General features: G+C 36.1%; 6 protein-coding genes across 15 annotated transcripts; 4 read left to right on the top strand and 2 right to left on the bottom strand.

Annotated features, from left to right (window-relative positions):
- Nucleotides 1-1913: 1913 nt before the first annotated feature.
- LOC106060589 (ras-like protein family member 12) lies at nucleotides 1914-53829 on the top strand. 3 transcript variants are annotated; one of them, XM_056022206.1, is made up of 6 exons: nucleotides 1914-2276; nucleotides 20350-20975; nucleotides 42934-42990; nucleotides 43334-43407; nucleotides 45852-46039; nucleotides 47867-53829. In XM_056022206.1, exons 2-6 carry the CDS (start codon nucleotides 20888-20890, stop codon nucleotides 48216-48218), a joined length of 759 nt encoding a protein of 252 aa, XP_055878181.1. In that variant the 5' UTR covers nucleotides 1914-2276; nucleotides 20350-20887; the 3' UTR covers nucleotides 48219-53829. The 3 variants fall into 3 exon arrangements, with proteins under 3 accessions (XP_055878181.1, XP_055878193.1, XP_055878187.1); XM_056022218.1 differs by lacking the exon at nucleotides 20350-20975; XM_056022212.1 differs by lacking the exons at nucleotides 1914-2276; nucleotides 20350-20975 and adding an exon at nucleotides 28929-29043.
- LOC129924289 (uncharacterized) lies at nucleotides 14659-15219 on the top strand. The gene has a single exon (XM_056018544.1). The coding sequence runs from the start codon at nucleotides 14659-14661 to the stop codon at nucleotides 15217-15219; it is 561 nt and encodes a 186-aa protein (XP_055874519.1).
- A 3081-nt stretch (nucleotides 53830-56910) lies between the features above and the next one.
- LOC106060590 (uncharacterized) lies at nucleotides 56911-61606 on the bottom strand. Of its 2 annotated transcripts, none has more exons than XM_013218524.2 (6): nucleotides 61448-61606; nucleotides 60549-60673; nucleotides 60131-60273; nucleotides 59713-59806; nucleotides 59021-59211; nucleotides 56911-57341 (listed from the first exon to the last, which is right to left on the bottom strand). In XM_013218524.2, exons 2-6 carry the CDS (start codon nucleotides 60664-60666, stop codon nucleotides 57195-57197), a joined length of 693 nt encoding a protein of 230 aa, XP_013073978.2. In that variant the 5' UTR covers nucleotides 60667-60673; nucleotides 61448-61606; the 3' UTR covers nucleotides 56911-57194. The 2 variants fall into 2 exon arrangements, with proteins under 2 accessions (XP_013073978.2, XP_055878199.1); XM_056022224.1 differs by lacking the exon at nucleotides 61448-61606 and adding an exon at nucleotides 61347-61375.
- Nucleotides 61607-67872: 6266 nt separating this feature from the next.
- Nucleotides 67873-71889, top strand: LOC106060591 (uncharacterized). The gene is made up of 5 exons (XM_013218525.2): nucleotides 67873-67891; nucleotides 68013-68256; nucleotides 68964-69060; nucleotides 69620-69804; nucleotides 71303-71889. Exons 2-5 carry the CDS (start codon nucleotides 68032-68034, stop codon nucleotides 71462-71464), a joined length of 669 nt encoding a protein of 222 aa, XP_013073979.1. The 5' UTR covers nucleotides 67873-67891; nucleotides 68013-68031; the 3' UTR covers nucleotides 71465-71889.
- Nucleotides 71890-78333: 6444 nt separating this feature from the next.
- LOC106060588 (tyrosine-protein phosphatase 1-like) lies at nucleotides 78334-106513 on the top strand. 6 transcript variants are annotated; one of them, XM_056022166.1, is made up of 15 exons: nucleotides 78336-78541; nucleotides 91470-91541; nucleotides 92313-94202; nucleotides 94608-94738; nucleotides 94911-95069; nucleotides 96998-97147; nucleotides 97628-97783; nucleotides 98070-98150; nucleotides 98266-98347; nucleotides 99082-99155; nucleotides 99724-99861; nucleotides 102085-102222; nucleotides 102775-102920; nucleotides 103497-103656; nucleotides 104622-106513. In XM_056022166.1, the coding sequence occupies exons 2-15, from the start codon at nucleotides 91499-91501 to the stop codon at nucleotides 104709-104711; spliced, it is 3438 nt and encodes a 1145-aa protein (XP_055878141.1). In that variant the 5' UTR covers nucleotides 78336-78541; nucleotides 91470-91498; the 3' UTR covers nucleotides 104712-106513. The 6 variants fall into 6 exon arrangements, with proteins under 6 accessions (XP_055878155.1, XP_055878141.1, XP_055878149.1 ...); XM_056022174.1 differs by lacking the exon at nucleotides 78336-78541 and adding an exon at nucleotides 78589-78607; XM_056022167.1 differs by lacking the exon at nucleotides 78336-78541 and adding an exon at nucleotides 80617-80765.
- Nucleotides 103264-115163, bottom strand: LOC106060592 (probable thiopurine S-methyltransferase). Of its 2 annotated transcripts, none has more exons than XM_056022192.1 (8): nucleotides 115076-115163; nucleotides 110018-110164; nucleotides 109514-109606; nucleotides 108935-109064; nucleotides 108400-108452; nucleotides 108026-108186; nucleotides 107823-107870; nucleotides 103264-105955 (listed from the first exon to the last, which is right to left on the bottom strand). In XM_056022192.1, the coding sequence occupies exons 2-8, from the start codon at nucleotides 110113-110115 to the stop codon at nucleotides 105798-105800; spliced, it is 741 nt and encodes a 246-aa protein (XP_055878167.1). In that variant the 5' UTR covers nucleotides 110116-110164; nucleotides 115076-115163; the 3' UTR covers nucleotides 103264-105797. The 2 variants fall into 2 exon arrangements, with proteins under 2 accessions (XP_055878167.1, XP_055878160.1); XM_056022185.1 differs by lacking the exon at nucleotides 115076-115163 and adding an exon at nucleotides 110294-110484.
- Nucleotides 115164-121896: the final 6733 nt, after the last annotated feature.

The following is a 121896-nucleotide window of genomic DNA, read 5'->3' as shown; positions in this document are numbered from 1 at the left end:
ACACAATGTGTGGGTTGATATAAGCTTTGTACACAATGTGTGGGTTGATATAAGCTTTGTACACAATGTGTGGGTTGATATAAGCTTTGTACACATTGTGTGGGTTGATTTAAGCTTTGTACACAATGTGTGGGTTGATTTAAGCTTTGTACACAATCTGTGGGTTGATTTAAGCTTTGTACACAATGTGTGGGTTGATATAAGCTTTGTACACAATGTGTGAGTTGATATAAGCTTTGTACACAATGTGTAGGTTGATATAAGCTTTGTACACAATGTGTGAGTTGATTTAAGCTTTGTACACAATGTGTGAGTTGATATAAGCTTTGTACACAATGTGTGAGTTGATTTAAGCTTTGTTTTAAAAAAAATGAGAATTAGGCTAAAACATACGGATAGAACATCAAAACTTTTTCAAACAAAAGTGTAAAAAAAAAACAACTGTCAATAAAATTATAAATATATCGAATTGAATTTCACGGACATTATGTCAACGGGACTAGGCGTTTGACTTTCGCATCTAGATATCATGAGCTCAAATCCCACCGAAGACTGGGATTTTTTTTTTTCTTAATTCGGTTTTTTAGGACGTCCTTGAGTCGACCCCAGCCCAACACTATTTAAAATGAACTTAACATTAGAGGATGAAGATAAAGTCAGTTGGTCCTTGTGCTGGTGTTATGGAGTGTGTGTGTGTGTGTTTCTATGGTGACGGTGGGAAGAGGTTAGCTGTGCAGTGTGAAAGATGCAAGATAAACGGCATTGTCGTCAGCGGTCTTAGATACAACAGACGACTCTGGATTGCCAGAGGGGAAAAGAAGTATTTTGTAGTGAGTCTAGAATGAGTTCAAAATACTATTTGATATTAGTACTTAAGTCTACTACATTGATTTCAATTCATCTCAAGCTGATGTTTTGTTCAATCTTGTAATAAAAGTTATACTTTGTATTGTTCACTAAGAAGCTATTTCAAGTTTTATAAGTTATAAGTAAATATAATACGCTTTCAGCGGCTTAGTTGTCTTCCAGATGTCTGATGGTACAAGTCGATGTCTGACACAACAGCTGGCCACCAGAAATTCTCTTTAAGCGCACGATCTGTAACACCTGAACTTTATCACTTGATTTATGAACTTTAAGGCTTGAAAGAGGACTTTACTTTTACTGATAGTAAATTGAAGTTTCTTGAAAAACATACTATCACGTGATTGTCAACACAGATGTGTGTCGTTCCAGTTGGGCAGAGATAAGAAGATACGGCATTTTGTGTCCTTCACCTTCTTCTGTGTATCCAGAATGTACGCTTCTTATCTTATTCTTCTTCTTATCTTATTCTTCTTCTTATCTTATTTTTTTCTTATCTTATTCTTCTTCCTCCTCGTTCTCATTGTTATGTTGAAGCGTTCAGATGACTAGACCTTAAGAGATGAACTGTGCAGTGGGAGCTCTCCATATAGTTTTCTTTCTATTGGGATATTTTGGAGCCAGTGTCTTGTTCGGGCCTCTTGGTAAAGAATGCAGCTTTGAAAGACATGGTCAGAATTTTCTGGTGACACTCCACAAGGGCAGATTTCGCTAGTCCCAATTTTTAGCTTCCGGAACATATGCTGTCTCATTCTGTTCTGTCCGGTTTTTGTGAATTATATACTACCTAGCTATTTAGCCCAGTGTTAGGGTAAAAACCCAGCAGATGGAAGGATAGCAAACGAGTTTAATGCAAAGTTAATAACTCCGTCTAATAAATAGTGCGAGGGAAAAAAATATCTTAATTCGAGGCATTACGATCTTAAATACCCAGATCTAGTGAGAAATACTTAATTCTAACAACGCCGACATTTTGTTTCACCCACTATATTTCCCCCGCTCACGGGGCATAGAGAGTGGCGGGAAGAAGGTGGTGCTCACGCTGTATTGTGTGTGATATACACGTGCTGTAGGCAGGTACCAGACAGCACTATACAAACTAGAGGAGCCGCGTGTGTGTGTTCGCGTGAGTGCATCGTGAGAGTCGTGTTTTTCTTTTTTTTTGTTTCCTCGTTCCACTCTTCTAACTGTTTGTGTCTTGGAAGTGAAGACCAACTCAACATGTTGTACATTTATTTTGATCGAGTTTCTCTGGAGTAATTTGCTGTGGAGTTATTAGTCTATTACTATTTTTTTGTTTTTCTTTTTTTAACTTCTGACGTCTGCTGAGAGACGTAAGACAGAAAATTGAGCAAGATAAAACCCAGATAAGTGATTTTAAAAAAACCCTGATGGAATTCTATTCAACATTGGTAAGAAAGTCTATGATCTATTTCTATGATTGTTAAGGCCAGTTATGGCATCGTAAACAAACATATGCTATAAGAGATATGATAGCTACAAAGATGTAGAGCTATATGTACACCGTATGCTAGTAAACATATTTTACATATGGGTGGCTGGTGTATGTACTTAGTGACTTATGGCAGTCTGGTAAACATGAACAGACCTTATAAACACCGGGAATGTCAAGACGCGGGAATAGAGATTTGGCTTTATGTTACCTATTAGCTCGGCTAGAATGTTTGGAGTCAGAGAATCAGAGCTGTTTAATGCTGGTCGATGTAAAGGAGTCAGAGAATCAAAGATGTTCAATGCTGGTCGATGTAAAGGAGTCAGAGAATCAAAGCAGTTCAATGCTGGTCGATGTAAAGGAGTCAGAGAATCAGAGCTGTTCAATGCTGGTCGATGTAAAGGAGTCAGAGAATCAAAGATGTTCAATGCTGGTCGATGTAAAGGAGTCAGAGAATCAGATCTGTTCAATGCTGGTCGATGTAAAGGAGTCAGAGAATCAGATCTGTTCAATGCTGGTCGATGTAAAGGAGTCAGAGAATCAGATCTGTTCAATGCTGGTCGATGTAAAGGAGTCAGAGAATCAGATCTGTTCAATGCTGGTCGATGTAAAGGAGTCAGTGAATCAGAGCTGTTTAATGCTGGTCGATGTAAAGGAGTCAGAGAATCAAAGATGTTCAATGCTGGTCGATGTAAAGGAGTCAGAGAATCAGAGCTGTTTAATGCTGGTCGATATAAAGGAGTCAGAGAATCAAAGATGTTCAATGCTGGTCGATGTAAAGGAGTCAGAGAATCAAAGATGTTCAATGCTGGTCGATGTAAAGGAGTCAGAGAATCAAAGATGTTCAATGCTGGTCGATGTAAAGGAGTCAGAGAATCAAAGATGTTCAATGCTGGTCGATGTAAAGGAGTCAGAGAATCAAAGATGTTTAATGCTGGTCGATGTAAAGGAGTCAGAGAATCAAAGATGTTTAATGCTGGTCGATGTAAAGGAGTCAGTGAATCAGAGCTGTTTAATGCTGGTCGATGTAAAGGAGTCAGAGAATCAAAGATGTTCAATGCTGGTCGATGTAAAGGAGTCAGAGAATCAAAGATGTTTAATGCTGGTCGATGTAAAGGAGTCAGTGAATCAAAGATGTTCAATGCTGGTCGATGTAAAGGAGTCAGAGAATCAAAGATGTTCAATGCTGGTCGATGTAAAGGAGTCAGAGAATCAAAGATGTTTAATGCTGGTCGATGTAAAGGAGTCAGAGAATCAAAGATGTTCAATGCTGGTCGATGTAAAGGAGTCAGAGAATCAAAGATGTTCAATGCTGGTCGATGTAAAGGAGTCAGAGAATCAAAGATGTTTAATGCTGGTCGATGTAAAGGAGTCAGAGAATCAAAGATGTTTAATGCTGGTCGATGTAAAGGAGTCAGTGAATCAGAGCTGTTTAATGCTGGTCGATGTAAAGGAGTCAGAGAATCAAAGATGTTCAATGCTGGTCGATGTAAAGGAGTCAGAGAATCAAAGATGTTTAATGCTGGTCGATGTAAAGGAGTCAGTGAATCAGAGCTGTTTAATGCTGGTCGATGTAAAGGAGTCAGATATAATGTTTGCACAAGAAAAGCAGAAAGAAAGGTTTATGAAAAAAAATTCTTTCCAAAGTTCTCAAGGTAGAAAAACAACAACAACAACAAAAGTTAGTCAAGAGGGTTAACAATTATATATGAGACCTCACTATAAAATTACCTCAATTTTAAACCGTTACCATCTTTAAAATAAAATCTCAATAATGAAACAATGTTTTTCAAAATTGTTTGTTCCGAAGAGAAACAATCATCATTTTCACTACACAGCTATGTAACATAAGAAATATTTTGTTTAGGTGGATAATGACTTCAAGTTTAAACAATATTGAATTAACTTACACTGTTACATATATTATACCATATTCATCGGCTAGTAAGATTTACTTAGCATAATATTTAAATCCAATTATATATTCTCCAAAATATGTAGTGATCACTAGTATCAGAAATGTATTAAACTTATTCATCGATCTCTCCTATTCATCTATCTCTTCATCTATCTCTCTTGTTTATCTATCCCTTATATTTATCTAGCTCTCCTATTCATCTGTCTCTCCTATTCATCTATCTCTCCTATTCATCTCCTATTCATCTATCTCTCCAATTCATGTATTTCTTCTAGTCATTTCCAATTCATCTATCTCTCCTATTCATCTCCTTTTCATCTATCTCTCCTATTCATCTATCTCTCCAATTCATCTATCTCTCCTATTCATCTCCTATTCATCTATCTCTCCTATTCATCTATCTCTCCTATTCATCTATCTCTCCAATTCATCTATCTCTCCTATTCATCTATCTCTCCAATTCATCTATCTCTCCTATTCATCTATCTCTCCTTTTCATCTATCTCTCCTATTCGTCTATCTCTCCTATTCATCTATCTCTCCTATTCATCTATCTCTCCAATTCATCTATCTCTCCTATTCATCTCCTATTCATCTATCTCTCCTATTCACCTATCTCTCCTATTCATCTATCTCTCCTATTTATCCTATCCTATTTATCTATCTCTCCTATTCATCTATCTCTCCTATTCATCTATCTCTCCTATTCATCTATCTCTCCTATTCATCTATCTATCTCTCCAATTCATCTATCTCTCCAATTCATCTATCTCCCCTATTCATCTCCTTTTCATCTATCTCTCCTATTCATCTATCTCTCCTATTCATCTATCTCTCCTATTTATCTATCTCTCCAATTCATCTATCTCTCCTATTCATATATCTCTCCAATTCATCTATCTCTCCTATTCATCTCCTTTTCATCTATCTCTCCTTTTCATCTATCTCTCCAATTCATCTATCTCTCCTATTCATCTCCTTTTCATCTATCTCTCCTTTTCATCTATCTCTCCTTTTCATCTATCTCTCCAATTCATCTATCTCTCCTATTCATCTCCTTTTCATCTATCTCTCCTTTTCTTCTAGTCATTTCCAATTCATCTATCTCTCCTATTCATCTCCTTTTCATCTATCTCTCCTATTCATCTATCTCTCCAATTCATCTATCTCTCCTATTCATCTCCTATTCATCTATCTCTCCTATTCATCTATCTCTCCTATTCATCTATCTCTCCAATTCATCTATCTCTCCTATTCATCTATCTCTCCAATTCATCTATCTCTCCTATTCATCTATCTCTCCTTTTCATCTATCTCTCCTATTCATCTATCTCTCCTATTCGTCTATCTCTCCTATTCATCTATCTCTCCTATTCATCTATCTCTCCAATTCATCTATCTCTCCTATTCATCTCCTATTCATCTATCTCTCCTATTCACCTATCTCTCCTATTCATCTATCTCTCCTATTTATCTATCTCTCCTATTCATCTATCTCTCCTATTCATCTATCTCTCCTATTCATCTATCTCTCCTATTCATCTATCTCTCCAATTCATCTATCTCTCCAATTCATCTATCTCTCCTATTCATCTCCTTTTCATCTATCTCTCCTATTCATCTATCTCTCCTATTCATCTATCTCTCCTATTTATCTATCTCTCCAATTCATCTATCTCTCCTATTCATATATCTCTCCAATTCATCTATCTCTCCTATTCATCTCCTTTTCATCTATCTCTCCTTTTCATCTATCTCTCCAATTCATCTATCTCTCCTATTCATCTATCTCTCCTATTTATCTATCTCTCCAATTCATCTATCTCTCCTATTCATATATCTCTCCAATTCATCTATCTCTCCTATTCATCTCCTTTTCATCTATCTCTCCTTTTCATCTATCTCTCCTTTTCATCTATCTCTCCTATTCATCTCCTTTTCATCTCCTATTCATCTATCTCTCCTATTCACCTATCTCTCCTATTCATCTATCTCTCCTATTTATCTATCTCTCCTATTCATCTATCTCTTCATCTATCTCTCTTGTTTATCTATCCCTTATATTTATCTAGCTCTCCTATTCATCTGTCTCTCCTATTCATCTATCTCTCCTATTCATCTCCTATTCATCTATCTCTCCAATTCATGTATTTCTTCTAGTCATTTCCAATTCATCTATCTCTCCTATTCATCTCCTTTTCATCTATCTCTCCTATTCATCTATCTCTCCAATTCATCTATCTCTCCTATTCATCTCCTATTCATCTATCTCTCCTATTCATCTATCTCTCCTATTCATCTATCTCTCCAATTCATCTATCTCTCCTATTCATCTATCTCTCCAATTCATCTATCTCTCCTATTCATCTATCTCTCCTTTTCATCTATCTCTCCTATTCGTCTATCTCTCCTATTCATCTATCTCTCCTATTCATCTATCTCTCCAATTCATCTATCTCTCCTATTCATCTCCTATTCATCTATCTCTCCTATTCACCTATCTCTCCTATTCATCTATCTCTCCTATTTATCCTATCCTATTTATCTATCTCTCCTATTCATCTATCTCTCCTATTCATCTATCTCTCCTATTCATCTATCTCTCCTATTCATCTATCTATCTCTCCAATTCATCTATCTCTCCAATTCATCTATCTCCCCTATTCATCTCCTTTTCATCTATCTCTCCTATTCATCTATCTCTCCTATTCATCTATCTCTCCTATTTATCTATCTCTCCAATTCATCTATCTCTCCTATTCATATATCTCTCCAATTCATCTATCTCTCCTATTCATCTCCTTTTCATCTATCTCTCCTTTTCATCTATCTCTCCTTTTCATATATCTCTCCTATTCATCTCCTTTTCATCTATCTCTCCTATTCATCTTCTTTTCATCTATCTCTCCTATTCATCTCCTTTTCATCTATCTCTCCTTTTCATCTATCTCTCCTTTTCATCTATCTCTCCTTTTCATCTATCTCTCCTATTCATCTCCTTTTCATCTATCTCTCCTATTCATCTATCTCTTCTAGTCATCTATCTCTTCTAGTCATCTCCTATTCATCAATCTCTCCTATTAATCTATCTCTTCTAGTCATCTCCTATTTATCTGTCTCTCCTATTCATCTGTCTCTCCTATTCATCTATCTCTCCCATTCATTTATCTCTTCTAGTCATCTCCTATTCATCTATCTCTCATATTCATCTATCTCTTCTATTCATCTCCTATTCATCTATCTCTCCTATTCATCTATCTCTTCTATTCATCTATCTCTCCTATTCATCTATATCTTCTATTCATCTATCTCTTCTATTCATCTCCTATTCATCTATCTCTCCTATTCAACTATCTCTTCTAGTCATCTCCTATTCATCTATCTCTCCTATTCATCTATCTCTTCTAGTCATCTCCTATTCATCTGTCTCTCCTATCCATCTATTTCTTCTACTCATCTATCTCTTCTATTCATCTCCTATTCATCTATCTCTCCTATTCATCTATTTCTTCTATTCATCTATCTCTCCTATTTATCTATCTCTCCTTTACTCTAATACTTTCTCTACTCATCCTCACTCAGTTCTGTATCCCATTTATCTTGCACCAGCTTGGGATGACATGACTTAGCCTTGGGATGACATGACTTAGCCTTGGGATAGTCAGATAATGCAATGACCGACGTAATCGTAACGACTAGAATTTCTAATTTATGTTTAGAATGTAATTAGAGTCCACTAAAACTAAAGACCATTAGACTTCTGACCAATCGTCTTTCTAAATCAATGATTTTGTAATTATATCAGAGCCGGCCGTTGGCATAGGCAAACTAGGCAGCCGCCTAGGGCCTCCAATTGATGATAGCCTCGCACAGGACTCAAAACATTTTTTTACAAATGAAACTTGTGTCCAATGTGGTGTTGGAGTAGACTAGGCTTTGAATAACATTTCGTTATTTGCTGTTCATTTTTAATTTTACTATTTCATTTGGAGATACCAAATTCACTTCGCCTAAAGCAGGCATGTCAAACTCATTAAGGTGTATGAGCCGCATTAAAAACTACTATGACCTTAAGGGCCACAGCCAAAAATCAGTTGAAAAACAGCCTACTAATTTTATGCACATTAGAATCGATGCAATAGAATGCAATAACTAATGGTTTACATGTCCCTTAGTTATTATTATTATTTTGTTCATTTGTTTATTAGATAGTATTATGATTACGCATTATTTTCGTTGCCCCTGATGTTGACATCTTTTCTGGGATACAAGTTTATTAATGTCAGGTTGAAGTGGCCACTGACACTTTCATCACTGATGACAATTTGTGATCAGATAATCTCGAACGTTGAGATGTTTTTGTAGCTTTTATTGTGGATATGAACTGCTCATTGAGAAAGTAGCAAACATAGCATGTCTGCAAATTTCCCAAAGTCAATGTACCGTAAAATTTTGTCACAGCCACTTCTATATACTTCGCTTTCAACCTTCTCCTAGATACCCCTCCCCCCACTGGTCCACTATTGAGATTGGACCAAAGCGCTCTGAGGATGCTATAAGCATGAAAGTAGCGCTATTTAAAAGCCATAATTTATTTTTACTTATTTATTTTAAGAATCTGACTGCAATTCTATCTGCTCTTGTTGCACATTATAAGTAGCATTTTCATGAGGAAATGAAAATGGAGATACAAACAACGAAACTTCTTGCTCGTATGAAACCAAGTCACGAAAACGGTCATTGCAAGCATCTACTAACGATTCCAGGTGTAAGACATTTTTACCAAATGTTGCAGCCGTATTTAATCTTTTTAGTTCCTGACACGTTGAGAAGTGAACAAGATTTTCTCTTCATATTTGATTTATCCACTGTCGTAATTTTGCTTGAAAGCACTTCACATGATTACACGCAGTTGTGACAATTTAGTCTTTACTTTGAAGTTTCAAATTCAAGTCTTGCAGGTGACCAGTGATATCAACTGCAAATACCAAATCATGAACCAATTCGTCAGTTAGGAGATATTCAACAGGTTCACCTTTCATGGTCTGAAACAATACCATTTCCTCACGCAGTGCAAAAAATCTCAGGAGAGCCAGCGGAATTTTGTGTAGTAGGGAACACAATCAAATTCGTGTCCAATCTCATCCAGAAACATTGAAAATTGGCGATGATTTAAGCCAAGTCACGAATAAAATTCACAGCGACAGAAACTGGTCTTAACACAAGTTGGAACTGTAATTGCTTTGCACATAATGCTTCTTGTTGAATGATGCACTGAAAATGAGAAATTTAAAATAAGTATCAGTGTCTCTTATTAGCTTTACACCAACACCATTTCTAACCCCAATCATAGTTAGTGCGCCGTCCGTTGCTAGACTAGCTAGCTTTGCCAAAGGTAAATTGTACTATAATATCACCTCCTGTTATATCTCAAAAACATCTTCGCTTGTTGTGATGTTATGCAGAGAACAGGGCTCAAGTCGTTCCTCATGTCCCAAAAATTCCTGTCACGGGCCCTCATGAATATAGACAACTGTGCTAACATAGTTCATAAGTTCAACGAAGTTCATTGTCACGTTTTTTTTTACTTTGCAGTAAACCTTTTTTTCTAAAAAGTAGTGGTGACTGTTAAACGCTTAATAACTTAACATTATTTTGATAATTCTTGAGGTGGCCAAGCGTGAAGCATGTAAAGTGTTCTTGGACCGCATGAGGCCCGCGAACGCTATGTTTGACATGCCTGGCCTAGAGTCTCCAATTGTCTAAGGCAGGCCCTGTTTATATAATTCTATGTAAAGTTATCGAATTAACTTGAATCAAAGCAGAGACTGTCTTCCAGCCAAAGAGCATCGTTTCTCGTCCCGCTAAAAATAGCTGCAGAGCTTGCACGAAGGTCGAGGAGATACTTTTGAGGCACCAAGACCATCCCTTGCGGACGACAAGAAAACTATAATACCCCACCATTCTGAGGACAACGGTTTTGTCCGCATTAGATGTGACAAAATATGCAGGTGGCAACTGGGTTTGCGTAGTCATGTGACACATAGCACTCATTCTTAATCTTTAAAACTGAAAACATTACCATTATTATTTTTATTATGTTTGTTGCCTGTCATTGACTTGTAGCTACAAACTGATGGTAGACTGATGATAGACTGATGGTAGACTGATGGTAGACTGATGGTAGACAACTAAACCGCTGTAATGGATCTTAACTAAAAAACTTTTTTGTGAACAAAACTAAATATAACTTTTATTATAATATACAAAATCAATTTGATATGAAATCAAATAAATGTACTAGACTTTAGGAAATATATTCTTTAACGAAATCTAACTCACCTTATAATAACGCAACCTGTCAGTCTCACGTTCTAGAGACGTCTGACCTAACTAAGACCAAATGACGACAATGCCACCTAACTTGCATCATTCACAACCAATCGCTAACCTCTTCCCACCGTCACCATAGAAACACCCACACACACTCCAGAACAATTATGTTATAAAAGTTGTTGGTTATCGTCTAGCTAAAGATCATCAGTTCTCATTAGCTTTGTTTACCAACTGTTTACTGTTAGATAATTGAGCTGAGAGGATTGCCTAATAGAAAACTATTTCTGGTAAAAAAGAAAGTTACATCAATAGTTATTTCTATTAATATTTTTAGTTTTTTTTTTTTTTTTTAGTTTATTTATTATTTATCAAGCACTAGCCTTAACTATAGGCACGATGGCTGAGCTGGTTACCGAACCAGGGTCCGGGGTTCGAATCCTGGTGAAGACTGGGATTTTTAATTTCGGGATCTTCGGGCGCCGCTGAGTCCACCCAGCTCGAATGGGTACCTGACATTAGTTGGGGAAAAGTAAAGGCCTTTAGTCGTTGTGCTGGCCACAGAAACAGATGACCTTTACATTATCTGCCCTGTCTGAAAGTGGAACTTTACATGGATACGTGTTGAAGATAATTTAAATGTGTTAATATGGAAATTATCTCATTGATAAGACAAGAGTGTAGTTTGAGCATTAGCTAGTAGAGGAGATAAGCAATTATATTATGCTAGATTAAAACTAAAATAATAATTATACTTTTTGAAGCACCAACAACATCGACCCGAGGTCATCAAATCAGTTGATCAACTTTATTAATATATTCAACTATGATAATGCTGAGAGTTGATCTTCAAAATCTTTCTTCAATGTCAGATCGAGTAGGCCTTGACCTCTGTAAGTGGACCTCCTCTATGCAGTGTCTTAAGACGTCTCTGTAGTTATTCTCTGTATCAAGCAAGTCAGTCTACGTTGTACCGGTGGGTTAGGGCTAGGCCCCCTCTCGGATTGTCTGTCCTGGTCACAAGTATTCGTAACTAAGAAGATTTACATTATATTTAAATATGACTACCTCCCCCTCTTAAGGAATACGAGTATATATATATATATATGGCCTCCTTTAGTCGCAAAGCGACTATGGATCATCTAATGGAAATGAGATGAATGCCTGGGCATTAGTTGTGGTCGGAATGATATTTCCCCCACTCCACGCAGCTGATGTATCCAAAGGAACGGCAGTGCTGATACAGTTTGTGGTCAGCGGAGTCGCAGGTTCTGCCAGAGTGTAGCACTGGGTGCTGCAAACTGCCTTAGGGTCGCCAGCTCCTGATTTTTCCTCAGGGTTGACTCCCGAAGCCTTTCCCATGATTGGGTATAGCTGCAAGGCAACAGAGGTTTGAATTCAGAGTTTTCCTTCTCCTAGGTGGGTAGCCAGCCATGGCTAACGAGTCCCTCCTGCCCGAAGCTTACTGGTTAAGGCGCCAGTTACTCGCCTTTGCCCTTTCTCCTGTTACAGAGAACAGTTCCGCCGGACTCAATATCTGAGCCACACGTGAAGGCCAGGAGTTGGACTGGTTGTCAGAGGCTATTTGATACTCATGCCATTAGGAAGCATATATATATATATATATATATATATATATATATATATATATATATATATATATATATATATATATATAGGAAGCAAATAATATATATATATACGTAAACTCTTCTATACGCTTGTTGTATTGTTTTTTTTTTATCTCTTGCTAAGGATTTGAAAATTATCACTTTCCTTTTTAAGACGCGATTTCTATAATAATACTAATAATAATAAGGCTCCGTCTTCGAGTCCGAAGATTAATGAGAACGCAATATTTCCCGTTGATGCGCAGTCCCAGCTGCGACCTACATATTTTGCCACATCTAGCGCATGCATAACCATTGTCCGCCGGTGGTCGATTTTGATTTTCTTTTCGCCGTCTGCGTCTGTCCTTTAGCTAATGACGTCTTTGCAATTACCGTTAAATTTCTTTCTTTCACATGAGCTTCAAATTTCACTCTAACTCTATAATCATCTAGTATTTTTTAATTAGTGTCATAGGTCTATCAGTTTTTAGTCAAAGCTAAATGGGGGGGGGGGGGTTTAAGGAGACTTTAATTCAATTGAGGGGAAGGTTGCAGATGGGAATTAATGGATCTATTCGGGGGGGGGGGGCAGCTTCCAATCGTTCCTGACGCTCCCAAAGTGATATGCAAAGCGGACGTGTTTTTCTTTTTTCTCTATTAAGTTTGAGGATTGCAACCTGTTTTATATCGCTTTTTTTTTTTTACATGGCATCAACGTGAACATTTTTTTTTCAGAAATTAGCAATGGGACTGGGGGCTGCAGATAGCTGTCTATAGGGAAAGAAGAAAAAAAGTTTTACCGCAAAACGAAACATAAAAAAATAAAATATTTTTTTGATTTTTTTTTTCTGTTTTAATTTCACTAATAAACATTTAGTGTTCAAAATTATTTTTTTTTAAAAACACATTAACATTTTAAGTTTTTAAGTTCGAGTGTTAAGTTTTAAATGTCACTAGAGAACAGCTGCTTCCCCTCCTAACAGAACTGACGCCAGGGAGTCAGTGAACCTAGCGAGACAGAAGTTCATTCATTTTGACCAGAAGTCCATTAATTTTGGCTCAGCGCCGCTAAGTTGAACGGCGGGTGACCTGGATGTTACAGATGTCGTTTTTGTTGGCTATTATTGTTGGTGATGGGCCGAAACGTCATTTCGTATTTCGACAACTCCGGAGAGAAGGGGGGGGGAGTTATTCAGATCTCTTGTAGTTACTAAGTCCTGCATCTCACGCGATTTACTCACGAATGTGCAGAGGCATAGCCAGGGTGGGGGAAGGAGGGAAGAATGGGAAAATCCTCCCCTGGGGGCCCCCAAATAAATGTTTTTTTACATTAAATATTAAATATCACACAAAATGCAGGGGGCCCCAAAGAGGTCAAGCGCCCCCCGCCCCCCCCAAATGATGGCAAACTCCTAGCTAAGCCACTGACACTCTGGTTGATTGACTTGCTAGTTAAAAGCCCTTTCGGAACTTTACAAATATTTTGATGACCAATATTTTCAGACAATAAGACCAGACCATCATAAGACAGACGACGAGAATGAAAACAGAAGTTGGTCAATCGTTAGAGATCTCGTGTCATGTACATACTTGAATAGTTTGGGTTTGAAATGTTTCGATCAGAGTTATCTCGACTGAACGGCTTGACCAATAGGAAATCAAAATCACAATGTCACGTGGGAATCTAACGCTCTCCTACAAAGTAATATATTCGCCATTTGTTCAGGGATGAAGACTATTAGGTCCTAGTCCAAATGTCCTGCAGGACTGATGGAAGATGGTTCGAGCTTAAAACCAACTTTACCATCTATTACAAAATTAGAAATAAACTAGAAGTTATGAAACTTATTTTAAAGTATGAAACACTTATGAAAAACGGTCATCGATTGAGAGAAGTCCATCGACTGTCTTCTTATGTTATTCTCTTAACTTAGCTGATATGTATCTTTTTGAATATTCTAGATTGACGTTAAGTAGACAACTTTACTCTGTGTCACGTGACCATACAAAGAGTAGCGCTTTTTTTTTGCCTCATCAGTTTATATAGTTAGTTCCTCTTTCAGACCGTGTGGTGTATAGGGTCAAAGGTTATCTGTTTCTGTGCCCTACGGTTAACGAGGGTGTCATAGGGGTTAGCACACTGACCTACCGCCTTTACTTTCCCCCAATTAATGTCAGGTACCCATTAGCGCTGGGTGGACTCAGAGGCGCCCGAAGATCCTGAAATTAAAAATCCTAGTCTTCACCAGGATTGGAATCCCAGATCCCGGTTCGGAAGCCAAGCACTTTACCACTCAGCCACCGCGCCTCCTCATCAGATTATATACGTCTAATTGTACACCTCAACATGCCCTGCCCATCACACTCAATGTAGACTTAATTTAGTCAATAACAGAAAATAAAATTGCTCTTTTTTTTGTGTGTCTTATTGACCTCGTTGTTTCAAACATTCCAACCTGAGATTGTCAGTTTATGAATAAATGACTTATCAGAGACGTTATGAATACAAGACTTATCAGAGACTTTATGAATACAAGACTTATCAGAGACGTTATGAATACATGACTTATCAGAGACGTTATGAATACAAGACTTATCAGAGACGTTATGAATACAAGACTGATCAGAGACTTTATGAATACAAGACTTATCAGAGACTTTATGAATACATGACTTATCAGAGACGTTATGAATACATGACTTATCAGAGACGTTATGAATACAAGACTTATCAGAGACGTTATGAATACAAGACTTATCAGAGACTTTATGAATATATGACTTATCAGAGACGTATTGAATACATGACTTATCAGAGACTTTATGAATACAAGACTTATCAGAGACGTTATGAATACAAGACTTATCAGAGACGTTATGAATACAAGACTTATCAGAGACTTTATGAATACATGACTTATCAGAGACGTTATGAATACAAGACTTATCAGAGACTTTATGAATACAAGACTTATCAGAGACGTTATGAATACAAGACTTATCAGAGACGTTATGAATACAAGACTTATCAGAGACTGTAGGAATACAAGACTTATCAGAGACTTTATAAATACAAGACTTATCAGAGACGTTATGAATACAAGACTTATCAGAGACGTTATGAATACAAAACTTACCAGAGACTTTATAAATACAAGACTTATCAGAGACTTTATAAATACAAGACTTATCAGAGACTTTATAAATACAAGACTTATCAGAGACTTTATGAATACAAAACTTACCAGAGACTTTATGAATACAAGACTTACCAGAGACTTTATGAATACAAGACTTATCAGAGACTTTATGAATACAAGACTTATCAGAGACTTTATGAATACAAGACTTATCAGAGACTTTATGAATACAAGACTTATCAGAGACGTTATGAATACAAAACTTACCAGAGACTTTATGAATACAAGACTTATCAGAGACGTTATGAATACAAGACTTATCAGAGACGTTATGAATACAAAACTTACCAGAGACTTTATGAATACAAGACTTATCAGAGACGTTATGAATACAAGACTTATCAGAGACTTTATAAATACAAGACTTATCAGAGACTATAGGAATACAAGACTCATCAGAGACTTAATAAAAACAAGATTCATCAGAGACTGTCAGTCTATGTAGGCCTATTCAAGTCTTATCAGAATATTTATGAATACAAAACTCTTAATTTTCTTCAACTTAAAAAAGTAAAGTGAAAATGATTTGCTTTGTAAATATGTAAACAATCGCAAACAATACTTTGTGGCTGGCACATTCACACACAAATAAATACATTTTTTGGCTTTCTTTGAAGAACTAGAATCTATTCCAATCTATCATTCAAATGTAGTCAATGGTGTTGGCAGCAACCGTAGCAAGAGGGGAAGAAGACGCAGTAACTGGCTCTGACAAGGAAGTGCTAAATATAGCGCCTCCCCATCCACCACCTGCTGCTTGCGATAATATCTCTCTGGAGTTTGATCGAGACTAGAAGAAGGAAAAACAAAACTGTCACGAGTCTATTATTGCAGACGACATAGATGTAGATCAATTATTTTGAATTAATGTATAGATATATGTTCTATGGCTGTCTACGAAGTACCAGAAGTTGGCAGAAAAGTCTGTTGCCAGATAGAATGGCCACATAAACTTTGAGATACTAGAGGAGTAGATAAAGACAAGTGGCATCCAGGAGCGTAGACTGTGAGGATGGAGGTCAGAGAAGATAACGTAGTCGACATTTCTGGGTAGATCTTAAAATACTTTTTGGTAACAGCCAACAATTTTTTGTTAACAGTACAAAATGTAATGCACAGAACTAGTTGGGGAGCGATATATATTTTAGAAATCTGAGGGAGAGAAACTTTTTAGAGGTCAGAAGGATTGGAAGATCGTGCTAGGGACACAAACTTTTACAGGCCAGAGGGACAGTAACTTTTTAGAGCTCAATAGGATAGACATTTTTAGGAGGTCACTGGAAAATAAACGTTTTAAAGATCAAAGTTACAGAACTATTTAGGAGGTTAGAGGAATAGAAACTTTCTCTTTGAAGTGACCCTTTCTTCTTCTTCTCATTTGACAAGTTGGAGAGTTCAGATCAGTAATCCTATATCTGAGATGAACCATGCAGTGGTTTCCAGATCAGGCAGTTCTCCGTATAGTTATTGTTCTATAGGAAAGTTTTCGGGCCTCATGCAGCTTTAAAGGACATGGTCAGCATTCTGACTTTAAGGTTAGAAACATATGTTGTCTCATTCTGTTGTGTCCGGTTCTGAGTCGAAAAAGTATGCGTTGGTCATGTCGAGATTATAGTAGGCGTCCTTTTTCTTGTAATTTGGATGTGAGCTGGTCCAATTCTCATTTATTTTACATTCTATTATTTTCATCAAGTGACTCCAATATGATAGGTTTTACATTGTGTGGCATACAGATATTCAGAAGACAAAGATTCGTGTAAACATGTTGCATGTGATGATGCACGACTGTATTAGTTGAAGTCAATCTTTATGTAACAATACAGTAAGTGACAGAAATAGAATCATGCTATGTTCTTTCATTGCCAGAGACTTGAACTCTGCTATTGCCAGACTCCAGTTTCTTTTCATAATTTAACCTTAAAGTAGGCTAAAGAGACAAAAAAAAAAGGATATGCAATGCAAACTTCGGTTTAAAACGAAAGGTGAGCAATTTTAAAAAGAGTAAAAGCTATGTCTGGTTTTTTTATTTAAAAAGGAGGGGGGGGGAAGGAGCGTCAAGAAAGGGGGGATACTTACAGAAGGCGAGCACTAAATTCTAGTTTCACCATTGCTGTGAAGAGTTGCTCACTTCCACGCACGCTCACACACACACACACACATACACACACACACAGTAATTTATGCACGTGTTAAACATTATTTTCCACACACGCGCTCTGTAACTCAACAATAACAAGAGAAAGAGGAGAAAGGGTCGAAATAATAAGAGGCGGAGTTCAAAACAGGTTTTTCTGAGAGAACATTTTGTTTGACTTGGCCATCACTGTTTTGATTTTCTAAGCCCAAATATTTGAAAAGAAAACATGAACATGTTTCCTACGTACAAATAGCTAGGTAGGAAGTGAACCAATAGTTATTGAGTAACAGAAGTGCAGTGATGTGTTTACTGTTGACATGAATGCATGAAGCTTACATTTAATAAATTATTACATGCCATTTTCTTGAGTTACGTACTATAGTGTAGCTCCAGACAGCTAAACTGATCCCCATTTCGGGTGAATGTATAATATTAACTGACACAAAAATTCGAATAAAAAAGCGAAAGCTCAATTGACTCTCTCTCTCTCTCCATTTTTACAAAGCTTATATCAACTCACTCTGTCTGTCTGTCTGGTAAAAAGTTTGTACACGTTATTTCTCCCGGTCCAATCTCGGGTCAAGCTCAAATTTTGTATAATTATTTCTTTTAGTTGACAATACAAGAATCACTAAAAGAAATAAACCAATTAGTTAATAAATTGATAATAAATTATTTTGTTTGGTATCTTGAATAAAGGAAAGAAATTGTACTTTACTGATCATATGGTATATCGTATATGTCGAATTAGTCCGATTTGTAGAGAGAAATGTTTGAAACTTACAGTAGGTAACTATAAAACTTTCTGTTTTCATAAGCACATCCCTGGCACAGTGGTTAGTGTGTTGGCTTGAGGAGGAGGAAATGGGGGGTAGCCTCGAGTTCGAATTCAGGTAGTTCCCCTTTTACTTTCTATGAATGAATTTAAAAAGCGATCACCCAGATACACCTTCTTTCTCTTTGTCCCACCCTCTTTTTTTTCCCAACTGGTCCAGACAAGTGATCGGATCATAGCCAATTGAGAAAGCTAAAAGTATGAACATAAACAATTGTTTAAAATGTTCAAAATCGCACAGATTTATTCTTGTTAGTCTAGATCTATTACAAATTTAATGAGATGACTGATCCAAACTAATTGATATAACTATTCGTAATATTACCTTTGTTTTTTTTTAAAGTATTTTTTATTTTGTTTTTCTTGTTATTTGTTATTTGTGTTTAAATAAATATTTTAATAAGTATTTTGCTTGTTTGTTTTTCTAAATTATTTCATTTACTTTGCCTTGTTCTGAAGACAAGTAAAGTACCCCCACCCCTTTTCCAGACCTTCCGATCCTAACTTAACGAAATGCAAGTTAGCTTTAAACCGAAGACTGTTTGACTTTGAACATTCCTTCACATTTTGTTTGATAAATGGAGCTCATTATAAAGAAAGTATTAAGATACTATGGGAGTCGCTGTAAGAGTACAACAATCCAAGAGATGCATTTATTACTTTGAGAACCACTGTTACAAAGATGAAAGACAATATACAGCCGCAGCATCAAGAGAGATTATTTGGGTTTCTTGAATCAACTTTAGCTTTCTAAGCATTTAAAAATGTAATGAAATCAAGTTTTTTTTTTTTTTTAACTTGATAAATTTAAAAAAAAAATCTTTGCCTTGAACATTCCGTGGCTCCGAGAAATGAACTGATTAGCTCTTCCGGTCAGAGGTCGAGCTATAAATAACTTGTGTGAAGATAGCTAAACCTAGAACACTTTCAGTTGACGCCCATATGCAGGTGTCTGTTATACAGTTTGAATAAAAAGCAATAAAACAAGCACATATCGTCTGCTATTAAATCAAATAGGAATAGCGGATGTCGGCAAACTGCAGTTCTGAGGAAGCATCTTCCAGTGTCTAGACTGATTACTTTGAAAATTAAAATTAACAACGTCGCTTTAGAATGGTCAAAGTCAGTGTCCACTAATATAAGGCGGTTGGTTCTATATGGAAACCAAGAAGAAAGAAAACACAAGATCAGATCATTTTATTAGGTCCCAAACATGTTAACAATGAGATTGTTGGTTGTATTACACTAGTGGATCTTCATGCACATTTTTTGTTTGTTATCAAACAATAACTAAAGGAGTAATCTTGGCACACTTCCTTAGGCTTAAGGCAAACTAGGCAGCCGCCTAGGGCATCCGATTTGTGGGGGCCTCGCACAGGAATAAAAAAACAAAACAAAACATGAACCAAATCTCAAACAAAGCATAATTGTATGGCTCTATGTCTTGTAGTCTAGCTCTAAGTCTCTAATAGAGTTGAAGAATGTTTCACGAATGCTTCAATCTAATTGTTAAATGTTAGAAGACCGTAGGTGTTGTTTATTTTTTGTGAGAAATGTCCAGACGTTATGTCTAGCCTGGGGATCATGAATCGTCCATGAAGCACATTCGTACAATAGGCCTTATATGAATTTATGTAGGTAGGATGAATTTAACCTATTTATTGATTTTTATATAGATATTTTTTATGTATATTGCGTATTTTTCGGTCTTAATTTTTTTGTTTTTCTATTTCGGGACATCCTATCCACAATCCACTTCGCCTAAGGCCACTAATTGGCAAAGGCCACTCCTGCTTAGTGCGTCTTTCTAGTTTTGAGAATTATCTCCCTTATTAATGTAACAAACTGAAGTCGTACAACGGTTTTGTTGTATACAATACATTTAAAAAGCGATCACGGTAACCGTCACCCAGATACCCGCCTTCTTTTTCCAAACTGATTGATACAATTACACATAATGTAAGCTTTGTTTTAAATTGTTGTTGGTTTTTATTTTCAGTTCTGTACGTGTCACCTTTAACTTGCTGCTTGTTTCAAGTGACAAGAATGGAACTTTGTCACTTTTGATAAGTTTTGGACGCATTAAACTCAATGGCTCCACAAGACTCTGCCTTTACTTAGTAAGAACTTACTAGATCTAGAAGTGTGATCCAAAATATATGTTTCTCTGGTGAGCAGACGTGATGGAAACTGTTGAAAATTCGGAAGAATTCTGACAAATTTGAAGTTTTTAAATTGATTTTTCATGTAGTGCTGAATTATGTTTCTGTAGTGATGTGTTCTTTCAAGTAACACCTTAAGGCGAAAAGTGTTGGAATCGATACTGTAAATAGCTGTGGAATTAGTTGCTAGACCAGTGTTATTATTTTGCTGTGAGTATAATTTATGTGCTATGATAATCTTGCAAAAGACTTGCAGAAGATAAGAAAAAAACAAATTCTGCCTGGATTACTCTGACTTCAGACGTGACCCTACCCACCCAAAAGTAAGCTGCACCTGAAGAGTACAAAGCGCTTTGTTTATTTACATTCAAAGCTATGAGCGGCAGGAGGGTGTTCCACCGCAACGGAGCTTCTCCAGAGTTCAACATAGCACTTGTTGGTGCCCTAGGTGTTGGGAAATCAGGTCAGTAGATCGAGTGATTCCTTCAGCATTGTTCTCTACATTGTTAGCGTTGTACAGCCTTAAGACAAATAGAACGATTTTGTCCTCAGTAACTTCATATAGTGACCAAAACGAAAAGAACTATAACTGCCTACTTGAAGTTTACTTTTGTTACTGAAACAAGTGCACAAGTTAAATTATTTCTTCAGCTTTGAAGAGTCCTAATAATTCCGTTTTGCATTCTCAATCTCTAACCCTAAAAAAGATTTAACCCTAGAAGAGAAGTGGTCGTTGGGAAAATATAATTTCGGAGTCTCTATCATCCGGAACGATAAATGTTCATCATATAGAGCAAAGCTGTGACTATTTATTACAAAGCTGATATCAACTCACTCTGTCTGTCTGGTAAAAAAGTGTGTACACGTTATTTCTACCACACCATTCTCGAATCAAGCTGAAACTTCCTACAATTATTCATTGACATATCAAGACATTAATCAATTTTTAAAAAAGTAACCAATTATGCTTTGGCATTTTAGAATTACTGGTAGTTCATTTATTTTGTTTAACAGCAACAAAGGAAACTAATACTTCAGTATTCACAAACATGACTAAATTTGTTGGGTTTAGTCCCCTTACATAATTGTTAACGCTATTTCTCCCTCACGCATTCAAATTGATACTTTAGGCAATTATTTATTGTACGGAACAAAACATGGATCGATAAACAAAAATACTCAATTCGTCAATTAATTAATGGCAATTAATTATTTTATTTGACATCAAATAAGTGAAATAACCTGTACATTATTGATAGATATAGTTTTAAGGAAGAAGTTCTACTCCTTTACATAAGCTTTGTGGGTTTTTTTTTTTTATAAGGGATTTTTTAAGATTTTGCTTGTTTCATTTCTCACCCCTCCCCGAGCTAGACCAAACTCTGTTAACTCTTTCTCTCCGTAATTATTTACCAGATTCTGGTGGAATCAACGCTGGTATCGTCAGCTAGGAGAGAAAGAGTTAACAAATATTTAGCGTTATTATTCGTTTTCTCTATCTCTTTATAGTATTCAAGGTAAAATTTTTTTTTACAAAAGCTATTTGTCATTAAAATAAAAAAGTGACATACCTGTGGATTGTATATCTTTCTGAAAGTAAACGTACAAGCTGACACCATCACTCGAGCCTCGGGGTGTATTGTGGTGTATTGCCATTGTTGTTTTATGTCATTCCATGTTACTCGAAGCAATGTATACATTTCTCGGCATGTTAATATAACCCAGGAAAGTCTATGTTCTCTTGAAGGCCATCACCTAATTTTGTAAAGGCTCACTGAGAGCTAGGTTTTTTAGAAGCTTAGAGAATGGGTTTTAGTGGTTTCTTTGGAAGAGAATAAGTTTTCATAGTACCTTTAAAAAGTAAATAGTTTTAGTTTTTTTTTCTTTTATTAGCACATCTTTCATGCTTAAATCAGTCTCGGTGCGCTATGGTCAAGGGGTATGGGGGGGGGGGTGGAGGGAGTATTAGAGCGAAGGTTTCTGTGCTGCCATTAGGAGCTCAGCATACTCAACTCTGCTCGAGTTGGAATTTGAACTCGACTCCTCTTGTTAGGTGGCTAAGCCTTAGCCAAGTAGTTTTGGGTCACACATCACACATATCCATATTCCTTTAAAAAAGAATTAATTTTAACCGATTCTTTAAAAGCTAGTGAAATACTTAAAGTGATTTTAACTGAAGAAACACACTTTAGCGATTCGTTTAGAGTCACAAGAGTGAACACATTCATATCAAAATAATGTGAGAAACTATTTCGTCAATTCGATGCAACTGACAAATATGTTTATTAGCTGGCTTTCCTTCACTTCTGCAGTATACAGCCTCATCTCTTACCCCCCCCCCTCCAGAAGCACTTGACCGTTCTATCCTTCCATGACATTCTAGATAAACAGGCCTACGTCCATCAAGGCACGTGCCTCCAGGTCAGACATAATCAGGCTATCTTAAAGTCAGCACAATTTATGGAAGAGATATCGTCCTGGCTCGTACCATACTATTTCCTGTGTACTCTCTTTAAAAGAGGGGGAGGGAGGGGGGGGGAATACAGGGAGACAAATCTATAGAATGTTACTTCACTCGGAGGTTCTCATCTTATTTTTTCTGGCACTAATCTTAATGTTTTCTTTTTTTTTAAAGGGGGGATGTGGGCATTGAGGGCGTAGATCAATCGCGGATTTAGTTTATATAGAAACATAAATTCTTAGAATAATGAAAAGGGGGGGTGGGGGTTAATCTATTGCGGAAAACTTGTGATAGGCCTTGTCCTTGTAGCTACTAATGGCTGTCTGACTTGGACAGATTACTCTGAAGATGCCCGGGTTTCTTGTGTATTCAATGTACTTAACTAACAAGTAACAAGACCTACACATGGAACAAGTAGAAAAGAAAAGTCCAAACCGTTGTACAATATAGATAATGTTTTAATATTGAAAAGGCCACGGTTGAGTCTCTGTAATATCACGTTATTCCTTTGAAGTCCTATCACCAACTGACTATATTGACATAAATAATCTAAAAACCCAAATAAGTCGTGACGTCACTAAACGTCGTGTTCAAAGTCCGTCAACTATGGCGCGTCTCTATACAAACTAAAAATACTAAGTGTCTCACAAACTATAAATAGAAAATGTCTATGTGTAGACTGTTGAAGACAAATGTAAACTTTATGCTATACAATTCAAAAGCCAATTTATCCATTTTGTACACTATTTAGCACTGCAATATCAAATTTCTAAAATTCTTCCGTATGTACCATGCTTTTAAATGGAGAACCACTGATCCTTGTCACGATTGCTTCTATTTTTTGTTTATGTCTTTAAAGGTGAAGACGGCAAATAGTGTTAATAATTATTTGTTTGATTTGCGTGTTAGTTCCATTTGCTTTCGCATATCACAATTTACATGTTTATAGTATGCTCAATTCGTTATGGTCAACAATTTACATGTTCATAGAATACTCAATTCGTTATGGTCAACTTGTGTCTGTGTGCGGGCGGGGGTATCTGGGAGAAGGTTTTCGTGTTGCCTTTAGGCGCTCAACAAACAAAACTCGAGTATAAATTCAAAGTCGGGCTCCTTGATAGGTAACCAAGCAGTATTAGCCACTCAGCCATATAATAATAATAATAATAATGTTTATTTTCCATAAGGAAATTTGTCTTACAATTTGTGCATTACACCATACACCAAACAAAACATTCTAATAATAGAAAACCAAAATATACATCCACACGTCCTATGTCTCCAAAAAAAAGTTTTAAATGATTGTACAAATTATTATAACAGAAAGGTGAAAGTAGGTGAATATGTTTATATCCGGAACACATATTAGGGTTTTGTTAAAAAATAAAGAATCATACTATTGTAACGCTCTCTACACTACTTAATGTTGTATGCACTTATTTAAAATAGTAGACTGTAGCATTCAAATAACGCGAAATACATAGAGGCTTAGAAGTGTGTAATTTCTGTAGCAGCATTCCATGAACTAAAAATGTCTAACATCTAAACTATCTCGGCATCATCGCATTCCAGTTTGTTATTCCGATCTACAAATAATAATCAAAGTTTTTAAAAGCTTTTTCTTGTTCGACCGTCAACAAGGGAGATAAGTTCTGTGATAACGCTTGCTTGTACAACATAAAATCACACCAGCGCAACAAGGCAAAAAGAGTTTTTGGTTATTTTTGTGTTTCAAATAGACCTTAAGTGTTCACATCCTTTAAAAACAAATGTAGTTGTTTTTTAATTGGGGGTAGGAGGACATAAAAGGGTTTTTTTTTATAGTTTTTTTTTAAAAATAAAAATAAGAGAACATCTTCGTGTTTCTATTTCAAACATTTTATATATCTATCAAATGATTTGGACCTTTTTTTATTCTATGCAAAATATAAGTCATGTCCGAGCCCTCTTGTTTACAAGGACGAAACTTTAGCTTTAACATCTATATATATAATTCTCTTTATGGCTCAAGAGTTTGGACACCAAGTAATGGAAATATCACTCTTTTATTTCTGCAAATCGGACGGACTATAGTTACCCCAGGTAATTTTAGAGGAGAAAAAATAAGAGGGAAGGGGGGAGAACTAGTAGTATTCACCCGTCACTAAATAGCAGGGCAGGGCTTAACCATTGTGACCAAGAAGTCATGGAAAGAGAACAAGTAATCTACTCTGTATTCACCCGTCACTAAATAGCAGGGCCGGACATAACCATTGTGGAGCCCTATGCGAAACGGATTTTGCGGGGCCCAGTTTGGGTAGGGATACGGATAATAAGTGAAAATTAATAGTTTGTATTAGAAAATATATTCGTCTTTGCATTATATTCATTCTTTACTACGTACAGAATTACTTTACGAGCCTTGCGTGTAGCGAAGTCATACAGTATATCATAAACATTCTATTTCCTACATAGATCACGCTCAATAGCAAGAATTACCAAATGTTTCAATTTATCTGCGAGAATTGTTGACCTCAAGTAATTCTTCATTAATTTGAAGCGCGAGAAGCTTCTTTCACTAGATTCCACAATTACGGGTATTGCTTAATGCCTTTTTTTTTCGCGCGTAGGATTGGCGTTTTCCATATTGAATGACACCCCAAAATGAAAATTTGTGTGTATATATTTCAGGAGATTTGTATGAGTTTTCAAAAGATTTTTATTATTTCCGGATTTTTCCAGGACTTTTCGTATATTTTGCAATTTGAGGAGTTTTCTTGGAGCTCCTGGTAAATCTGGAGGCCGCGGAAAATCTGTTATAAGTTATAAAATGGTTTAATTTAATAATGTTTACACCTAGAATTAGCGCAGGACCTATAAAAGTGCGGGGCCTGAGGTCTCATAGGTTGTTTTAAAATGATTAGAGTAGCCAGACCGACTTTTAAACTATTAGTTTTGTGTTACAGAAATAGTTTTTTTAAGTAAATGAGTCCTAAATCAAACAAGAAAGACACTATAGTAGCAGAACTAACGCCTCATTAATTTCACTCTTAAAATTGAAGAGAAAAGAAAAGAGGCTGAACAGTGTTGGCTGATTGGGATCCTACGAAAAACATATCGAGATAATATTACCAAAAGAGAAACATTTCCCTGCACAGGCATTTGTGATTGACATGTGTATGACACATCACTAGACATGACGAAACACGTTTATCAAAGTCAGCCTTAACAGGAAATCCGAAAAGAATTTGCAAACTGAAAAGAGGAAATGTAAAAATCTGCACGAGTTTTACAACGAATCAAGCCAGACTTTGTTTCGCTTCATCCAATTTAAAAACAATACATTTAAGAAGTGCCCCAACTCAAGCTACAACTATTCAATCTCATGCGAAGTCAGCTTTTTTGAATCTCTCAGACGCTGTTCAGATAACTTGAGAACACTTTAATCCACCTTTGAACATTTATTTACAAGGGAAACTGTGGTGGGGTCCTCTATACTAAGCGCCCATATAGTCACTTCTTCTAGCGTCTTTAAGCTTGTCCTATATCCAGTCGTATTCTATCTCTCCTTTCGGTTCCGAGATTACAAACTCAAATTACTTTCGTAAATATGTATCTTGACAGTTTGTCTTCATTTTGTTTAATTTCAGCTAACATATCACACGATTATTGAAAGGCAATTTTTATTATCAAGATCTATCTCTTCTCGTTCTGACTTATCTTCTTATATATTGATGTTTATTATTACGTAGCTGGATTTATCTATGATAAATTTAAAATGAAAACAAAATATGACTACAGGATGTTGTGGGCGGATGTATTTGCGTTCCATTGGAAGGTGCATGATTTATCTTTTTTTTTTTCTATACGTACATTCAAGGGATCGAGTTCTCTGCCTGGAAGCCTAGCTAAATACATTTATTAGAATTCTGGTCTGCAAACTTATCTAAAGAATTGGACTTCAACTAAACGCGAAGTCTTTCTGGTTTGGACTCCCTGACCTCTGCAATAGGGATTATAGGACTTCATGGCTTTAGTAACTACTGATACCGCCAGAAATGTGTCTGGATGACATAGCGAACTGGCAGCAAGAATTATTATAAAATTTGTCAAGTCAAATGGAACCTCTGTGGTTAGAAGTTGAATCAGGCTGACATACGCGCCTTCTAAATGAAATGGCAACTCTTCATTTAGCAGGCGGAAAGGGGTGAAACCAATGTGACGTAATCGCCTCGCAGACGAGCATCTAGATTCAGTGCTTCAACTTGGTGTCTCATCAATGCAGTGGGAGCTTCAGAAGTTGGATTTGGATAAACTTTCTACATCCCATGAATTAGTGTAAATATTATATTCACGTGGGAATCGCGGTGGCTGAGTGATAAAGCGCTTGACTTGCCATCCAAGGGGTCCCAGGTTAAAATCCTGGTGACGACAGATTTTTAATTTCGGGATCTTAATGTCTTAAAGTTCCTGGAAAGCAAATTTGTTATGAGCTCATTGTTTGTAGTTTCTTTAAAAAGTGTTTTATATTTTTTTATGTCATGTTTTCTGTAGCTTTTATGTTGTGTGGCCCGCGACACGAATGTTGATACAAAAATGGCCCACGGCCAAATAAGGTTTCACATCACTGTTTTATCTAATTAATAATTGAACTAAACATTATTACATGTACATCATTTTTTATTACCTAATTTCATAACATCGAACCGAACCTGAGCCCGAAGTTTAGACCTGACCGAACCGAACCCGAACTATACTCGTCATCGAACCAAAACGAACCGGACTTAAATCTGATCGAACCAAACCGAACCCGAACTTCAAAAGTTGGATTTGATTCCCATCTCTAATTTAAACTCTTCGCGATTTCTAGAAAGTAGTTCCCCTTTCAGACCTTGTGATATATAACGCAGGGGATGTAAAGGTCATCTATTTCTGTGGCCCATGAATAACGAGGGTGTCATGTGGCCAGCACACTGACCAACCGCCTTTACTTTTTCCCAACTAGTGTCAGGTTGATGGACTCAGGAGGTGATTTCTACAGGGGAATAAAACTGTTTCATTAAGAGGAATTCTGTCTTTCTTCACCCATACGTTCACCATAGGCAAGAGTTTCCCAAACTGTGTTCCGCGAGGCCTGGATAGGTGTTCCGCGAACTACTGGAATAATACGCTAGTAGGCCACAAGGTGAATTAATCTCTCTAAAAAAATAAGCAAAGTTGTCCGCTAAATACTCTGAATGTGCGAAGAGTTCCGTTATGGAAAAAGTTTGGGAAACATTGCCTTGGGCATGCTTTGGACACTTGGTCATCAGACATAGTTTCTGAAAATAAGAAGACTTATAAACCACTCAACTCCATTGACAGAACTTTGAAAAATATTGGGATTTGATTGAAGCAAGCACAAAACAAAGCGCGTTCCATATGCCAGGACACATTCGTCTCTAGTGCCGTTAGAGCATGAAAAAGGTTGCCAGAATCAGCCAAAAAAAAAAAATTAGCTGATTAACAATCACGATTAGATTTGCACGTGGATATTTGTAAGACGTAATTATCTTCTCTCTTAAAAGTAAGGTCTATAATTTATAAGATAAAAAGTGAAGCAGTAGAAAGTTTCAGTCATTTATTAAAAGAAAAAATAAATAAATTCTAAGCAGAATCTAATCTATAGTTCACGAAAAATCTGGCGAGTTTTGCACGTCAAGGGACGCACTAAAGACAACTGCAGCAGACAGCATAAAACTCCGTGCCCTAGTTAAAGGAAGCGTTGTTTACCTCAACCGTAAATTATTTATGGATTCGTCCCCTCGCAGACTGAGTTCTGATGCAATTAATAAAGTGCTAATTAGACAGGCTAGAGGTAGACAGAAGGTCAAGCTGGGTTCATCGGGTAGCTATAGAAGGGTGGGGGCAATGCTGATCGTCATCAGGAGCTGCACGTGGTTTATGTTCCGGTCCAAATGTGCCCGCTTGATGAATCGTTAAATCTAATTATTTGCTTGTTACTGTGTCTGGCAAGATGCTCAACCATCTGGACTAGATGCACATCTCTCTTGATATAGTATTAAGCTATCTTGAACAAAATGAAGCATCCGTAAGTGTTGAATTAGGTGTCGGCTAGGTGTGGTCTCTTTCAAGATTAAATGCTGGCTAGGTGTGGTAACTTTAAGGACTAGGTGTTTGCTAGATGTGGTCTCTTTCAGGACTAGGTGTTTGCTAGATGTGGTCTCTTTCAGGACTAGGTGTCAGCTAGGTGTGGTCTCTTTCAAGATTAAATGTTGGCTAGGTGTGGTCTCTTTCAGGACTAGGTGTTGGCTAGGTGTAGTCTCTTTCAGGACTAGGTGTTGACTAGGAGTGGTCTCTTTCAAGATTAAATGCTGGCTAGGTGTGGTCTCTTTCAGGACTAGGTGTTTGCTAGATGTGGTCTCTTTCAGGACTAGGTGTTGGCTAGGTGTGGTCTCTTTCAGGACTAGGTGTTGACTAGGAGTGGTCTCTTTCAAGATTAAATGCTGGCTAGGTGTGGTCACTTTAAGGACTAGGTGTTTGCTAGATGTGGTCTCTTTCAGGACTAGGTGTTGGCTAGGTGTGGTCTCTTTCAGGACTAGGTGTTGACTAGGAGTGGTCTCTTTCAGGGTGTTGGCTAGGAGTGGTCTCTTTCAGGACTAGGTGTTGGCTAGATGTGGTCTCTTTCAGGACTTGGTGTTGGCTAGATGTGGTCTCTTTCTGGACTAGGTGTTGACTAGGAGTGGTCTCTTTCAGGACTTGGTGTTGGCTAGGAGTGGTCTCTTTCTGGACTAGGTGTTGGCTAGGAGTGGTCTCTTTCAGGACTTGGTGTTGGCTAGATGTGGTCACTTTCAGGACTAGGTGTTGACTAGGAGTGGTCTCTATTAGGACTTGGTGTTGACTAGGAGTGGTCTCTTTTAGGACTTGGTGTTACATTGTACATCGCAGGGGAAGGGGAAGACTTTATTCTTCATTAGTTTGAGGCGCGAGAAGATTCTTTCACCAGATTACACAATTACGCTTATGCATAATGCCGTTTTTATTAGCGGCCCCCGAAAGGGGAAAAGACGCTATAAGTTTTGTGCGAAATGTCTGTCCGTCTGTCCGTCTGACCGTCTGTCCGTCTGTCCGTCCGTCCCGTTTAGATCTCGTAAACTAGAAAAGATATTGAAAATCCGACATCACAATATTTTAGACCATTCAAAGTTCTGATGCTACTTTTTTTTTTTCTGAAAGCGAAAAATCTAATTTTTAAAATCAGTTATGCAAGCAGTTTTTTAAAGAGAAAAAGCTAATTAGTATGCATTATAAGTTAGACCTAGTTTAAAATGAATAGTGATCTTATATATTACATTTTTCTGAACATTCTTTTTAGTGCGGAAATTTTTTTGTTTTTTTTTGAGGATTCGAATAAGAGATTGAGCTATTTAAAAACAATTAGATCAATTATAAGACATCAGTTAGGCCAGGGGAGGCGCGGTGGCTGAGCGGTAAAGCGCTTGGCTTCCGAACCGGGGGTCCCGGGTTCGAATCCTGGTGAAGACTGGGATTTTCAACTTTGGAATCTTTGGGCGCCTCTGAGTCCACTCAGCTCTGATGGGTACCTGACATTAGTTGGGGAAAAGTATAGGCGGTTGGTCGTTGTGCTGGCTACATGACACCCTCGCTAACCGTAGGCCACAAAAACAGATGAACTTTACATCATCTACCCTATAGACCGCAAGGTCTAAAAGGGGAACTAGTTAGGCCAGGTTCACATCTAACATTACATTCACTTACACCTATCCTTTGATCTGCGGGACCGTTGGGGCACTACACAAGATCTGTTAACCTTCTTTCTCCATTCTTATCTCTCATTTGTCTTTGATATAATTTCATTTGGATGTTCTTTCTGAAAATATTGAAGCCTGCCTGGGTGGACCTCTTCGGGGGCCGATTTTGAGTTTGTGTTTCCACACAAACTGTCTTTTGTAACCTTGTTTATTGTGCGTTGGATTGGTGTTTACCATATTGAGTGACACCCCAAAATGACAACTTTTGTCTATATATTTCCATATATTTTATGGACTTTTTCGTATATTTTGCAATTTCGGGAGATTTCCAGGAGCTCCTGGTAAATCGACAGGAGGGCACGGTAATCTGTTTTAAGTTATAAAATGGTTAAATTTAATAATTTATACATCTTGAATTAGCGCGGGTCCTATGAAAGTGAGGGGCCTACTGTGGTCGCATAGGTTGCAGTGGTCTAAGGCCGGCCCTTCAAAATAGCGGCGTATGCTACGCCGCCGGTCGACTAGTTATTTTTATTTCAACCAATTTTTAGTCTATTTCGCCCCCCATCTAGTATGTTGGCCGATTTGGTGAGGGGGCGATGGCATCAATCCCACCCCCTACCCCCACCATAAACTTTCGAGTTGGGGGGGGGCGGTCCAATTTATTTGTAGAAATCACAGCTTGTTAACAGAATTAATGAAAAAAAACTATATGATTAAAACTTGTAATTAATATTTTAACCGATCCAATTGGGTGGGCTGGGGGTGGGGGGAGGGCGAATTCATCTACTGCCTTTCCTTTGAGTGTGGGGGGGGGGGGGCGGTCCTACTTAGATGGAGAAATCATAGTTTGTGAACAAAATTATTTGAAGTACTATATAATTTTTTTATATTATATCTCTCCCCTTCTGATAGCTTGACCGATTCGGTGGGGGTGGGGGAGAGGGAGCGCCTAGGTTATTAAGATATCTAATAACTAATATCTTAATTAATTAAAATAATGATAATGTGCATTGACCCAAAGAAAAAAATAAAGAAATTTTGTTTGTAATGTGTTTTCTTTCCTGTTACTATTAAAACGATTGCCAAACATAGAAAAAGTAATGTACAATTACAATCCATACAATCCCCTAGTATAACATTCATTTACAGTTTTTAAAAATGCAATATTAATTTTATTAATCTAAAGCTAAGTACTGAGTTTTTTTAATGTATGTCCTTTCTGTAGGTGATATTAGTTTGCAAGATAGAGACTTTACTTTCTCACTATTTATTTCTAATCGTCTCCAAATCTTTCCTTTAAAAAAAACAACTATTCCTTTTTTATGTTAGGCCTGCCTTAAATTGCCCACCCACATTTCTCCAAAGTGCTTTCTCTTCTTTGTCTCTGTGACAGTATTTGATTGTTAAATCCTGTAAACCGAATCTTAAAAGTCGATATGTAAACAAAGAGATGACTGTTTTTTTTAACTCTGTCAGCGTGTTGAGAATGAAACAAGTCAATTATAATCTCCCTTAGTTCCCAGCATCTCCAACGAGTTTCAAGTTCAAATGTTTGGTGCTTCTAAGAGACATTACTTTTGTTACAACAGCCGGTTATACGTTTAAGATAGAAGTGCAATCTCTTTAAATCTAATAATTTATTAAAAAAAAAACCTAGATAAACATATTTAAATTTGTTGTATTTTTAATGTTCCTGCTATTGGTTTGTAAAAAATAGAGACTTTGAATGTTGACACGATCATTACGACAGTCTACGTCAGATTCATTATGTTTACATTCTGTCTTTGTCTCCTTTCATTGACCTTCTCTCTCTCTCTTCTCCCCCCCTCTCTCTCTCTAGTTTGTTCTGTTCTATGTAGTCACCACTCCTACACATTGCAACTAAATTCTATTATCGAGGTACAAAGCTCAAATTATCTCTACTCGATACAAGCTTAGCATTTCACACGTGACTTTGATCTCAACCTTACCTTTGATATTACATGTTTATATATATATATATATATATATATATATATATATTCCTAGGTGACTTGATTTACCCTTTCTACTTTGACTAACTTTAAGTGAAGACTTTCGGAGTAAACCTGATTTTCTCACTTCTAATCCTATTCTTACAGTATTTTCAGAATTAAAACTTAACTCACATTTTCTACAAAAACTTCAATAATGTTACAATATTTTTATTCAGTTCCAGTGCTACCCACCGCAGCAACAGGGAGAAAAGTAACTTAAAACAAAATGATGACTTCATATTACCGTACAGTGGCGTACAGTCATACCTGTTTGAAACAAATGATGACTTCACATTACCGTACAGTCATACCTGTTTGAAACAAAATGATGACTTCACATTACCGTACAGTCATACCTGTTTAAAACAAAATGATGACTTCACATTACCGTACAGTCATACCTGTTTAAAACAAAATGATGACTTCACATTACCGTACAGTCATACCTGTTTGAAACAAAATGATGACTTCACATTACCGTACAGTCATACCTGTTTGAAACAAAATGATGACTTCACATTACCGTACAGTCATACCTGTTTGAAACAAAATGATGACTTCACATTACCGTACAGTCATACCTGTTTGAAACAAAATGATGACTTCACATTACCGTACAGTCATACCTGTTTAAAACAAAATGATGACTTCACATTACCGTACAGTCATACCTGTTTAAAACAAAATGATGACTTCACATTACCGTACAGTCATACCTGTTTAAAACAAAATGATGACTTCACATTACCGTACAGTCATACCTGTTTAAAACAAAATGATGACTTCACATTACCGTACAGTCATACCTGTTTAAAACAAAATGATGACTTCACATTACCATACAGTCATACCTGTTTAAAACAAAATGATGACTTCACATTACCGTACAGTCATACCTGTTTAAAACAAAATGATGACTTCACATTACCGTACAGTCATACCTGTTTAAAACAAAATGATGACTTCACATTACCATACAGTCATACCTGTTTAAAACAAATGATGACTTCATATTACCGTACAGTCATACCTGTTTAAAACAAAATGATGACTTCACATTACCGTACAGTCATACCTGTTTAAAACAAAATGATGACTTCACATTACCGTACAGTCATACCTGTTTAAAACAAAATGATGACTTCACATTACCGTACAGTCATACCTGTTTAAAACAAAATGATGACTTCACATTACCGTACAGTCATACCTGTTTAAAACAAAATGATGACTTCACATTACCGTACAGTCATACCTGTTTAAAACAAAATGATGACTTCACATTACCGTACAGTCATACCTGTTTAAAACAAAATGATGACTTCACATTACCGTACAGTCATACCTGTTTAAAACAAAATGATGACTTCACATTACCGTACAGTCATACCTGTTTGAAACAAAAACAGACACACACACAAAAATGCCAACATCTGCAAGTCAAAGGTTCATGCACTAGCAATTGTTCAAGCTTCCTTTGCTTCTGACACCAGTGAATGAAATTTCCGGGCCCGGAAGAAAAATTTAAAAAGAATAAAAGCAGGCTACAATATTGGAGGGACAAGATTTCTCATTGAAAGTTTGCTGTTAATATTTTGTATTTCACATTGAGCAATGCGAGTCATGACGTTCAAATAATTACATTTTGTGTGTGTGTGTGTTGTTATAAGTGTCAGACATTTCTCTAAATCTACTTAGTAGTTGGTTGAATTATAAGTGTACAGTTAAACTCTAGCTTAGTAGTAGATTGAATTATAAGTATTAGAGATATGTCCAAATCTAGCTTAGTAGTAGATTGAATTATAAGTATTAGACATATGTCCAACTCTAGCTTTGTAGTAGATTGAATTATAAGTGTTAGACATATGTCCAACTCTAGCTTTGTAGTAGATTGAATTATAAGTGTTAGACATATGTCCAACTCTAGCTTAGTAGTAGATTGAATTATAAGTATTAGAGATATGTCCAACTCTAGCTTAGTAGTAGATTGAATTATAAGTATTAGACATATGTCCAACTCTAGCTTTGTAGTAGATTGAATTATAAGTGTTAGACATATGTCCAAATCTAGCTTTGTAGTAGATTGAATTATAAATTTCAGACATTTGCTCAGCTCTAGCGTATATTGAATCGTAATTAGTTATTAATTATAGGACATGATATTATCCTACATGTGCTTATTCATGTAATTTTTATGTAACCTGGTCTCTCTTATTCTAAAATAGAAATGAAATAAATAGTAGTTATATAGAAATATATATATTTTATTAATTGGTGTGCACGCGCTTGCATTAAATAGTCAGAGAAGGCAAACATAATGGTCGCGTAATAATACAGGTCTTTTGTTGCTAATAGCTTCGTAAGATATTTTTTTGATGTGTGACTTTCTTAAATCTCGGAGATGAGCTTAAAATAGCTCAATAAAGTCCAGGGGCGCTAAAAATAGAGATTTTTCATCAAGCAGACTAGTTTTTTTTTTTCATATTTTAACTTAGATTGATAGATTATAAAATCGGGGAATCAAGATTGTTTGAGGTCAGTTGTACATTGTGTTTATTGAAATACTTTCACTGTGACTTCTTTAAGCAAAGTATTTCTATTATAGAGTTATATATGAAGTATTCTGTGTGCATATTTTAATTTTCATGTTTGTGCAATTTATTAAATTTCCATAATAATAATATTTTTATTTATAAAGCGCTGTTAACAAACAAAATGTAGGCTCAAAGCGCTGTAATAACATTACAAACACAAACACGACACGACACTGTTTGCTTTTATGTGAAAAATAACGCCAAAATTTTTAAATGACTTTAAACGATCAAAACAAGACTATGGCTTGAATATATTTGTAGACCATTGGTGAATTTCATGGGTGCCGCCTCTGAGTTTGTGTGATAACACAGACTCTCTTTGTAATCTTGTTTCTATTATCGAATTAGATAGCATAATAAAATGAGCCAATAAAAATTGTCTCGTCAGCTAATCTATATATATTTTAGGTCTATGCATCAAATAGAAGGAGCAATTCATGGTTCGAAATCATTCTATTTATTTTTTATAACTTCCTGGGAAATCTTGACAAATCTGGCCAATGTCTAATTGCTACAAACAAAAGAAAGATCATGGGTTACCTTTTTTTGTTATATAGCAATGTTTTATTTTGATATGTAAAACGTGTCGAAACTTTTTTATACCGTCTATATCGAAAAAAAACAACAACTCTTGTTACGAATGGTATATAAAAAAAAAAGGCGATTGGATAGCCGTTTCCGGTCTCTCTTTCTCACTCTCTCTCTCCGTCTCTTTCTGTCCCGCTCACTTTCGCTAATCTCTCCGTGTCTTTCTCTCTCTCTATCTCTCTCTTGTTATCTTGCGGACTCATTAACCTTTGCTCTTATATTATAGCTTCGGTTATATCAACGTCTCTTTCTGTCTAACCCTAACCCCAACCCTAACCCCATACAGACATCTGCATAGTCGCGCTGCTTGTCGGGATTACAGTGAGTCTTTTATCTCTAGGGTTGGGTTTGCTTAGCTAGTGCACCTCTAGCACAGAGACATTATTTTGGTATTACACATACAATTCCAAATTTAGGCTTTCAGATTTAGGAGTAATAAGAAGTTTATTTATAGAAATGAATGGTTTCATATTGCCAGATTTATCTGTGAAGTTAGGCCAGATTGAGGGTGACTTGAATTACCAGATTTTAAGCAAGAAATTCCTTGATTCTGCATCTCATGTTGCCAGATTGTAAAGAGGTAGATCTAGAAAGCTGAAGAAAAAAAAAGATGTGTGGAACAACTGTTGGTGTGGAACTAATTATCTCTGGGGAAGGGAGGAGGTTGGGAGGTTGGGGGGGGGGCGGGGGGAGAAATGAAAACAAGATCCTCGATGTGGAGAGGAGGGGAGGCAACTAGTCAAGTTGAGAGAACTCAGTTTAGCTTTGTATGTAAACTGTCACAGGTCACTACCTGGCCATGACGTCACTGATAGATAAGATAATTTGTGCAGAGGAAAATCGAATCACTTCACATCTAAGGGACGTCACTCTCAATTGCTGTTTTTTTTTTAAACCTGATAGAATTTTTCTCCTTTAATTTTACTTTCTCGTCTGCCTCTGTATAGAAATATTTCCTCCTTGTACACGTGATTTGATTCTATTTTTTTTTCATCTTTCTCTTTCTTTGTTCTTCTTTTTCATCATATATGTCATTGTCTTTTCTCTGACTCCACTCACTCTCACACACTCACACAGACACTGTCACACACACACACTCACTTTCTTTTTCTCACAGTTCCGTATCTCAAAGAATACCCACTAGTTCTCATTCTTTATATCATTCAGTCAACATTCTTTCCCCATCTCTCAATCAAACATACTTTTTTTCAATCACACACGCACGCACTCTGTCAATCTTACCTTATCTCTTTAAAAACAAAAATCACATAGTTCTTAAAACAGACACACGCTGTCACTTTCTCTCGGGCCTATAAAGTACTCAAATCCAGGGGCGGCCCGGTGGGCCGGCACCAAATAGGCAGGTCTGTTCGCGACCAAAGAAAGTAACACGTAATGCCCTGGCCGATTTCGATACCCAGTCCGCCCCTGCTTAAATCGTTTCCTCATTCACTTTCTTTCTCTCTCTCTCTCTCCATCATATACTTTCAATCATACATACTTTCTCTCACTCTCTCAATCATGAACCTCAAACACTCTTTTTCAACCACATTCTCTCTCTCACTCTCTCTCAATCCCACACACACTCCCTACCTCTCAATCACACACTCTAGCAATCACAGACTTGTTCTTTCACTTTTTCTCCGACTATCTCAAACAACTCACTCCTTCTATAGTTTCTATATTTTTTTCTTCTTCTTTTTATATATTTAAAAAAAATGATCTACAAATCTCAAACTGTTCAACCTGAGTTCATTGAAGATAAATGTGCTGTTAACAGAACTCTCAATGTGAATAGAACAACAAAAAAAAAAAACTTGGAGAGAAGACAGAAAAAAAAAGTCTAAGTATTAGCGACAGATCACATGAAGACAGGATAGAGCACTTCAGTTGTTGTTTTTTTTTGTTTCGAAATCACATTTTAAAATTTTTGAAAAGCAAAATCTATTTTAGTTATGAGGATCAAAGAGTCTGTGTATTCACGTGATCAAACAAGACGTGTTCAAATATGTGTATTTCAACTATTGAATGTGAAGTAGTACCGTGTAATTATGACTATTGTAGCACTTAATCTATACAACTACACATTCTAATTGCGTCCTAAGCGCTTTTATAAACGAAAATAATTAGTTGAGTAGCAAAAAAAAATTATTATTTTTGTATTTTAAAGTATTAAACAGAATCAAATTTACGTATGATAGCCTTGTGTTTTATTTTTAGTAACTAACAATTTTATAATCTGGGAAAACCTGGACTGGAAAAATTATACGTGGGAGAGTAATATTGAACTAGATAACTCCTAGCACTCACACACACACTCCTAAGCTCTAGAAATGTGCTAATGCGCAGTACCTCACAGCCATGTAGGTTTACATCAGGTGGAAGAAGGGGGATGTTACCAGCACACTTAAGAAAGGGTATCTAGCTTTCAGACGCTGGGTCACTCAGAACATTAGAAAAGGCGGCTCCAATAGAGGGGGAGGGTGGGGGGTAGAGAAGTGCTGATGAGCTGGTATGATGAAAATACTACGTAGAGACCATTACACTATTACGAGAGCACTCTGAAGTTGTTGCCTTAGATCTTTAATGTTACTCGATGTGGGCAATGAGTGCTGATTTATTCCCCGTTTAACTCATCAGTTTCTGGTAACACTGAGACATAGCAATAGCAATGTTTTCGATTCCGAAGATAAAGGATGAGTGCAGTGTTTCACGAATAGGCATATGCGCGCACGCACACACACACACACACACGCACACACACACACACAAACACACACCCTTCCAATAACTGAACGTTTCCGATCTTGGAAACATATCTGTGAAAAGTATACATTTCTGTGATCATTTCGCATGAATGTCTGATATTATATATGTCTTTGATGATGATACAATTCTTTGATGATGGTACAATTCTTTGATGATGGCACATTAATTTGATGATAATTAATAAAAGTCTGAAAGCAGGATACAAGGTTGTGATGATGATTCACGAATGTCTGATATGATGATACAAGTCTGTGATGATAATACACAAATGTCTGATATGATGATACAAGGTTGTGATGATAATTCACGAATGTCTGATATGATGATACAAGTCTGTGATGATAATACACAAATGTCTGATATGATAATACAAGTCTGTGATGATAATGCACAAATGTCTGATATGATGATACAAGTCTGTGATGATAATGCACAAATGTCTGATATGATGATACAAGTCTGTGATGATAATAGGTCTGAACATCTAATCATGGGACCTCTGGTTAACTAGCCCACTAGGTCTGAACATCTAATCATGGGACCACTGGTTAACTGGCCCACAAGGTCTGAACATCTAATCATGGGACCACTGGTTAACTGGGCCACTAGGTCTAAACATCTAATCATGGAACCACTTAGTTCATTAGTTCCTCGGGAAATAACTTTCGCGTCCTGAAATTTGTTACCTGCCACTTTAATTAAGGCAGCCGTTAAGTTCTGTGATCAATGAACATCCACCTAACAGAAACACTTATGCCACTTGCTTGAACCTTCTCAACACTTGCTCACTCGTCTGACACTGTGATAGTCATAACTATATTTGCAAGGGCGTAGCATTCCAGGAGGGGGCACAGGAAAACAGTTTGTAAGATGTTTTACATGTTTCGGATGTTCCTTCAGAGTTGAAGATAGTTTACTTCCTAGTCCAAACCTCCCGCAGGACGACGGGGGATGGGAGCGGGCAGGATTTGAACCCTCGACCATCAATAAATCCGAACGACAGTCCAGTGCGCAAACCGCACGACCAGGCAGCCATCGACCTAAGCACTTATGCCAGCGTTATTTTTAATGTGATATATAACCCAATTAGCTTAACTTTTTTTTTAAATTTCTAATTTAAAAAAAAAGAAAGATACCTTTTGCTAAAATATCTTCCTTAAAAAAAGCACATTTTGTTGCCTTGAAGAAGAGAGTCAGAAACACCTCTGCACGAAATGTAGTCTCTCATCATTGTCTAAGACATTAGCTTACCTCGCTCTAATCAGTTCTGATCATTTCATTATCTCTTTAGAGAAAAGCATTTTGTCTTTAGTGCAGATAAGTTAAATGTCGTCTATATGTTCATGATGATGACATATTTTCACTACACAGAAAGCCCAAATAAATAACTAAATAAATATATATATATATTGTTTAATTGTTACGTATTTCTGAATCTTCTGGCTAAATGTACTAGTAGGCACACACATAAAAACACTGTAAAGAACTTGACGACTCAACTTTCAGCTTCATATAACTTTATTGACTATTAACTCTAACAATTCGTCACTGTAACATGTAGCTTAGAAGACTGTACAATATCTCTCAGTTTACAGTGAGCAATACTTCGTTGCAATTTATCTCTTCACTTCGTTGCAATTCATCTCTTCTCAACTTGCATCAAGCCGTATTCCACAGAACAGACCAACGACACACTTCCCAGTGTCGCTCCAGGTCTCCCAAAGCTGAACCAAGTCGTACTCAAGTCTACCGAATCAGAGACGCACACGTCTTACATCGACTGTATCGACTGTAATACGCTGTATAGACTTTAACGACAGTAGTCCACTCCAGTTAACTCTATCCTAGTTAACTTGCATCGAGTCGTACACATCTCTCTTCTACCATCTCACACAATAGACAACAGTAACGACAACTGTACCGACGACTGACTTTCACATTAACTCTCTGGCTTATATAGAGTCCCTAATCGCTCCTCCAAAGTTGCACAAACACTGCTTGTATCTTCTGGAACAACACGTGAGGTCACGTCACATCCTGTCTTTGTTTATACATGTACATTCCAGAGAACACCCGCTGCTGTGTTATCTCGCCGGGGGTCACAAGTTATAACCTCTTCCTGTCACTGGTCATTTGCAACAATATATATATATATATTTATTAATATATATATATTGGTCGCAATCGTCTGCTGATGTGTAGTAGCGTTCTGAAAGACAGTGTGAAGACAAGTCATTTTTTATATTAAAAAAAAATGTTCTTACGGAAATTTTTTGGGTAGACACTCTTAAGATTGAAATTGGTATTCTACTTTGGTCGGTTACCTCGTGAAACAATGTACTCTATGCTGGAATTGTTTGTTACGGGGAAAAACATGTATAGAATTGGAATCAAAGATCGCATTCATTCTTTTAAAATGACTTTCATCTTTTCTTTAAGTTCCAATAAATATTTCTTTCAAGTTCTAAAATTAGTTGCACATTTTACGAGACAAAGATCACATTTTTTAAAGGTCAATTTGTTGAATTAAATAATTTTTAAAATGAAAGTACATATTTTTTGTTCGTCCTCAGTTTTAGGGAGATAATCTACATAATTCTTAACAATTCTATTTGTAAAATGAGATTTTAAAGAAAGACATTCCATGACGGAAACAGCATTTTAGGCCTGGAGACAACGAAATCATTCATTTTAGGAAACGCTTTAGAACAAAATGCCTAATTCTTACTTTCAACTTTCGCTAACCTGATTAGAACAGAGACAGCTTTGGGTCGGCAACTTTCTAACAGTAAAAAAAAAATATTTGATAAAAAAATTAAAAGAAAGAAAAAAGTAAACTCCCACGTTGATAACAATAACATTCAGAACACTATAGTGTACAGCAAGAACTCTTGTGACAGTCACAATTAATCAAGATTAAGAACCTTGCATTGCAGATGATTATAGAAGATCTTGAGGCGTTAAGAGACTAAACAGTACCTCCTTATTTCAGGTATCCGACACTCATGTCGATATGAGACTCAAAAAATAAGGGATGACGTCATTACTGTTTCTTTTTAAATAACGACATGCCCATAATGTAGACATAATAAGTAGTTCATGGCATAGCATTACTTGAAGAGCGGCTAGAGCCTGCCTGGTCGTGCGGTTTGCGCGTTGGGCTGTCGTTCAGATTTATCGATGGTACAAACCCTTCCCGCTCCCATTCCCCGTCGTCCTTCGGGAGGTTTGGACTAGGAAGTAAATTATCTTCAACTCTATACAGGTTAGAGAATGGTTATGTTATGTTCTTGTACATTACCTTATATTTGTGAATATGTTTATATTCTATGAACTATGTCCAAGCCAAACAATCGGATATTATTCATAAAGGTATAATGCATGTTCAGATAACTCATCTGACTCTGAAGGCTCCTTTATGTGTGGCTAGTTAAGACATTAGCCTGACACCTGAGTCCCTGCACGTGGCGATATTGCCGTAGTTGGAATCCTAGTTTGGGTCCATCTCTGGCGTCCCACAGTTTCCTTTCCTCACACTCAGTATCTCTAGTTATGTGATAACTTAATTGTCTGACAACCCGATCGTCTGAAAACTCGATCGTCTGACAACCCGACCGTCTGACAACCCGACCGTCTGACAACCCGATCGTCTGAAAACTCGATCGTCTGATCACCTTGAACGTTTACTTTCATACATATATTTATTTTCAGTATCTCTAGTTATGTGATAACTTAATTGTCTGACAACCCGATCGTCTGAAAACTCGATCGTCTGAAAACTCGATCGTCTGACAACCCGACCGTCTGACAACCCGACCGTCTGACAACTCGATCGTCTGATCACCTTGATCGTTTACTTTCATACATATATTTATTTGTGTTAAACTTTTAACAGTTGCTCCCACTGATCTAATTATTATATATTTAGGAATTTATAAATATATTTTGTTTAAAATGGTCAATGGCGTTTGAAATATTATCTACATCAGCAACTAAACAAAAGTGACATAAACCGATTGACTGACGCGAGTTTGACTTCTCATAAAGAATATATATTTTGAACTATAGGGCAGTTTAGTGCTTTGATATCTCCTCCCACTAACCGTCCAAAAATAAGATTGGAACAGAGGCTGCAGGAGCACAGAAGACGCACTATACAAAAGAACTAAAAAAATAAAATCTCTTGAAAAACTTGATTTGTAGTTTGTAGTGTCCATCAACTTTTGTTTTGTGTTCCCAGCTCTGACTGTCAAGTACATTACAAGGCGATTTATAATGGAGTATGATCCAGATTTAGGTAAGTGCACAACAATTGATAATTATGGATTTGTGTATATACTTTAAAAAATCAAAAACATTTTTCGATTTAAATTGGTAGAACCATTATGGAGTTTACCAGAGACTAATGTATTGTGCCTTCAGGTACTCTAAAGACCTATTGTTCTCTGTGTTTTGCTCAATTGGTTAAATACTAATTGTTTTATTTAGATATATGTTTTTGTTCTTTGAGCAAAGGTAATTGTTGGTAATTTTTGTTTGCTAAGACTTTCTAGAAAGATCTGAAGCAGCCTTAGTGATAAAAGGTTAGACCTACTCAGAACACTGTCTCGCTAATCTTATCTTTTTCCGGCACCTTTCAGAGGGAACCTATACTAAACATGAGGACTGGGACGGCCATGACGTCATAGTTCATGTCATGGACACCTGTGATAAGGTGAGTGAATTATGTTCTATGAATCCTGGAGCATGTACGGAAGCGTGTGTGTGCCAATTAACTAGAGAAGCTGTGCGATCAAAACAATTGGACTTAATGCTTTTTTAAAATTGCTTGTAATATAGCGCATCTTTCATGTTGATAGCATGTTCAGAGCGCTTTGGTCCAATCTCCTTTGAGGACCAGTGGGGAGAGGGGCTATCGGGGAAGACATTTCCTTACTGCCTCTAGGCCAGCGGTTCTCAACCTTTTAAGCTCGGCGACCCCTCTTTACAATCCCACATTCTGCCGCACACAGCAAAACTATTCATTTTTTCGATGGTCTCTGGCGACCCCTGGCAAATCGTCAATCGACCCCCTAGGGGGTCGCGACCCACAGTTTGAGAACCCCTGCTCAGCAAAAACAACTCTGCTCGAGACGGGCTTCGAACTCATGCCTCTTGATAGGTAGCCAAGTGGTTTATGCATGTCAGTTAAACATCTTACATGTTGATAATTGTGTTGAATTTGTCCATACTGATTTTTATGGGATTGTATGGGTGGGAACGGCTTACTAGAGCTTCTCGGCTTTGAAATGTGAAGAGGTCTGAGTTTGTTTGTTTTTTGTGTCAAAATTGACCAACGCTAGTTTGTTTGGTACAGACCCATCGTTGCAACAGAAACACTCTGCAGTCCGAGTGTCCATTTCATTGCTTTCTCTGAAAGGAGGTACACTGGAAAAAACACACAAAAAAGTCAAACCGTGAGCTAGCAGCCATTAGCGCGTGGTCCCCCTGCACAATGTTCATGTCAATTAAGTTCAAATGTATAGAAATGACCCACTATTCCTAATGTGTACAGTACATTCATTGATCACGACATTTTGACAGGATGTATACACGATTATCTTCTGATTGTTTCACGGTGAGGCTTAGATTTATTTACTCTAACCCAAACTCAGCTTCAAGTACACACTGGGTTATTTGTACTTTGTACAAGTTTATTTTCATGCTTGATGTCAAGATGTACATATTTAGGTGTATTACACGGGGAGAAAGCGAGGGGAATTTAAAGAAGCACTTGTATATTTTATCTTTGAATAACAATAACTTTTCAAAGTGGCAAAGTGTACTTTCTTGCTTAACTGGAACGTGGAAAATGAGTACCCTTGAGGGGGCATGGGGGGGGGGTTGAGGAAACGAACAAGGAATCTATTCATTCTGCATACCAGCAAATGGTTGGCTTCGATGGGATGTTCCAGATATAGCGTGGGTCCAGTCTTTCAACGCATCTGTATCTTAAATACGGTTCAATTAAGACATAAATAAACAAACTCTTCAAGGCGGCATAAGGGTGCATTGTATAGGAAGAGGAAGGGGGGGGGTATTGAGGAAGAGAGAGAGAGAGTGAGTGAGAGAGAGTCGGGGAGGTGGGTGGTGAGCAAGAGAGATGTAAACTTTGGACATCTTGGAGGCTTGAACAAATGCATCTGCTGAGATAAAAGACACAGACCGACAGGCATACAGACAGGCAGGCAGATAGATACATAAATAGATAGATAGATAGACAGACAGACAGCAGACAGACAGATAAATAGATAGATAGATAGATAGATAGATAGATAGATAGATAGATAGATAGATAGATGGATAGATAGATAGATAGATAGATAGATAGATAGATAGATAGATAGATAGATAGATAGATTATAGCGAGAGAGATAGAGAGATAAACTAAACGTCAACTTAAATAGCATGCATTATGTCCGCCTACGATAAACACAGATCATTATAGAATTTAGAAAGAAAAAAAAATGAAGCTCTTTGCTTACAGGCATTGTTGGAGTGGTGTTCATTCCCTAAGCTGGTAGCTTGCTATCAGATCAAACCTTCACATAGACAGAGACAGAGAATGTCAGAGAGAATGAAATGGTTTTCTCCTGTCCAAGAGAAATAAACGTGAAATATTACGTTCTAGGGACACTCGTTTAGATGAACATATTAGCTAGTATAAGAATATACATCTTATCTTATACAACACATCCAATGGAGAATGTATGCCATCTTTACAATTGCATCTAATCAATCTTTACAAATGCTGCACTTTTTTAATAGTACAACTAAAGTTCTTAAAAACAAATATTCATAGTATCTAATATTTTCTAAAACATGCTACTGAACACGCTCAGAATTTTTTTTACATATTTCTTTTCTAAATTAAAAGGATTTAACACTGATAAATATTTTATCGGATTATGTCAGACCGTAAAGTAATTTTCATAATACCATATTTTATGTTGTAAAGTTGTATAGACTACTTAATATAGCACCACATTTATATTATTGTTACCTCCCTTTTATGTCGATTTTCCATAAAATATATTTATAACTTATAATTCCATTATTTAGTTGTTGTTGTTCTTTTCTACTGACTAAACAAATGATAAACTTATATTATATTTTCAGGAGGACAGTGACCATAGCCGGTACCTGAAGTGGGCCGACGCCTTCTTAATTGTGTACAGCATTACCAACCGGCAGACCTTTGAAGTGGCCCGCGTCTACATGGAAAACATTTCCAACTACCTGAAAGGCCAGGAGAGAGACTGTCCCGTGGCTCTGGTGGGCAACAAGATAGACCTGGAGAGATACAGGTGAGGGCAATGTGCCGCTGCTACAGATTACCTTGATGGCGCGTGCGTGAATATGTTCGTGAGTTTTTCGCGCACGTGAAAGTGAGTTTATTAATGGCTTCACTAAGTAACTGGTTAGTTCAAGTAGGCCAGATTTAAAGAGAGTTATAATGAAGTGGTTTTCTATTTTTTTTAAACTTCTTGTCCAGTCTTTTTAATTAAAGGGGAAGAAACTAACCCAGTGATCACAGAAGTGGTCTCCCTTGGGGGCATATGGATACATAAAAAGGAAAAAAACAAACGAAGTGTAATTGACTTATACTAATTTAAGCTGAACAAATAGTTTGAACAGATTGGCATTAGTTGAGACATTTAGTGTGTTGCTTCAAAGAACTTCAAGGACAATGAGTTCAAAATCATGCAAGTATTTTTAAGCTAAGCTGAATCAGCCAGGAAAACCAACGACTTAGCAGAGTCTAAGTCATTGATCAACATACATAACTAGATTGATACATAAATGCCTAGGAAGTAATTACCTTTTTTTTTTTGAAGTAACGTCTGTAATATATAAGCTAAGATAAGATAAGCTATTATATATCTGTAAGTACTGTCTTGTCTGCTAGTGCTAGGGACATTCAAAGATTCTTACACACGCTCACACATTAGAAATGCTAAAAGTGTCAAGTTTTATTCTTTGGGGGAGATCGGGTTCCAGTATCTTTGACCTTTAGGGTTACCCTGTTTTATCTAGTGATCACCAGGGGAAATAAGTCTTTTATTATTCGAAGGTACAATAAGTAGGTCGCTGCCCTTTGTTAATGTTTGTAGTTACTAGGTGAAGAAGGATCTTGGGTTCTTTTTTTATTTTATTTTAACACCAACTGAACTTTAATACATGATTTTTTTTTAATACAAAGATTTTTAATAGTGTTTTTTTTTATTCCTGGTCATTAAGATTTTTTTTGCTAATAGCATTCATTTGTATATCTGTTGAAATCTTATCACAGATTTGTTCAGCTTTAGGAACACTTACAGTACAGTTCATGTAAAGTTCAAAGACATTTTTAATTTAAAACTTCAGACAAAAGTTCATTATAATCTACCTTTAATAAACGACATTAACCTGTGCACAAGCACACACACACACAGTGTTTATCATAATGATCAACAACAAAATTAAAAACATTAGCTGCACCGAAAATCTGCAACATGTAATAGATTATTATTGATGGAAAGTGTCTGCTTTATTGCTTAAACTACTTTTCCATTAAAGGTAAACATTAATTGGCCTATTTTAGGTCAATCGTTGATTGCATAATTTAAATATCGTTCTGATCATAATGATCAACAACAAAATCAAAAACATTAGCTGCACCGAAAATCTGCAACATGTAATAGATTATTATTGATATACTGCGTCCGCTTTATTGCTTAAACTACTTTTCCATTAAAAGTAAACATTAATTGGCCTATTTTAGGTCAATCGTTGATTGCATAATTTAAATATCGTTCTGTTTCAATAATAGAGTAAATAGAGTCAATCTAAGTGTGCTGATCAAATTATGTATAGAGTAACTTTGAAGATATGATGTGTAACATATTTGTCACATTCTCGGATTATGTTGAATCTACCATTGATATCGTCGATGATATCACATGAAGCAAAAAAAGTTAATCAATTTGGTACTTAATTAATGGTAATTAATTCATTTTTAAAATATAGAATTAGGGAGATACATCTTACTGCGTTGAGCTATATGACAATAATTATGCGGTTCTTTCCCTTATATAAACTTTTTTTTTATAGTACATTTTTATATGTGTTTGTTTAATTTCTTTTTGTGACAGACAAGTCAACAAGTCGGAAGGATCCGAGCTAGCTACAGAATACGACTCCATATTCTACGAGATCACTGCCGCGGAAGAATACGAGTTGGTGGAAAAAGTCTTCCACCGAGTGATTCAAGAGGCTCATCACGACAAATACGGTCATATCCTGCAGCCGCTGTTCATAGCAGACGACAGGACGACCACGTGGAGCCCGCAGCAGGCCATGTCCCAGCAGTCGTCTCAGCAGCAGACTCAACACCTTCACCCATCGCAGCGACGCCCAAAATCTCCGAAAGGAGCGCCCGAGAAAAAGGACGAAAAGGGTCAACAGAAGAAGACATTAAATAAGTTCTTTAAAATATTCAACTGATGGGTACCTACGACATGTTGAATTCGTTTGTTTAACGCCATGCTGCTTAAACATGTATATCGACAAAGGGACAGTTTCACTTCGGACACGATAGCACATTCTTAAAACGTGTAATTATTTCATAGTTGGTGTGCGCCATGTTATACAATGACTTTGCTATTTTGATATTTCGTAACGTGATATGAAGGGGCTACACGTATTTTGTCTTCATTAGCTTTAGACGTTTAGAATAACATAGGCCTGTGTTCGGATCTATACAGGTGTGGGATCATTCTAAACTATCATCATGTCGTCCATATTTAGACAGAGGCTAAAAATAAATATAGATCTATAGTTTAAAGCCAAAATGACATTTTCCTGAAGATTGAAGTGTCTAGGAGAAAATAGAGCAATTTTCATCATTTTTCATTTTATAATAATTTGAATATTTTAACAGTGTCGATTATACATGTAAACTTATTTTGTAGTGCAGGGGCGGCAATGGAGGTATAATCAGTTAGAGTAGTAATGATAACATAACTTGATGTACAGCGTCTGATAGGGTCAACCATGTGGAGTGTGGCGTGATCAATCGATTGGTATCTATGTGGACTGTGAAGTCATCGAATGTGTTGTGGCTATGTGGAGTGTGACGTAATCTACTGACATGTGGCTATGTGGAGTGTGACGTGATCTATTGACATGTGGCTATATGGAGTGTGACGTGATCCATCGACATATTGCTTTGTGGAGTGTGACGTGATCTATTGACATGTGGCTATATGGAGTGTGACGTGATCTATTGACATGTGGCTATGTGGAGTGTGACGTGATCTATTGACATGTGGCTTTGTGGAATTGGACGTGATCTGTTGACACGTGGCTATGTGGAGTGTGATGTGATGGATCATTGGTGGATATGTTGCCAAACTTTTTGCCAGACATTCAACTTGAATAAGAAAACAAACAGAATTGCATTAACATATTCGTGCACACACCAAGAGGATAATCGTTGACTTCGTTGAGCTGCTATGAATTAATTCCCTTTAAGTCCTTCTCGTCTCGTTCACAACTGCACCAATACTCACAGACACGCTCGCACACATAAGCACGCACATTATGTGAGATGTGTAAAAAGAAACAAAAAAAAAAACTCCTTAGATGACACAAACACTGACAGACTCAGAGCAAACTTATAAACAAAGAAGTATTTCTTAAGAGGAGACTTACATCCGGTTTTCAATCCAACAACGTCGACTTCCTGACTTCCGTCTATGATGACAGCACATACAAAATAATTAAATTTTCCAAGATCATTGGCTTTGTTTATAGATTTGATTGCCTAAATCAGAAAAGTGTGTAAGGGTACCAAAATAAACGCAAAGTACTTTACTGTCGGTGTGTTAGTGTTTAAATTAATAATAATGTGTTTCCTTTCTGAAACTGATATCTATGGGCAAAGGTTTTAAAGCTCATCTATTTGTATGACCTATGGTGTAGGAGGGTGTCAAATAGTCACTAGCCTTCCCCAATTAATGACAGGTATCCATTATTATAAAGTTCACTCAAGGGTGTCCTAAAAATACCAAGGCTCAAAATCTCAGACCTCTCACTAGGATTCGAACTCTAGACCCCACGGTTTGGAACTAAAACGCTGTACCACTCAACCATAGCGCACTTTACTGTTACTGTTAACTTCGCTTTCTTATGAAAAGTACATCGAATTACATAAAATTTTGTTTCTAAGGCTTCAATTCTTAAACTCATTTTGTTTAATCCCATAAAGTCATTAACCTAGCAGACAAGAGAACAGAGGCAGATCTTCAGGTGGGAATCAAATTACACCCCATAATATCGTTTTTCTAAAAGAAAAAAAAAGAAATGTTAATTCAATTATATTTACACATTTTCAAATAAATCACAAATAGTTCCTTTTTTTAACGCGCGACACGGAAACTCAGTTAGCAAATGTTTTACAAAATGGCTGCCACTGGGGCAGTTGCGGTTAAAAACTATGGGAGATAATTTAAGAAAACGAATCCCTCTCATAATGCTGCTTCTCATTGTAAAGTTCGCTCCCTTTAATTGAATCTTTTTGTTATTTTTGTATCTTTATGTTTTGTATTCGCTCATTAGCTTCTTTTTTTTTTCGTCTGACACGTTCGTCTGCATTCTCTCCCCTCCCCAAACTTCTAAAATGTATTTCCTGTTGGTTCCATCACTCTCTTGTTGGCGCAACATTCAGCCAGGAAGTGACGTATCTGCTGTGATTCCAATAGATCAATGTGCAGTGATCAGTGTACTTAGCGGGTTTAAACTAACAAAGGCTTAGATGCGTTCTGTAAGTTTCAACTAACAAAGGCTTAGATGCGTTCTGTAAATGAAATATAAAAAAAAAATAACTAAAGAAAGTTAATTAGTAGCGTGATGATTCCAAGAAACAACGAATATAAACTTGGAAACATTACAAAGAAGGCTCCTTTTCGCTTATGGAATATTAAAGTACTGGTACTGAAACATCTAAATTGTTACATGACTTTATGCTAAATACTATGAAACTATATAAACATTATGTGTTTTTTTTTCTGGGGGGTTGGGTAGGTAATTATCACATCATCATCATCATCAAACTCCATTTGAGTGAGGGCTTGAGAAGCTTAAATCCTCTCTTACAAAATCCCTGGACAGAAACCCTGCTGTATTGCATAGTGCATACATGTCACCATACAGGTCGATAATTTTTGGTTTCCCAGACCTGTCGAGACGGAGATCAGCAAGTCTGGGGCAGTAAAACAGAATATGAGACACGGTTTCCTCTTCCTCCCCGCAGCGGGGGCACCGTGAGTCAAAATTTGGCCATAGCCGTGAGAAAAATGAGCCAACAGGACAGTGGCCTGTCCAGCACTGTGCTATTATAGCTTGCTCAGGCCTGGACAGCCTCCACCACGGAGAAGTGCGGTCGGGTCGCTCCCAGACTCCACGAGCTTTTTGGGACTTGTCCCAGCACTCAGACCACGTTCCATTTCAATGTTGTTGTTGTTGAATTATAGCCAGGTAATTATCTAGAAAAAGGCAGAACTACGACATTGTACCCACGATGCGGAAGTTATAGGCTCACTGTACTTGCTTTAAAACAAGAATTATACTAGTAAAAAAAAATACGCTTAAAAAATTGGTTGGAGAGTATTAGGACGCATATGAATACTTGTAAATTCAATTGTATTCCTCTTTAAATGTAATAGGAGGGTTAGAATTTGTTAAAAAGTAGATTTTTTATTTTACCTAAAAAAAGAAGAAGAAACCAAACTAACGTGCTTAATGATGTTTCATGTGTCATGAAGATGACGTGTTTTTATTTCATCATCTCATCATCATCATAATGTCTGGACAGCAAACCACATTTTTTTTGTTTAGTACTGGCTGTTTCCAAAAGTGGCCTTGACCTATAAACTCTGTGCATTTTAAATGAACTTCTAGACTCGTTCTCACCTTCGTTCACTGCGCGTTGGAAGGATATGTTCATTGACAAGGATTTGTTTTAGCATTATTGTTTTTATTATGATCACGTTGCTCTGTGTGGAGATCTTACATATAGTGTTTATAAATCATACATACAACATGTATAATATATATGCATATATATATATATATATATATATATATATATATATATATATACATGTATTTATACATATAATATATGTATATATGCACATGTATATGTATACATATATATATGTATACATATTCTGTCTTTGATATCAGACCTATATTGTGTCTATTTTATTACGTACATTTAGAGATGTTTCTGTTCTAATTGTTAAACATCCAGATGTTTCAGAATCAATGTGTTTACTTTCTACTTCATTGGTTTTCATATGAATTCCTTCATTAAAGTCTGGTGTAAATATTACTTTTCGTCTGACTCTGATGTCAGGCATACAGACAAACGGGTTGGTAGTCTAGACAGACTCACAGTGTAACAGAAGATATGTTACGTTCAATATAAATATATATATATTTATACGTATATATATTGGTGAACTGACATAACTGACATAGATTTGTTTCTCAAGCTTATTGTTGCACATTATAAAATTTGACATGCGCAGTCAACTCTATGAGGTTGTGGCCAAATAATTATAAATTTGTTTAAAAACGCTCTGCCACATAATATTTCCGAGAGAAAGATGTTAGAAGCTAATGGTTACCTGGCCTATAAGAGACAATTAAAACAATTTAAAGTATACTAAATAACTAGTTAAATGTTTGATATGTAACTGTTAAATGTATATTTGGAATTCTGGGCTATAAATTTATAGCATGTGTAGCCGTGTTCATGCGTAAATGAAACAATATAATCAAAGGAGAAAAAGGAAGATATAGAAAAAAGAGAAAAAAGAAAAAGAAATTTAGAAAGAAAGAGTAAAAAATGCAAAGAGAGTGTGAGAGGGAGAAAGAAATAGAGAATTTCAGAGAGACTGAAAAAGAAAGAGAGAGAGAGAGTTATATAGAGAGAGAAAGAGGTGGAGAATCAGAGAGAGCCTGAAAAAAAAAGAGAGTGAAAGAGAAAGAGAGAGAAAGAGAAAGAGAGACATTGAGAATCAGAGAGAGAGAGAGAGACATTGAGAATCAGAGAGAGAGAGAGAGAGACATTGAGAATCAGAGAGAGAGAGAGACATTGAGAATCAGAGAGAGAGAGAGAGAGACATTGAGAATCAGAGAGAGAGAGAGAGAGAGAGAGAGACATTGAGAATCAGAAAGAGAGAGAGAGAGACATTGAGAATCAGAGTGAGAGAGAGAGAGACATTGAGAATCAGAGAGAGAGAGAGAGACATTGAGAATCAGAGAGAGAGAGAGAGACATTGAGAATCAGAGAGAGAGAGTGAGAGACATTGAGAATCAGAGTGAGAGAGAGAGACATTGAGAATCAGAGAGAGAGAGAGAGACATTGAGAATCAGAGAGAGAGAGAGAGACATTGAGAATCAGAGAGAGAGAGAGAGACATTGAGAATCAGAGAGAGAGAGAGACATTGAGAATCAGAGAGAGAGAGAGACATTGAGAATCAGAGAGAGAGAGAGAGAGAGACATTGAGAATCAGAGAGAGATAGAGACATTGAGAATCAGAGAGAGATATAGAGAGAGACATTGAGAATCAGAGAGAGAGAGAGAGACATTGAGAATCAGAGAGAGAGAGAGAGAGACATTGAGAATCAGAGAGAGAGAGAGAGAGACATTGAGAATCAGAGAAAGAGAGAGACATTGAGAATCAGAGAGAGAGAGAGAGACATTGAGAATCAGAGAGAGAGAGAGAGAGAGACATTGAGAATCAGAGAGAGACATTGAGAAAGAAAGAGAGAACAAACAACAGATTCATTTCTTTTCGTTCACTGCTCGTGTATATCTTCTAGTAAACTCTTAAGAACAAGTTCGAACATCTGTTATCTTACTTTATCAAGTCACTGATTTCATTTCAGTTCAAACCAAATGTGATCATTTTCAAAACTCGAACTAAATATTCACCTAATTTGAGTATTGTAGGCTTTCACTACTGTGCAATAATCTATTTAGATAACTGGTGTGTTGAAAAGTATGGACACGAAATTAATTAAACTTACGAGCACCAAACAACTTTGACTTTTCCTTTTTTGTTCCCCTCTTGTGCTTCTGTTTTCCAATGATCTCCAGGTATTCAGGTCAAAGAGAAAAGATCACTCTTGTTTAGACCCAACTCATTACAGAAAAGAAACTCTCCAAACTGAAGCGTAAATTCTGTTTTGACAACCTATTCTAATGATGTTGAAAATACATAGTTCTAATGAACAGTTTCGAGGTTAGGTGGTTATCTAGTCCATGCATGTTAATTGAAGGCATCTGCCAAAAAAAAAAAAAAAAAAACGAAGTTTAGTTTTGTCTTCAAGGTTATCCCCAAAAAACTTAGCCAGACATAATTTGCTGAGCCACATGGCTTACGATTTGCAATTTAAAATTCCATTCATAATATGACTGACCTAGTTTTACTTAACAGCATAAGATATTTCAGGATGTTTTCATGTGATACTGGGCTATTATTGTGGTTATGCTTAGCGAAAACAAAGTAAACAAGTCATCAATTCTGTTTCAACCTGCAGGAGGTAGCTTAACGGCGTCACTCGACCAACATGTTGAAAGTAACAGACAATGGTGAATGGCTTAAGTTATTTTTTTTATCAAGTCAGTTACAAAGAATGACCTGGTGCAGCTAGGAAATGGAATTAATTCAACAAACGAGCAACTTCTGTGGGGGTGGACGTTTGGGTGGTCGGATGGTAGAAGTATCATCTTTACATCGGACTACGTGAGACTTCTAACAAAGGAAAATCCATACTTGACTGTAATAGCATCGTTAGATAAATCAATTAAACTTAGTGACACTAGAGGAAAGAAAACTAAAAAGTAAAATTGCAATAATATTTTTATAACCCTATTCGCGACGCAAAAGGGTTAACTGTGTGTGATTAGCTTACATAGGTGACACAGGCCAGTAAAACAGTTTAGCGTGTTATATTGAAAGGCAAGGGACAGTACTGGCATGAACTTTGCACGTGAATAGCGCCTGTGTTATGGTCATCTGATCATAAGCCTGCGCAGACCAGAGACACAGTGTGTAGGAAAGCGGCAGTTGAAGACCGGAGAGCGTTGGGACCGGGACTGTTAGTCAGCCATGAAGTCGGTCCTGGTGCAGTCCTCAAGTGAAACGTACGAGTCCAGGAAGAGACAGTAGAGTTGATGAGTTTAGTACAGTGATATACAGTCTAACGTTGTAGTAGTTGATTGTGTTGCCAATTGTGTCGTATTGGCTGTTTTAATTGACCATTATTAAAGCACCAGATTATTTGGAGCCTTGTTGTCAAGTTCTTGATGTGTTGTGTTTAGCAGTGTTTACAGAAGGCCTGATTAGGAGAGAGAATCGTAGCAATATTTAAAACACTAAGCCCTAATTTACAGATACAAAAAAAAAAAATACTAACAAGAAAAACATATAAAAAACTTTTTTTTTAAAGACCATATTTCCTCAGCGTAACATATACAACTATTATTTTACTTATGAACTAAAGAGTGAGAGTTTTTAAAGTTCAACGCTTTTTAGATCGCTCAATTCCTCCCCCCCCCCCTTTTTTTTTTCCGTGGAAAAAAAAATCCTGGCAAAACTTTCGTATAAAACTACTAGACTTCTTAACATTTTAATAACAAGTCTTTAGATATCGACTTCAAAGACGGTGCGAAAAATGTACCTGAACATTAATGTATTAAACTCTTGAATGAATACTACCTGCATGCGGAAATACCCGAAGTCGTATAGATCTAGTCTGTCCAAGAGAAAGAGTTTCTCTTATAGCAGTCCAACTAGAGTTAGCCTAGTGAGGCCAGCGAGCTAGTAATTCTTTTCCCGACGATATAGGCCTACGGTTAGTTCCCCTTTCACTCCATTCGGTCTATAGAACAGATGATATCAAAGGTCATCTGTTTCTGTGGCCCAAGGTTAACGAGAGTTTCTTGTGGCCAGCACAACTACCAACCGCCTTTACTTTACCCCAGCTAGTGTGAGGTACTCATTTGAGCTGGGTGGACTCAGAGTTACCCTAAATATCCCGAAATTAAAATCTCAGTCTTCAACAGGATTTGAACCCGGTACAGTCCGATTTGGAAACCAAGCACTTTACTACTCTGCCTTCGTGACACAATAATATACATCAATTGACACATTTCTAAGAAAACCGTTAGAGACGTTTTCGAGATCCGTATCCAGGTTTGTCTCCCAACCGAGAAAGTTTTTCCACAGATGTACGCGTTGAATAGAGGTATTGCAATATAAAAAATAAAGGCACATTTCTTATTCCATTTTAGGACTAAATCTTCCATAGTGCCCTAAAGCAGGGAGTCGGTTGTCTTAATCAACCATGAAAGTCATAAACGTGGCAGAGTTTAATTCTCTAGTTAACATGGACGATTAGATTGACACATGGTTACACGTAGGACGTAATTATCTTCTCCTAAGAAGGAACGTCTGTAGTTTATAAGATAAGATACGACTATAACTGGAAGTGTGAATCTTGATGACGTTACATCCAGGGCAAAGTTCAAGGCAAAGTGCTAGAGAGTTGACAAAATGTATGCAGCAGAGTAACGAAAATGACATTTAACAGACCGGGGTTTGAATCAGTTTTAGATAAGCAAACAGTAACTGGAGAAATGTCCAAATAAAACAATACCAAGAAAATGATTGGGATTGCGTATACACAACAATCAAATTTGTACAGATAATTAGGCGCTATTTTATAGCGTTACCGCCACGACTACCTGCTACATGCACTATTTCGATCATCTTCAGTGCCTACTTCGACTTGAAAAGGCTCTAAGCTGTTTGAGACTAGATGCATGACGCGTAGGACCTAATCATCATCTTTTTTTTTTGAAGTAACGTCTGTATTATATAAGATAAGAAGATCAGGGACCCTTTTTGTGTTCCTTTATCAATCCAGATATATGTCAGTGCTAAAAATTTCTTTGGCGGCCTTAGCTTGTGTTGCCAATTTTTTTTTTCTAAATTACTTGTAGTGCTCTCCCCTATACTTTCAAACCTGAAAAGAAAATGACTTCAATATCTATATAGCAGATTTAGTCATTCTACATGTCATTGTAGAAATATATAAACAAATGAAATCATGAGACCATAGGTAAATAAATGTTTTATTTATGATCTCGTCTGAATGTCGGATCTTGGCAGCAGATCTCACCATGGAATGTTTTTATAAGAAAACATGTTACACACACACATTCTCTGACGTTCTCGCTTTCAAACAAAGTTTCCTTTCAAAAAAACACAAGAAAAACAAAAAGCTGAGCTGGCCAGGCCTACACGGATGGTCCATACAAAACAAGTCTACAGATAGACATTTTTACAATTATTGGTTATCTAACTTAGAAAAAACAAGAAATCTATAAAAAATGAAGGTCTAGAATTTGTCGTCGTTCACAGAGGCTCGTCTTTGGATCTTGTATTTCTTCACGTCTTTCGCCTCGCAGTCCACAATTTTAATCTTTCTTGTTGGAGTCATACCGTCACGTTCAACTTCGATTTCACCGATTTTTTCAAGGAATTCCTGGAAAAACAAAAAAAGAGAAATGGAATATTTGTGTACAGGAATCAAACCAAATCAAACGCTTTTAAGGGCATTGCTATGTGCTAATCGTATAGGACAACGGGTTGAGTGGACATTCCTGTTCTGACCCTAATAAGACCCTAATCAGAGATCGTCTCTGGCAAGGGATGTGCTAGATAAGGTTTCATTTCTGGCTTAGTAGCGAGTTTAAAAAATCCAATACTCTAAATAGCGAATTTTACCATCTTAACCCTATACTCTTAACCGAGCAATTCTTGTATATTTATTACATTTATATATAAATTTTATTTCGAAAACGACTCTAACGATTTTCTTTCACGTTTCAGGGTATATGTATATAAATGAGAAAAAAATCTCAACCTCTTGGCCACATTGCGAAAACTCGAGGTTGACCGTCATATTGATTCAAAATGTTTGATTATCTAAAATTAATTTTGGCTTTCAATCAATTTCTAAAAATGAAATTCCCGCTCTCGTCCATATAAATAGGCACACGAACGTTTCCGAAATGAGCTCGGGAAACAAAGCATTGAACCGAACGAGGCTTTGTCACTTGGTACTAGATGTTAACTTACTAGACTACCTTTTAATTTCTTGTAATGAATCTAAGGCAAGCACTCAATGAAAGGAAATGAATCAAAGAGAATGTGACTTCTAAAATAAACTAATAACCATTCACCATAAATCATTTATAGAATTAAAAGCATATGAGCTTAATATCTCTACTTGTTCTTCCTATAATATTCTACGATATTTAAAGTCAGCTGTAATTGCTCCTCCTTCTTCCCGGACAATGCTTCTAAACCTTTTCTCCCCGGATCACCCTTCTAGACCTTTTCTCCCCGGACCACGCTTTTAAACCTTTTCTCCCCGGACTACGCTTCTAAAACTCTTTTCCCCGGACCACCCTTCTAAACCTCTTCTCCCCGGACCACCCTTCTAAACCTTTTCTCCCCGGACCACGTTTCTTAACCTTTTCTCTCCTTAACCCGTTAGTTTAGAGTTTCAAGAGACATGGTCTCAACTTTAATGACAATCACAATCTAATCTTAACTTACAATAATACAACTACGATCTTTATAAAGTCATTACTATCAATGATCTCAAACAGCAGTTTCTCATTTTTGGAAATAAACAAATAGTCCTAAGAATTAGTAGCTTCCCTTCCATATATGTATATGAATAACATTTTCAAGTCATATATCAGCGCAATTACGGTCACTTGGAATGTTCTTAACTATATAATATGCAAGAGAGTTGTAACTCATTTTGATGTTAAAAAAAACACACAAAAAAACAACCAAACGGTATTTAATATCGCGTCTATTACTTATGAAGGATCAGAATGTGGACGGTTAAAGTAATGAAATAAGAACCGGGGAACTCAATCTCTATGATATTATTTGAAAACATTTAATATCGGCGGTAGATGTCCAACTAAACAAAACTGTACGAGGCCGGAATAGCCTAAAATAGGCATGAAGCCCCTCCCACAAAAAAAAAAAAAAAGAAGAGGCGTAAGCCCATAAAAGGGGCATAATCCTCCTCCCCCCCCCCCCCCCAAAAAAAAAAATATTTGAACTGAGTTTCAGAGTTTGGCTGTATCTATGTGCATGACTACATTAGACTATTTATCTAGAAGTCATAAATCTACTAACCAATGATTCTTTTCCAACCACCTGGCCAAAGGCAACATGGAGGTTGTCCAGGTACTGCCAGCTTCTGAAGGTGATGAAGAACTGAGATCCGTTGCTGTTGGGCCCCCTGTTGGCCATGGCCACTGTGCCCTTCTCACTCAGCCCGATGATAAAGTTTTCGTCATTGAAGGTGTCACCGAACATACTGATACCTGGATCACAATAGCAGGGAATAGTTTAAGAATTCTCATAACTTGATCACAATAGCAAGGAATAGTTAAAGCATTCTCATAACTGGATCATAATAGCAGGGAATAGTTAAAGCATTCACATAACTGGATCAGAATAGCAGGGAATGATTAAAGCATTCACATAACTGGATCAGAATAGAAGGGAATGATTACTGTATTACAGTAGCGGGAAATGGTGTATACTGTATACGGTATTCACAACTTATGTTACACTGCCGTTTAACCGTATTGAGAGTAATTATAGTTAAATTGATAATCTTAGTAGTTACAAGTATTGTTTATATAAATGGGAATAAGCAAATCGATGTACATAAAATAAAAGTCTTTTAAGGAATTATTACTCTACCCCTAATTGTTCATATAAATAAAAGTCTGTATAAATTGTATCTTTCAGCATTAACAACAAGTTTTCCACCAATGTTTATATCTATCATGAAGTGCCATTCTAATTGCCTGACTCACCTCCTGATCCGTCCCCAGTTGTGACGTCACCGCACTGGAAGTTCATATCTCTGACAAGTCTGTGACAGTAGGTGTTGGCATACTTCAGTTCACCCTGACATTTGAGAGAAATCACACGAGGATAATTTTTTTAGAACTTTGCTAGGATAACATTTGAGAAAGTTACTGAGATGATATTTGAGAAAGTTACTGAGATAACATTTGAGAAAGTTACTGAGATAACATTTGAGAAAGTTACTGAGATAACATTTGAGAAAGTTACTGAGATAATATTTTAGAAATGTACGTGTCTCCGGACGGCTCATAGTTAACAAGAGTCTTCTAAATAGAAATCAATGTTTTACTGACGATGTTTACTATGCAGCTCATGTGTTTATCGTAAAATAATTGATTTACTTTAGTAACTGGAGGGACTTACAGATGGACGTTTGACGCCATTGCAAATACTGAAAAAGTTGAGTACTGTCATTGGGACTGTTTCACCGAAGAGAGCAATACGAAGAGTCCCGTGCAGATCTCCTGAGGCATCATAATTCTTGACCAAAATGTCCAGTGTGGCCTCTGAAAACAAAGAGTTCTAGGTTTTAAAAAGGCGAATGAAGAAACAGAAAAAAAATATTATTTGATTTTGTTTCTTCACCTAACTGAAATATCTGTTTGAAAAAGTTCGACTCTGTGCTTTTAAAAACATTCTTGAAGTCTAGCATATACTGGACTATCATTATGTATTTTATCTTTAATTTTAGCTTGTAAATGGCTCTCGTACAATAAACAAAGTAGTCAGCGTACAACTGCTAAAAAATAATTAGAAAGAATCGGTTTGAACCCACACCTACCGGCTGTAACGGTTTCGTTGACTTTCAATGACTGCCACTGGACGGTCTCTTTCTTCTCTGCTGCTGTGGCCAGGGCCAACAATACGGCCAAAATGGCCGAAAAAAAGATGGAATTCATGTTTGATCTGAAATGTTTGAAAAAAAGGGCCAAAAGTTAAGAATGAGTCATCAATATTAGATATCAAAGATAGGCCTCTTCAGTCACATGAAAATTTGCAAAGGGAAAGGATAGTTTCTCGTGACGAAAAATGTCACAGGGCCATTATTCGATCTTGAGAAAAAAAATGTATTTCCTTTCCAAGGAACACGCCCTTAAAGTTCGTAAGGGCTGGCGCACTATGTATATAAATATTAATTAATTAATAAAATCTAATTTTAAAAAGATTTTTTTTCCTTCGTCCAAACGGTTAACATCGGAATTCTTGTTCAAAGAAGCTCCTCAATCGCACTTTTAAGTAAACTATTATTTGTTTATTATTTAATATAAAAAATTAGATACCAACTATAATAAATATAGTTGGCGATAATAGATATGCATATCTAAGAAACCTTCAGCTTTTATATGATTTTTGCTGTTTAAATCTGTTGAGGTACTAATGTATTTTAATGTACTAATGTAAAGGAATTTTGTAAAATTATTCCATACAAATTTTAAATAGGCTTAACAAATAGGTAGACTGTTTTTATCGTATTCTCAATTCCCGAATGTAAATATAAACTCTTAAATGACTTATCTTTTTTTTAATTATTGACTATTGCTATGAACTTTAATCTACAGTCACAGTTACATAGTCATACATATTGAACTGCATACTGTATATTTAAAGTTGTTTCTATGTCGATGGAAATGTTAAGATTGTATACTACGAACTGCTTCACAAAGTCGAAGCTCTACTTACTTGAGTTGAAAGGTGTTCTCAGGTAGAAGGACTGGGCGAGAAAGAATGAAGTTGGAATCTACTTTTAAAACTACAAGCACGCGCCACGAGGCCGTAAACACTTGGGGCCAATGGGAGTCCAGCGATCTGGTTTAACTCTAAGTACCGGCCAACTTGGCACATCGATTAGCGACACGTGAGAAAGAGACTGTGATTTCAAATCGAGGCTTTCATCATGGAGTAGAAGGATTAAAGAAAATGGATAAGGTTGGGGAGGGAGGGGGGTAGTAAGAGGGGTAAAAGATAGGGCGGGTGGGAAGTTGTGGGGAGCAACTAGAGATCAATGTTTCAGTTGGACCCACACGTGTTACTGTTTGTTCATGTTTTGAACATTATCGTAAATACAGCGTTCACATTTTTTTTTCATTGAAGATATCTTTCTAAATGTAAGAATAAGGGGGGACAGCGTACACTTATAGAATTGAATGCGTGTAGATCTTGATACGTGTACAATGTGGACATAGTTCAGTGACACGCGTATTTGCATTCCATGTCATTGTATTCAAATCATACCGCTCCACTTACACAACGCGGTGTTACTACAAAAGCTAAATTACTATTAAATCTGTTAAAAGTAACGGTAGACAATAGTGTACATTCTATAAAATTACAAAGACTTAGTTTTCAAAAACATGTATTTGGTTAGTAGTAAAACATACATTGTGTTTATAAATATAGACATCAGATACTCTGAACTTATTTTAAAGAAATGATGTGATCTTCAATCAAAGAAATGATACGAAGCTTGATTGAATAGAAAGATATGAACTTGATTTTAATAGTGTAGTGCCTATCTTTATTTTGTCTCATTTTTTTAAAACATTTATCCACCATTCTGTTTAACTGGCACATTAATCTGTTGAATAGGATGCTGAGGAATTATGCTCCAATTTGATTCCCATTTCTGTAATTCATCTAAATCTCTTTGTAAAATTTCTGTGTCTTGTGTTGTTTTTATTGTTCTATATATTATACAATCGTCTGCAAATAATCCGACTTTTGTTCCTGAACTAATGCAATATGTTAAATCATTTATGTAAATTGAAAATAGTAGTGGACTGTTCCTTGAGGTACAACTGAGTTTATTGTTCTTGGTGTTGATTTAGATTTTAGAGCCATTTATTATTACAGTTTGTTCTCTCCCTATCAGAAATTCTTTTATCCACTGATGCAATGGACCATCAATACCAAAATATTTTAATTTTTTGAGCAAACATTTCATAGCAAGTTGACAGTATGAAGATTGCTTTTATTCAGTTCCTAGCTTCATCATGCCTTGATTCTTTTCCGTGATGATAAAATGTTGAAATCATGACCTAAATGATGTTTTTTTTAAATAATTTACAGCGGTCTTTAAACTTCATTTCTGCAGTTGTCGTATGCTAAAAATGTCCCCAGTTTCATGATTCTGTCTCTAATAAGTTCTAAATTTTCTTGTGAAATCTAAACTTACCGATTAAGTTCTAAGCTTGAAAAGTAAAGAAAAAAAAAAGATTAGCATAAATATTGTATAACTTAAGCCGCGTGTGTGTTAAAACTTTTACGCTTTGGTTGATAGGTGCGTGGTGGCAGACGGGTCGTTGAAGGGGGGGGGGGGGACATCTGGTTCAACCACTAGGAAGGGAGGGGCATACTATTTGCGCGAGATAAAAAGGGGAGGAGAGGGCGGGTGTAGTGTAGGAAACAGAACGTGTCCACCTTTAGCGCGGAGGTAAGTTTAGAATTTCTTTAAAAGTTTGGAAAGTTTTGGGGGAGGGGAGAAAGCAGGGGGGGTCCTTCAAGTCGTGAGTATGTATTTGTCATCATGACCACATCTGTTTCACTCACTTCTAGCTTTCAGAATTGCAGTTGGCAACGTGGCCAGCCACGTAGGAATAACGCGGCAAACTCGTCAACGCGCATGGCGTAGCCATGTTAAAAACTGGACATTGCAGAATAACTTTGACCGCTAATAAACTTTATAATTTCGTATTACTCATGGAATATTTTTCAAACATAAGAATCATTGCGTCTTACGCTACGTCTTACGCTTAATACTCTAGTCGCGACACGTAGTATTCTTACAGTTTAAGAAAACTTTACTGTCTTGTTCTAATTAATTTGCTTAAAAAACAACAACAAAAAAAAAAAAAAACATCTAGATATTGACAAGGTAATTCGAATTTTCCTCCAGACGCTGCCATGCTGGATTCAGGGCCGCCTTAATTCTGGGTGTAAATTCTAGGTGTAAATTATTGAATTAAACAGTTATAACTTATATTACAGGGTTCCCGAAGCCTCCTTATTTTCCAGAAGCTGATGGAAATCTCCTGAAATCATAAAAATCTCCTGAAAAATAGACAACATTGTCATATTTGTGTATCATTCAATTACTTGAGGTCAACAATTCACGAAGATAGATTGAACAATTGACAATTCTTGCTATTGCTGTTGAGCTTGATCTATGCAGGAAACAAAATTTTGATGGTATACTGTATGATTTCGCTACACGCAAGGCTCTTTAATTTGATAGTGATTTTGTAGTTAATAACGAATGAATAAAATGCAAAGACGAATTCTAATACAAAAACTTAATTTTCACTTATTATCCTTATCACTACACAGACTGAGGCCCCCCCCCCCCTCAATTCATTTCGCAAAGGGCCTCGCAATTATTAGGGCCGGCCCTGGGTGGATTCCTGTATCAAGGAATATAAAAAAAAAAATCAAATGAAACAAGCTTAATTTCAAACTTAAACGATATTAAAAAACAAGGTTACAAAGACAGTTTGTGTGGAAACACAAACTTAAAATCGGCCCCCGAATTGGTCCACCCAGGCAGGCTTCAATATTTTCAGAAAGAACATCCAAATGAAATTATATCAAAGACAAATGAGAGATAAGAATGGAGAAAAAAGGTTGACAGGTCCAGCAGATCAAAGGATAGGTGCAAGTTAATGCAAAGTTAGATGTGAACCTGGCCTAACTAGTTCCCCTTTCAGACCCTGTGGTCTATAGGGCAGATGATGTAAAGTTTTGTGGCCTACGGTTAACGAGGGTGTCATGTAGCCAGCACAACGACCAACCGTCTTTACTTTTCTCCAACTAATGTCAAGTACCCATTAAAGCTGGGTAGACTCAGAGGCGCCCAAGGATTCCGAAATTGAAAATCCCAGTATTCACTAGGATTCGAATTCTGGACCCTCGGTTCGGAAGCTAAGCGCTTTACTGTGGTCTCCTGGTCTTCATTTGATGTAATTATTTTGAAAATGCTTTATCTCTTATTCGAATTTCCGTAGATATACATTTAAAATATGTTCATTAAAATAAAGTTTATAAGATTACTATTCGTTCTAAATTAGGTTTAATTAAAAATGCATACTAATTTAGCTTTTTCTCTTTAAAAAACTGCTTGCATAACTGATTTTAAAAATTAGATTTTTCGCTTTCAGGAAAAAAAATAGTAGCCTTTGCATCAGAACATTGAATGGTCTAAAATATTGTGATGTCGGATTTTCAATATCTTTTCTAGTTTACGAGATCTAATCGGGACGGACGGAGCGTCTTTTCCCCTTTCGGTTACGAAGGTGTCATGTAGCCAGCACAACGACCAACCGCCTTTACTTTTCCCCAACTAATGTCAGGTACCCATTAAGGCTGGGTAGACTCAGAGGCGCCCAAGGATTCCGAAGTTGAAAATCCCAGTCTTCACCAGAATTCGAACCCGGGACCTTCGGTTCGGAAGCTTAGCGCTTTACCGAGCCTCTCCTGGTCTTTACATAATGTAATTATTTTGAAAATGCTTTTTTTTTTTTCTTTTTTTTTTTTTTTAAGAGGTGAGTTCAAGTTATTTATTACATAAATACATTTTGATGAAAAAAAAATATTATTACTATAAATGTCTTACCTTAGAATCAGAATGCTTATGATTTTAGTAGACTAACCTGTACCTGTAGTACAATATTCAACCCTAAATAAAAATAACCACTTTAATTTAGCTGAACAAAGAATTACACCACGGTTTTTTTTTGTTTTTTTTAAAGGAAACCTCAGAATTTGCGCTATTCAGTTTTAGCTTTATCATCATAGGAATCCTTGGGCCTTAGGCCTCTTTTCTTTGCCTCTTTTTTGGGCTTTATGTGCCTCTTTTATGGGCCATCTTGCCTCTTTTGTGGGCTTTTTTTTTTTTTTTTTTTTTTTTTTTTATATGTTTTTATTTGTAAGTTATCATAATTCACAAGTATTAAATCATAAACAATTGAAAAGTGATTAAGCTAAAAATATAATAATATTTGAATTCTCTAGAGAATTGCATAAAAATGTTCAAGAAAATGGGGTTTATAACATTACTATTCGTTCTAAATACGGACGGACAGACGGACAGACATTTCGCACAAAACTAATAGCGTCTTTTCCCCTTTCGGGGGCCGCTAAAAAAAACACCTTACAACAAACTTCAATACACAATATGTTCTCTAAATGAATTTAATTTGTAGATTTATTTTATTTTAAAATAAAAAAAGGGGGGGGTATACATTCCACTTTGAAGTAAGAGCATGCGATCTATGGGGCACATAATGTAAGGGTCAACTGTTTCTGTGGCCCACGGTTAACGAGGGTGTAACGTGGCCTGCACAACGACCAAACGCCTGTGCAATCCCCAACTAATGTCAGGTACCCATTGGGGCTGGGTGGATAGGCGCCCTAAAGATCCCAAAATTAAAAATCAAAGTCTTCACCATAATTCGAACCCCGGACCCTCCGGTTGACTTGAGAGACAATTTATATTTGAACTATAACCACTTTTGTTGTTGTTTTGTTTAAAAACGTTATTGAAAATGTATGTCTCTGTGGACTCCCCATTCCTCTTAGAGTGTCAGGTTTCTGTTACCGCAAAATTGCTTGATAAATATAAATACAATCAGTTGTCTTAATTTATAAAATGAAAAAGTAAAAAAAAAAAAAGTCTCGTCTGCCATGTTCTGTTTGTTTTCCTAATGAATTTCCCAAACTTTCAGTGGTCTTTGATTCTTATCATAAGTTTAAAAAAGAAAGCATTGCCAAACAAACACTTATATACATAGTAGGTGACCATGGTCTCAATAACCCCAACAATGATTTTATGTAATATTTTGTAGATTTTATTTTGGTAAATAGAACATTGCAAAATGCTCTGTCATGACTGAGAAAAAATAAACCTTCTTTTAAAAACAAATATATGTAGAATAGACACAGGGTCAATGTCTTTCGATTTGTGACTAACTGAAAGATTTTAATTCCTAGTCAGGTATTAGACAACAAAACGTCCTCTATGCTAGATGTCACACATAAGACAGACTGCGAGGAAATGGCAAATTGCGTTCAGGTTTAATGCATCTCTTCTAGTCTTTGGAACTTTAGTAGCACACCCTCTCGTTCTGAAGAGCTCTGATGCAGCGCGTTTGTTTATTGCATGGAGTGCAGAGAATAGTCGTAAACATGAAACTCACATGTTCAAGTGTCCTTTATTACAAGAGATCAATGCTTGGCTGACTGGTCGTGTGATTTGCGCTCTGGACTTTCGTCTCGATGGTCTCTGGTTGGAACTCTGCCCGCGGGAACTAATGGAATAGACTAAACTGATTGTATCAAACAAACAAACAGGGAACTAATGGAATAGACTAAACTGATTGTATCAAACAAACAAACAGGGAACTAATGGAATAGACTAAACTGATTGTATCAAACAAACAAACAGGGAACTAATGAAATAGACTAAACTGTATCAGACAAACAAACAGGGAACTAATGAAATAGACTAAACTGATTGTATAAGACACAGAAACAGGGAACTAATGGAATAGATAAAACTGATTGTATGAAATTGTTACATTGTATCAGATACAGAAACAATGAACTAATTGTTACTAATGGAATAGAATAAACTGACTGTATCAGACACATCGAAGTTTAACATAAGTATACTACGTTACCAAGGGCCAGATTTTTCTCCCAGTTAAGGTCAATTACAATTTCAAACTTGGTTGCTCACACATACTCACGTATCGATAATTTTGAAAGATTTGAAGGGGTAGGGAGAGGGGCGTGGGGTGATTGTGTCGTTCACTTATTAAACACGTGACACCATCGACCCCTCTACGTTGCCTACCCCACCCCCTCCGTCTTACTGGCCACCATCTTTGAGCCCCCAGGTGTCACATCGTTGGTTGGCCAAGATTGTCGCTTAGCTTCGTGGCCGATAGCTCGGTTTAAATACTTGAATCCATCGACACATTCTTTCTCTTTGACACCGTCCGCCTCATATCAAAGTCCTACAGCATAGACTTACCTTCTGTTGGTACCTTGTTTTTAAACATAACACAATAAGCTTCTATATTTATAGGACGTAGAAGAAGCGGTCTATTTACTATCACCGCAAACTCCTTTGTATATGAATCATTCTAAGTTGTTATTTTAATGATATTTATGCTAGTCTAAGTTTGTTTGTTTTTTAAAACGTAGAATTAACATTTAAAATCATATGCTAACATTTATGTTTCCGTTACAGGGGAAGACCAAAATCAACCATGTCTTTATTGCTAGTCGCAGTCGTCGCCTCAGTGCTGGCCATTGGTCAGTGCAACAAGAACTTCACTGTCACCTCAGAAGTGGTGTTTGACTTGGAGGTCAAGAACTACAACGGCAATGGGGACGACATCTCTGGGAAACTGGTCATCGGCCTGTTCGGTGAGACTGCCCCTGTGTCTGTGTTGAACTTCAAGACTCTCTGTGAGGGATACACAGCACCTAACGTAAGTTTTGTCTTTTTTGATAATCTATTGGTTGTGGACTAAGAATACAATCATTAGCCTTTTGAGCCAATTAATGATTCAATAACAGATTCAGAATTTACCTTAATACATTTTAATGGGGCCATCACGGTAGAGCTACTGCATTAAAATAACACGTCAATGCTTTGATAAAACTTCCCTGTCATCTCATGTACAATTATGTAGATTTCTAAATAATGACAAACTGATAGGTACATTTGCATTGCTAACAATGACTCAATCTTGGGCTCTTATACTTTTTAGAGCCTTATTTTGTATTACTGAGACGCTGAAGGGTGTAGATACTGGACAGTTATACTGTATATGCTAACACCATACTGTGTTTTTTAAAGACCAATAGCTCTAAAATGTATACTAATGTTCTTTAGTTAGGAAAGCTTAATTTCAGTTCAATATTCATCGTATGCTACTAAGATATCTTTTAATATTTGAAAGTAGAACATGATAATGTTTCTTAGTTGATTTTCTTTATTATACAGAGCGTTGTAATTGGCCTGTATTTTCGTTTGGTAAAGATGTGCTAATGTTTGGATATCAATTGAACACTCACTTATAAGTTTATAAAGAAAACATGTTCATTATAGATGGTATTAATTATAAATTAAATAAATGATAAATTTAGTGTGTTTTTTTACCATTCTAATATAAAGATATATTTTTTGTTTCAGAAAGCTAAACTTAGTTACAGAAATACATACTGCCATCGATTGGTCAGAGACATGTTGGTACAGTGCGGAGATGTCTTCGGTCTTGATGGAAGGGGAAGTAAGTGATCTTACATTTCAAGGCTTTAATTTTACATGATTGCTTCCCTTGTATATTTAGTGTACAAGCACATTTAGTGTCTGTATTTATAATTTTCTCCGACCTACGAAAACTAAAAGTTCTAGAGAGATTTGCGTTCTAAGAATGGTTGACACGTATACAGTTTGCTGAGCGCTGGTTTGACGAGATTGAAAACGTAATGAAAAACAAAATAAAATTCAGAAAAGTTGTCCATTCTGTTAATTAGTTTATTTAATGAATTAACATGAAAAAAAAAAAGTTGCACTAACTTAATAATTTGAAATAGGAAAAAACGTTATGTAATTTTTTGTTAACAATTTATTTGTCCATAAATCACATTGTATAATAGTGAACTTACACAATATGGTTTTGAACTTCTTGATGTTTCCAAAAAAAAATTTTTTTGACAACTTCCGCTGAATCTAATCATCTTTCGTTTGAATTCTCGGTGTCGATTTAAGACTATATAATTGTTCTCAAGAATGTGACTTAAAGTTGGCAATTAACTTACTCTCTCTCTCTCACTGCCCTCCCCCAGGTACCAGCATCTACGGAGAACATTTCAACGACGAAAACTTCATCATTAGCTACTCGAGTGGAGGTATTGTTGGCTATGCTAACAAAGGCAGAGACACCAACGGCTCTCAGTTCTTCATCACATTTGGGGCCTCACGATTCTTCGACAAGAAACACGTAGCTTTTGGCAAAGTTCTCAAAGGATACGTAAGTTGTCTTCTCTTGCATTGACTCGCGTAACTTTTGTTCTAAAGGCTTTCCCTAGACACAAAAACATAATGTTAGGGGTTAACTATTGGGAATAGACAGCTCACAAATAACATTTCGGACACATAGGGCCTAACGTATTTTTGCGCGTATAACCCGCGGCCTAACGTATGGGCGCGCATATAACCCGCGGGTTATACGGGATTATTATTATTATTATTTTACAAACAAATGGCAGTTGTTCGGTGTATACAAAGGTGCGGGGTTTACAGTAAATGTATTTGACTCAAACATAGTATAACGGAAACTCTGGACATACTGGTGGGTCTTTAGACCTCCGATAGTTGGCTGTGTAAACGTGAAGTGTAGGCTACTTTGGAAATCTTTAGGAACATCTTCTAAACCTCAAGAAAACAAATAGTACTGATACGGCAGAGAATCTTTCATATAGACCAGTATTCAAGTGTGACAAGAAAGTAAGCAACTAAATGAATGTGTGGTTTATACGCGTGTGCCTGGTATATGCGCGAAAATACGTTACTCTTCACCAGGCACATGAGCAGTCACAAAAGCCCTCAGCCCCCTGGATAGTGGATTTGGTCTTTATCGAATTGCCACTAACAAAGTTATTTATTCATTATGAATATATGATTTTTTTTTTATGGCTGCCAAATGCAAATTTAATTTAAAACAATGCTAGCTAAATTTACAATTTAAAAACGTGACTGTACATCGTGATAGAAACAAAAATCTTGTCTATTCGGTTCAATAAAACGATTGTGTCTCCTCTCCCCCCCCCCCACAAATATGGAAACAAGAAGGTGAGAGTGACAAAAAGAAACCAGCCTGCATGTATGTAAGGCACATTTCTTATTCCGTATGCTGGGACAAACGTCTACAAGTTCTCCTTCTTCCCTAGTGCTAATAGAGCATACAATGGGTTGCCTGAATCAGCATGTAAAACCAACGACTTGGCAGATTTTTAAGTCACTGATTAACATGCATGACTAGCTTGACAGAGGGATACGCCTAGACGTAATTGTGTAGTATCAGTAAGTAACATTCCAATGCAAGTACTAGGGCCCTACCCGTTGCGAGTAATAAATAGTTGATATCCTCAATACTTGCACCTCTTCTTAAAAATAATACGCGACTATTTTCAATGGACATTGTGGTCCCTAATTATTAATGATCCCGGACGCAATGAGCGCCCTCCCCCCCCCCCTCCCCCGACACGCCAATGGTTTCACAGAAAACACCTCGTCATAATTAGATGCCAAAGTTTAAGTTCTTAAACTTCACGATCTCTATTCAATCCTTTGTTGTCTTTCTTTCTTCTTGACCCTCACATCCAGCACGTGCGAAGCTAAGTAACAAGTCTATTTCACTCTCTCCCTCCCACGTATCTCTTCCACCACTCTTTCTCTCTCCTTCCTCTCTCTCTCCCCTCTGACAATATTCAAACACCAATTTTTTCCTTCTCTCTTTGACTTTGCAGCAATATCTCCAAGCCATCAATCGCATGGGACCCCAAGAAAAAAACCAGACCCCCAAGCGACCAATCAGGTTCACAGACTGCGCCGTCAACGAGGTCAAGAAATACGAATTGACCGAGAAAGACATGAAGACAGATGACCTAGAAGGCATCGTGACCTTTTAAATTAGCATATTAAATTAAGCGCCAAATGACAAATAACAACAGCAAAAGAAAAAAAATATTTTTAGGTATTCTTTCTAGAATATAATGTTGTATTTCACTTTTATTTTTTAATTGTTTTTGTACCGCCATAATATCAAGTCAGCTGTTAAGTGTTGCCAACTAAGGGTGTTTCTTGAAAAACTTGACCATCGAGATAAGATATGGGCGGACACGACAGATTGACTGACAGAGGGAAAAAAAAACGCGTGAAAGTTGATGGAGAGAAAGTGAGAGTGAAGAGTTGGCTCACCTGCACACGTCTTCTGTTTACCTGCATTACTTTGTTTGTGTACCTTGTGACGTCACGGAAATATGTGTTCCTTCATCTTGGATGACAGGTGATCTAACGATCACGTATTATGTCCAATAAATTTATTTAATATAGACTTGTCCTTTTTTTTTTATTTGACACCATTTGTTTCAATTTGATTTGTTTCGACTTTAGTGTTCAATCCACATTTTCGTTTCATGCTTACATGTAATTCCCTTTCCATAAAATTAATGTGTACTGTAAATTTTCTTATTAAAAAATACTTTGATATTTTTTAAAAATCTCTCTCAGATGTATATTAAAGATGATCTAATATTCTCCTTCAATAATGAAAGATCAGCTAGTAGTCTGCAATAAACAAAAAAAAAAAAAAAATTAAATAAAAAATTGACAGCTAGTGATTAATCTTATTAATCTTACTATAATGTCGTATGGTATTGGTCGATTCATAGCAGCAAAAGAAGCCACCATTCTCAAGGCCACTATTCTCAAAGTTTCTTGTCCAGTAAATTGTTCGTTTTTTTCCCTGATCATATATTTTCATAAACTCAGTAGTTTCTTTTTTTTTTCCTTATCACTGGTGCTATAATGACTAGTGAAATATTTTAAGAATCTTCTGGATTAAAACACCGCGGTGACCTGGTACTTATTCCAACTGTACAACTGACTTCCCTTCCCCAACACACTATGTCAGGTGTGTAGTGTGTGTATGTGATTCAATGTATGTAGATATACTCTCTATGCAATAAATTCCAAACACAGAACAAGTTTCTAGATTCTGAATCTTTGTAATTTTTTTTTTTTTTACATTTTGTTTAATTTCAAATAATGTGTCATGTCTCAAGCTGGATTAAACAGCTTTGAAATACCTCAGAGCTCATGCCTCAGAGCTCATGCCACATGGCTCAGGCCTCATGGCTCAGGCCTCAGAGCTATGAATTCTCAAGAGGTTTTGAGCTTACACAATCCTTTAATGACGTTCACAGGAGTACGGCGTGTTGTCACACATACACTCACGCCTGATACTTTCACATGAATATACGCATACACACACACACACAGACATGGTAAAGTGCTTGGCATCCGAACCGGAAGGTCCCAGGTTCTAATCCTTGTGAAAACTGTGCTTTTTAAGTTCGTGATCATTAGGGCGCCTCTGAGTTTGCCCAGTTCTAATGGTTACCAGACATTAGCTTGGGAAAAGTAAAGGCGCTTGATCGTCGTGCTGGCCACATGACACCCTCATGATATATATATATATATATACAACAACAATAATTACCAAGTATCTGTTTCCGGGTGAAGTTCTAAGTTCTAAGAGCTTTTGAAATGAAATATATAATTTTGAATTAAGACTTTTAAACCTAAAGTCTGTCTGTACCTGACTTTCTCAACATTAATGTGAATTGTGTAACAAAGAATAAACAAGTTCTACAATCCATGTTTCAACTCCTCAAATCTTTAGCTATAAAAGTATCAGATCAACGATAATATAATCTTATCTTATTAGTGACAGACGTTCCTTCAAAATACAAGATTATTATGTCCTACTCGTTTCCATGTGTTAATCAAGTCGTACGTTATGTTAGGTTGGGTTCGAATCTCGTCATTTTCCACAAGCTGACCGTGATCTTTCCACAAGAAAAATGATTAGCGGAACTCGGAGGACTGAAAACATTTACTGGTTATGTGGATTAGCTCCTTCTGGAACTGCCTAGTTTGAAAAAAAAAGATAAATAATGGTTTTAAACTTTCTTTTTGTCAAGGTGTTAATATCTGAAATATTATTATTTTTTTTTTAAATCTAATTTAAAAAGTATTATTTTTAGAATGTCAAAAATGTTTATCAGTACATTTATAGTCACCTACAACTGGTTCCAATGACTTTTAGCCCTACTATCTTCATTGACATTGAGCTCCACGAATTACATTGTCAATGTGCCCTTTAATCTTCAATAACATTGTTACCCACGACCTTCATAATGTCCCCTATGACCTTCTTTGACTTTGGGATTTATGACCTTCATTGATCATGTTCCCTATGACCTTAATTGACAATGTGCCTTATGATCTTCATTGAAAATGTTACCCACGACCTACATTGATATTATGCTCTAGGACCTTCATTGATATTGTGCAGAACTCCGTCATTGTACTAAACACTTTTGGACTGACGGTCTAAATAAAGTGAAAGAAGACTTCAATCCAAACTTAAAGCAATAATGAAAGTTCAAAGTATCCCAAAGACTGTACAAAACTTGTTTACTGTGTGCATATTTTTAGACTAAATAATCTCTCTTGTAACTATTTTATTCCCAAAGTTCCGTGGAGACTCATTACAAACTTTTAGAAGAAAGACTTGGTGTTCCTAATAAAAACTTCTGAATGAGAGATTCGACAAATTTCATGGGACATTCTGAAGGCAGCTATTTCTGTAGCCATTTTGTTTGTTTGATATTCACACGGAAAGACAAAGCAGGAGACGAGATCTCGTGCCACGATTTCTAACGAGAATGAGAGCGGATGTGACGAAATAGTTTAAGAAAAAAAAACTCTGCAAAAAAAAAAAAATCAATAAAAAAAATCTTGTATTTGTTTGTCAACTTTCAGACCTTGTCGATGTTTGTTTGTTTTTTCACACTTTCTTTCTGTGGAAGCTAATGTACCTTTAGTGAGACAATCAGAGGAGCTAATGTACCTTTAGTGAGACAATCAGAGGAGCTAATGTACCTTTAGTGAGACAATCAGAGGAGCTAATGTACCTTTAGTGAGACAATCAGAGGAGCTAATGTACCTTTAGTGAGACAATCAGAGGAGCTAATGTACCTTTAGTGAGACAATCAGAGGAGCTAATGTACCTTTAGTGAGACAATCAGAGGAGCTAATGTACCTTTAGTGAGACAGAGGAGCTAATGTGCATTTAGTGAGACAATCAGAGGAGCTAATGTACATTTAGTGAGACAATCAGAGGAGCTAATGTACATTTAGTGAGACAATCAGAGGAGCTAATGTACCTTTAGTGAGACAATCAGAGGAGCTAATGTACCTTTAGTGAGACAATCAGAGGAGCTAATGTACCTTTAGTGAGACAATCAGAGGAGCTAATGTACCTTTAGTGAGACAATCAGAGGAGGTAATGTACCTTTAGTGAGACAATCAGAGGAGCTAATGTACCTTTAGTGAGACAATCAGAGGAGCTAATGTACCTTTAGTGAGACAATCAGAGGAGCTAATGTGCATTTAGTGAGACAATCAGAGGAGCTAATGTACATTTAGTGAGACAATCAGAGGAGCTAATGTACATTTAGTGAGACAATCAGAGGAGCTAATGTACATTTAGTGAGACAATCAGAGGAGCTAATGTACCTTTAGTGAGACAATCAGATGAGCTAATGTACCTTTAGTGAGACAATCAGATGAGCTAATGTACATTTAGTGAGACAATCAGAGGAGCTAATGAACCTTTAGTGAGACAATCAGAGGAGCTAATGTACCTTTAGTGAGAGAATCAGAGGAGCTAATGTCTATTTAGTGAGACAATCAGAGGAGCTAATGTGCATTTAGTGAGACAATCAGAGGAGCTAATGTACATTTAGTGAGACAATCAGAGGAGCTAATGTACCTTTAGTGAGACAATCGGGGAACTGACAAGTATGTGAAAACAGGTAACGGTGTATATATGAAGTGAAATCAAAGCTAAATGTGTGTAATTGGTTGGCACACTAAATGCTACCAAGTTTCTGTGATGGGTTGGCACAGAAATAAATTGACGACAACCTCTTTATCATGGACTAATGATCTTCAGCCATGCAAGAATATACACAAAGATCATAAAACTTTGCAAGGGCGAGACGACACCTGCATCGAGAAGACACACTGCATCGAGAAGACACCCTGCATCGAGAAGACACCCTGCATCGAGAAGACACCCTGCATCGAGAAGACACCCTGCATCGAGAAGACACCCTGCATCGAGAAGACACACTGCATCGAGAAGACACACTGCATCGAGAAGACACCCTGCATCGAGAAGACACCCTGCATCGAGAAGACACCCTGCATCGAGAAGACACCCTGCATCGAGAAGACACACTGCATCGAGAAGACACCCTGCATCGAGAAGACACCCTGCATCGAGAAGACACCCTGCATCGAGAAGACACCCTGCATCGAGAAGACACCCTGCATCGAGAAGACACCCTGCATCGAGAAGACACCCTGCATCGAGAAGACACCCTGCATCGAGAAGACACCCTGCATCAAGTCCAGAGAAACGGTTAGTGTTCAGTTTATTTCGTGTGTGACAAACAGGGCAGCCTAAGGGAACAAAGGTCAAGTAGAATGTCTGTCCTTAGAATGTAGTCTCTTCAACGAATGCGTTCTAAAAATATTTAGTTGGCCAATGGAGACTACTTTGCAAACTTCACCTTCAGTTCAGGGCTCAGATGATGGCAAGTTAGGTTGAACAGATAAAAACCGTCTCTGTTTACGATCTTCATTTTTTTTTTATTATTTTTTTTTGTGCTTTCATTTTCAACCTCTTTCTAGTTTTGTGTGACTATTTTCAACCTCTTTATAGTTTTGTGTGACTATTTTCAACCTCTTTATAGTTTTGTGTGACTATTTTCAACCTCTTTATAGTTTTGTGTGACTATTTTCAACCTCTTTATAGTTTTGTGTGACTATTTTCAACCTCTTTATAGTTTTGTGTGACTATTTTCAACCTCTTTATAGTTTTGTGTGACTATTTTCAACCTCTTTATAGTTTTGTGTGACTATTTTCAACCTCTTTATAGTTTTGTGTGACTATTTTCAACCTCTTTCTCTCGCCCCTCCTCTCCCCTCTTTCAGCTCTGTTGTAGTCTACAGCGTATCGAGGCCAAGAATAAACTTCGGCGTCCCGCCCCAACCACTTCAGTTTATTTGTTACGCAAACCCAAATGAGAGCAATGTCTAGTTGGTCACTTGACTGGCTGACACGAGACTTGTACCTTCTAGACTTTATCACTTGTATTACATGCTTCGTTCCAACGCCTATCTTTTCTACATACCGCCCCCCCCCCCTACCAAATACAACGTTTAAGGTTCGTTCAAAACACTGACTAGTTTGTTTCTAAACAGAGCTGGTTCCAGTAAGTGAAACGCTCGAAGACAAACCTTTTTATGAATTTATTTGTCACTTTATAATCCTCACGTTTCACGACTGAAGGAGGCCAATGATTGATTATAATCCTCAACTAGAAGTTTCTGTATTCGTTTTTATAATTATATTCATTGTTCTGACAATGCATTTGTTTGACCATTTTTATGCAATCTCCTGGCACAGCTACTAAGTTATGACTTCTGCTTGAAATGATTTTTTTTTAATTTGATCTTTTCGCAAATGTAAAGTAAATGTAAAGATTATAAAGTTAGTAGGAGCCATTTATCTGACTAGAAGTCCTAGTAGAAGCCACGCATCATTGAAGAACCCGAATTATTTCCTGGACATCATAACAAATGCAGTCCATAAAATACTTTATGGGGCTTATAATCAAATACTCGCTTTGTCGCTTTCTTTTCTAAATTTATACTAGGGTTACAATAAACTACAGTCTTTTATTTATTTATTTTTTTTGAAACTTTCATTTTACTGGTTGCATGGACGTCTACAGTGGCGTAGCTAAGGTGGGGGGGGGAGGAGGGGGAGAAAGTGAAAATCATATGAGTGTTTTTTTTTACGTTAAAAATTAAATGTTACGCAAAATGTAGGGGCCCCCAAAGAGGTCAAGCCCCCGGGCCCCCAAACGATGGAAAATTCCTAGCTACGCCCCTGGACGTCTATTCCATTCCATTTTTGTCTTATTTATTATCTACCATCTTCAATGTTCTTAACAACGCCTGTTCCGACACCTAAATTTGCTAAGGTCTCCCCTGTTCCAACACGACCGTTGCCTCGGGCACTGCTGGTGACAGACGTAATGGGATGTTGATGTGAGTTAGTGAAACTCGTCTGCTGGGCGTGTGACCTTACAAGATCATTGTTCGTGAGGTTGTTATCAAAGGCGTCATTACAAAGTAACAAAAATAACACCTTTTTTAAAGACACCTCATTGCTCTAGATTTATAAATAATAGATTGAGTCTTTAGATTTGATATTGGTATCAATTGTCTCTATGCTATCTTGTTTAACAGGGCCTGATTTAAGTATGTAGAGGCCAGGGGCAAGAATTTTGTGGAAGCCCCTACATTCTTTGGAAAGCTTTATAAAAGATCCACTTATGAATAAATCTACTTATATCTATATATATATATATCTACTTATATTTAAAAGCATGCTGTTTAAAAGAAAGAAAGAAATACTTGTACATTTCTAATCACTTTCTCTTGTTACAACTACTAGCGCCCCTGCCCTCCCTTAAATCCGGCCCTGCTTTTTTTAAATTTTAAATACGAATACCAACTGTTCAAATTATCTGCTCTGGTCACTTCTATATAAGTCCCGTTTCAAAATTTCTTGGTATCTCATCCGGTCGTGTTTCGCGTCTGTTATTTCGCGCCGACGTGAGTTATCCTCTCTTGCGTCTGTCACTTGTTTGTCAACTTGGCGCGAGAGACTTTGTTAAATCAACAAAACATTGGAGAAGGGTTGTTGTGGCAGGGGGGTCATTAGCGGAGGGGAGAGTGGGTGTACCACAGGACATCTCGGACCTTCACTTAGTACACACGTGACAGTGGTTTCTATGTGCTTTGGATTAACTGGTCTTGATCTTAACAATTAGATAGCTGTAAGTACATTCTTTCAGTCTTGACACACAGTGACATCGACTTTTCTCTGGAACGTATCCCTAATGGTTTATATATATATATATATATATATATATATATATATATATATATATATAAATAATTTTACCATTGTTTCTGAAATATATTATTTATTTTAGAAATAAGTTTACGTAGTGATTTTGAAAGCAGTTGTTTTAACAAGCGGGAATATTAGCACATAACAGTATCTTATATGCATCTTAGTCCTATGTAGTTTTTATTCTGGATTCGCATTATCAAAACAACATATAATATTAGATCAATACATGTTATTTATAGACCCACTAATAATATTTTCTCTATTAAATGTTATTCGTTATATAGATTGTACATCTGTTAGTGTTGACATTTTATTTAGGTCTGCACAGTGACACATTGCTAGGATAATTTTATCACTCCATCAGGTAGACAGTAGGACACATAGGTGACCTCGTTTTGATCAAGTCATTTATCAAAATATGTTTTTGGTTACGATAACATACCAAATAATAAGATAACAAAGTAGTGCAAAGATTAAAACATCCTCTCTCTCTCTCTCTCTCTCTCTCTCTCTCTCTCTCTCTCTCTCTCTTTCTTTTCAAAAAATATATATTATCTCTATGTTTATAACTTACAAAAAAGGGTTTCACAAAACTTTCGTACGAAATTTAAAACAATCAAAAATGGTATTCAATAGTTACTTAGAAACAAAATATATTCAGTTTACAAATAGGACAGGAAACGCTGGCCTTTGAGTAATATTTGGCTAGGGTTGATACATCATCTATTTCTGTACAGTAAAATTTGTAGTTTCTGCAAAGTCTGCGCAAAGTAAAATGAGGCTTGTTTTATATTTTTTGTACAATTTTTTTCAAATAATAGCAATAATAATAATAATAATAATAATAACAACAATATTGTTCTAATGTGACTGTGATTTCTTCCGGTTTCATTTATTGGCCAGGTTTGTAAATGTTAGCCTCAAAACAAAACGATTCAATTCTTCGCGTTGTTGAGGCCAGGGCCCTAGACTAGAACTTTGTGTATTCTGAAGTACAGTAATTGTGAAAATGTTTGTTAACATTTATAGATCTACGATCTATATACAGGCCAATGTATTAGCACTCTTCCATAAAATGCCTGCTGTTTTGTTTGACTTTAATGTCTCATAGTCTTTTTGTTTGACTTAAATGTGTCTCAATGTCTCATAGTCTTTTTGTTTGACTTAAATGTGTCTCGATGTCTCATACTCTTTTTGTTTGACTTAAATTGTCTCAATGTCTCATAGTCTTTTTGTTTGACTTAAATGTGTCTCGATGTCTCATACTCTTTTTGTTTGACTTAAATTGTCTCAATGTCTCATAGTCTTTTTGTTTGACTTAAATGTGTCTCGATGTCTCATACTCTTTTTGTTTGACTTAAATTGTCTCAATGTCTCATAGTCTTTTTGTTTGACTTAAATGTGTCTCAATGTCTCATGGTCTAACTGCTCACAATTCTTCATTTCAAGAGTTTCATTGACATCCTTCATGTCTAACGGATTCTAAAACAATCGTAGAACCGCTATAAGAATGAGCGTCTTGAAAACGAGACAAAAGCAGCCTTAAAGAAATTAACCACCGGCCACTTGAGATCAGAAGCCTCCCTGGACTTTTAACACTTCAAAGATCAACACTATGATTTTAATTGTTGCTAAAGTTCCATTCCAAAACTTTCCCCAAGCTACATGCACATCAGAAAGAAGATTACTATCTTGCCTTGCAGTTTGGCACAAGAACACAAAGTTAAACAGCCTGATACAGGACCTAAGAGCTCTTCGCAGACCTGCCTTCTTTCGTTGTTATAATCTTTGTTCTTCAATATAGTGGATGTATGTACATTTCCTGAATAAGTTGGTACTTTTCAAATTGTGGTACACTTACCACTGGTGGTACTTCAAGTCGTGCTAAGTGGTGCTCGTGTGGTCCCCCATTTTCCACGAATTAATGTCTCAATCTTTCCGTTAGTCCACTTTATATATTTATACATATCTAAGTTTATCGCTAGACTCTAGACTCTAGAGGAGAATATAAAAAAGGAAACTTTTGGTTTCTAATTATTTCCCCTTAGTTAAGAAAAGTCGAGGAATGAAAATGGTTTTTTGTCAGTCATTTCTTCAGTTGGAGTGTGTAAGATCTGTGAGCAGTTTTAACTGTGCAGTGTTAGGTATAGTGCGAAGTATATTGCTAATAGTGCTAGGTATAGTGCCACGTGTAGTGCTAGGTATAGTTATAGTGCTAAGTGTAGTTATAGTGCTAAGTGTAGTAACATTTGCAGACTGGTTGTAATGATCAATAGTAATAGTAACTTCAGTGTCACTTACATCTAGATCAGTCTCACAATGTCTGTCGTCCGTTTCTAGTTGTTTTTAAATCAAACGTGCCGTGTCAGTGGTTACGGTTTCACTATCAAATATGCGACGTGCTCGAGCAATGAATTTTGATTTCATATCAACATTCCATTTTGAAACTTGATTTTTGCTTTTCGTAAAAATGAACATCAAATCAAAACATTCACATGGCCCAAATCTGATCGCGTTGCAATAAGGGTAATGTCTCTGAACTATACTTTTATTTCCACTTGCATTAGTAGCCTACTAAGGTTAACCCTTCCAGACCTTGAAATCTATGGGGCAGATGATAGTAAGGTCATCTGTGTCTATGGTCGACGCTCAACGAGGGTGTCATGTGGCCAGCCCAACAACCAACCGAGTTAGCTCCAGATCAAACGTTAGAGAAGGCCTCAACACTGACCTGTGACGTCGCAACCTGAGGGCAGTTTAGACCAATAGCTCGTTAGCACGCCCCAGGTCTAACATCACGATTGGTCTCGGTCAGCTGGACTCATGGGCATCGTTAAAATCCAGAATCAGATGACAGGGTTTCGAACTCAAGACACATCGTTTCGGAAGTCCAGCGCTCTACCACTCAGCCACCACGTAATTTACTAATTGCATACATTTCCTTTGAGTTAGAAAGAAATTATTCCCATTAATATAAGCTGAACATTTCGCTTCTAATATTTGCCAACGATAAATGTAAATGGTTTAATATTAATAGATCAAATATGTTTTAAAACTACTGCATCACTAAGAGTTCGTTATAAGAAGGCTTATAAGTTCTAAGTACAGCTCTAAGTGTATTCGTGTTAAATTTACTGTTAAGAATAGTGCTCAGTGTATTATTATTATTAATAATAATAATAATCTTTATTGTCCATATGGAAATTTGTCTTACAATTTGTGCATTACACCAAACAAAAAACATTATAACTATAAGAAACCAAAGTGTACATTCACACCAGACTCACTCATAATTTACATGTGACAAAGTTTCTATCAGATTGTTCTTATTTAATGATTTGATTGCCAGGGGAACAAAAGAGTGCTTGTGTCTGTTTGTCTTTGCTATCGGTGTCTTGTATCTCTTTTGTGATGGTAAAATCATTACATAATTCGAAATATTCAGTAAAATGCTAACTATAGTGCTACTGCTAAGTAGAGGCCGTATAATGCTGAACGTACAGCTAAATTAAGTGTTAATTACAGTGCTAAGTCTAGATCTACTGTTCAAGTCAGGACATGCTAGCTTGTTACTGTGCTGCTCCTGCAGGTGTTTTAACCATCAGAAGTCCGGAGTCAAAACAGTTGTTTGACCTGGACATATACAAATGCCCATCACTGGACATGTCAATAAACAAAGATAGCCACTGTGTACTGAGAACACAACCATTGGCTGGTTCTTGCTGCGTCGAGTTAACAGTTGAATCGAAAGTCAAAGGTCAGGGGAAAAAAACGGAAGCAACAACTTGACTTGCCGAGTGCCATGCGCGAGAAACTACAGCCAGACCTGGACATCTCTGGTATATTTAGATCTAGATTATGATAAACCTTAGACTCCAGCTTGAACCTCGTGAGAAACCTACAAGACAAATCTAGGTCACAGTGCCGGATTTAAGCAAGCCGAGGCCTTGAGTAGTATTGTTGGGGAGGCTCCTACCATCTTTTTAGACTACAATGAAAATATAATAAGCCTTATTAATGGTCGAGTAATTAAACATTAAAAGAACTTGTACATTTATTCTTATTTTCCTTCTGTTTTTATTCATATCTATCTAGTATGCATGTTTTAACTCTTTCTCTCCGTAATTATTTTTCTCCTTCCGATAGTATTATTCGTTTTACTTATTTGTATTTTACTATCCTGTTAAGATTTAACTTCACTAACTTTTTCTTTATTATCAGAAAATGTTTTATTTGGTATTGAATTCTAGGAGAATGCCTGCTCCTTTTTACACAACACAAATTAAAGTTTATAAATACAAAAAAAAAAAAACAACAACAATTTAAGTCAAATCAACGTTGGCATCGTCAAAGAGATCTAGATCACATTGGCCCATGACCGAGATCTAGATCACATTGGCCCATGACCGAGATCTAGATCACATTGGCCCATGACCATGGGCGTAGCCAGGAATTTTTTTCGGGGGGGGGGGGATTTTTTTCTCTCCCCTCCCCCCACCCCCATCCCCCCCCCCCGCGAATTTTTTTTTATATGTATTTATGTGTGTGTGTGTGTGTACATAATCTTTATTGCATTCTGACCATTCATTCTTTCGGAAGACGTTTATTGTGCCCTAGAATAGGTTCTTCCATGAGTTAGTGGAAAAATTGTAGATTCCCCGCCAATATTAGCAAGGGGGTCTGGGTGAGCGCTAGGAGCTCCCCCATCGCGGGGCGAAGCCCCGCCGCCAAGCACTATTGATATTGAAAGCCAACAAAATGCATATTCTGAGGTATCTACAGTGCATTTTCCTGTTATTAAAAAGTTATATTTCAAAAACCTAATGTGCTATTCTTACTGACTTAGACCCTTCCGCGCCGTTTGACGCATTTGACGTCAAGCTGTTTTCATAAAGTTGCCTGCCATTACTAGCAATGGGGTCTGGGGGAGCGCTAGGAGCTCCAGCGCGGGGCGAAGCCCCGCCGCCAAGCACTATTTCTGGTATTGAAAACCAACAAAATGCATATTCTGAGGTATCTACAGTGCATTTTCCTGCTATTAAAAAGTTTTATTTCAAAAACCTAATGTGTTATTCTTACTGACTTAGACCCTCCTACGCCGTTCGGAGCATTTGACGTCAAGCTGTTTCCATAAAAATCTGTCACTGGTAATGTCTAAAGCCTCTTCCCACCTGCCATGAGGACCTCAATGAATGAGTGGCGTCAAGTTGTACTAGGATATCATTGCAACTCTTCTTATGCGTAATTCATTTTGTCGGAGAACATGTCCCGCAAACCTCATGCGTCGCTCTCTCACAATCTTACTAAAGGGGTGTCTCCCAGTTCGGCATATGATTTCCTTGATTTAAACCCGATCTCTATAACTGACTCCTAAAATCTGTCTTAGCCATCTTTGTTGAGCCACATTTAGTGTTTTTCAATTTCGGCAGATGACTATTCACTGCAGTTTATTAATGGAGCCCCGCCACTGGTAAAAATGTGTAACCTCTCTTGAATACGCTCTTGGCATTAAGTGACTGTAGTTTGCTTTAGATTTTATATCGAAAAGAGAAGTTTTATCGTCAAAATCATCTGTTTGAGGTTTTCCACCTCAAAATGCTCTGTAAGGGGGATCTTAAACTCAAAACCATCTGGAGGGGTTTTAAACTTAAAAAAAAAACACCATCTGTAGAAGAGGGGTTTAAACTCAAAACCCCCGATTGGATTGGCTACGCTCAAATAATGTTAGTGCGTAATTTGCTTTTTTTTTTGTATTGAAGATGTATTTTTTAGCATCAAATAAATCTGAATGGGAGCTTAAACTCAAAACCCCTTTTGGCATCCTCATAGCATTTTGAGTGCGTACTTTGCTTTTTTTCTTCAATTGATGATGTATTTTTTATCCTCAAACCCCCCTGGCGGGAGGTTTAAACTCAAAACCCCTTTGGCTACGCTTATATATTTTAGAGTGAGTAATTTGCTTTTATTTATATTGAAGAGGTACTTTTTAGCTTCAAACTCCACTGGAGGGGAGTTTAAACTCAAAACCCCTTTGACTACATTCATAACATTTTGAGTGTATAATTTGCTTTTGTTTTTATTATTTATTTATATTGAAGAGGTATTTTTTACCTTCAAACCCCGCTGAAGTGGGGTTTAAACTCAAAACTAAGTCAAAACCCATTTAGCTACGCTCATAACATTTTGAGTGCGTAATTAGCTTTTTTTTTAAATTGAAGAGGGGGTTTATCGTAAATTTTGCAGGGGGGTTTAAAATCAAAATCTCCCTTAACTGTGCTCTTGGAATTAGGGGATTTTCGTTTGCATTTTTTTTGTTTTGTTTTATAGAAGTGGGGGAGTTAAGTGCAAAAACTCAAAACCCCTGGTAGGGGTTTTTAAACTCGAACCCCTCTTGGTAGGGGGTTTTAAACTCAAAACCCCATTGGTTGTGCTGGGGCAAGTGATGGTTTAGTATTAAAATCTCACCTAAAATAAACAAAATCAAAGCAAAAAATCATTCACTAAATTCCGATCCCCTCCCCAGGGGGGGATTTCATTTCTGGTTCAAACCCCCCCCCCCTGGCTACGCCCATGACCGAGATCTAGATCACATTGGCCCATGACCGAGATATAGATCCCATTGGCCCATGACCGAGATATAGATCCCATTGGCCCATGACCGAGATATAGATCCCATTGGCCCTGGTGTCTTGACAGTAGACATTCGTATCGTAGATTTGTAGTGTAATACTGGTGTCTTGACAGTAGACATTCGTATCGTAGATTTGTAGTGTAATACTGGTGTCTTGACAGTAGACATTCGTATAGTAGATTTGTAGCGTAATACTGGTGTCTTGACAGTAGACATTCATATCGTAGATTTGTAGCGTAATACTGGTGTCTTGACAGTAGACGTTCATGTAGAAGAGATCTACTAGCATTACAAACCGGTTACGCCCGTTGATTTGTTCCAGCCTCTCCTTCCAATAAACGAGCCGCATTTCAACAATCCCCTAATATACTTTTTGAAAGTAAAGTTTTCATTCCAGACTTTACGATCAATAGAGCAGATAATGTAAAGCTCAGCTGTTTCTTGTTTAAAGGTTAACGAGGGTGTCATGTGGCCAGCACTGTGTCACGTACCCATTAGAGTTGGGTGGACTCACGGGCGTTCTGAAAATTCAGAGATTCAGAAACTCAGTCTTTGCCGAGATTCATAAATCCAGTCTTGGCCGAGATTCAGAAACCCAGTCTTTGCCGAGATTCAGAAACCCAGTCTTTGCCGAGATTCAGAAACCCAGTCTTTACCGAGATTCAGAAACCCAGTCTTTGCCGACATTCAGAAATCCAGTATTTGCCGAGATTCAGAAACCCAGTCTTTGCCTAAATTCAGAAACCCAGTTTTTGCCGAGATTCAGAAACCCAGTCTTTGCTGAGATTCGAACTTATGATCCCCCGGTTCGGACGCCAAGCGCTTTTTAAAACATATCGATCCGTAAGAAGATAGCAACATAAAGCCGACAGACTACCTGATTCAATGTTTTCTGTCTTAAAGTCTTTTGCAAATGTTCAAATATGTAAACAGAAGTCCCGAATTATGCGTGACAGTCCCGCTTTGGACCGTTTGTCACATTTTTCATAAAATGTCCCGGCTGGACGTCCAACGTCCCTCTTTCAAACACAAAAAATCGATCAACGTCACGCTTTTATTTTGAAATTTTTCTTAATCTTTTGACTAATAACTTAAAAGTAAAAAACAATAGCAATAAAAAACACTCTTATAGCAGAAGAAATTACCTTACCTAACTCAAAAAATATAGAATCAACATTTTGTAAAATTAATACCACCTCAACATCCCTAATAATAGGCAGCATTTACAGACCACCAAATTCTAGTTTAGAATACATGCAGGAACTATGTAATCAGATTACGACACTTAAAGAGACAAATAAAAATGCAGTTTTTTGGATTATGGGTGATTTCAACCTACCTGATATAAATTGGAAAACACTAACCATAGATAAACACCAAAACCTTAAGGACATAAATGAGCTTTTCATAGAAACTTTACACAACCTAAGTTTAGATCAAATCATTAAAAAGCCAACTAGATTAAACAACACATTAGATCTCTTCTTAACCAACAGACCTGGATTAGTAGTTGATTATGATATTATCCCTGGTCTATCAGACCATGAGATCATAAAAATACACAGTCAGATAAAAGCAGTAGCCAATACAAAACCCAAAAGAAAAATCTTACTCTGGAATAAATGTAACCTAACACAACTACACCAAGCTGCATTAAACTTTCAACAAACATTCTTATTAGAAAAAGACATTAACCAACCAGTTGACGACCTCTGGAATTTCATTAAAAACCATCTTAAAAGCATTATAGAAAATCAAATACCAACTAAATACACATCAAACAAAATAAATAAATGCTGGTTTAATAATAGACTAAAGAAGCTTTGTAAACAGAAGGAAAACCTATATAGAAAATTTAAAGAAACTAATGCAGAAAGAGTTTACAAAAAGTATATAAAAATTAAACACTTAACCCAAAAAGTAAGCAGACAGCTGCAGAGTGAATACATAAACAATGTAATATCTAAAGACAACAACAAAAACCTATGGTCATACATTAAGTCTAAGAAAATGGAAACAACAGGCGTAGCGCCATTAAAAGATGAACATAACATAATACATAATGATAATGAAACTAAAGCAAACATTCTAAACAAATACTTTGCATCAGCATTCTCAGCCCCAGGAGACAAAGACATATTACTGAATTTGAACCAAATAGACAACATAGAAAATATAGTAGTACAAGAAAATGGAATTCAAAAACTATTAGCCAACACCAAACCAAATAAAGCTTCTGGACCTGATGGTATTCCAGCTAGATTACTCAAAGAACTAAGTAATGAGCTAGCCCCAGTGTTCAAAATACTCTTTCAGGCTTCACTTAACCAGGGCAGAGTACCAAAGGACTGGAAAGAAGCTAATGTCACCCCCCTATTTAAAAAAGGAGAAAAATCTGACCCAGGAAACTACAGACCAGTATCACTTACCAGCATCACATGTAAAATCCTAGAACACATAATATGTAGCAACATCATAAACCACTTAGACAAACATAATGTCCTCACACCATACCAACATGGCTTTAGGAAATATAGATCATGTGAAACACAACTAATAGGACTAATTGATGATTTTTCAAAAGGTTTAGATAATAGTGAACAAATAGATGCTATCTTACTAGATTTTTCTAAGGCTTTTGACAAAGTTCACCACCATAGTTTGCTTAAAAAATTAAAATATTTCGGCATTAATGGTCCACTGCATCAGTGGATTAAAGACTTTTTGATAGGGAGAGAACAAACTGTAATAATAAATGGCTCTAAATCAACACCGATAACAGTAAACTCAGGTGTACCTCAAGGAACAGTCTTGGGTCCACTACTATTTTTAATTTACATAAATGATTTACCAAATTGCATTAGTTCAGGAACAAAAGTCAGATTATTTGCAGACGATTGCATAATATATAGAACAATAAAAACAACACAAGACACAGATATTTTACAAAGAGAATTAGATGAATTACAGAAATGGGAATCAAATTGGAGCATGTCTTTCCACCCAGAAAAATGTCAGTTGTTAAGAGTAACAAAAAAACTAAAACAAATTAATTCCACTTATCTTATTCATGGCAAACCAGTAACACAGACTAAAAACGCAAAATACCTAGGTGTTATAATAAATGAAAAACTGTCATGGAATCCACATATTGATGAAACTACAAAAAAATCAAACAAAGCATTAGGATTTATTAAAAGAAATTTCTATAAATCAAATAAGAACATAAAACTAAAATGTTATTTAACCTTGGTTAGGCCAATAATAGAATATGCATCCTCTGTTTGGGACCCCTCAACTCAAGAAAACATTAAGAAACTAGAACAGACACAAAATAGAGCAGTGCGATTCATAACAAACGAATATTCACATTTGACTAGAGTAACACCTTTAGTAAAATCACTAAATTTAGAAAGCCTTCAGGACAGAAGGCTCAAAAGTAAAGTAGCAATCATACATAAAACACTGAACCATAATCTTCAAATACAAAAACAAAATTTAATAAAATACTCTGAAAGACACAAAGATAAAGGCACATTCCTCGTCCCATATGCTAGGACAAATTTGTACAAATACTCCTTCTTCCCTAGTGCTATAAGAGCATGGAATGGGTTGCCTGAGCTAGCCAGGAAAACCAGTGACTTGGCAGAATTTAAGTCATTGGTTAATATGCATGACTAAATGCATGACGCGTAGGACGTAATCATCTTCTTTTTTGAAGTAACGTCTGTATTATATAAGATAAGATAAGTACCGCCTGGAGGCGTTTTTTCTTGATCCTCATTTCAATGTTCGCTGCTTAGCTCCTGTGTTAAAGACATGGGTAGTGCTATTACTTTGCAGCATCCTGCCTTCTTCTCAGAGACTGATGTTAGCCCTTTTTCTTTCGACTTTTGACGTGTTGTCGTTCCGCATGTTTCTCGCTGATACTATAAATCAATTCTTGTATATAGTATTCATTCGCATTTAAATACATCTTTGATAGGTACATTCTTAGCCGCCAAAGGTTCTTTTGCCTATCATATTAACATATATCAATTAATGGACACACTGACTGAAATTACTTAAAATGTATGTCCTAAAATACATATGTACAAATAGGTCTACCAAATATAAAGCTATCGTTACTAAATGTTTGGTCGCCATATAACGGTGGTTAGGTCTGAAGACTTTGGTTGAGAGACTATTTAAATTATATCTTGCTTTGAAATAATTTTTCTTTCACAAGAGAAGTGTCCCACAATAATCAAAAGCTTCTTTGAAAACCCGTGTTCCGAATTGTGTCTGTATGTTCACACAACATTTCAGCAATATTCCATACAGAAGTTCTGTTTCTTGAAGGACAGAATGTCAGAGCTCTTGAAGTGTCTTCTGTCATTAGCGAATTGGTTCAGAGATGTACGAAAAGAAGCTTGAAAACTTGATAAGGATCATCCTCCAAAAGTACGCCTGGTTGGTTATAAAAAGTGATGTAGCAGCGACAGTCGTAAACTTTTAAGAAAATTGTGCCGAGTATTTCAGAGTTAGTAGGGGCTTATTTGACAGGTTAATGCTTTCAGATAGATCGCACAGAAAGAGGTTCTATTTTGGAAAACGCTTCAGAAAGCTTGAAATTACTAAAATTATTGTGTGTCTACATTGCGTGTGTGTAGGGCCTATATTGTGTGTGCAAATTGCATGTGTGTATATTGTGTGTGTACATTGCGTGTGTGTATATTTGTGTGTGCACATTGCGTGTGTGTATATTGTGTGTGTACATTGCGTGTGTGTATATTGTGTGTGTACATTGCGTGTGTGTATATTGTGTGTGTACATTGCGTGTGTTTATATTGTGTGTGTACATTGCGTGTGTGTATATTGTGTGTGTACATTGCGTGTGTGTACATTGCGTGTGTGTACATTCTGATGTATTGCACTAACGCCTAAGTTGTTGGAAGCTAAATACCTAGGTTGGGTTGGCCCTATTGAGGATGCTTCTGAATTTATCCTTTTGCTATAGGCACCTTACATTTTATAGGAAAAACTTAAAAAACAAAAAAACACAACTTTTGGCTGTTCAACCGAGCACATTACACCCTTTTTGGCCACAGACAAAGTGAAACATTGGCCCATGATCCCAAACTCTCGATAGACTTTATTTTCTTTTGATAAAAACATTTTCTCGCCTGTCAGACATCAGAGTCTACATGTAGACCTACATCTTAAAAATACAAAAGAAAAATAAAGTGACTAAATGCAAAACAAATGACCCACTGGGCCGACACAGAGACGGAGAGAGGACCGACACGGAGATAGACACAGGGCCGACACAGAGACGGACAGAGGACCGACACAGAGACAGACACAGGGCCGACACAGAGATGGACAGAGGACCGACAAAGAGACAGACACAGGGCCGACACAGAGACAGATTTATTGTATTTCATTCCTTGAAGTGGAGATGGATAAAAGAAAATTTATCACAAGTCTAAAACCCTGACCTTATCACTGGAAGTGTTTCATTTTACACTCCGCCATGACCGTGATACCAGTGGTGTCAGTTACCACGGATCCTGGTTGTGACCAACACCAATATAGATGGCCGGTCAGATTGAGCACACACTACACAGACCACTAGACTCTGGCTGACCGACATTCTGAGAGAACGCCTTTTAAAACGTTCAGAGAACAGTGAGAGGAGAGGAGAGAGAGAAAATAAATATTTAAAAAATAATACTTAAAAAAAAAAAAGCTTTTATTGAGTGAAAATGCATCCAACTATTTTAAAAATCAACCAACCAATGTTATTATTTTTTACAAAGCTTATATCAACCCACCCTGTCGGTCTGTCTGTCTGTGTGGGTTATACACGTTAGTTCTTTGACACCCAATCTTGAAAATCAAGGTAAAAATTTGAACCATTATTTCTATACCTGACAACATATGAATCAATTTTTAAAAAATCAGTTAATAAATAATATATAAAACTTTATTTAAAAAAAAATATAAGCTCGAATGTAGGGACTAGCTTTATATGAACATTCATTTAAACTAGGTGTATATATTAATGCAAACTAGAAAATTGTGTTTAAAGTTTATTTTCTTCTTCATTATATTCTTAAAGCTTTGCTGGAGCCCTAGTTAATAAATAACTTTTAATTCTGTATTATGTTTTGTTTTTATTCATAAATAAGCAATATGGAGTGTTTGTCTATATCATAATGTTTGTGTTTCACAGTGAAATCAATCTGATCAGGTTATACAGAGATGTATGCGCTGTCAACTAGGCAGTACTTGACACTGACATTTGGTAAGTACTAGACACTGACATTTGGTAAGTACTAATTTAAAAAAAACTGCTATATAATATCTCACAGGGGTCGGTTTCAATTTCAGAACACTAAATTTAATATTTCGTTCTTGATATAAACAAAAACTGTCGTGAAGATAAAATGCTCTGGTTCACTAAATCACTATTATTATAGCATTCAATATTGGTTGAATTACGTTGAAAACTCTAATTGAGAAACTTTTGAACAAGTTTTTAGTGTCATGCCTTTCTTTCATGTCGAATATTGTGATAGAAACTTTAGGCTTTCTAAAAATAAATATAAAAATACATTTTAGTCTTCAATATTTTTTTAAAATGTTAAATTAAGCAAAATTACTGTTGAATAATAACGTATAATAATCATAATCTTTATTATCCATTCTAATTGGCTATAAGTTTAGTACATGTCTAAATAAACAAAGACAACCTTATGACAACAATCATCTTCTTTTTTGAAGTAACGTCTGTATTATATAAGACGATTAAAGCTTACAAATGTTTGTTTCAAATATAAGTTTTTCCTTAATTGAGTTTGTCTTTATTTCTCTATTTAACTCTTTCTCTCTCTCTCTCTCTCTCTCTCTCTCTCTCTCTATCTGTCTCTCTCTCTCTCTCTCTCTCTCTCTCTCTCTCTCTTAATGGTCAGATAAGCCGATTACATTGTCAATTATCCTAGTATTTTAAAATGACCAAATCTATTTTTCATTTCGTGTACCTATTAATACAACTACGTTAAAATGTTTCTCCCAGTTCTGTATGCCATGGCCACTGGAAAACCTGTTGACCAATTGTTAGACAGAGCCAACAACAGCTCCGGACACAATCACTTTGGTGAACTGGTTACAACAACAGAGTTTAATACACACGATGAAAGATTAGACGATGAAACTGAAAAGTCAGATTACTGGGAATGGTTTGAGAACGATTTAGAGGAAGACAATGTTGAACAGAACAGTAGTCATTGGGAAACATTCGAAGAGAAACAAAGACCGCATGAGGAGTCACTGCAAGGAAGAATAGAATCCTCAACACGCAATGTTTACGAAGACGAAAGCTTGCAAGCACAAAAACGTAGCGAAGTCCCTTCCAGCAATGTTCTAAATGAGAATACTTTGCCGATCGTGAAAAAGAGTGACCCTTCCATAGAAGAACAAAGTCACGTGAGCGATGTGCTGTCCAATGACAATATATACAATGAAAGCACTTTAGTCCTAAGTGATGATGATGATCAGAAAATCATACTAGGTGAGAAAAAGGACAATGACACTGCCTCGCAGGCTATTCACCCGACACATGTTACTACTAGTGATCATCGACAGACTACATCTTACGCTCTAAACAATCGCCCGCTTCCGAATAGGCAGGACTGGGCAGCTCATGACGCTATGCCTGAGAGTAGACAAGAAGTGGATTTAGTTACGCCAAATGACGGTATCAGAGATCATGAATTAGTCTCTAATGAGCACAATCTGGACGATGTAACCAATGATGGTAGCAGAAGTGACATCTTTCAGGACCATGATGAACGAAGACATTTTGACGAAACTAGAACTAGTGTTCGTAGCAACACATTCCTAGGCAACGCTACATCCCCAGCTGTGGCACCAAGCACACATGATCAAGTAACTACAAGAACTACATCGGAGGCTCGTATGTTTATCCCTTTGACCGAGTCTCGTCTTGAAGCAGTAAACGAAGACGTCAGTGAACCCAGGCATAGCTCTACCTCTCCACCACCATCAGATGCTTTAGGGCGTTCCACGAGCATTGATTTTTCTTATAATAAAACTAGCCCTGTTGAAGAAAGCTCTCCAGATTTTTCAGCCATGTTGGCTACAGTTACAAACCGCCCATCTACTGCACTCTTTATAGAAACAACACTGCCAGTGTTTGATGAAGCTACAACTCAAGAGACCCTGATTGAGGCTACAAGGGAAACAACTACGCTTGAAATTAAAAAAGAGCACCTTGACATGAATAAAACAGAAGCCGATTTCTCTCCCTTCTCTAATTTCTCAAATGACAACTTTGCTAATAACTCAGAGGTCATGATGTCAACAAGCACTGTCAAGCGGCCTACTGACATTCTAACTTCCTTGCCAAGCACAACGTCATCACATCTTGATACAACAACACAGCCAACCTTTGAAGAACAAGGCAGTTCAAATCCTTTGACTACAGAGAAACTTTTAAAACCAACATCTCCCACAGCCACAGATTTAACTACGCATGCAGAAATAAGTTTTGAGGATACTTCCGAAGAAAAAATATTAGATACTTATCCCACAACAGCCTCATGGGCAACTACATCAGTTTCACCAGCATTAACAGTAACAACTTATACAACATCAAGAGTCTTGTTGACAGAGACTTTTTCAACACAGCCACTGACAGATTTATTTACACCTGACAGTTTCCAAAAGTTCTCTTCAAGTTCATCAAAAACCACAGCTTTTAGTGACTTCAGCAGTAACACTCCATCTCAAGCAACCTCCACCACAGCATCCACAACCACAGTGACCAGTCAGTTACCCACAACAATGATCTCAACAGAAGGCCATACTGCTGAGTCCACAACCGTCCAGTCTGGAAATTGTACTTCTGGGTTAGACCTTAATGGACAAGACCAGACATCTAAAGGTAACTAAAATTTCAATTCTTTATTTTTGCTTGCAAAATTCTACATTATTTTCTGTTACTGAATGACAACCATTGATGCACACATATCGCTTACTTTGTTGGCTTTATGTCAGAATAGAAACAAGGTCGGCCTTAGGTATTTGGAAACCCTTAGGCAAAATGAATTGGCTAGCCCCAAATCCAAATGAAACAGAAAAAAAAACAACAAATGAAGACAAAAATATGCAAGAAATTAAAAATCTTCCTGTATCTATATCTAAATCAACAAATGCGTTAAATTCAAATTGTGTAACTTTTGCAATATTCACAAAGTGTTTCGAAAGCTTCTTAAACATATTGAGGTCTCTGCTTATTATTTAGCTCCTTTAAACTCCTTAATTTTTTTTTTAAAATATACTTTTACAGAGTTACCTGCAACTTATTTGATACTGGAACTGGACATCACTTCAACATTCTTCTGCAGTAACAAAGACAAAATGAAGAAAGAGATCAATCGCATTATGAGCAATGACACTGTCAGTATACACATTGATCAGGTAAGTAGATAGTCCTCTGAAGAAATAGAATGCTATTGTTTATTATCCTGATTACCCTTTGCACAGTAAGAGTTAAATTCTACTTTACAGCTATTGTTGTGTAGGTCTCCATTTAGTGCATTTTCCTTATCAACTAGTTAACCCTTTTCACACCACTTGTGATGTTTTTCAGATTCAACTTTTTGAGATCACGTCTGACTCACATCAGCTTCAAGTCAACCTGTATTTACTTAATAAGACAATGCTTTATGACCATGAACTGACCATTCTTTGTGCTCGAATTTTACAGAATGCCATTGGATCGAATTACAATTTTGTAATTTTGAATAGGGTGAGTGGTCAAAATTAAACTCTTAGAGCAAAAGATGTCCATAGGGCTAATCTTTCCTGTACTGTAGCTTACAAGTTTTTAAATTATTTTTTAGATTTGTTTTTTTTTTAAATGGTGTTTCTGATACTTCAAACTCAGCCAGTGTAATAGTAAAATCTTTTGCTTTTGTAAAAAATGTTTGTAAACTGTTATACATGTTTTAGATGTCCCTTGAGAGTTGAAAATAGTTTTTTTCTTAGTCCAAATCTCCTGCTAGACAAAGAGGGATGGCAGCTAGCAGGGTTTGAACCCAGGACCATTGAGAAGTCTGAATGATAGCCAGGATGCATACCCCATGACCAGGCAGCCATTCTGTCACACCTTATATGTATTTGTCCCAGTTTATTGTGTAACAATAATACATTAAATTTTTATCTCTAGGAATAGTTCTATTTACATTTTTATCTCTAGGAATTGTTCTATTTACATTTTAAATTTTTGTTTTTACACAATTTGGCCAGTTTCTTTCACTTTTTGATCTTTGCAATTTCCATAATAATGTCTTTGTTTATTTAATTATTTTGCTCCATTTAACATCAATTACTTATAGATTATTTCTAAATTGCTTAATTGCTAATACTCTGCAATAAAACTTGTTGGATACCATTTCTTTACAATTTATAATAAATAAAAAACTGTCATGAAATCCCCATATTGATGGAACTATCAAAAAATCAAACAAAGCATTAGGGTTTATTAAAAGAAATTTCTACAAATCAAATAAGAACATAAAACTAAAATGTTATTTAACCTTGGTTAGGCCAATAATAAAACACGCATCCTCAGTTTGGGACCCCTCAACTCAAGAAAACATTAAGAAACTGGAACAGACACAAAATAGAGCAGTGAGATTCATAACAAACAAATATTCACATTTGACTTGAGTAACACCTTTAGTTAAATCACTAAATTTAGAAAGCCTTCAGGATAGAAGACTTAAAAGTAAAGTAGCAATTATACATAAAACACTGAACCATAATCTTCAAATACAAAAACAAAATTTAATAAAATACTCAGAAAGACACAGAGATAAGGGCACATTCCTCATCCCATATGCTAGGACAAATTTGTACAAACACTCCTTCTTCCCTAGTGCTTTTAGAGCATGGAATGGGTTACCTGAGCTAGCCAGGAAAACCAGTGACTTGGAAGAATTTAAGTCATTGGTTAATATGCATGACTGAATGCATGACGTGTAGGACGTAATCAACTTCTTTTTTGAAGTAACGTCTGTATTATATAAGATAAGATAATTACAGTACAATAGTCAAAATGTTAATACATCTATTCCTAGGAATAACAATCCATTATTGTTACACCATAAACTATATTAACAATAGCCTACACAATGAAAAAAACATTGGTCTACTTTGTATTATAGATTATTCATATTTTCATGTTTCAATTTTGATAGCTTGTAAATATACTTTAAAAGTATGATTCATCTTAACATATGCTATATTGTATACTATATATTTTAAGAATCTGTTTACTTATAATACTTTATCATGTATGTAACTTTATGAATGTTTTTTTTGTAAAATGTTTTACATGTTTCGGATGTTCCTTCAGAGCTGAAGATAATTTACTTCATAGTTCAAACCTCCCGCAGGATGATGGGGGATGGGAGGGGGCAGGGTTTGAACCCAGGACCATTGATAAATCTGAACAACATAGATGAGAACATTAATATTTAATTTAGAGGACAGTATGAGTATTCCCTCAGTCAAAGTTGATAAAAAACGCAGCAATTTTAGTGTGTGAGACTAAGTAACTGTCTAGTTCATATAATAATATAGATACTAGACAAACTTTTTAAAGTAAAAGAAAATGACTAGGAAACAGGCATACACTTATTTGTCTACATTGCTAAATTCTTATCCACACAGTTAAAAACAGTTATTATCAAAGATGATTCTAATGAAGCTTTGACATCTGCATCTCAAGACTCCAACCTTCTGAATGATCCAGGTGTGACTGTGGCCATAGTACTAGCAGTTGTAGGAGTCTGTTGCTGTGCAGGTCTTATCACTCTACAGGTAAAAATGTAGCATCGACATGAAAGATATAAATGAATGCTTGTGTTTGGGAAGTCTTCAACTTGGTCTTTGCATTGGCTTAACAATAGGCCTAAATCTGTAAATAAGTAAAGTTCCCCTTTTAGAACTTCCAATCTATGGGGCAGATGATGCAAAGGTCATTTGTTTCTGTGGCCCATGGTTGACGAGGTCATCATGTGGCCAGCACAATGACCAACCACTTTACTTTTCCCTGACTAATGTTAGGTAGCCATTAGAGCTGGGTGGACTCAGAGGCATCCAAATATCCTGAAACTCAAAATCAGAGTCTTCACCAGGATTCGAACCCGGGACCCCCGATTCAGAAACTAAGTGCTTTATATGCTCCGTACAGTGTCTCCATTTATTTGTATGTTGTAGAATACATGTATCATAAATCAGTCAACCTAATATACATAATCTATTAAATGTAATTTGCAACTATGTTTCAATTTTTTTCAGATCTTTGTTCGGCGTCGTCACAAGGACCAATTTGGTATGAAGCCAAATTTAAGACGATCAGTCAGTTGGAGCTCTGATTCTATCCGCCTGTCCTCCATCAACAAGTCCAGACCAAACAGCGGCTTATTTAACCCTGGCCTTGACATCACAGATTCAGTGAGTCCTTACATAATTTTATGTGTAAATGTACACAAACCTAATTTTAGCACTCTCTTAGATATTTCTTCAGAATTGAAGATTGGCAAGGGATAGGTGTGGGCAGGTTTAAACCCAGACTGTCGAGATGACAATCCAGAGATCTTACAATACGACTAGGCAGCCATGTTAGTAACATGTGGCCCAATCCATTAAGATTATTATCTTATCATCCATTATTATCTTGTATTTCTTCTTATTTACATAGTTTCAGTTTGTAAAAATTTTTTTGTTTTTTTCTTTAAAGCTTGAGCCAAGTCGCCCCTTAAACTATACACAGTTGTCCAATTATTGCTGCAATGAAAAAAAAATTGAGGAAGAGTTTAGCGTAAGTCAACTTTTGAATTTGGTCATCTACATATTGCTAAACCCTAAACATGATCCTAATGATTGTAGTTAATTTGTCTGAAGTTTTACATCATTTTTTGTTTACTCTAACCTAGATGCTTCCATGCAGCATGCCACGACTTTCAGTTGTTCCGAATGGTGATGAAGATAAAAATAGATATGCTAATATATTGCCATGTAAGTTAATTGGAATAGATATATACAATTGACCTATAAGTTAATTATGTATAATATATAAGAGAGAACTTTTTTATTGCTTAGAAATCAAACAAAAGCCTGCTTTAAAAGCTCCACATGCATTTTTATAAGTTTTGGGAATGAAATCCTAGTCCAAATATCCTTCAGGGTGGGAGAGAGAGAAGCAAGGGACCAAACTCAGGATCAGCCCTAAGGGTGATAGGACATGCTGTTAAATATTGTTGTGCTGGCCACATGACATGACATCACTATGAACAGATTGGATGGCTGCCTGGTCGTGCGGTTTGCGCGCTGGACTGTCGTTCGGATTTATCGATGGTCCCGGGTTCAAACTCTGCCCGCTCCCATCCCCCGTCGTCCTGTAGGAGATTTGGACTAGGAAGTAAACTATCTTCAATTCTGAAGGAACATCCGAAAAAATGTAAAACAAACATTTTTACAGATTACCTTTACATCATCTGACCTATAGATTGCAAGATATGAAAGAAGGGCTTTCCTTTTTTTTATTGTATATTTTAATTATTAAAAAGAAAGTCTCATACAAAATGTAAGTAAGCCCTAAAAATAATAAAAAAAATACACTTTGAAATTAAGGCTAATTAGACTTGGGGAGTATTTTATTTTTTTTACATTATGATGTGTATGTAGTAAAACACAAAATTTTAATTCCTTAAGTTAATGATGATATTCCTTGTTTTATGCACTTTTTCAAGATGCACATACCAGAGTGGACTTGCTTCAAGAGAGTGGACATGGAGGGACTTATATCAATGCTAACTATGTTACAGTAAGTAGGGGAAACTCTTGTATACTGCAGCATTACTGCTTTCTGAAATGTGTCAGCAATTTAATATTTAGATTTCCAAGTAAATTGTTATTTTGCAAATTCTAAAACTCAATATTAACAATATAGCTATAATTTTTATTCATTATTTTTTTAATTACATTTACAGATTAGATTTTTAATTATTTTTTTCATTCTACTCTTTATTTTTTATTTATAAATCCTAGAGAAAGGAAAGATGTGAAATAAAAGACTTCATATCTTTTGTAGCAAAAATGTCACTTTTAAGTTTTTACCTAACCAGTCCTCCTGGCAATACTCTAGGAGTTTTGAAAAGAGGCTAGCCACATAGTGAAGCAAGTAGACAGGCAAAGAAACTCAGATCTAATGCAAACCAAGCTGAATCAGGCTCAACCTATTCCCTAATTTAAACCACAGCAATGTGGAAGTATATAGAAAATGAGATTGTACTTTTATGCATAAAGTTTTTGCTCATCTTCATTAATAAAGAGGCACTTTTATATTTATGGGTCCAACATTTTTTATGCACATTAATTTTTCATTTGAACAGGGTCCGAACAATCAATGCCAATACTATATAGCAACTCAAGCACCCATTGATAAAACATTGACAGATTTTTGGACCATGGTTTGGCAACAGAACTCCAAGGCTATTGTCATGTTAACACAGTTAGAAGAAGATGGACAGGTAACATAGCATCATATCATATTCTCATCACAGAAGAAATCTGTTGGCCAATATTTATAACAGGCAACTTTATATACTGTATTATTATTTTTTTTTACTTTGGTATAACTTATATCCTGGCTACTATATTAAAATGTTTCTTCTGAATGATCTTTGTAATAAGTTAGACCCTTTACAATTTGCTTACCAAAAGGGTAAAGGTGTAGACGATGCCATCCTAAATATTTTAAACTGTGTCTACAAACATCTGGACTTACCGAACACTTATGTAAGATTGCTCTTTAGGTTGCAGATTAGTCCATACATAATACTATGGGCTAATGAATTTTTGACCCAGAGAGCTCAGAGGGTTAGGGTAAACAATGTTATATCTAATGAACGCATAGTTAACACAGGGGCGCCCCAGGGGGCTGTGACATCGCCATTGTGGTTCATTTTGTACACCAATGATTTTCAATCCGATAGTTCTTGTTGCTCCTTCACAAAATTCGCTGATGATGCGGCTCTTCTTGCCCTGCTCTCAGAGAGCTCAGACGTAAATGAGTATTTCAAAGAATTAGAACACATTGAAGAATACTGTAAAGATAATTTTTTATTATTAAATGTAAAAAAAAACAAAGAAATGATAATCGATTTTCGTAGGGACAAGAAGGAAAATGATATTGTTTCTGTAGCTGGAGATACTATTGAAATTGTGCAAACCTTTAAATACCTTGGTACTATCCTAGACAATAAACTAAATTTTACTGCAAATACTGATTATATCAGCAAAAAAGGGCAGCAAAGATTACGACTACTAAGAAAACTGTCCTCGTTTAATGTTATCGAAAAGGTCTTGGCTATGTTTTATCACGCTCACATCTGCAATATTTTAAGTTTCAATATCACTGCCTGGTATGGCAATCTGAGCATTAAAAATAAAAATAAACTTAATAGAATCCTAAATGCTGCTGGCAAAATCATTGGCAAAAAACAAACCCCATTTGGGCAGTTGTTTGAGACAAACATCTATAAAAAAGCTAACAAGATCCTTGAAATAAAGAATCACCCTTTGTGTCAGGATTTTGTGATTTTACCATCACAAAAGAGATACAAGACACCGATAGCAAAGACAAACAGACACAAACACTCTTTTGTTCCCCTGGCAATCAAATCATTAAATAAGAACAATCTGGTATAAACTTTGTCACATGTAAATTATGAGTGAGTCTGGTGTGAATGTACACTTTGGTTTCTTATAATGTTTTTTGTTTGGTGTAATGCACAAATTGTAAGACAAATTTCCTTACGGATAATAAAGATTATTATTATTATTATTATTATCATGTTTTGTTTGTTTTGGATGTGGAAGAAAGGTGTCAGGAAAAGTTGCAGATTTTAGATGCTCAGCAAACAAAACTCAGGCTTAAGTAAATTCTTGAGCTAATATTTTCAGAACCTGAACTTGAGTTCTTCACTTCAGCATCTTAGAAGCTTATCACTCAGCCCCAAATGCCACAAGGGTTTAGTAACATTATGGGACAATGTCTAGGCTTACCGGGGTATATCTTTTTTGCTCTAATAATTTTTATATGTGTTTCTATTTTAGTTACCTGAGTGCCTATTCTAGACCAAGTATAGGGCCTATGACTTCAACTGCTATTTGTGTGCAATTATACATAAAACACTGAACAATAATTTTTAAATACAAAACCTAATAAAATACTCAGAAAGACAAAGATAAAGTCCTTGTTCCATATGCTAGGTCATGAGTGTATGTGCTATTGGAGCATGAAATAGGTTGTTTAAGACAGCCAAGAAAACCAATGACTTGGCAGAGTTTAAGTCATTGATTAACATGCATGACTAGATTGACCCTAGGGACACGCATAGGACCTAATTATCATCTTTTTTTAAATAACTTCTATATTTTATAAGATAAGATATTTTGTATGTATGTCTATTTCAGACCAAGTATAAGCTTCTACTGTAATGTTGTTTTTATCTATTCTAGACCAAGTATAAGATTTATACTGTAATATTATGTGTATCTATTCTAGACCAAGTATAAGACTTATACTGTAATATTGTGTGTATCTATTCTAAACCAAGTATAAGACTTATACTGTAATATTGTGTGTATCTATTCTAGACCAAGTATAAGACTTATACTGTAATATTGTGTGTATCTATTCTAAACCAAGTATAAGACTTATACTGTAATATTGTGTGTATCTATTCTAGACCAAGTGTGTCTTATACTGGCCAGAACTTGTTGGTAAAAGTGCTGCAATAAAAATTGGTGACTTTCTTATTGAGTTAAAACAGAAAGATGTCCACCAAGAATATATTATCTCCAAACTTGAAGTCCAACATCTAAGGGTAGGTACTTGTTTACAATTCCTGGTATATAAACAGAAGTCAGCGGAAGCTTGTGCTATACAACTGATGATTTGGAAGTATGGCCAAATATTATAGTTAGCTAGTTCTGAAATGTTGGAAGACTAGGAAATACAAATTAAAATCAGAATAAAGACAAATGTGCACATAATATCCCATTATTCTAGTGTTGAGTAACTGTCACATAATTGCTAAGTCAATAATTAAAAGAATGGCTCCCTGGTCTTGTGGTAAGCACTTTCAATGTCCTGACGGTCCGAAATCAAATTCTGATCCAACCCAGCCCCCACTATCTCCTGCCATCCTGCAGCAAAATATAATAATCTTCAATTCTAAATAAAGAAACATAAAAGAAACAAAAAAGAATAACAGGAATCATTCCATTACAGAACAATCTGTGTATTACTATATTTTATTTATTGTGGTAGACAGATACAGATTTTAAAATAAAAGATACATGTAAAGAGCATTAATGTTTTTTAATATGGATTTGTTAGAAAATATTTATTAGTGTTTTGTGAAATATTTCCACAGAAAATAGAGAAAAGAGAAGTTTACCATTTTTGGTATACTTGCTGGCCATCCCATGGACTACCTGAGCCTATTTCACTAGTTAAGCTTGTCTTGGACACAAGGCCAAAGTATGAAGGTGGCTCAGGACCTTTAATAGTACATTGCAGGTACTTTTCTTGATTAATTATATACTTTTAGTGAAATGACAATAGGAAACTACAAACTTAATCATTAGAGTATATCACTCAGTATGCATATTCATGTGTCAATCTAGTCATGCATGTTAATCAGTGACTTAAACATTGCTAAGTCTTTGGTTATCCTGGCTGATTCAGGCAATCCATTACATGCTGAAATGGCCCTAGGAAAGGGGAAGAAGGAGCACTTGGATGAATCAGTCCTAGCATATGGAACAAGAAATGTGCCTTTATTTTTGTGTCTTTATGAGTATTTTATTAGGTTTTGTTTTTGTATTTCTAAATTATGGTTCAGTGTTTTATGTATTATTGATACTTTTTTTTTTTAGTCCTCTGACCTAAAATGTTTCTAAATTTTGTGTGTGACTAATCTAACTATGTGAATATTCATTTGTTTTAAATCTCACAATTCTATTTAATGCCTGTTCTAGTTTCTTTGTGTTTTCTTGAGTTTTCATGAGCCTTTGCAGCAATAGGTTTTATTTAGTTAAGGTTAGGGTTAGGGTCCTGCATTATGTCTAAAATGGTTTTTTCTTCATTCAACAGTCCAGGGACTGGCAGGACAGGAACATTTATAGCACTAGATCTGTGTATGCACCAGTTTGAAGCTCTAAGAATGGTGGATATATTAAAAACTGTGTACACAATAAGGCAAGAAAGAGCAGGGGCTGTACAGAGCAAAGAACAATACACTCTACTCTATAATGTAAGAACAGTTGGCTTACAGATTACTTAGTTGAAATTTGAATACATTTAACTTTGCAACTACTAAGTACTAGCTCAACACAAAATGAATCTCGCAATAATTATAAATATAAAAGAAATAGCTTTACAAATTAATAAAGGCTAAAAATAAAATTATCAGAAACATCTTTTTTTTTAAACAATCATGTACATTATAGTAAAAAATATTCAAAATCAATTAATGATGGCCTAATAATGATAAAAACATGTAGGCCTATATTTAGTCTAATACAAATTAATGTGCACATTTTTACAAATAAGAAAATTCAGTGTTACACATGTTTTAACATTTATTAATACAGTCTGTGTCATCAATTCAAATTCTTAATAAAATATTAATTGTATAAGGAAGACCAGTTAAAAGATAACACACCCAACAAAGATCAAATTGTGCAGAAAATATTAGGGATTTTAGTAAGCTCCATTTTGTGTCATTTGGCCTTACAGTGCTTCCCATAACATAACATACAGGCTTTCAATAATTTACTGAGTTACATATAAAGTGATAAAGTCAAGTTCCCATTTCAGACCGTCTGGTCAGTAAGGCAGATGGTGTAAAGGTCATCTGTTTCTGTGGCTTATGGTTAACAGAGGTGTCATGTGGCCAGCACAACAACCAACGGCCTTTACTTTTCCCCAACTTTTTTAAAGTCAGGTACCCATTAGGTGCCCAAAGATCCTGAAATTAAAAATACCTGTCTTCACCAGGATTCGAACCCAGGAGCTCCGGTTCAGAATCCAAATGCTTTACCACTCAGCCACTGCGTCTCCTAGTTACATATACTTTTGAATATAAGTACTCAAGGTCACATTTAAAAAAAAAATACACCATGATATGATTTAAAGAAAAATGACTCTTTAAAAAAAAAACAACTTATAATGATTATCTTAAAAATTATTGTAAAATATTTGTTATTTTGTTTCCAGGCTATTAGTGAATATGCCACAGTTGTTGTGAGTCCTGTGGTTTCAGCAGCCTCATCTGCCACCACGCTACATGCTCTACTCTCCAGTTGAGAGTCTTACAGACTTTTTAAAAACTTAGGATTACAAACTGTAGTTGGTATAACAAGAAATGGATAAACTAAAAGATTCCTCATGTTACAGACTAGTGATGCTGCAAGCCAGCTGCTGGAAACAAACAGTGTCATTCTGAAGTCAAAGCTTCACATTTGTTGCCAGTGATGCACTGAGTTTAATGAATGTTTTTATTCAAGACTTAAACAAAAGGGCTGATTAACTAACATTTGACTGATTAAAAGGTTTAAATAGTTAGAATGAAACATACCTACAAACAAACATGAACAAGGCTAAATATTATCATTTAATATACACCACTATTATATAGGCTAGGTATCAATATTTAATATACAAAAAAATTTTGACATGAAATTTGTTTATATCAAATATAATAGTAATATTCTTATTTATCATTATAAAGATTTAAAGTATCCAGTGTGGTTAGTTTTTTTTTTTTTTTTTTTTAAGTTTAAGCAGACTTTTCTTAGTTTAGTTAATTGTTAAGACATTTTTTTTTAAAAAAAAACCTCTTTTAAAATTTAATATTTAATTTCTAAGGAAAAAAAAGTTGTGTACTAGAAATGTTATAACTAATGATTATAGTTTATTTTTCATTTGGTTTTCTTTTTTCCCATGGATTGCTGTGATAGTGTAAATTCAGTAAATTTATATATTGAGCTATTTAGATTTGTTATATAATTTTTGTATTTGCACAAAGTGTAAATAATGTATATACAATTTTATGATTATAATATAGTAAACGTTTGTATCACATGATATCATAGGGCCCTTTTCTTTGGTATGAAGCTGTTATGCAAACATTTAGATACAAACTTGGTCTTAGAAAGTGACACAAAGTTCCTCAGTACCAATGTTCACTCAAGTTGAGAGCCATGCATCTTAACACAATAAAAAATTACATGTACAGGGAAATTTCACTTACATTAAATGACCAAGAATTATGTTGAATCATGTCAATTTGAATCATGTCAATGTCATCTCAGAAAGATATATACAACAAAACATTGCTTGTTATCAGATTTTTACAATATAGTATGGACATTAATGCTACCTCCCTTGTTATTAGACTTTTGGTTTGATCAGAAAGTATGCTGTGCCTGTGATCTGTGGATAAACTTGTTGAAATGAATTGTCTTGATAATTTGTTTCTTCACTTGTTAAGAACTCATCCTCATAGGGATTGGGTCCTTCATCCATTTTCTCTACAGAACAACAGTCACCTGTTTAAATAGAAGAAATGCAGTAGTTAAACTAATAAAATGTGGCTTTTATCTGATTAATTATTGTAAACTGTGTTTAGGGAAGTTCAAAATTTGCTTGTAAAACCAACATAAGAATCAGGAGGTGAATATGATTTATGAATTTTTTAAATATCAGCCTACAGTCAAAGATACACAATTTTATTTGAATCAGATATTTAAATTTCTTCTTCAATGAGTATTTTGTTTAAGTTTAATTTGAAAATGGTTTCACAGGAGTTATGCTTGCTAAGATGATGGAATGTCAATCAATTTACAGGCAACAGTTTAAAAATGTATATGAAGAAATGTTTCTTCATGGCTGATAAATTTGTATAGAAACACTACACATGCATATTTTTAACAACAACAGCTTTGTTAATAGATATCCCATGCAAATGTTTTCTAACCACTCAAAACATTCTCTTTGTTATCTTTCCCTGTTTATATTCTCAATTTCTGATTTGTTTTTCAGTGTCATTCTTCAATGTTTGAAATGAACAACCTTGGTTATTAAACATCATTGGTTATTAAACATCATTGGTTATTAAACATCATTGGTTATTAAACATCATTGGTGTCAGTTTTTGTGGCATTGCTGTTGATTAAGTCTATTGATGTCAAATGGTTCTAAATGTTTTACATTTTCTGAAGATGATTACATCCTAACCAGAACCTCCCACAGGTTGATGGGGGATGGCAGTGGGCAGAGTAATCAATATAAGAATTTATAGGATACAATGGAGTTAAATGAATTATCTATCAGACCTGCCTACCAAAAAAAGTCCAAATGCGTAACGCTGATGGTCAAAATGCGTATTTTGGTACCAGAATGCGTAACATTTACGCGATCCACTATTTTGTCATACTTATATATATATATATATATATATATATATATATATATATACACACAATCTAAATCTAGTAATCAAGATCAATACGTCAATACGACAATAGAGATGATATCTAGACTAGATCTGGATCTATGTCTATATAATGAATATAATCTACTCTAGATCTGGGCTCAAGAGTGTTACTTTTACCGATGCCGTGGATCCGCTACAAACGTAGGTCTACTCCAAACTTTCATAGGCTTACCTTCATCCTTGATCTATTCTATACTAGGACTAAGAATCTAGTCTAGATCTAGAGTAGATGGTAGTAGATGTTATCGATCTAGATCTAGTCAATCTAAATCTAAATCATACTACAACTAAATTGGATCTAGAATCTATAGGGCCTATTGTAGAGTAGTGTAGAGAATTATGACATAACGTAATGTCTAGCTAGATCTAAATCTATTCCTGTATAATTAACAGGTTATTTAGATTGTAGATCTAGACTAGATATCTACAATGTCACTCAATGTGTTTGGAATCGATAGCACTTCGATATTTTTTCTATACAAATGAATACGGGAATCAGGGATTCAACATAATTAATTTCTACTAATGAACTTACAAAAAAAAAAAAAAAAAGTCACGTTGGTGTATCAGCTAACTGACGGTACCAACCCCCCACTCCCTCACTCTCGCGTTCTTCATTTCTAGACTAAATCTAATTGCTTTTAAGAACCAATCAACGTATAGATCTGGACACAATGTGTTCCCCCACCTTTTCTCCCCCCCCCCTTCCCAACAGGACGGCTTAGCGTGACCTCCGTGACCGCTCGTAAGCTAGTCAAGAGAAAAAAAAAAGGATACGAAATGCGTAACGCGACAGGTTAAATGCGTATTTGCGTACTGACGGTCATTTTTGGAAGATTTTGCGTAACGAATACGCATTTTGCGTAACGGTAGGCAGGTCTGATCTATAACAAAGAAATCAATTATTTCCTGAAACTTACCAAACAGAGCCTGAAGGTCATTTAGTGAGAAGCAGTTAGGGTGACAATCTGTTGGACAATTCAACTTTCAAATGAGACATTTTGTCAATTGTGTCAATAAATATTAATTGCTATTAATACTTGATACATTTCAAGTAAATCTAAATATAAAATGTTTTAGCTTAAAACAATTATGAATTGCTTCCCATTCACTCATGCTATACCTGAATACTTGTTTGTGTCATAAACAAAACATTCCAGAATGTGCCTGCAGTTATCTCCCATTAATCGTTTCATCATGTCAGCATAGGGCTGCAAGTCTTCTTTTTGTATGGCCCCCATTGAGCCAAAGTCTAGGATAACGTCAAATTTACCCTCAAGATGACTAGAGAATTACACAAAAATATGTCAACGGTCATTGATTGTATTTACAAATACATTGGCATAATTTTAAATCATTCTAACAATGTTACTCATAATATTTTTAAAAAAGTATAACAAAATGAAATTCAAATATTTTTAGATTCCATTAAGTTGGCAGAATCAAGTAGCACCAGAGCTACATTATTATTTGTACAATCTAAAGAAATGACCTTACAGTTTAAAGTCAAACAGATCACAGCAATAGATTTTTATTTTACCATCGTCACTCTGGTGAGAGAAATGAGACATTCCTTCAACTTAAAACGTGATTAACAAAGAACAATTATTTTATATAATAGATACTAGAACCACAGAACAGTCTAGGCATACAATGAGTCTATACCCACATGGAAAGTCTATATGCCTGTGTTCCTCTAATTACAAATAAATCTTAATGAGTAAAATATACTTAGAAATTAAAAAAACAAATATTGCCTGGTGACTGAATGGTAACATGCTTAACTTCTGAACTGGGAGTTCGGGTTTGAATCCTGGTGAAGACTGTGTTATTATTTTCAGGATCTTTAGGGCACCTCTGAGTCCACCCATCTCTAATGGGCACCTGACATTAGTTGTGGAAAAGTAAAGGCAGTTGGTTGTTGTGCTGGTCACATGACTCCGGTGTTAGTAGATTGCAAGGTCTGATTCTGGAATTTTTTTTTACTTTTATTGCAAACAATATTTACATTAGACAAAACCTTGTGTCTTACCTTGTACAATGTACCCTTCACATCATCACAATGTTCCTGGTGATAATGGAGCTTGTGCTTGCTGAAAAATGTTTTGATTGCTAAATCTGAGCACTCAATGCCAACTATTTCATGTCCTTTATCTGCCAGACTGTTAATGAATTGAACACACAAAAAAGTGATGCTTTGAAAGGCTCTAACAATTACAGTTTATCTTACATATAGTTGAGATTTTCTTTATTTGTAATTTAAACCTTGAATAAGAGAAGAATAATTGCCATTCTTGACTATACCAACGCTAGTGACATTAGTCGCATAAATGAATAAAAAAACTGATAAATTTGTGATGTTAAGAGGAACCAATTCTGACCCTGACATATTTAACTCTTTCTCTCCGTAATTATTTACACATTCTGGTGGAATCAACGTTGGTATCATCAGTTAGGAGACAAAGAGTTAATATATATTACAGTAATACAAGAGGGAGAAGCTTATTTATTTTAAGGCTCTAGATTCTAAAAACTTTCTGTTTGTAGCATACTTGTGCATTGCAATAATTAATATTTTAAAATAAGTGAATTCTGGCATTGTGTAACTTACCAGTACATATCAAACATAGTTCCACAAAGTGGAACAAAAATTTTGGCCTTTTTTCTTCCTAGAATATACTTGTCATAGTGTTCTTCTAATTTGCTGAAATTTTAAAAAGTAATACATTTTCAATTCAAACTTTACATTCAAATAAATTAGTAAACTAAAAATTCATATTTTTTTTGGTCAATTAAAAAGAAAGAAAAAATTGGCCCATATTGAGATCAAATCCATGACATTTATGTTTTTAGCATACTGTTGTATCAGCTTAGCTGCCCATCTGAAAAATGATAGCTTGAAAAAAAAATTATTTAAATGATCCTGATGCCACTAATAGTGATAAAGATAATTAAGAAAATAAAAATGTATTTGGCAAGAAATTAACATTTTTTTTTATTAATTCCTCTATTTTACATTTGGTTTGTCAGCGATAATTAATAGATGACAGAAAAAGTAAATATAGAATAAAAGGGAGAAGTGTCTTTCATTAAAGTAATATAAAAGAATATTTACCCATGAGGGTGGTTGACTTGAAACTTTGCCATGCTTCCATTATTCCAATGATTAATCCAGTCACTGACCATATGGTCCAGGCTCTTATGTTTAGGCATGGAATTTGTTTGGCCTTTCAGCTTCCTACTTTAACATTTCAGTCTCTCTCTAAACAGATAAAGTAATTGAAAATAAGCAGTAGATCCTAACTATTTTATAGAATATCATAGAGAACATATGGAATGACCAGTTGGGAACGGGGTGGGGGAGAAAGAAAGATATTTGTGTAAATGTTACCTTGATCACTTTTTAAATGCAACTATAAAAAGCCTCCTAAAGCCAATACAATAGTCACTGTGCCAGCGAAATGCTTATGAAAGCAATAGGTTTTATAATTATCTATTGATAGTTTCAAACTTTAAAGCTGCGACCTACAAAGTATAAATGGGATATCATATGATTCAATTTATTATAGGCCTATACCACCATATAAGTCAAATACAATTTTTCCATAGTACGATATAAAATAATTAACTTTAGCATTAATTAGTTAATTGTTTTTTTTTTAATTGGCTCTTTTTTTATAAGGTAAAAGAATTAATGCTACTTATGCAAAATTTCAGCTTGATCTGAGATTGGGTGAGGGAGAATTTTAAATGACGTGTACAACCTTTCAACCAGACAGACACATTGAGTTAATAGAAACTTTGTAATAATTTTAAAGCTTTATAAATGTATGCCTTTGAAAAAAAAAGTAAATCAAATAGAGTAGGCCTACTAATCATCTTATTTAACCAAAACAAATTTATAACTAGATCTATTAAATCTATAGGCCTATAAATAATAATAATTATATAATCTAATATTATAAGAAAAACTTAACGATAATCAAAATCAATTGCAAATAAATAACCTCTATGATTCTATCTACCCATTGTTGTTTTAACCTCCCCCGGCAATTCATACCCATATAAGGGATGAAGGCTATATTATGAGCCTGTTTGATCGTAGGCTGATGGGCATATCAAAATAAGCTTCCAAACATCTTTAGAAAGACATTCCAATCACATTTATACCGTTAGCTGTTAAATAAAATTTAAAAAGGGGGTGTCCAACGAATAATAATGAATTCAGCTCATTCTCCTTCCTTGGACATAGCAAAATCGTAATAAGAAATATTATTGGGATTAATAAATCTATGATTTTTTCAATGAATAAACATGACCTAGATCGAGATATCTAGAATATATAATTAATGAATGAAAGAAAAAGTGCGGGCTGCTAATTTGAAGCCAGAGATCATGCTCACTGAAGGTGATCATGGCAGATGAGCTGGCGGTGAGGAGAGGTATACAATAAGTGTGTAGTGTCACAAAACTATCCAACAGGCAGTGGAGGGAAGGGGGAGAGAGTCATGAAAAGAATTATAAGCATCTATGGGAGGGAGGGGGTGTTAATGTGTCACAAAACGAACATCCAAATTATGAAAACAAGAAGAGGGTCATTGGATGGGAATTAAAAGAAAGACAGAGAGAAAATATATGTAGCCAATGTAGCCTAGTTGAAAATATCATGTTTATTAAAATATAATAATTAATTTATAGATATATATATATATAATCTATATAGATTAATTTCTGTTTCTACACATAGATTACATAGGTATATAAATAATAAACTATAAACGATATATATAGCCTATATATTAATATTATATATATAGAGAGAGAGATTGTATATATATAGTTAAGAGTATATGAGGAAATAGACTATAAATACATATTGCAAAAGTGAATCTATTCATAATCTACTTCTTTTAATACAATCTAAAAAAAAATTTAAGTAACACAGATATAATTTATTAGCAATTACATAGTGGTGTTCAATGTCCAAGTCCAAGTGAGGAGAAAGCCCAAATACTGCCTTCAATATAGATAGATCTAGATAGATATCTAGGAGCATGAAGTGGTACACTTTATTTTAAAATCAAATCTTGACTATGAGTGGTAATTCAAGAATCAAAGGAATACAGCAATAGTAATTGAATAGTAGCCTAAGTAGGCAATACAGTTATTTTTATAGATTATAGTCCTTTAATTTAAAGTTTAATATATTATTATTAGATCTATTATCTATAATTTGCAGAATATCAATAAGAATCTGCTTTCAGTTTTTTTGTAAGTTAAACCTTCAACTATTGCAGTGGCGTAGCTAGAGTAGGTGATGCCTGGTGCGGTACCTCATCTTGATGCCCCCCCCCCCCCAAAAAAAAAAACAACAACTAACTAATTAATAACATTGTAAAACCTGATCAAAATAATATGTATTCATAAATCAAATATTGTTAATTAAAAAAAAATCACTTTTACATAAACATACTATAAATGAATTTTACGCGCTTTCTTGCTGGCAAAAGTATCAATAATTTTATCGAAATCCATTTTTTTCCACCAGCTCTTGTTCAATGAACAAAATGGCCAAATTAGTGAGTCATCGTTGATCGCAAATAATTCTTGATCAGTTTAAGTTTGCAAAAACTTCGCATGTAGCGACGCTTACCGCAATAGTCAAAAATATGCGAATCATGATGACGCTATTCGGGACTGAATCATCTAGCTGATATTTATTAATAAAATTCAAGAGCTCAACAGGTCCTTGTTTTGGAAGTTCGGAGGCTTCTGATGAAACTGTGACAAACCATTGAAGCCTCTTTCGCTCCAGCAGAAATGCGTTTTTATCAATGTCGCTAGGAGTACTATCGAGATTGATTTCGACCTGAGGATTTAATAGCTGGGAAGGCGACAAAAATTCATATCTATCTGCTACATCATGAAGTTGCTCGAATCGGGTGATTATTTCTTGAACAATCCTGTCCAAGGTAGAATAAATTTCCCTTCGTAGCTCTTCTTTGTGAGTAAGTACAGAGTAGTCACTTTTCTCACCAGGCATCTTTTTCTTATGGTCCATACGTTTTTGAGGTTCTGTACTGATTCTCAGATCTGAGCACACGCTTTCGGCAAAGGTAATGCTGGCTTCAGCGATGTCCTCTCGATTACTACTTAAAAATGTCTCTAATGTTTTTAGTATGAGTGAGCAGTCTCGAATAGACAATCCTTGTTTTCGAAGGTAGAATAGCGCATCATTAATTTCAGTTAATACAGGAGCCCAAAATTTAAGATAGGTGAGAAAATTAAAAGACTGAATAGCAACCTGCTTCAGATCTAGTCGATGAATTTTCATCTCTGTTAGTTAATGACTCCAGAGATTGAGCAGGCAATGAATAGTGACTTCTAGAATACGTTTTTGGACACCGTAGTTTTTACCTTTCATGACCGCAGCATTATCATAGCCTTGACCCCTGCAGTCCATTATGTCTAAGCCATCCGAACGCAGTCTCTCTAGAATCATCTCAGCGATTCCAGCAGCATGCTTGTCCTTTGTGTCGAAGAAGTCAATAAAAGACTCACGAACCTGCACCCCGTCATTATCCATGACAACGTACCATAAAATTTGGGAAGTTTGATCCAGCTTTAAGATGTCAGGTGTACTGTCAAAAATAATACAGAAATATTTGGCTTGTTTTACTTGTTGTATGATTTGTTTTTTAGCGTGATCCCCCAATATTGTAATAAATTCATTTTGTATTTGTGGAGACATGTATGTATTCGGTCTGGAACAAAGGTTAGTTCGAAGCACATGCTCCCTCAAGAGTGGATCGTACTTTGATAGTAAATTTACTAACTCTCCATGTTTTCGTCTCTTGTATAATCAAATCTTGGGCATTGTTGTCCATATTGTTTCCTACTTTCAGGCGAACTTCAAGTTCCGTCCAAGCAAGCGATGACTGAATGTGAGCTCTGCTGGTCTCATGTTTTTCTATTTTCGGGGATAACCTCCACCACTCATTGAATCCATCTTTGGATTTAAATAAAGATGATGAAATCTTAACAAACGTGGCCCCTTTACATTTAAGGACGGAGAGGGCTGTACTTACGGCCTACGAGCGCTACAAAAGGGGCGACTCTAGGCTACCCACCAAAATCTTAGTGCAACAGTGGAGAGAGAGGAACCGCATAAAAATGCGATCGTTCCTCCACATTGCGGCCAATTTGTCAAAATCATCTGGGCTATCCACTGATAGAATTCCTATAAGAAGAATTAATACTTGCCCTCCGTGGAGGAGAATGCCAGCCCCACAAATGTCCCTTATAGGGCAACAGGGAGCCACCAAGAGGCGATTAACACCTGCCATACTCCAAAACTTGGCATCAGCTACACTTAAGTCCTACCCATCAGATGCCATTTTCTGCTGCACCGATGGGTCGGTAATGAGGGACCCCGATAGATCAGGGTATGGGGCCCTTATAGACTACACAGACTGGACAGAACCAGAGATGCCGATTTCTCCGTCTGAGCTTAAAAGGGTTTTGAGGCGCCAGCCAGACTAGTCAGTTTTGAGCACTGTTCAATATTTTGTTTACGTTACAGTATTACAATTAACTAGTTAGTAAAAAAAAACTCATAGAAAACAAAGGTTAGCTTATTTAAAAATATTGACATTACAATAGAATTATTTCCAAAATTAAACTATTAAGAATCATAAAGAAATGAATAAACTAAGACAATTGTTTAGAGCTAGTGTTTAGTAATATATCTGTAAACTCTATATCTAGATTAAACCAATGGACTAAACAATGAAGTAAAAAAAAGGTTGGCCTATCTTCTTCTTTATATTACAGAGCATCGATCAGTGTAGTAACAACATGTACCGTGTGTCCGAAATAAATGTAGTAAATTAGATTCAAACTGTTCTATAGCTTACATTGCATTGAAGAAATAGTCAAGGAGATGAAACAAAATAGCGACATGACTAGTTTATAAATCGTTAGTTCATGTTTAAAATACAGCAGTTTATGTTTGTTCGTGTCCATACAATTAGTCGTTTTTACTGAAAAGCTCAGGGAAATAGGAAATTAATACACACTGGCCCTCACTGGGGAAATTTTGGTGCCCTGTGCGGCCCGCACCACCCGCACATTGGTAGCTACGCCACTGAACTATTGTCTCTACTATACCTACTTTCTGAGTATTTCATTAACTTTTGTTTTTCTATGGACTGTTGTTGACATTTATGTTACACTCGTAGATCTAGAATCTAGATTCTAGAAGTCTAGATTCTAGATTGATTTCCCTTGTTTAAATTGCATTTGTACATAGGTCTGTGATATGGCAGAGGTCACAAAGTTCAGGGACCCCTTTACAAACCATACGGTACTATATTAGCGGATCCCTCCCCCCCCCCCTTACGCCCCTTTTTTGTCCTTTTTACGCAGCCTGTTTTGTCTGCCCAGAATCACGTATTTCTAAAGCCGCTGGTATAACCAAACTCTACCTCTATTTAGATCTAAACATGACGGACAACATTATGAAGAACTTGTTTTGAAAACTTTTAAAAACATTGGATGGAACTTTGATCTGTGCAGAGGTCAAACCTATGATAACGCAGCCACAATAAGGGGCCGTCTATTTGGCCTGCAGAAACGTCTCTTAGACGTAATCCAAAAGCAACATATCTGAACTGTGATAATCAAACTGGCAGCTCATTGTGCTGAGATCCAGATATAGTCAACTTTTTTTTTTTGGAACTGTGCATGAATTGTTCAACTTTTTGTTCAGATTCACCTCAGAGATGGGCCAAACTGAAAGAAGCTGGAGCCTGGAGTTTTAAAAAGCAGAGTAATACACGGTGGTCCGCAAGAGCAGAAGCTACTTCGCAGTTTCTTGCATCTCGACAAAATCAACAAGCTGTTGGAGAAACTTTCTGAATCAACAACTGAAAGAATGGACACTAGAAGCAGTGCACAGAATATTCTTCGTACACTGGAAAATTAAGATTTTTTTTTTTTTTGCTTAGGCCTATCTGGAATTTTGGTCGAAATCCCCTGCGCCCAATTAATATAGTTCAGAAGAAACTACAAACGTCTGGACTGCACATATGGAAGCTGCTGAAGAAATTAAAACCCTTTCATGCTTTCTGCAAAATGATGAGAAACGGACGAAACTGATCAGCCAATCTATTTAAAGAACAAACGAAGGTAGTGAATGCTATGGGTTTCCTGTAATCAAGACAACCAGAAGAAAGAAAAGACTTGAAGGGGAGTTGAATTCTAATGTAGGACTGTCAATAGAACTGCCATTCAAACTTGTTGCGACAGAAGTGCCGGACAGACTTCATATGGAGATGAAGGACAGATTCCAAAGGCTGGAAAACCATGTGGACCTTTTTAGTTCCGCGACCCCCTAATACAATTTCCCACTAGGCAGCGACCCCCAACCGTAATTTTTTTTTTCATTCATAGGCCTAGGTAAATTTGCCAATGCTATAAAATCGTTATAGTAATGTCTATATCTGATCTATGACGTATGTACTTTGATCGAGTTATAATTCATTTGATCCTTGCATTGAAACATGTAATTATCCAAGGTGACCAAGATGTCTACCAGGTCGGCTATTTTCTGATTAAAAAACAACAACAAACTTCTAGAAAAAAATTTTTGGAACTTTCCCTCTCGACCACCTTGTCACACTGTGTAGTAGAAGAACGCGCTAAACGCAACAAGCTCATTACAAAGAAGTAACTAGCAATGAAAAACCAACATGTCTAACTTCAAACAACGATGTTACACTCACTAACTCACAATGCCATCCTGTATCCACAAACAAATTAATCCGTTTTCAGAAATATGTCACCCTCATTTTTTATTTTATTAAATTTATATATGACGGTCGTTTCATACATTACTAAACAGGGGTATGTGTCAGTAATGTCCCTTTGTTATGTTTATCAGAAATGAAAATGTATACCAACTATGGTGCAATTTATGCTTGTTAAAAACGGCAAAAAAAAAATTCCGATGATAAATAGACCAAAAATCCAAATTTCTGATTGTCTTAGGCGACCCCTGACAAATTATCATTCGACCCCTAGAGGGGTCGCGACCCACAGGCTGAGAACCCCTGTTAGAGCATGGAATGGGTTGTCTGAGCTAGCCAGGAAAACCAGTGACTTAAATTGGCAGAATTTAGGTCATTGGTTAATATGCATGACTAAATGCATGACGCGTAGGACGTAATCATCTTCTTTTTTGAAGTAACGTCTGTATTAAAATAAGATAAGATAAGAATTGCCTAGTCTTGGTTTAACTCAGTGGTTCTCAAACTTTTTAGTTCCGCGACCCCCTAATATAATTTCCCACTAGGCGGCGACTCCCCAACCGAATTTTTTTTCGTTTACAGATAAATAAATTTGTGATCATAATAACATTTTTGAAAAGTGTTATTATTCAGACTTGCATTTATTTACTTTTCTATTGCGTATTCACAATACACATGTTGCAGCTAATGATAGTATGAAGGTTGGGCTTGTTTCTGTTCCACCAGATGAGGAATTCATTCGAAACAACAAATGTCAATATCTGTAACAAGTCTGCTTCTGAATTTGGACTTAATAACTAACAAGCTGGAGAACCTTGCTGCGCCAAGATTTGTTCTTGGACATGGAAGAAGAAGGCGCAACACAATCCAGAACGGGATATGAACTAGTTTGACTACCAAGTACCATTCAAATCTGCTGGTTACAGCACGTTAGAATAGACACACAAAAACTTTCAATAATGAATAGACAAATAATTCAAAATTTCCGGGGATCTTAAGCGACCCCTGGCAATTTTTCATTCGACCCCCAAGGGGGTCGCGACGCACTGGTTGAGAACCCCTGACTTAAAGAGAGACAACTTTGACCGATTCTTATGCCTACGTCATGAGTCTACTTTAAGAGAGACAACTGTGATACTGAACAGAACCCGAGGGCCCATCACACATCGATTTCTTCAACCGCCACATACACAAAAAATTGCTTTCGGGTGAAATGACAAACCATGGCCAGAGTAAGGACAAGAAAGGGGGTGGGCTGTTTGGCATTGCTCCCCTTTACTACCACCCCCCCCCCCCCCCCGTTTTTTGTTTTATATCCGGAAATGCCCTGCTAGACACAAGTCCAAAGCAGCTATCAATCCAGATCTGCTAAAGGTTTGCGTTACTAGATTTATTTGTCAAAGTCAGGTACTATAGGCTGAACGCAGGAGGCCATTAAAATAATGTCTAGAAATATTTTATGCAGCTATTTTTTGGGGAAAAAAATTAATGGGTCAAAGGTCACATCATTCTACTAATCACATCATAAACAAGCAAAATTTTTTAAATCCTTTTTTTTAAAAACAAATCTTATATTAAGTGTAGTTATATCAATTAGTTTGGATCAGTCATGTAATTAAATTTGTAATAGACCTAGACTAACAATAATAAATCTGTGTTATTAAACATATTTTTACCAATTGTTGTTTATTGCTCAATACGCTATGATTCTATCAATTGTCTGGACCAGTCGGAAAAGGCGCTGGGGGAGAAAGAAAGGGGGCATCTGGGTGATCGCTTTTTAAATGTATTTATAAAAAAATAAAAGACATTGAGCGACCTGAATCCGAGCTCGAGGACTATGGTTTCCTCCTGTGCCAGGGAGTTGCTGATGAAAATAGATTCTATAGTTATTTGAAGTTATTAACATTTTTTTCTTACAAACAAGAAAAGTTACTTATTCATCTTATACCGCTTTATCAGTCAAGAAAAAGTTATTTCCCTTGTATAGAGATACTAAACAAAATAATTAATTACCAATAGTCCAATAGTAAGTAACTTGTTGGTGAATGTTTTTTTTAATAGATTTTTGTCTTGACATGTAAAAGAAATAAATCTAATAGTGCACACTTTCAGCTTGATCGAGATTGGGTGTGATAGAAATAACATGTAGGCTACAAATTTATTACTAGACAGACAGACAGAGGTGATATAAGCTTTGTAAAAATACTTATCTTAGAGGAAGACCTACAGCCATATATCAATATTGTAAGATTTTTTTCCCTTTTCGGTATCTATTATAAAAATTATCTCTATTTAATTAGGTTTGGTTTTGGTTTTAGGCTCATCGGCACAATTTAGGCCATGTCGTGCCTGCATTCCCTTAAGGACTACTCTCTCTATATATGACAAGGGCTAAATTTTTTGATTGATTCGTGTTTTGTTAGGAACAATACTAATAATAAATATAGGCTTTGATATAGCGCTACTTTCAATGTATAATTTTGCGAAATTTTAACTTGACCCGATATAGGTAAGTGTTCAAAATGTGTACCAGACAGACAGACAGAGTGATATCAGCTTCGTAATAACTAAACTGAATACATACCTCTCATAGCACGTGTATAATAGTTTTGTAAAAATGTCTAATGATTGAACTGTATAAAGCACTCAATGTGGTGTGTCCATATCTGGCCTTGTCTATAGACGCTCATCAAGATCAGGTTGTAGTGTTGGCTCAATTAATGTTAATTTTCATTTCTGCCCACGTTTTTATGGTTTAAAGTCCACCGACAAAAGAGAAACGCAGACACGCATGAAGAAAACTTTTTGCTTGTGAGAGAAATGATGACTTAACAAAGTCTGAGTATTTAACAAAATCGCGATATTTTAAACGCTTGGCTATCTTGGGGGGGGGGGGGGGGGTCTAAAGGCAGCTCGGAAACCTTCCAGATAGCCCCATCCATTGTCGCAAAAAGAGATCTGATCTAAGCTCACAGATCTTACTGTAAGAGAGTAAAAGACGCGCTATACAATAATATAGCAATAATGAAGACTTTGATATGAACAATGTGTTCAGACATTAATTAATTGTCAACTTCATCACTAATGCCATTTAATGACAATCAAGGCGCAATTTAAAATAAATAACATTGTTTAGTAAAAGTGTATTTAAAATGAAAGAAAAATATAGTAGATGCAATGATATTTTGTATGCAGTGTATGTTATAAGACTTTTTTTTGGTTGTAATTATTTTAGCTTGGATATTTTTTTAAAGAAAAAATATGTAAACTTTGTCAACCATTTTAGCTTTTAAGTGTATATACCGGCATAATAAATAATTCATATCATATCATTTCAAAAGAAAAAGTATTGAACTCCAAAGTGGTACAATAAAAATTAATTTATAACAAAAAGAAGAAAAAATTTGTGAAAAAATAAAAATGAAAACATTGGTAGTTTTGATTGGATGAGGAAGAGTGTTAATAAAATACTGAACAATAATAAATAATAAAAATTATCTAAGGGGATGAACTCACAACTTACAACTACATCACTCAAGAATGTAGTTGTTATTTCCCCTTTTACGATATCAAACAAAATTAATTAACACGAAATAATTGACTAGTGGGTAATTTTTTAATATTGATTCATGTTTTGAGATGTACAGTAAATAATTGTTTAAAGTTTCAACTGGGTGTGGGAGAAATGAAGTGTAGGCATTTAAAAAGATAAAACCCAAGATATCTAACTACATTTATGAATAGGCTACTGAAGGATTAGTTTCCATTGTTGATATCAAACAAAATAATGTGTATATTTAAAAGTCTTGTCTTCGAGTCTCGGATTAAGTGGAAACTTAGCATTAATTATTGATTGGCGTAGACAATACACGAGGCCATAAAACATTAACGAATTAGCCAATTAATTATTTGTTATGGACATACGGTGGCAAGACCGCACTACAAACAGCGATGTTCTTGCGAACGTAGGTATGGGCAGTATTGAGGGACTTCTTATGGTCCGACAGTTACGCTGGGCAGGGCACGTATGCCAAAAGCAGTCTTTTTTTTTTTTTTGGGCGAGCTGCAAGGTGATCGACGTAACAGAGGTGTCCCACGGAAACGCTTTAAAGACCAGCTTAGGCGCTAACCTGCTTGAAGTAACATAGAAGAAAGCATATGATTACATGCGGCTTCAGAACGAGACAGCAAAAGTCACTTACAAAGGCCGCGGGATACACATTTGAGGCCAAAAGAAAATCTACTGCCGAGGACAGACGTAGACGGCGAAAAGAAAATTTTAAATCGACCACCATGGTCGACATAGGTTATGCCTGCGCTAGATGTGGCAAATTTTGTAGGTCACAGCTGGGGCTACATAGCCACGGAAAATACTGCATTCCTCAATAATCTTTGGACTCGAAGACAGGTCTTATTATCTGTGTGCGTGAAACATTTGTCTATATGTAGTATATTTGTGTCTAGGGGTATTCCCCTGTCGTGAAACCTAAAATATCAAATATCTAATATTCTGTTATATAAAAATGGTATATGTGTATGGAATAAACACTTTGCATACTTCATTTTATTTATTTTTGGTTCACTTAAATACGAAATATTCATATATTGATCACGGTATAGACGACAATGAAATAATGCCCTCAGCTTTTAAGTTCGAAAAAAAAAAAGTCTTAAGAAGGCTCTCTAATATGTTTTGAATATCTATCTCTTTACACTTGATTGCCAGTGTCTGGGTGACGTTGTCTCTCCTTGTTTAAATAAACAATAGCGTTTATAAATTTAATCGTACGCAGGACTTGAACCTAGTCCCATAAATATACTTAGGATCTTGTGTAAGTCATTGCTGGACTTAAGATAAATAGCCACAGGCTCTACACGAACACTGACTCAAGCACACACACACACACACATCAACATGTTCAACACATTCGCTGATACTCTTGCTCACACGCACGTTGAATGAATACAAGACGCAGCCCAGCTGGATTCATTGTACAGTACTCGCCCACCTCTAGGACGATAAGTCTTCTATTGTTGCACCGTCCATTTTCCCCGTGATTTCGTCTCGTCTGAAAGAGCTCGTGAATAGTGTTCCATAATAAATGGTCGAGTTCCAGCCAGTCAGTGTCGGAGACAAAATCCGTTTGTAGACAAAAATTCAGACAGCTAATCTTACATCGCT

Source organism: Biomphalaria glabrata, chromosome 1 (assembly GCF_947242115.1).
Source record: "Biomphalaria glabrata chromosome 1, xgBioGlab47.1, whole genome shotgun sequence".
NCBI classification, from domain to species: domain Eukaryota; kingdom Metazoa; phylum Mollusca; class Gastropoda; family Planorbidae; genus Biomphalaria; species Biomphalaria glabrata.
This window is presented reverse-complemented; position numbering and strand designations above follow the sequence as displayed.

Bases quoted from the DNA above. Each gene is read 5' to 3' on its own strand.
- LOC106060588 (XM_056022166.1), top strand. From the start codon at position 91,499: ATGTATGCGCTGTCAACTAGGCAGTACTTGACACTGACATTTG. The intron at 97,148-97,627 runs GTAAAAATGTAG...AATTTTTTTCAG, and splicing joins CAGGTCTTATCACTCTACAG to ATCTTTGTTCGGCGTCGTCA. The intron at 99,862-102,084 runs GTAACATAGCAT...TATCTATTCTAG, and splicing joins AGTTAGAAGAAGATGGACAG to ACCAAGTGTGTCTTATACTG.
- LOC106060592 (XM_056022192.1), bottom strand. From the start codon at position 110,115: ATGCCTAAACATAAGAGCCTGGACCATATGGTCAGTGACTGGATTAAT. The intron at 108,453-108,934 runs GTAAGACACAAG...TTCTCTCACCAG, and splicing joins TGAAGGGTACATTGTACAAG to AGTGACGATGGTAAAATAAA. The intron at 107,871-108,025 runs GTATAGCATGAG...ATTGTCCAACAG, and splicing joins TGACACAAACAAGTATTCAG to ATTGTCACCCTAACTGCTTC.
- LOC106060590 (XM_056022224.1), bottom strand. The intron at 59,807-60,130 runs GTAAGTCCCTCC...CTCAAATGTCAG, and splicing joins ATGGCGTCAAACGTCCATCT to GGTGAACTGAAGTATGCCAA. The intron at 59,212-59,712 runs GTGAGTCAGGCA...ATTGTGATCCAG, and splicing joins AACTGGGGACGGATCAGGAG to GTATCAGTATGTTCGGTGAC.
- LOC106060591 (XM_013218525.2), top strand. From the start codon at position 68,032: ATGTCTTTATTGCTAGTCGCAGTCGTCGCCTCAGTGCTGGCCATTGGT. The intron at 69,061-69,619 runs GTAAGTGATCTT...GCCCTCCCCCAG, and splicing joins CGGTCTTGATGGAAGGGGAA to GTACCAGCATCTACGGAGAA. The intron at 69,805-71,302 runs GTAAGTTGTCTT...TTGACTTTGCAG, and splicing joins GCAAAGTTCTCAAAGGATAC to CAATATCTCCAAGCCATCAA.
- LOC106060589 (XM_056022206.1), top strand. From the start codon at position 20,888: ATGAGCGGCAGGAGGGTGTTCCACCGCAACGGAGCTTCTCCAGAGTTC. The intron at 42,991-43,333 runs GTAAGTGCACAA...GGCACCTTTCAG, and splicing joins GGAGTATGATCCAGATTTAG to AGGGAACCTATACTAAACAT. The intron at 46,040-47,866 runs GTGAGGGCAATG...TTTTTGTGACAG, and splicing joins ATAGACCTGGAGAGATACAG to ACAAGTCAACAAGTCGGAAG.
- LOC129924289 (XM_056018544.1), top strand. From the start codon at position 14,659: ATGACTTATCAGAGACGTTATGAATACAAGACTTATCAGAGACTTTAT.